Here is a 121,896-nt window from a genome sequence, read left to right on the forward strand (position 1 = left end):
TGCCAAAAAAGAAAATTAAGTAAATCTACTAATTTGTTTTCAGCTTTAATAATCTAAGGTCCACTGACTTCAGTAGAACTACACCTGGTAACAAGAACTATAGTTAGTCAAAATAGACATGAGTGACTCAAACTTAAATATATATTTGGTTTTTAGCTCAAGAATCTCTCTACCAGACAGGCTTAGGAAGAAGCATATTTCTCCTTTAAAAAAAATCTTCTTACTCTGTTAAAACTACTGCTGTAGAACCCATAAATTCTACTCATTTCCTTTTTCTTTGTAGTATGAACACAAATCTTGCTTCACCACCTTTTCTCACGTATTGGATGCTAGCTGCTGAAAGACCATTAAACATAAGGGAGCTTAAGGAAGTCTTCAATCCAGCTGTCAGTGGGAGGAGATGTAGGCAATTCTAAGCTCTGGGAATCCTGTAGGGAGGGAAACTGCTGATTCTTTATCCTCACTCCCCTCTCACAAGGGAATATTTAAGTTTACAGAGATTAGAACTGGAAATGTCTTGGATGCTATTCAATTGGCTTTTACTTGAAAAAGATTTGTAAAGAAAATCTTTCAACTTGAAAGAGAAATTTTCAAATCATATGTTGTAAATAAACATTTTCCCTGTGTTACTAGTAACAACTTAAAGTATAAAACCAGAAAAGAATAAATCTAGTATTTTAAAAATACATTTTATCCTTAATTCCATAGAGTCAAAAATTGTGCTGACCACCTGCTATTGTTTCCTTTTTGCTTTTTTCTCCTCTTATGCAACAAATGTGATTTTCCTCTATATTTTTTGTTTATAACCAGGTTCACAGTCATCTTCTCTTTGGACAAAAACATACCATCAAACTCCAGGGGTAAACCAAAACATATCTCCACTGACATCAGTGGGGCTCCAGGCACATGAAAGAGTCAGGATGATTGAAGGAGGAAAGCAAAATTGCAGGGAAGGGTTTATTTCTTCAAAAGACAACTTTTTGAGTTGGAAAATTTGGACAGAATAATCATGGAATCAATTCTGTTGTGTTAAAATTGTTTTAATCAATTCTGCATCTGTCTCTCTCCCCAACAAAGCGAGACTTTGCTAATTTTTTAAAAGCTTTCCCTTCCCAATTCAATTTTCTTCTCTGAGTCTACTAAGTAGTTATGAATGTCGCTTCTCCAGAAATCTACTGCTAATTACAATGCTGATGCTAATTAAATATGAACAACAACAACAAAACCAAAAGAATCATTAGCACAGGAGCTTCTCTTTTAGCCCCATCTAGCCTTATTTTTGATCTTTTATTCTGGATGATCTTTCTCGGAACAAGCCTCTTTGAGTCTGCATCCAGAGGGTTTTAGTTCAGTGTTTCCCAAACTGTAGTCTGGGGAACCCTGATGGTCCATAAAGCCACAATACATAACCCACAGATTGCACCCATTCCCACTCCCTCTTTCAATGCAAAGTTTGATGAAAGAGTGCATGGTGACTCACAGTAGCATGTAGGGTTGACAGTATTCAGCTGGTTTGAAAAGCTTTGGAGGACCTGATTGAGGTGTTTGGTTTACACTTGAAAGCTCCACACATCACAATAAAAATGTCAAGTTCTAGGGACTGAAGCCTCCTACCTGCATCAAACAGGCAAAACCTTGGCAGCAGCAGCATAGGCTATCTATCCCCACATTGCCCTGCTGATGGCTGAGATTTTTATACTGTAGATCTCACAGACCATGCAGCCCTAAGGAATGAAGACAATGGTGGCTTTAAGACAATGTATCCCCTCCCTCCTGGGCTGCTCTGGGGTAAAGGAAGAATAATGTACGAAGTAGGCAGTCCAGGCAGTTATCTTAAGTTACAGCAGGCTCCTCAAGAAGCCCTTTGGGTAGCAGCAGTATTGAGAATGAAAATTGAGCCCACAGGGTTACAGGCAAAGTCCTCAACTACTCAAACACCAAAAAAGTTGAGCAGACTGTCCTGAGTTGAGTACATTGTGGGGTCAGGCTCTTTGAAAGTCAGATCAGGGCACCTGCAGGTGCAGAACACTTCATGGTTGCTGAACACAGGAAAAATTCTGCACTCAAGATCTCTTGAGTACTAGGTTGCCCATGAACGTGGCGTTCTAAATAGAGTGTAATCCTGCGCATGACATTACCCGCGCCGTCACGTGAATAGTGGGATCCTGGGGTGCCTGGTAATGAGTGACCCTGCCCAGCTCCCTGGGTAGCTGCTGCAGGGTCCCGGAGCAGAGAGCCTCCCCTTATAATCAAGCAACCTTGCAGACCATTATAAAACTATTTACAGGATTTAATTATTTACAAGGTAACATATAACCAATGCAATAGAACAAATGTTACACTGCATGACCTGGTGATGGGAGTTTAAGTGTTACCTGGTGATGGGAGTTTAAGGGTTAATACTTCTTGGATACACATTACACTAGGGGAAGGTATATAGCTTACCCATGATAAATAAGGAAGCAATAAATAAATACATTGCTATCCCAACTAATAAACCATCAAGAACTTATTCACACAGTCTATAACTCGTACACTGCGTACGGAGGACCTTGTGTGCACTGCCCCTGGCGGGGTGTCTCGGGGAGCCCCTGCACAGGATCTGTGGGTGGTCCCTGGTGTTGGCATCCCTCACACCAGCTCCAGGGGTCTCAGTGCAGCAGGCGGTGGCTCTTGCCCTGCAGTCCCTGCAAGACAGCTGAATCCTGCCCAGGCCCCTTCCCTGGCTCAGCAGGGAGCAGTGTCTGGGCTGCAGGTTGTAACAGTTCCCCTGCCCAGCACAGCCTCACAGCACCCAGCAAATGCAGCCCTCCCTGGGCCCTGCCTGGCTCGGGGCTTCTGGTGGCTGGAGCAGTCCCCTGCCCCTCTAGCCCAGGGCTCCCTCCAGCACCTGAGCCTGCCCCTCCCCGGGACCTTCTCACTCTTGGAAAAAAACAGGGCAGTCTCCAGCAGTCTCCCCCTGGCTCTGCATCCCCCTGCCGTGCTGTGCTCACCCAGCCACACAGGGCCTTGCAGAAGGGTCTTCCCAAGCTCAGAGTCTGTTCTCAGGCAGCTCCTGTCTTGTGCCTGCCTCGGCAGGGCTCAGAGGGGAAAGGAGGGAGAGGGGACACACTGCAGCACTCTTGGTGCAGCCTCTTGCTGCTACTTCTGCAGGGCTCTCCCACGGGTTCTCGGAGGGACAGCCATGGGAAGATCCTTTCCCTGGTCTCCAGCCTGTTTTTCATCCCCTCTCTCTCTCTCTCTCCTTTGTTCTTCTCCCCGGAAAACTGCTCCCCTCTTTTAACCAAGCCTCTCAGCCAATCCTGACTGTTCGTCGGCTTTTGCAAACATCTCTCATTCAGACCCTGCTGGGGTTACATCGACCTTCCCATTTCCAGGAGGACTACCTCCAAAACAGCTTTTCTCCTTTCCTTATTCAAAGTTCACCAGGGTGTATTGAGCACTAATTCTTCAGAGCTAACATCATCAGGGCCATCAAGACCCCAACCCTGACCATGTGGGACTCCAGCGCCTGTTCCCAATCAATATTGCCCTCTTGTTCCCCACAGGTGCTGACTCCAGCAGGACTTAATGAGACTCCTGACACGTTCTGAACTGGACTACTACCTTCCCCCTGTTGGGGGGGGAACTGCCTGGGATGGGCCCCACACGGGGGTCCATGAGGTCCTCTAGTCCCAATTGATGCCAGGCAACCCCTGTATCTAGGTCTAGCTTTTCAGAATAGTTCTCCTCAGACTCATTATTGGGCTCGTGCCAGTGTCTGGTGGGCTCACAGCCTTCCTGCTTTGCACAATGGATCTGCCGCCGTGTGGTACTTCTCCATGGAGACACACGAACCCCTTCTCTTGTCAACGGGGGTCCCACCAACTCCCCTTCTGGATGAAGCAAGTTCCAGTGCATGGTCTTTTCTGGGCCACTTCCACTTTCAGGATGTATCTTGTAGACTGGTAGGTCCTCAAGTTGCCTTTCATTAACATAAGGAGTGGGCCGCCACCTATTGGCAATTTTGTGTTTTCTGGTCACCCAAAGGTTCCTCAGTAGCAGCATCTCTGACCTGTAGGCCTTGCAGAAAGATGCACTTGAAGGTCATACCTCTGCTTGTGCCAGGCTGTGTTTTGATGGGTGGCTTCCATCACCAGCTGGCTGGCCGCAGTCTCTCTCTCGGCTTTTGAGCAGACTGCCCATATGATACAGACTTATCCTGGTCTTTGACAACCTGAAAGCAGAGGCCTGTCAGTAGCCAAAGTTCCCTTCCAAACAGAATCATAGAAGTTGGGTCGGAAGGGACCTTGGAGATCTTCAAGTCCGACCCCCGGCCTGGGCAGAAAAACTGGGCTCAAATGACTCCAGCCAAGTAGGCATCAAGCCTCTTCTTAAAGACTCCCAGGGTAGAAGCCAGCACCACTTCCCTTGGAAGTTGGTTCCAGATTCTAGCCGCCCTGTGACCTAGTTCTTACAGATGTCTAATCTAAACCTCCTCTTCAACCACTTGTGGCCATTATTCCTTGTTATGCCAGGGGGCGTGAGGGGAAACAAGGTCTCTCCCAAACCCTTCTGGTCCCCCCAGTGAGTTTATAGACGGTCACCAGGTCCCCCCTCAGCCTTCTCTTGTGAAGGCTGAACAGCTTCAGGTCCCGCAGTCTCTCATTGTAGGGTCTGTCCCTGGATCATGCAGGCAGCCCTCCTCTGGACCCTCTCAATGTTGTCCACATCCCTCCTGAAGTAGGGTGCACAGACCGGACACACATGAGCAAATAGGGGCTGGCTCTAGTGATCCTTCTGTTCGTTCCTCAGTGCACCTAATGTATTAAGGACAGTCTGGTTAAACCTCTCTGGCCAAGGGTCCCCTTGTGGGTGATAGGGAGTGGTCTGTGACTTCCGAATGCCAGCCATCTGGAAAATTTTTCTTAATAGGTGACTTTCAAAGTCTCAGCCTTGATCTGAGTGGATCCACTCAGGAAGACCATACACCACAAAGTACTTACCCCACAGAACCTTTGCCACGGATCTGGCTCCCTATCACCCAGTACCCCTGCGTGAGGTCATTTAGGGGTTTTGCCAATGTAGCATAGTTCTGAACAAATAGTCTATAGCAGCCAGCAAACCCCAAGAATTGCTTAAGTTCCTGAAAGTTTCTTGGCCTTGGCCACATTGCCACGGCATTGATCTTATCGGGGTCTGTACTGACTCCCTCCTGGGACATTATATGTCCAACATATTTGACTGATGTCTGACAGCACTTGTTTAGGGCAAGCTTAAGCCCAGCAGCTTGCAACGGATCCAGGACTTTTAACCATTGTTCTTTGTGCTCCTGTAACATCTTCCTGAATACTATGAGGTCATCCAAGTATACAAATATTTGGGTCATGTTCATGTGTCCCACTACCTTTTCCATTAACTGCTGAAATGTAGTGGAGGCACTGGAGGTCCCCTGGGGCATCCGCTCAAATTGGTAAAATCCCAGTGGGCAGAAAAAAAGGTGTTTTTTCTTTATCCTCTTGCACCAGTGGAATTTGGTAATAACCGCTCCACAGATCAAGCATTAAGAACCACTGGCTTCCTAACAGACAATCAAGTGCATCTTGCACTGGGGAAACAGCGTATTGTCCATTGTGGTGCGGCTGTTGAGGGTTCAATAATCAATGCACATCTGAATTTTGCCAGATTTTTTCCACACTACCACAACTGGGGAGGTGTATGGGCTACACGTCTCAGAAATGATGCCATGGTCCAAGAGTTCCTGGAGGTGCTGCCTCACATCCTCCATCTCTGAAAGGGCGATTTGTCAGGAGCGCTCCTGAAATGGCTGTGCGTCTTGGAGCTGAATGGAATGCTCCACTCCTTTAGCCAGCTCTACATTTTACTCACGCACACAGAATACGTTTCCTCTAGCATTTAGCTTTTCTTGCAGTCATGTCTTTCAAGCGGCCGGCACCAGGGAGCTCCTAAAATTGAACTTTGCAGGGTGCACAATCTGGGTCAGCGAAGACTGTGTAGGTGACACACTACCTCTGCTTCAACCAGCCCAGCTGCACATTGCCCCAGCTTCACTGTGATGTCTTTTCCTGTCAGGTTCACTATTAATACAGCCACTGAAGATGGGGCTTCCTGTCCAATATCGACTACCCCACTGGAAACCAGCATCTGCCTTACGGGCCCAGGTTTCTTAAGTGACTCTACCACAGCCAGCTTTTTGTGATAGGTTTGGCCGATGCCCTTAAGGGCAGCAAGTAAAAACTAGCTTTTCCAGAGTCTCGTCTGCATAATACAAAGCTCCCAGCCTGACATCAGTTTCAGGGCCAGTGGAGGTCTCAATCCGCTGATATGTCCCAGCACAAAGGGCACGCATGGGCAGAGCCATTAGGTACTGCTTCCTGGCCTCTTGCCAACAATATCATGCTGTTGTGACCGTTGTGACAGTTGTGACCCAATAGCTGGAGAGCCTTGGGAGGCCCTGGGCTGATTTCCCCATGTCACCTAAGCTCACTGGTGCAGTACAGCCAGTGGCTCTGGCGCATTGTTGTCAAAGTCTGGTGCTGTCAGCATCTCGACAACCAATGCCCGTGATGGGCATGGAGCCATGGACAATCCCTGGGCTGACACTGGTGTCACTTTTTTGATAGAGGCCTTTAGGGCTTGTGGGCTTTCAGCCTTCCTGATTTCCCAAAGCAACTGCTGAAGTGTAGGGGGATCCTCTCTCCTCCCAGCGAGGTTGAGATCCCTCACCAGTTGTTCATCATAAAGTATTCCTACCCACAGCTGCTGCAAGTGAGCCTTGCCAGCCATCTCCCAAGTAAGTCCTCCTTGGGCCACTAGCTGCTGTAATACTTTCTCTAAATCGCAGCATGTAGGCTGAAGCTGTTTCCCCTTTAGTTGGCATGTTCTGTTAAATTCCAGAAACAAAGCCTCAGTTCACACCAGTGGCAACGCATAGGGGGTGCATGGAAGTGCATGTGAACCCCTCGAGACTGCTGGTGCACCCCCTGACAGGCTGTGCTCCCCACTTAGGCGATGGGCAGGGTGGGCAGCCAGGAGTGCCAGTGCCCGCATTGTGAGTGCTGGACAGGGAGCAGGAGTGCCAGATGAAGCACTGCAGTCACTTCTGGGAGCGCCGCAGCCACTTCCTGGTTGGCTTGATCGGCCGTGGGGGGACCCTTCCCGATCAGTGAGAAGGGCTGCAGCCCGACCCCCCACAAGTGAGCGAGACTGGCCGTAGGGGTACCCGCCCCCAGCTGCTGAGGGCACACATGCCCCCCTGACTAAGGTGGCACCATTTGCCCATGGTTTGCACCGATTTACCAAAGACACTAGACAGGAGTTCAGGACACTGAAGAACCGATATGTTGGAGTTTTCGTGCTTAATCATTTGGATCACTTCAAAAGCCGAGTCTCGGAGACTCTCCAGCAACCGCCTCCACTTCTCCTCTTCTGAGACTGCCCATGAGGCCAAAGTCTCCATCACATGGGAATGCCATGCCTCAAAAGTCTCTTCCCTGAAAGAGAGTGGGTCCTTCCCTGAAAACATGCGTTGCCTCTTGTAGGCAACCGACTTGCATGATGGGTGGAGGCCTCCTTCAAGGCTTTTCCCAATGCCTTTGCCCACTCTGGGTCTGGTGTTCCAGAGCCTATCACACACCCAAATGAGGCAGCTGGCATAGGTCCTTCAGCTCTCCTAAAGGATGGTTCCTCATATCCACCTCCAGAGTCTGGCCAGGGCACAGCCCCCCTATCCACTAGAGTAACAGTCCAGACTTCCTCATCTGTGACCTTCAGCATCCAGGGAATATGTAGGGCATCCACTGCAGTTGTCAGTTAACACACTGCATCTGATGATCCCTCTCTTATCAAGGTGCACTCCATGCAGCTGACATAGTCTAAGGCATCAAGAGGACCCCCTGAGCAGATCCTGAATGGCTTCTGCTGAAAGGTCCTTGGGGATATTGGTAATCAGAAGTGCCCTCCTTGGGCTCACCTGCAGCTCTGTGCACCACTACAGAAGCTCTGCCATAACCATAATAATTGGGGACCCTTACACCAATACTCCCATGGTGGGGTGAAAACAATTTGACGGAAAAACCCCCCAACCCTGCCTCACCCCCCCTCCAAAAAAAAAAAAAAAAAGGCCCACTGCAAGGTAGGGGACAGCATCAGCTACAGGCACATGGTGCTGGTTAAGAGGGATATGTTGCCAGGAGACCCTGGATGAGCCACCACAATGTAACCCTGGGCACGACACTACCCGCACCTTCACCTGAATAGTGGGATCCTGGGGTACCTGGTAGCCAGTGGCCCTGCCCAGCTCCCTGGGTAGCTGCTGTAGGGTCCCCAAGTGGAGAGCCTCCCCTTACAATCAAAAAACCTTGTAGACCATTATAAAACTATTTACAGGGTTTAACTATTTACAAGGTAACATATAACCAATGCAACAGAACAAATGTTATACCGCATGACCCGGTGATGGGGGCTTAAGGGTTAATGCTTCTTGGATACACATTACACTAGAGGAAGGTATACAGATTACCCATGATAAATAAGGAAGCAATAAATAAATACATTGCTATCCCAACTAATAAACCATCAAGAACTTATTCACACAGTCTATAACTTGTACACTGCGTACGGAGGACCTTGTGTGCACTGCCCCTGGCGGGGTGTCTCGAGGAGCCCCTGCACAGGATCTGTGGGTGGTCCCTGGTGTTGGCATCCCTCACACCAGCTCCAGGGGTCTCAGTGCAGCAGGCGGTGGCTCTTGCCCTGCAGGACAGCTGAATCCTGCCCAGGCCCCTTCCCTAGCTCAGCAGGGAGCAGTGTCTGGGCTGCAGGTTGCAACAGTTCCCCTGCCCAGCACAGCCTCACAGCACCCAGCAAATGCAGCCCCTCCCTGGGCCCTGTCTGGCTCGGGACTTCTGGTCCTTGCCTGTCTAACCCAGGGCTCCCTCTAGCACCTGAGCCTGCCCCTCCATGGGGCCTTCTCACTCTTGGAAAAAAACAGGGCAGTCTCCAGCAGTCTCCCCCTGGCCCTGCTGTGCTCACCCAGCCACACAGGGCCTTGCAGAAGGGTCTTCCCAAGCTCAGAGTCTCCTCACAGGCAGCTCCTGTCTTGTGCCTGCCTCGGCAGGGCTCGGAAGGGAAAGGAGGGAGAGGGGACACACTGCAGCACTCTTGGTGCAGCCTCTTGCTGCTACTTCTGCAGGGCTCTCCCACGGGTTCTCAGAGGGACGGCTGTAAGGAGATCCTTTCCCTGGTCTCCAGCCTGTCTCTCACCCCTTCTCTCTCTCCTTTGTTCTCCTCCTCAGAAAAATTGCTCCCCTCTTTTAACTAAGCCTCTCAGCCAACCCCAGGCCAGGACTCTTTCTGGGCTTCTGCTAACATCTCTCATTCAAACCCTGCTGGGGTTACATCACTCCTCCCACTTCCAAGAGGGCTACCTCCAAAACAGCTTTACTTGCCCTCAGGGCATACGGTAATCCTACAGGGACAAACTGTCTCTGCACTCTATCCTTCTGCAGGGCAGTCCTTCCTACTTCTTCAGGTGGATCCACTTTTAATGCTGCTGCAAGAGTTAAACAATACAGTGATTAAAATGCCAGCAGAGAACCCGTGCTACCTCTCCCACAGGTGCTGCCATTATGGAGTGCCTGGGTAGAAATTTGGAGAAATATGTTAGTGCAACCATGCCCCATTTTCCTTTCAGCCCTAGACTGACTGGCAGAAGCTGCAAGTAAAAGGCCAGTTAACATGGATGGATCTTGTGACTGAGATGCTTGCTTTTGAAACTACCACCCATTCCATACAGGCCATCAAAAAGTGATAGCTTTAAAATTTGCTAGCTTCCAGTTCCCTCAGTCATCCAGTCTGTGTCAGCAGTTCAATTTTCAATATATATCTCTCAAAAGCCTCTTAGCTCACAGTGCAGAGGTGAATTACACCAGTTTAAAACTAGCATAAACTGGGCCCGATTCAGAGCTACTCAGTTGCTCCAGCAGTTGTTCTATGCCAGTGTGTTGGCTGATTTATTTTATTTAAAAATGAATTAAAGTACAAACCAACTCACTCAGCAAAACTTTTAAAAGTAACTGACCTTAGAAGTGATGGCGCCCACCTTTTATCACAACCTAATCAGCTGTGAGAAAATGGCTACATTATTTTACATTACAGACTGCTAGCTGAATATAATCCTAACCAGTTTTGTAATTAACCTTCCCCTCTGAGTGAAACTATGCCAGACTGACATTTTGTAAGTTAATTAAGCTTTCTCTGAGCAAGCGCTCCTTCCTTGGAATCAGCAAGATATGAATATTAGATGATGGGGTGACATTTTACCACATTACTGATAAACATAGGTCTAATTAAAAACAACTGACAAGAAAGGAGATTCTCCCAGGTATCAGCCTAATGAAATAAAATTTAAAAAATCCCAATTAGACACATTCAGCAACAGGAGGCTCTGTGCATTCCTGAAGTAATCAATAGTGCTCTAGTGGAGGTCTTTCAGACCACATTCCACAGATAGCCAGTAGTGACTGAAAAGCACCCTGCTTATTTGGATGCCTAGATCTAAGATTGGAGTTAGATGTGCTCAGCTTAGGGACTGAAAGGTGATCTGAGGGCACTAGAACCACAATTACTTTTCTATTGCATTTCTCCAAGGCTGGTATTAGTGTCTGCAGAGAAGTGAAAGGCAAGAAGCATGTTAACAGCAAATGACAGATATAAATCAGTTACTTTACACTGTAATTAATACTTATAGGGACACGGTCAGGTAGGTGAGGGCAAAAATGCAGGTTTTGTAGGAGGAAGGATTTCTTTATTGTTGTTTTTGTTAGTTAAAGAAAAAATCCTCTGGATTTAAACAGTCACTTTCAATGTTTGTAGCCCAGACATCAGAGCACCACGTGTTCTTCACTAGTGCATGAAAACCTGCAAGGGAAATCAACTAGGTATAAAAGCAAAACAGAGTGACATGGAAGAAAAACAGAGCTGATGGAAAAAAGGAAGTTGAAGTTTTGAAATTCTTTTTTAATCATCTCAAATATTCTTGGTCACCTTGCTTTGCTTCAAATAAATTCTGGTAGGCTCAGTTGCTGATAAGGAGGGTGAAAGAACCTGGGGAAAACTGTGCCTACCACATTTGTGTCTGAATATGGCTCTTTCATTTTATCACTGATGATACAGTACATGTCCTTTACAGTATCTATTAGAGCCCATCTAGATTTTTTTTCAAATCAACAGTATGTATATTAAACTGTTTATTTTATTGCCTGTTGATCTGTACAATAACCAGCCTAAGTATGGGAAATATATTTTAAATGGTTTGTTAAACATTTTTGATCCATGATAAAATATACCCAGAGACACTGATATCTAAAAAGAGGAACTTATACATAATTTTGGTGCCTAACCCAATATCCTGATTCTTGAGACATCAAAGCTCTGTGAGCACCTCGAATTTCAATATTAAAATACCCTAGGTAACAACATTTCTGATTCTGTGCATGGCTAGAAGAACCACGGTCTTGAAAGGGCTAGGAAGGCCAGTGCCATGCTCAGCCAGGATCCATAAAGTAGGCACTGCTTCTAGCCCCCGAAGAGCTTGATCTGGTAGGCATTTTTGGGAAACACCTGTCAAGCTCTGCATGAAATGGAGAAGCAATACCTCTAAACACACTTGCTCAGTGGTTAGAGCACTTGTATAATACATGAGACCCAAGTTAAATTCCTGCCTCTGCCTGAAAGGGGCTCTAACATATACTGCCTGTCTTTCAGGGGAGTACCCAGATCACCAACCTATAGACTACTTCAGGTAAGGATACTCACTCCCCTCCTGAGCTGTTCCACCTTGCAGAAAAGTACTGAAAATTCACTGGGCCAAAGAGGGTGAGAGCTGGCAAGAAGGAACAGGCAGGCAGCACTCTGGGTTAACTCTGTTCCAAGGAGGGTTTATGTATTTTTCATTGGATAAAATACTCAAATGGGCCCAAAGCAGGGCCTGGAACATAGGACTCCTTCTGCCTAAGTGAGCCCTCTAACCACTAGACTCAGTGGCAGACTTTCTCACCTGAATCTTCCTTTTTTACAGGACAGTGAAACAGCTTCAAAAGCTGGGGTGCAAACAGGCTCCCAATACTACCTAGCCCCCCAAAAGCCTAGATCCTGCTGACTGAAGCACTCTTCTGAGGTGGGAGTTGTGGTTTAGAACCCCCTTGGGGGCCAAATGGAGTCAGACTGGAGTCTCCCACACTTGGAGAGGGTGCTCAAACCACTGACCAACTGACTACATAAAAGAGGATATCACCACTGTAAAAGGGGAATGATCCCTGCTCATTTTTGATAGAAAGGAAAAAGTTCTGGACTGTTAATCCTAAATGGGAAGAAGCCCTTCCTGTTAGTGCTAATGAAGTGCTTAAGCCCTAAACAGGTGCAGAATTTAAGCCAAATCCCTGTCCCCATCAACTATCTCAAGAAGACTCTCTCAATCAGCATACAAGTTTCTGTAGATCCCATTCTGAGACACTGAACTCCCCCCGTGAATGGTATGGGGAGTTGAAGCAACCAACTAAGTTCTAGATTCTACTGTAGCACTAGGCACATAAAAGTTAAAGGCTCCAAGGCCCCTAATCCCAAGTCTTTAACCTCTGTGTATTTCAGAGCCCCCATCTGTAAAATAGGTCTTATTGGTCTGTGTTGCGTGGACTACCTGATGTGTATAAAATGCTGTGATTTATAAAGCACTTACATACTAAGCACCTTGTTACTTAAGTGCTATGCAGCATTAATACTAATCTGTGTAGGCTATTAGTAACTTTTGCGCAAAGGTGAGTGAGTACACTGATATAGGTACACTGGTATGAATCCTTAATACCACACTGGTTCAATTTTTACCAGGTCTCCCAGGAGTCACTCCTTTGTTCCAAAATAACACAAGTTGTCTATACCAATGTGCTTGAACTAGAGCCCAAAGAGGGAAAAAAACATCCAGAACATATTCGTATTCCTTCTGTAGGCCTCTCCCTGCAGTGATCAAAAGTCTCATTTAAAGGGGACCACCTCTAGCAGCACAGAGCCCTTTACTGGGTCAGCATGAAGGAAGGAAATGTTACAAGGTGTTACAAGATGATTCTATATCCAGACAAGTGAGTCCACTCAGCCTTGCTTAGCTGGCAAAAGTGAACAATATCGCTGCTACATGATGGGATTGTAATTTATAGGAAAGAAGGAGGAACTCTAGTAAAAGAAAGTACAATAAAGAAAATGTACTCTATAAAATAAAGTGAAGTGTTGAAGTTATTTGTGGCTCCTGGGCTTGTCAAAGATAATTTAAAACTACATGTTAATTCAGCACACTTATTTAACAGGGATAAAATGAATGAACAAAGGGCAAAATAAATCTTAGATTTATTTAGCTCACTTTTATCCCTGCTGTGTATGCTCATGGACCAGTAACAACTGCAATGGTGAAAGGTTACTACCAGCTTTGCCGGAATTACTTACAGAGCATAAACAAAGGGGAAAAGTCTGCCCTTCACAGCCTCAGTTTCTCAGTTACTCTGTTTAACCAACTGATGCCCAAATAAAAGAAAGCAATTAGTTTTAAATCGGATGGGATTCAAAATTCCCAATATACCAATAATCAGTTTATTCTCTACTCCTGGTGCTACAGCTATTTCTAGGGAATGGTATAACACACCCCACCACAACTGATGCCTAAATTCAGATGTTTCTACCTTACAGAAGTGGACTGAAATTATTAGAAATTAACAAAACAAGGTGTGTTCATCTTTAGTCCCCCTCCTGTTTAGTGTACTACCAGAACTCAGATCATTAGATTGTTCTATCTCTAAGGTATTTATAGTGGACCCATTGCCAAATACCAGTAACTAAACATCAAACTGAAAACTAAAGTATTATACATAAAGGATACTTGTCTCTTCCATTTCTCATTTCTCGTAGTTACACAGAATGGTTCCCCAATCCCTTTTCTTCTTTTAGTCAACGTTTTCTGTCTCATCTCACTTGCGGTGCTAATAGAAATGTAACTTCATAATTTCATAAGAACCTTTTTTCTTACTAGCTCATTAAAAGATTATTGTTGAGTTTTGCTTCATAGTTACTATTAAGTGGGTATCATTATTGTGTTAAGGACCTTTGGATTCCACAGCTCTTTTAGGGGCACATGTTGTTTTAGGGCTGTTGATACAGAGTAACTAATACTCATTTAGTGTTTCTCACAGACTCCCTCTAGAGGCTCATAGGGATAAAATCTCTAATTAGTATACCTCTCTATAATTAATAATGATTTCCATGTGAATGTGGGTAGAGTGTGAGAATGAGGATCTTGTTTCCAAAATGTCATCATGGTGAAAGACCCTAGTCTGAACTCAGTCACCTGGGTCTGTTGACCAGCTGTAGGTCTTTCCATCAGCAGAAACTTCCTTTGCATGCCCACCTGAAACATATTTAGGGAACCAGGCTTGGCTCTTCTTTCTATTCTGGCATACAATCTGTCATGGGAAGGCATTTTTCCTGCTGTGATCTCTAGAGACATGGCTGTTCCCCAGAAATATTTTATCTATTTCTGTTGTTACACTAGGCTGCTTTCTTCTAGCATCTTATGTTCCCCCAGCTCCAGGGAGGATGTGGTACCTGATGAGACTCTTGAGTTGCTGCTAGTTCCTGATAATAAGCTGCCTGAGTTACCTCCATTCTTGCTGCTGCCACCAGGTATGAGACATGGCTATACCCTCCTGCCTCCCCTTCTCAAGGTGCTGTCTGACCAGAGACACCAGCACTGGGAAAGTGAGGTCCCAAGGCTCCAACCAGACTCCAGAGCCCTTAGGTACATGAAGAGACTGTACAAGATGTCTGCCACCAAAGAAGGGATCCCAAAAGTCAAGAGAAGTCACCTTTATAACACTGTCCGTCTCTTCACTCCACATGCTGAGTGCAAGTACCACCAGAAGAATGAAATGAAAGGTATGTTGGGGTGCCCTGGGATGAGGGATGAGAGGGGGGGGGAGAGCAGGTGATAACAAGGAAGTTTTTCACTCTTTTCCTAACTAAAATGGAGTTAAGAAAGCTCTAATCCAACAGATCTGTAACTTAAAATCTGCTGAGTGGCTTTTCCTTTAAGCTGTTAGGGTATTTCTGAAATCTAAGCTAAGGCTTCTCACCATCTGGGCCTCTACATCCAAGCAATACCTACTCAAGTCCTACTGCTGCTTAGTCATAACTCCATTTAAGGATTGTAACTACTATCTCGAAGATTATAAACTCACTAGCTTCTTGGAAAACAGCAGGAAAAAAAGACATCCCATAAAATCTACTGGATGCCTCCTATCTTTTTACTGCCTCCTTTCAATTCTGCTTTTTAGTAAGGCAGTGAAAACAGCAATGATCCATTACAAGGCAGCTTGTTAATTGGGCTAGGTCTGCTTTCCTTGTAACATTAACCACAGAAAAATCCCACCCCACTTCTATAAACATCCATAAGTATAAAACAGAATGTCTAGTAAGTTAGATGTAAGATAGACAAACTTACATGGCTGGGCAATTTCAAGGAAAACATGATTGTGCAGGGTGATGGATGTGATCTGGTTACAACACTGACAACAAGAGTCCAGACTTCTAATTTGTATACATGGCTATGGAGAAGTTGCTTCAGGTCTCGGGTTTCCTCTCCTGTAAAATGGGATAATCCTATCTAAAGATATATGAATAGTTTCTCTCCTGAAGGAAAGAAAAGTGCTTTGAAGTGGAGACTCACTAAAAATTATAAACATTTATAAAATATAAACTAAAAAAACTACAGGATATGCCCTTTGAATAGAAGGCTTTATGCAGCATAAGAATCTATTGTTTAAGTGAGACCTATTAACAATGGGTATGTGTTCATTTTAACATGCCTTAAATATTACTTTTAATAAATCTGGTGGGAAAAATTTGAACCAAGCCACCAAAAACTGTTTTGAAGATGCTTTATTCAAACTAGAAGTCAAGTGTGGTACCTAAGAAAAATATTATTAAAAGAATAAAGTCCTGATTTGACTTTAAGGCATGGACTGTGCTGGTAAACTCAAAAAAACCCCCCCATTTTAGTTGCTCAAGGCATGAAACTGAATTGAAAATACTACATAATATACTGTATAAAATTATTATTATTAATGTTAATTGGTATTCTGTATAACTAGTCAACACATCTAAAAACAAAATTTGCAGTGTTAGGGCTCTGGAGCCTGAAAATTTTAAAAGCATGGACAAGATCTTGCATTAAGATAATGAAGCATTTAATCTTGGGAGATGAGTAAGAGGTGGCACCAATCTTTAAAGTACACAAAAAAATGGAGTTAGTAGATGAAGAGCTTCTGATTCTCTCACTTCATAATCCAAGCATGGGGGAACAGTCCGAAACCTGAAAGGCAGCAGATTTAAAAAGTGACTAAAGGAAATACTTTTTCACACAATTTATAATTAGATAATCAAACCCTTTTTGTTAAAGATTCCACTGAAGCCAAGAATCTAGCAGGACTGAAAAGGGGATTGGATATGCATACGGATAACCACAGTATCCATAATTTAATGCTAGAAAAGCTGTGGAAAGGCTAAAAGACCTCTACTTTTAGGGTTTAAACCAATCTTTAGCTACAAAGTGTTAGGTGCTCAAGGGGTAGATAATCCCATGTGTATTTAACATCAGTTTCCTGCACATCTTTCTGAGGCTTCTAGTAGTGGCCACTTATGAAAACAGGATATTGGACTAGATAAATCACAGGTCTGAGCCAGAGTAGGGCAATACTGACGCAATGAAAAAACACTGTTTAGTAGCCTGGTTGTATAACTTCTAGTATCTCTTAGAACCAACAAAGAGGTTTTTTTCCCTGTGCCATAGGTGCAAAACTGGCAGCAAACTGTCCCTTAACCTGCGTGTTTTTAATGGACATATTTTACATAATGGCACTTGCCTTCCTTTTAATACAGAAACATCACTGATGTAAGCATAATCAAGGAATAGTCTGTCTTTATTCATATCAGTGCTCATTATCGTTATACCATAGGCCTGTTGAATCTCTACAGATTCTGTTTCCTTTTGCAGGAGACCTTCACTCAGTGGATCTGCTTTTCAACCTGGATCGTGTTACCGCTCTAGAGCACTTACTCAAGTCAGTTTTACTCTACTCCTTTGACAGATCGGTTTCCTCCTCTTCTCCAATTACATGCATGTGCCACCTGGTTGTTAAGGAGAATGATCCTTCTAGCCAAGTGTGTCCCAGTGTTCCACAGTCAATAACTTTTAATCTGCGATTTGAACTTAGAAGGCGCAAGTGGGTTGAAATTGATGTGACCTCCTTTCTTCAGCCACTGATTACCACTAACAAAAGAAATGTTCATATGGCTGTAAATTTCACTTGTCTGAAAGATGATCAAAACCAGAACTTTAAACAGGAAGGTTCCTTTAATACAGCATTGGCTCTCCCTTCTCTTATTTTACATCTAAATGATACCAGCAAACACGCTTATCATCGGTGGAATGTGGTTAGATTTCAGAAAAGAAACCCAGTGTGGTCCAGACCGAGAAACAGTCCACTGGCTGATCCTGCAGAAAATGCAGGAAGAGACAATACAGAGGGTAAAAGAGCATCCCGCCACCGAAGAGATGATGTAAAAGAGAGCCTGGCAGCTTCAACCTATAATATGAGTGAATACTTCAAACAATTCCTTTTTCCTCAAAATGAATGTGAGCTTCACAACTTCCGTCTAAGTTTTAGCCAACTAAAGTGGGACAAATGGATAATTGCACCACATCGATACAGCCCTCAGTACTGCAAAGGTGACTGTCCAAGGGTGGTTGGACATCGTTATGGATCTCCAGTCCATACAATGGTACAGAACATCATATATGAGAAACTGGACTCATCTGTTCCAAAACCCTCTTGCATCCCTGCAGAATATAGTCCATTGAGTGTCTTGACAATAGAGCCTGATGGTTCTATAGCCTACAAAGAATATGAAGACATGATAGCTACTAAATGTACTTGCCGGTAATGGGTAAATCCCACGCTACTGTGGCACACTTACTTTCACGATATTTTTTTGTAGTACTAAAAGCAATTTATAGACCTGACCAACTAAACATCAAAAATGTAGTTAAAAATAACTTTTTTTTTCTCTTAAATAATAGGTTACAACTTACCTTGCAGTTAGTGGCAGGTATTTGCATAATGGCATTTATTTTATAGCTCCTTCTAACTCACAGAAAACGAGGAACTCCACTTAAGAAAAGTAAAACTTTTTTTTTTTTTTTTTTTTTTAACTGGGAACAGTATTGCATTTAAGGTGGAAGCAACTTTTTAATAACTAAAGAGATCTACTGTAAGCTGTATGTGATGGGGGAAATAAATATTTGTGACTTCATGCCATTTCTGTGTCAAGCCTCTATTTTAACACTCATGATTAGTACCTTGTACACTAAGACTTCTAGCAAATACTTTATATAAGAAGCTTTTAGTGTTTGGACTTCTGGGCACTCAATTTCAAGTGTGCTTTTTAGTGCCTTTTTTAAACCACTCTTCCTTAACCTTGCATCTAGTCAGTATGGTATCAAAAGCAGTAGACAACCTGTTTTGTCAAGCTGTTAGGCCTCTCATACAGAGTGGTGATAAGTGAACATGCTATCTAAATAATGTTCTGATTTTACTTTTTTAAAAAAACCTGCTAGGGGGGTAACTTGTTATCCCATTCTAACTGTTCAGTGAATTGTTATTAGACCACTTAGGGGGGGAAAATGCCACCCTTTGGAAGTGCTTGCATCAGATTTATTGATAGGTTCCATTTTAAAAATAGTATTCAGTATCTTTTTGTGGATGCTTGCTGTGTTTGCTTCTGTCTGGCTATGAACAAGAAATAACTGTTAAGATTAACAGTGAGCTAAATTTGAAATGTGCAAATAATACTTGAAATAACACATTGAGTAACCGAAATTATAAAAGTATGTCTTACAGTGTCCTCCCTGAAAAGATTTTTAAATCCTACTTTCCGCTGACTTTAAATACTACTTTAATCTGTCATTGGTATTATTCTGAAACCTGAATGCGCTCTAAGAAATGTAAAATGAGTCAAGCTTAACCTTTTTTTAAATCCTACACTGCTTCTCAAATTCTATTCATCTCCCAGCATGAGGACTCTCCTAGAGTTAGTATTCTAAATGCCAAGTTTATTGAACTCTGTAAACATTCCAAAACCTACCTAACCCAAAAAAACCTTCACAGAGTGGTGTGTTTTTTGCTTTTTTTAATTTAATTGAGCATTCTCGCAAGATTTTCTTTTTCTTTTTTTTTTAGATGTTCTGGCTGCATATTACCCTGAACTCCCACTTTCTGATTCATAGCCTTCTATTTTAAACTTACTACTAAGCAGTCTAATAATGTCTGAATACACACCAGAACCCTCCTCCTACAACACACTGAAATCACCTTACCAGCATGCTAACACTCAGTTCTTGCTTCTGCAAAAGTCCAAGGGGAGTGACCAGAGTAGTAAGCACAGGATTGAGCTGGGAAGTCATGAGTCTAAATTCTCTCTCTACTAGTAGTAGTCTGTGGTGACTGTGAGCCTCCATATTGCCATCTCTTCAACAAGGCTAATACCCAGCTAGCTGGTACAGCTATTACAGTGAATTATTTAGTGTTTATACAGCTCTTTAGAACTAAAAGTATATTGGGGCTGAGTATTATCCACCTGTTTCCAATAGTCCTACAGCTTCAACTTAAACCAGATGTTTCACTTAAATAGCTAAAACCCTGAAAATACAGGCTAAAACAACTGTTCACTATTAAGCCCAACAACAACATGATTGTAGGTATGTTTGTTTGGGGGTTTTTTTTGTTAATTTAGGGGTGGAGAATAGACAGAAGGGACCAACAATATCTGACCTTGATAGTGCAGACTGGAGAGTAGCTTTAGCTTTCTCATAAGTTTACTGCTGTTAAGAGGTAGATCAGTATAACACACAGGTTTTGTTTTTTGTGTGTTTGTTTTTTCCAACCATGGTGTGCCTTGAGATCCTTTTAAGGATGTTGTGGAATGTCACAGTTAACACTGCTGGCTTTATAAAAATCATTTGCAAGATAAATCCAGAGATTTCAAAGAAATCTGTAGCTGTGGTCTCTGAGCAATTTGCAACAAAGAAACTGCTCTGTGGATTTGTCTGAGTGCAGGAAAAAAAAGGGGAAAAAAACAGAAGTGAAAACTAAGAGCTGGCACTTTCTGAGGGATGCCTTGAGTCTTAAAAGGTTGAGACCTGTTGCTTTAACAAAATCTCATTCTCATGTATCCCAATTTTTCTTAGCCTTATTCAAAAAGAATAGAAATTCTCTTTGGCTAAGGCTCCAAGGAGTAAAACACAAAAGCACATGCACAAAGAAAAACCTCATTTGCCTTAAGTCAAGCACTTCAGCACAGGAAACTGCATTTGGGACATCTGCAGTCTAAGTAGGCAACAGAAAACTGCATGAAAGTTTAAGACCACATTCCCCTGAGTTGTCAGATATAAATATATATAGTCTGCAATAATAATCATACAGCACTAACACTATTCATCTTGCCTTATGGACATGTGAAAAAGGAAATGGCAGTTTCCCTATGACCATAGGAAGGCAGATATATGTTTCTTGCAGTGTGGGTGTACATGTTTAGACTGTACCTACCATAAATGGGGCTTTCATTCAGAAGTGAGGTCCCTGGGAGCCCCTGAAATATAAATAAAGATAAGCTACTTTCAACACAAACAAGTGACATGCTTCAGTGTGAAAGACTGAATTAGACCACCTAGCTTGAGCAAACACCCCTTGCTTTAACCTGCCAGTACAATATTTTGCAAGTCTCCTAAGACTCTGGTGCCACCCAACTGTGCCACACTGATGGGAGGGGGTAGGAGTGAAGCGGTAGCCCATACTGTCTTCAGTGCATATAATGCTTCAGGGAAGGGTTTTAAAAAACAAGCCTACGTCCTGATGCTACAGGCCTGCAGCATAACTAGAGGCAGGTGGGCAAAGCACCAAGTTAGGAGGGTGTGAGAACTGCCCCCCAAACCAACAGGGCTCCTGCCTCAGCAGCAAGCCCAAGCTGTGAACCCCAGAACCGCCCCCAGTGGGTTTTGAGCACAGGGCGGGGGCGGCAGCAGCTCAGCCAGGGCGGGAGAAGTTCTTGGCGTGGCTATCACTGCTGCCCCCTGCTCTGGGAACTATGGCCCCTGGGTGCAGAGGCCGGGTCTTGGGCCCTGTCAGGTGGTGGGGAGGTGGATCTGGGCCACATCCTGCCGGCGGGGGGGCGATTCAGGCTTTGAGGCGGGGGCACCAGAGGGGCAGCACAGGGAGCTCAGCAGAGCGCGGCCTGGGCAAGGGCCTCAATTGGGCCTGCTGGCCCCGACCCGCCAGGCTCTGACTGCAGCCCTGCCAGCGAGTCTGATGACCACGGGGCACCTCAGAGACGCTGGTGTTCGCCGCCGGTGGTGGAACCGGAGCGTGCTCCATCCACTCCATGCATTGACCTGGTATTACAGTGCTTCCAGGACCGGTGCAAAAAAACAGAAAAAAAAAAAAAAGAAAAAAAAAGACAAGACCTGAAGCCCGGCGCTGCCAGCCCTGCCCTGCCCCCCCCCCAGCGGCCGTTACCCGGCGGAGGGGCGTGGCATCGCCCCGCACAGTCCGCGCGCCGGGGAAGGCTGAGGGGGCGTGGCTTGTCCCGGGAGGGGCGTGGCTTCGCCCCTTACAAACCGCGGGGTGGGGAGGGCGGGGCTTACCGGGGAGAGGAGGGGCTTACTGGGAGGGGAGTGGCCTCGCCCCTCACTGGCCGCGTGGCGGGGAGGAGGCGGGGCTTGTCCCGCGCCCCGGAACCGGAAGTTTCGCACAGCGGAACAGTAAAAGGTGACCGGAGGAGGCGTTCGGCATTTGCAGAGCGTGTGAGTGGTGAGTGTGGGTGCGGCCTTTCCCCTGTCGTACCCTCCTCCTGTGCGGTCCGGGCGGGCGGTGATAAGTGCGCGCTGTTGCAGGGCGGCGCCATGGGGCCTGAGTTCGGCCGCCTGGCTTACGTGCGGCACGTCATCACGTACACGCTGTCGCCCTTTGAGCAGAGGCCCTTTGCTAACTACTTCCGCGTCGGCCTCCCCAACACCTGGCGTCGCTTCCGCAGCTCGGTCTTCCGCGTGACGCCGCGTAAGTGCGTGAGGGTGGGGGAGAAGTCCGGGGTGGGGCCGCGCTCCCCAGCCTCAACCGGCCCGTCTGTACCCGCAGCGTTCGTGGTGGCCTACGCGGTGTATTCGTGGGGCACGGAGGAGAACGAGCGCCTGAAGAGGAAGAATCCGGCGGACTATGCCAATGACCAGTGAGCACGGCTCTTGTGTGTGGGGTGGCCCCCGCAGCCCTTGCAATAAAGCCTCAACCTGACCTGTGTCTCCTGTGCTGCTCGTCGTCCTGCCGGCTGCGTGGCCCTTCACGTGGGGAATTGGGGCAGCAGGGCCCACTGCTGCTCCCCTGCTTCCTGATTCCCTGGGGTGTGGATCCATGGCTGGATCAGCTCCTTGACTGGAGGGTCCTGCCCCTCTCCTGTGCAGGTGGGCTGGGGTCCAGCCCCATCCTTGCACCTCACATGGTTGGGTTGCCCCTTCTACCTGGTGGGATTGACTTCCTCCCCCCACATCTGCCTGCTGGGTTGGGTTTGGCCCTCCAGCTGCATCCAGCCTGCGGATGGCTGGCCTTCAGGGCGAAAAGGCTGGGCACCCCGGTTGCTGAATCCAAACTTGCTTAAGAGCGTCTGGTGGTGACGGCTGCTTCAAGGAGCCTGTTCCAGACACTTGAGAGCAAGCAGGGTGCTGTCTGTCTTGGTGTGCAGACCACACAGTGGCCCGAAAGCAAGTTCCAGCACCCCAATAATCAGTCACTGAGATTCCTCTTGTTTCTGCTCACTGGCACTCTTTCATGCTGCTGCAAGTGACGAAAAAGCTCAAATTAGTTGCAGAGCTGCACATCTTCCTGCTAGATTGCACTGTGTTTGGAGATTAAATAGTTTGGGTCCCACAAAAAGCTTTTATGTGGGTTAAACCAGAATAAGTCATTTCAGCCAGTGAGCTTAAAGTGAAGGTAGCATTCATTTGGTTAAGTGGGGGGAAAGATTATAGGAACTAACAGGTCCTTGTCCTCATGTTCAGGAAGAAAGGTCTAGATCAGCACAATCCTCATACCACATGTGCTGTTCAGTCCCGGAAAAGTACTTTGTCTTCATAGACCAGCAGTGCTCAAGGTTTCTATCCTGCAGGCCTGATGAGTGCCATGGGGCTCATCTGCAGGCTGGATTGGGCCCTACGCTGCCTCAACCCAGCCCCATGCACTAGGTGTGGGCTCTGCGTTGGGGCAAGGCCCTCTGCCACCCTGTCTGCTCAATCAGGTGTGCAGGGCCACAGCTGACTTGAGGGGAGAGGGGGGTTGTAGATTGGGGAAGCCCCCCTCTCAGGCTGAATAACCCAGGGGTTGGGGGTTGAGCACTTAACCATGGACAAAGAAGGTTCTCACAAGATTAAGTGATAGATAAATTCCTGTTTTATGGTATATATGTTAAAGCTGGACTTGTGTGCAAAGTTTGCTGCTTTCCAGGCTTTTTCACTGCTGGGTCAGTCTTTAAAAAGTAACCAGAACACATTGTTTCTCATCCCTGTCCATGGTAGTTGAACATTAGCTTTGGCAGTCTTGGCAAAAGGGCTTTACATGTTCAAGACAATGAATTTGGTTGTCTCTCTTTAGTTCTTGGCTAAAATCAGCCCTTTACGGATGGTAAAGTGACTAAGACTAACCTTAGCTGCTGAGAGTGCTCTCCCTAAGGAAACTGAATGTCAGTTCCTGCCTTTGGAATGACTGGGGAGACGTATTTAGCTGTAATACCCTGAAGTCAGGCAGACAGTAGGGTAGATGCATCTAAAAGACTAACTTAATGATGCACCTTGTGTGCCCAGCTATGATGAAACAAAGCTATGGATATGGGCAAGGTGTTTTTTTGCCTTTCACTTTTTTCCTTTTTATATATGTGAAGCTCAAGGAAACCTAGGTGAAACTGAGTCATTTGCTTCCTTATTTAATTAATCTGCTGAGAGCTAAGGTTATATGTAATCTCTTAAGAGTTAGGCATTTAGTATAGCCTTGGCTCAAGGGATTTGTACAGTCCCTTTCAGCTTCTGCTATGAGGGAGAAAAGTTGCATCTGGTAGAAACAGGATTTCAGTGCTAAGCCACCATGTCAGCTAATGCTACTTCCTGTGTCATTAATCTTGTGCTCAGGTAACCTAATTTGGGGGCAGGGGGTGGAGGGGGATCAAGTCTAGGGACTTGAAAGAGTCTCAAACCACAGGGACAAAAAGAACAGGCAACAGCAACTGGGGAAGAAAGTGTCAGAACTCTTCAAAAGCAGATTTTAAATTAGAGTCAGGTGACTAGGACAGTAGCAGGAAGCCCTTAAGGCTATAATAATAAGACTGAGTAATAGCAGCATCTGCAGTACTTATGAGGTCTGTTATGTGTGAAAACACAGGTTGTTGCTGTAACATTTCAGCAGCCTAGAGGATCTTGCTTCCACCTTCCATCTTAAGTTTCAGAATGACAGGCTTGGTTGGCCTTTTACAAGCACAGTGGAGGAAAAGGTATAAAATATCCTTTTCAAGCAGCACTTCACAAAGTGACTTTGAGCTCCTAGTGGTCCCTCTTCAAATCTGGCCTTGGTCTGTCCCTCCACACCAAAGCTCTTTGTGGAGCTAGCCCATGTGTGATCTTACCACTCAGCTGTGCTCTTACGTAGCACCAGGTTGTATTAGCACATTCCAAGAGCAAGTCCTGAACGTGAGAGCAGAGGAGGATTGCATAGCCCACCAGGGCTTGGTGCTTAGTACAACTTCCATTCATGTCCAGTGGAAGGAGGTTTACTGGTGAACTTGAGGAGCTTCAGGGTTAAGCAGCACTCAAAACACTAGTTTTGAGGCTCTAGATCTAGAACACAAACACAAGTCCCAGAATCTTTCCTGTTTCTGGCCCAATGCACCCTGCCACCCTATTTGCCCTCTTACACTTGCTCTGTTGGCTCTTGGGTTTTATTTTCTGGGTGTATTTCTGAGGCCAGCAGAGAAAGCTTTGTTCAAATTGCTGTGCATCCTGCCCAGCTCTCTCTTAGGGTCCTCTTATACTAATTCCCTTGTGGCAGAGCAGAGGGCGTAGTAAGGCTGCTGTTAATTGCAGGGTGTAACTAAAGAACAAGTAGGTTACTATCATGACTGACACACCAGCACATCCTCCTGACTTTGTAAACAGGAAGCTGATGCTTCCCGAGAAGAAACAAACAGCAAATAGTGTGATGAAGGCGAAAAGCAACTTGCACAGGACACAAATACTAACATGAAGATGATGACTGCTCTTCCAAACCCAAAGCACTGGAGTTCAGCTGCTGCTCTCTGTTCAGAACAGCTGGTAAGTAACCAACTACTTGGGTTCCTCAGAATTAAGACAAATAGTCAGCAGGGGCTGTCTCCCATGGGAGAACATCCATAGAACTGCTATAAGCAGAAGTAACTGCTTTGGGTATAACCACATCTGACCTGCCCTAATTGCCAACTGATCCCCACTACAGTAGGCCCAGACAAGGACAGTACAAGAGATTTAATTTTTGCTTGCAGGAAAAGGATATAGCAGGAAGTAAAGACGTGGCAGCCAAAGGGCACTGACTTCTTTTAATAAAGCCACCTTGTGGTAGAATGTTCACATGGAGCAAGGTACAGTGGTTTCTACTAAACCTCAGCAACACCAGGATAAAAGGCACTTATCAGTATAGCACCAAGCCTACAACGTGGCATTATTTTAATCGAGTTGCTCCTTCTCTACTGGCACTCTGAAGTTCCTCCATATTAAGCAATTAGGGAGGCGTAGGTCAAGGCTATCTACTTTCCATGCTGGAGCTTTTTACATGTATTATATAGTTTTGTACAGTAGCATCCAGCCCTCAAAAACAGACCTGTTTGTGTACACTGGGCTGTCTTGAACCCTCATTGTTCCTAAAATCAGGACCAGGGAATGGGTTGTGTGAAGGAAATCTTTAAGTCAGTTGTCACCAACCAAGCGATTTTGCAGAGCCCCTGACTGTTTATCTCAGTTGGGGGTGGGGGTAGGGAGTGCTAGGCCCCCGAGACAGAGAGACTGTCAGAGGCTCTGCAATTGGGAGTGGCAAGAAACATGGAACACAATCCAGGAGAGGCAGCATGTGTAAGCAACAGGACACATGGCTGGGCTGAGCTGCACCCACTGTTGCTGCTAGGGCTAGACCAGGTGAGTGGGACAATCCCCCTTTGCGCCTGCTGCTACCAGGTGAGTGGAGCCCCAGCCAAGCCAGGGGAGAGTCAGCCTAGGCAAACTGTCTGTGGGGGGCAGTTCCCCTGTCATTGCACATACCCTGGTTTGGGGGGCGGGGCACATGCCCTCCCAATCTGTGCACAAGGCAGCTGCTGCTGCATGCTAGGCTTTGCACCTTACCTGGGTGTATGCTGCAGTGAGAGGTGCCCCCATGCACCTGCACACTTTACCTGGGCTCTGACTTCTGGCCCAGTCAGGGCCCCACTTGTGCCTCTTCTCCTTCCTCCAACAGACCGACTTGCGGGGTGGTGCAGGGCAGTAGATCATGAATTACCCTTTACTTCAAAAAAATATTTTCACCTTTAGAAAGGCTGGAGACAACTGCTCTAAATCCTACATTTTAATACATCTACCTCCTGCCTACCTGGATTGCACTTGGGAGCCAAACTGTTGCACACACAGATGTTTACTGCTAAGCCAAGAGCGCACAAGCAAACTGTCATTCTGGAGGAGGGCATGCACTTTTCTGACTTGTCCTTCTGCCTCCAACATGGATTTTTAAAGGGAAACAAGTGAAATTCACATTTCTTCCCCTATTTCCTTTCTTCCCTGTTGTAGACCTGTCTCCTATCAGACAAAAAAAAAAGCTCATCGGTCTGACTTGCTTCCTGCACACTGCTAATCCACCTTACCAAAGGGAAATGTACTTGGCTCCCTTCCAGAGTAGACTTGGGATACAGCCATGGAGTGGGAGCAGGAATATTTTCCCAGCATCACCTTTTTAATGGGTCTTTTGTACAACTCATGGGGACACCCCATCATCTGAAGTGTTAGTTCAAGAAAGAGAGGTGGTGGAAGGGAAGAGAAGACAAGGCTATTTAGACCTCCCTCAGCTTTCAGTCTCAGCCAAGTACTACATTCAAATATGGTAGAAATCAATCCATCTAGTTCATCAAAACAGGCCCCCTGGAGCATTTTGTTTCAGAGTACTTATAAGTAAAGAACTCCCTGAGTAGGAAGTGGGAGACCTTGCTGGCCCTTAAGCAGATAACAGAAATCATGTTTGAGCTAAAAGTTGGGTTGACTGCAGGTCAAAGCCATCCTTATACAATTGCCTCTAACAAATTAACTCTCTCTGCTCTTAAGCTCATTGCATCACTTAGCTGTAGGGGGTAGGATACAGCACAAGTAACAATTCCTTTTCTTAGTATGCTCACAAAATCAGACTCCCCTCACATTAAACATGTATAATTCTGCACTATAATTCAGGGATCTGAAGCACAAACACTTTAGAATATTGAGGGGAGGAATACTTCTTGGTACTAATGGGGAAGCTAGTGTGTCTTATTTCATCCATGGGGAGACAGACTTGGTTCAAGATTTCATATGAGAGAAGCAAAACCCAATGACTTCCTGCCCATCAAACTACTTTATACCTCTCAAAGGAAAGCAAATATCCAGTAAAGAGCTTCCTGAGCAGATAACCCTCTTCTATTCCTTTGAAAAGCAGATTTCTGTAAAGCTGCTTTTCAAAGCTGTAGAAGAGGGTTATCTGCTCAGGAGCCAGCAAGGCCTCTTACTTCTCAGCTCAGGGAGCTCTTAACCTGTGTGGGCTTTGAATTTGAGAGGCAAGTAATCTTCGAGTTGCCCTCAACTGGACTTTAACTTATAAATCACATCTCCAAAAAACTGCTTTAAAAATCAAAATGAGGATTGATTACTTGCCAAACTTGCAGGCTCTATTGGAGTGCTAATGCCTCCATGCTACATTCAGCTGCTCTCACACTGTGTTATCCAGTTGCAGAATACTGTGCCCCCTGTATGGGCTTGTTCATCATCATACAGCAAACTAGTGAACACCTAACTGCATGCTACAGTGAGTCTTACATCAGGCACCTTACACCACACTCTACTCCCAGGGTTACCTGTACCAGAATCCTGGACAATCCTACGCTGCCAGCACGCTGGGACATATTCCACCCACCAAAAGCTCAGCTTCCCTCAAGACGCCCAATATGGTTCACCCCTTCAAAACCCAACTTTTCCTTAGTCAATGGCAGGATGAATGGTCAGCACAGACACCAGTCAATCACCACATTATCTCTGACCCTACAGACAATCAACCAAGGTTTGACTGCCCATTATTGGGCATTTCTCAACTGGTTTCAAACTTGACATGGTCACTGTGCCTCAAACCTATACCAGTGAGGCCTTCACAGTGTCAGCAAATGCTTGTGGACAAGTCCAAACCATGCCCTACATTGTTGACTTGTGTCCATTTACAGTGCTACCTGGTGGCCTTCAAGCTCTTCACACTGGTGATGACACTGTCTTAAGATGGCTGAAACATGCCAAAACTGCATATGCTAAATAAGTAAGTTTAAAGAACCCAAAGCTGCAAGTCCCACCGTCTGTGGAAGTGAACCTTCTTTGATCCCTACTATAGTCATACGTGGCCAACTACCCTCTGGCTACAGGTACACTGTGGAATACTGGGAACCCTTTGAGACTGGAAAAAAAGGAACAGTTAGCACACCTGGTAAGCTGAACATACAAAGTACGTCAGAAAAGTAAACAGACAGATGGATAAGGCCTTGTAGACATTAACTTATTAAGTACTGTTTCAAGATGAACTTTGTCCCTTCAACCACTGAGTGCTGATGCAGCAATAGGGAAAGGGAGTATAAAAGTCTGACTGGAAGCTGGAGTAATTTTATTCAGGACTCCAGAACCTTCGTAAACTCCTCTGGCAAGCAAGAGCCGATCCAAAGATGCACTGGTTGAAAGTTATAGCAGTCATGCTGCTTTGTTCAGCCTTCCTGAGCCAGGTAAGAACAAAACAGGAGGAAACAAACATTTAAGCTATTGAATGCAAATGGTCAGGCGGTTACTGACACGAAAGCGTGAGTGATTACATGTACAAAATGACTGCAGTATTTAGAACTAACAGCAGCATATCTGTTACTTCAACAACTGAAATAGCATGAGCTAGTAGTGTCAAGGCAGTAGAATAACACTATTTTCTTCAGCTCACATACCAACATTGGGAATTTAGGCAAGTATTGTAGTCTGTCTGTCTGTGTTTCCAGCCCTAGAAAGCAAGGGTGCTGCCTCCTTTCCCGAACTGCTAAGACACTTAGCTATCTTTTAACAAGTGCTTTACCAAGATACCAAATGATTATACCTTCAGTAAGAATCATTATTTTGTAATGGCTGTTAACTGTGCCAGGTCTTTGAAGACTTAGGTGCTGGCCTAGTTAGATGTTGGAACAAAATGCTCCAGGGGAACATGGAATGTAGCTGCTGTTCCTTTCGTGAGAGTTGCACTCCATTTGTTTCAGATACACTGTGCATCCTTGCATCAACCAAACTCTCAACTAAAGAGGCAAAGAAGGATGACACCTTTCTGGAGAGGGGTCTCCTCCCTCAGACCCATTGGAGCCTCCTGCAGGGATGATATCGAATGCACCACAATGCTATGCAGGTAACTTTCACGTTCCCCATTTGCAAAAGTACAGGAATGCTGCCCCCACCCTGCTGTGCAGGGGGACCTCCCACCGTGTTACAGTATTCGAGAAATTAAATTCATTCTTTACAGAAAGGATGATCACAAAGGGTTTAGTCATCTTTCCAAATCAGGGCAAATGCTGTGCAGCACCATGGGGGCCCAGGTGAGGCATGCAGATGAAAAGGACCTGGCAGGGTCTTTTTGGTTTGTGCTGCAAAGATGTTATTGAAAAAAGACACAAGTACTGGAATCTAGGAGGACAGACTTAACTGCCTGCTTTCAGGCCTTAAAATACGTCCCCCTTAAGATAACACTGTCCCTTTGAAAACATATGCTTATTAAAAGCACTCCCTCAACAAAGCAGGCCTACTCTACTGAGATGTGAGGAAGGGTTATGAAATCCGAAGCAAACATGGATTAGCCCAAGCTGACACCAACTGCTGGATGGACTATATTTCCAACTCCTGTTTCTTCCATTTACATCAACCCCTTCCTCCCCAATAAACACAAGTTATACTGTGTTAACTGAAGGCTGATTTACACAAGAGCTGAGACTACCAGCCATACAGCCAATACTCTTCTCCTGCCTTGAAAAAGAGGATGTAGTGCTGACAGCACATCAACTTCCTTACCAGGCAACAAATAGACATGCCTTTAATGTAAGAAATAGTATTCAAGTTCCTGTTTTAACACACATTTAAGAAAGGTCATTGTAGGTTAGTGACCACTTGCCTCAGAAAGGTAAGAGCAGTAGAGATGCAAACAGATGAGAGCTGCATTGTGTTAAACCTTTTAGCATTGCCTATCACTCAACTGCTGTGGTAATGTATTTTGGAGCCAGCATGTCATTTGCTAAAGATCACATGCACATATAAAGTCAGACTGAAGCTGGCTATTTCATCTGGAGAGAAACTGAGTTCAGGCCATCAGTTTTTGGAATACATATTTGAAAGAGACCTCCTATAATCCTCCATACCAATGACAGTCACCAATAGTGTGCTTTCAAGAAGAAAAGAACAGTAAGATTTGGGAATTACTGAAAGCACAACAGGTTTACTTTATATTCAAGTTAGTATTAAATGAATAGTACTATATGCACTGTACTGTGATATCTAGATAACTGTCAATTTGGGTCTTAACCTGATACTGTGTCTTTTTGCAGGAAGAGCCACTGTTCCTTAAGAACTTCCCGGGAATGATCTGTCACTAAAGAGAAGAAAACATTGCTTTTACCTCCGATGAGGCCCCACTCAGCATGCGAAATATTTATTAAACTCTGCCCTGAGTTAAGACATTGACTTATGTAATGGCATATATTTAGTATTTGTGCCAGAACGAACGAGGAACTTCAGGAAGACTAAGTACATACACTGGCCAGAGCTGCACCACTCCCAAGCATGCCTGAAGATGAGTCTTGGGCCAAGCTCAGTAAAACACTTTGCATCTCAGGTTTTTATATTGTTTGTATTATACATATTTTTATGCAAATTAAAATTTTGTGTTCAGCAAACAAACTGGCTTTGTCATGCATTCAAAAAAATGTCACACTGGGGGTACGTGTTGAGGCATTTCAAATGGAGTGTGTGGATGTGAAGCCGAACTATGGACTAATGCCCTTTAGTTTAAGCATGTGCATGAAGTAACCAAGGATACAGGTTGTAGCCATGTTGGTCTAAGCACATAGGCAGACAAGGTTCTTTGGGTGAATCTGATCTCTTTTATTAGACCAACTCAAATTGTTGGACAAATTCTCCTTTGAAAGCTTTCAGGTATAAATACCCTTTGTCAGGCTGAGGAAGCATCTGCAGTTGGTGCGTGTTCCTGGATGGAAGGAATAGTAAAGAAGTCAGAGGCTGGGTTACATGCAAGAAAGCCAGCCAGTGCATACAAGTCTTTGGCAAGCCATCGAGGGCCACATAGGTAGCCCTGTCTCTTGATACGTGCCCTACAGCTGAGAACCATGTGGTGCTGGCCAGTGGGCAGGGAAATGGCTGAGACAGGCAGAGGGAAGGGTCTGCTAGCAGGCACGCAGAGTGCAATAACAGCCAGGCAGGAGCACGGGGCCCACACCAGTGCACTGGCAAAGTGGGGGCGGGGCTGCACTGCTTAAGCAGGGAGAGGGGGGAGCCAGCCTGGCTCCATAGGGCTCCTGCAGCCCCACCCTGGGCCCCACTGGCACTGGCCCTGCACTCCCACCAGCTATTGCTGCACTCTGCACACCCACTTGCTGCCCCTTTCCCCCGCCTGCCACAGTCATTTCCCTACTCTCCCCCGGCTGCTACACTCCAGCACCACATGGTTCCCAGATGCAGCGCTGGGACCGCACAAGCCAGCTCGGCCAATCCTGAGGACTGAGGCAATTGTCAATGATCTTCCCCCACCCCTTCTTACCTGTATTTCCCTTGGTTCAGGGAGGCTGGAGCCTCCAGAAGCCCTTGCTAGGCAGAGGCTGCAGCGGGGGTGGGACTAGAGGGGTGCAGGGCCAGGCTGAACATGCTGTTCCAGCTGTTTAGTTCTGCCACCAGCTCCCTCTGGGTCCTACTGCCCCTGGCTCCTGTCATCTTTGACAGGCAGCCAGGGGCAGATTAATAGATTCATAGATGCTAGGGTCAGAACAGAGCATTGAGTCCAACCCCCTGCCCAGGCAGTAAAGAGTGCTAGGGTCAGATGGCCCCAGCCAGATGCCCATCCAGCCTTCTCTTAAAGACCCCCAAGGTAGGAGACCGCACCACCTCCCTTGGAAGCCCATTCCAAATTTTGGTCACCCTTACTGTGAAGTTTTTTCCTGATATCTAGCCCAAATCTGCTCTGTCAGTTTGTGACCATTGTTCCTTGTTACCCCAAGAGGCATCCTGGTGAACAGAGCATCTCCAATCCCTTGCTGTGTCCCCCTAATGAATTTGTAGGTGGCCACAAGATCACCTCTCAGCCTTCTCTTGCTGAAGAGGTCCAGGTCCCTCAGTCTCTCTTCATAGGGCTTCTCCTGTAAGTCCCTAACTGTATGAGTGGCCCTCCTCTGGACCCTCCCGAGTCTATCAACATGCTTCTTGAAGTACAGCGCCCAAAATTGGATGCAATACTCCAACTGCCAGCAGTCTGACCAATGCTGCATAGAGAAGCACCTCCTTGGATCTATTTATCATGCATCAGCAGATACATGACAAAGTGCAGTTAGCTTTGCTGATGGTTTTGTCACACCAACGACTCATGTTCATCTTGGAGTCCACTATGACTCCGAGATCCCTTTCCGCTTCTGTGCTGCTGAGCGGGTCACTTCCCAGCCAGTAGGTGTGCTGGATATTTTTGTGCCTTAGGTGCAGCACTCTGCACTTGTCCTTGTTGTACCACATCCTTGTGTACTGCCCACTTTTCTAACCTGTCCAGGTCTGCCTGCAATCGTTCCCTACTCTCTGGAGTGTGCACGTCACCCCACAATTTAGTAGCATCCACAAACTCGGACAGAGTACACTTCATAGCCACATCCATGTCACAGATGGAGATACTGAAGTACAGGTCCAAGGACCGAACACTGCAGGACCCTACTACCCACATCCTTTCAGGTCAATACCGACCCATCTACTACCACTCTCTGGGTGCAACTGCTAAGCCAATTTGCCACCGTGTAAACATCTGTCACAGCCTCTTATTTATGAGAGCAGGATAAGATACCATATCAAAGGCCTTGCTAAAGTCCAAGAAAATGATATCCACTTCTACTCCCATGTGTAAGCATTTTGTGACCCTGTCATAAAATGAAACCAGATTGGTTAGGCATGATCTACCTGCTACAAATCCATGCTGGTTTCCCCGCTGCATTATTTTTCCTGCTGGACTCCCACAAATATGATCCTTCATAATCTTTTCAAAGACCTTTCCAAGGATGGAGGTGAGACTGACTGGCCTATAATTACTCAGATCCTCCTTCCTCCCCTCCTTGAAAATAGGGACCACACTGGCCCTTTTCCAGTCCTCCGGGACCTGCCACGAGTGCTCAAACAGCCATGCCAGTGGTTCTGCTATGACACCAGCCAATTCCTTCAGTACCCTCAGATGCAGCTCATCTGAGCCTGCTGACTTGAACACATCTAGTCTATCCACATGATTGCACCAAGTCAGCGTCAACAGTTGGGGCTGGTGTCCCTCTGATGCTCATCATCTAAGAACCAGTTAGGAGACTGATCTTGAGCCCTGTTCAGGAACACTGAGGCAAAAAACTCATTGAATAGCTCGGCCTTGTCCCTCCTGTCACCAATTGCTTCTCGTTCAGTAGGGGTCCTATGCTACCCTAAGCTTTCCTTTTACTCCCTACATACCTAAAAAAAAGACTTTTTGTTGTCTTTGTGTTGCCAGCCTCATCTCTGTAGTTGCTTTGTCCTTTCTAAATGCCTCCCTGCAATTAAATTTTAAATTTTTTTAGGGGCCCTGTGGGCCAGATAGAATAACCTGGTGGGCTGGATCCTGCCCACAGGCCATATTTTGCCCACCCCTGACCCAGTTACTACTAAAGAAACTGAACAAAAACAGGTTTCATTCCGTTATACTTTCAGGCTTAATCAACTTACTGCAATCATTTCAGAGACAACCACATATACATAGGGACCTACCAAATTTAAGGAAGCTTCCCCTTGATTTTGCAGGCAGATTGCCAGGCCCAGCAGCAGGCCTGTGCAAAGCAGCAAGTATTTGCTTTGGATTCGGATATGGCTGATTCGGAAGGACAGTGATTCAAATCTGATGATTCGAATCACTGTCCTGATTCGATTTGGCTGATTCTGATCCAGAGATTTGGCGCACATTTGGCCATAAACCAAACAGGCAGAAGTCCTCAACCACGCAGGACACAGCTGCCTCCAGCTGGTAAGTCTGTTGTAGTGGGCGGAGAGAAGAAGGAAGGGGTGTAGATCAATGAATATACTGCTAGAATATGCAAACCCAAGATAAAACTGTCGAGTTTAGCAATGTAATTCCACTGAGGAGGAAGCCATACAGAAAATGCAAGCATTGTGTTTGTAAAGTTTAATACAGAAAAATCTATTTGATATTTTATTAAACTTAGTTTCTCCAGTTACAGTTTTGCATTGTACAAAGCATTTTAATGACACAGTAGTTAAAAAGTTCTTTACAAATTGAAATGTGATACCCTTTTCTCCAAATATTTTAATTGCCATAAATTTGTTTAAAAATACACATTAAACGCATGTTTCAGACACTAAACTTTCTATAATCTCAATACCACAAAATACATAGAATATACTATACAGATGTGGAAAAATCTAGTTAGTATATAATACTTTGCTCACCATTAATAGCTTTATTACGTGAAATGCACATACTGACTTAGAAATTCTAATTTTGAGCCCCAAAGTACCCTTCAAAATTTCATCTGTATTGCAACAAATAAAATCACAGTATTTTTTTTTTTTTAAGTTTTGGTTGAAGACAGATGCCTAAATATTTTGATAGAAACAAAACATAAGACATGGACTTGTCATGTACAAAGCGTAAAATAGAGACATCCCATCAGTCATTAACAGTACCTTTCTGTATGATTAGTAAGGGCTTCATTTATAAGTGATGGATTAAAAGTTACTTTTCCCCCCTCCCCAAAAAGAAAAAAAAAACCCTTCTTCACCAAATAATAATAATTTCAAATAAGATAAAGGATTTTTAATAAATATATAAGCACTTTATCCTCCATATACAAAATTTCTTAAAACCATTTAAAAGGGGGACCAGATACAAATGTCAGTAACTGTGCTTGCAAAAGTCATGTCTGGTCCTTGAAGTTAAATTTTCAGATGTATGATGCCAATGCAGCCAAGAAATTGGGCTGCAGCACTACCACACACTCAGCTACATGATTGACTAGGGTTGCCTATAAAAACCGAAGACGGGGCACATTGCACTCCAATTTACTAATATCAGCTCTGCTAGCACACAGAGTTGCACCAATTGGAATGGCTGCACTTCCATTACATTTCCAGACAAAATTAAAACAGGTAAAACGTTTACATGGGGATAGCCTATATAAACTATGCTGAAACAGCACTTCAAGCTACTCAGTATAGTGCATTCAGTTTAAGTTCAGATGAACACTGGCAACAAGCAAGAGGTAATGCTGTCTCAAAAGCTGTCCTACCAAATGGCCAGGCTCATTCATCTAGTACACCCATACTGAGATAAGAATCTTTATTTATGTTATAGCTCCCCCTCCCAACACTGCTATTGTTAAATGGCAACACAGACCAAATTTCTTTAAAAAAAACAACAAAAAATGGAATTGGACATGATTCTTTACGTTTATGTAAACCCATCTCCGGGAACTTTGTCTCTGGAAATAGGTCTGCGTTTGTCTAAGAGTTGGCTAGCAAAAGCTTTGGCTACTCTTGTTTAAAAGAGATCTAGTATCAATTTTGTTGCTGGAAATATACAGCTTTCCATAACACTGATTCACTAGACTGTGATTCCAATCTTGACCCAAATATTTGTCAAGGCTCTTACTGATAATTTGGAAGTTGCTTATTCCCCAATGCATAATTCAAACTTGACTTGCTCAGGCCCTTTTGTAACTGCCTTCACGTGAAGGCTGCAATGATGATTAATTTCAGTTAGGTAAATTAATTATTATTACTAAATACAGCAAAGGTAGTCTCTTCCCACTAGTTGCCAGATTGGCAAACTTTATAATTACTTGCCTACGGCTTTATTTTACTTGCCCCAGGCAAGTATTAAATTATATTCATAAAGTCCTGACTGTGTGCTGGGGCCATTCATAAGTATATTTTAGGGTGGTTATTTTTAAATCACAGCAATCAAGCCTCATCAAATCTAAAGTAATATACATTGCACTCCTGTATAATATGCAAGATTCATCACCAGCAAGATGGTGATTCAGCACTCAATAAATAATATATCAATATAGCCAGTTGCACTATAATCTAAAAACAAGTATAACATACACTTTGGACAGACTGAGTTCATATATATATCTATACATCTTTATATAGATATATAGATAGATATATATACACACACACACACCCCTCCCACACACACACACAAGCACACACATGTATATGTATTAAAGACTCACACAATACAAATTGCATACTGCCATCAAAAGCCAAGAAGAGCAATTTATGTGCTCTGAGTTATGGCTAACAGATTTAAAAGAAAATAAAAGTCTTGGGCTATTTTGCTCTGATTTCTTGAAGGTTCATTTGTAACTATAAGTGATGCACTTTGTCATTTAGGAACCTGCAAGTTTGACAGCAAATTCAAGATAATTTTGATGTCTGAGCAAGCCTAGTCTGATTAAGCCATTTATAAGGTTCACCACTGGGAGTTGGGAGTTATAAATTCATTCTACAATACTGATATGTATTAATATGCCACCATATAGAAAACCATGGAGAGAACCAGAATTTAAGGATTCCCTTGTGATAAGACACTAGTGCAACCTGCATTAGTGGTTAAGTGACATGCATTTCCCACATCACTGTTTAAGTAAGTGGTTCAGAAGGACAGGTTTTGTTAGCCTAGATTTTGGCAGAGGGATGGAAGCTTATGAAGTATTTGCATTGTTTGGCTACTGAAGCCAATAAAATGAACTTGTCACTGAAGCAAGGGGCAAATCCCAATTTAGAGAAGCATGCGGAATTGTCAAATTAAATTGATCTGTTTGACACAGCTACAGATGAGCAAGACAATATCCTTTTGTTAAACAAAACCGTTGCATATCTCCAACACAGAGAGCGAACTTGGGACAATAATCCAGAAGGAATTTCACCAGAAAAAACATACTGCTTGGGTGGGACACTATCCACCAGTTCATGTCCACTGTAAAAAGTCTTTTGTATTTTTTTTAAAGACTAATAATGTTTAGCGTCGAGTTTAAAGATTAACAATGTATTTTTCAAGAAGATATTCATTTAGTGTGATACCAAATGGTATTTGTGGGACTCTAGCTTAAAAACAAAACACACAAATATTCCCAGAGATGAGACCATTACTGCTTACAATAATGGTAACTGCGTACAAAGGAGCAAGCTTAAAACACAGCCATGCTGGCTACTGCAGCGCTACTTCAAAAATAAACTGTTAATCCAGCTTCTAAGATATAGCGTCAAGTGTGCTAGGCACTTTAGAGTATTAAGGGAAAAATAGTTGACAGTATCCCATTAACTAAGATGCAGAGTTTGAGGGTAGAGAATTTTTTGTAACAGCAAACACTGGAAAAAAACAAACAAACCACAAGCTGGCACAGTGATTCAAATAAAAAAGGATGTTGAAACAGACCTAAACATATGCTGAAATATTAATAGGGAAATTTACAGGTCTGTTAATTATGTCTCAATTTGTACGTAGCAAAGCTTTTCTGGAAGTACAAAACAAGTTGGAGAACAAAGGAAGCTCTACGAATATGCAGCTACAGTTTAGTAAAGTTACTAATTTGCAAAACTTCTAAACTCTTAAAGCCCATAGGACATACTGCAGTACTAAACAGTGTAGAATTCTATTCCTTCTTTCGAAATGTGCCAAAATGATGGCAGTCTACAACTACACACAAATTTAGTGCAATATTTTTCCTGAACACAGATGCATTATTCTGTACCAGATATAAGGTTTAATGGGAGATAAAATGAAGCAAGACTCTCCAATTCCACTCTCGTAAGTTCAGAGTTTGACTCTCTGAAAGAAAACCGCTGTAATAGGAGGTCATTTGGTATGACAGATGTTTGTACTGTTATACAAAGGAAATGGAATTTTACCAAAGTACTGCAGAATTCCAACTGCATACAGTATACCTGGTCCTGCTGTAAAACATCTTGTAAACAGTTCATAAAATCTTCATCTAAAAGTAAGGCATAAGGCACACCAGACATGTTAGGGGCACTAAGCAATATTGAAAGCAGTATAATTTTTAAACACTTTGCTCAGACAAGCACCTTATGTGGAAAGGTACTTTGGTTTACAACTTTTTAAGAGCAACCACTCAGAACTCCATGCAGGATTCCTGTTGCACCGAGTTACTTACCCTAAAGTGAAATTTCTGCTCCATCAGAAACATTTAACATCAATGGGAAATACACATTTTAAATAAGTTCTATATCAGAACAGTTAGGCAATTTCCCTATAATAGTAGGTGTGCTCCCCACCCCACAATGGCCATAACACTGTCATGATGTAGTGTCCATTAACTAGCAGACCCAAAATAAGAAAAAATGGATCTTACACACTAATCATGATCTCTGGTTTCTCAGTCAATGGAAAGGATACAAATGACAGTTCCAGTAGGAATTATTTGTTGGTTCTTTCAACCATAAAGTTGGCTGATTCAGTTAAGTGTCAAATAATGACAAGCAAGAAAACAAGATCTGTTTATACAAAGAGATACAAAAAAGCACAAGATTGTCCATTTTTTAAAAACCTTTCCAATATGCACCCATCAGAGACTGAAGTTCATTCTTACACCATCATTTCCATATTGCATTAAATGCAAGTTACTGTAATGTTTTGTGATTGTTATAGTGTTAAGTATTTTGAAATTGTCTTGAAAACAACCCAAGTCAGACATAACTAAATATTTTTTCCATATAGGTCTCTCTATAGTTTCATTTAAATGAAATCTCTTAATGTGTAGAAGAATATCTCTGGAACTTTTTTTTTTTTTTTTTCAATATTTAGTACAAATTCTGCAATAATAAAACTGTAGTTGTCATTTAAGATTTGAGTCATAGGCATTAGGCATGAAAAGCATGGTGTCGCTATACTTTAGAACCTATCAACCCTTATTTTCTTTAACAAGCTCTACTACCACAAGACATTACAGAGTAACAAAGCTCACAAAGTACTTAAATAAAGTGTCTACATTAATCTCTGCTAAGTACTTGATAAGGGTAAATTTATAGGAAGAAACAGCTAAGTCCTAAAACTGCCCAAAATAGGGCTTTGTAAAAATTTTTAAAAACAAATTAAAATAAATAGGATTTAAAACTGATTAGTTATGTATTATGACTGGAATTCCAATCCATTACAGATCAGTGAAACCACATCTTTATATGTAGCAGATTTTAAAATAATTAAATAACTTAAAATGGGAATACCGAAGAAGTCCATTAACAAGACATTTTGGGGTTAAACACACAAATGAGAATGGGAGACATGTGAAAGCATTCTTTGCTCTTAGTGTCAACTAGGCAACATGTTATGGCAGTCTTCCTTATTGGACATGACACAGTGTTGTGGAGAAAATCAGAGGCAGCAAGAAAAATGTGTGTTCTACTTTCCAATCCTTCAGTTCAAAATATTACTTGGCGTCCAGACGTAACCAATGTAATCCCTGCCGGGTATAACGGACTAGGTCTGTCATGATGCTTGAATTAAAGATAAGAGGGCCCATAACTTTGTCCAGTTCAGCAAAAAATTCTAGGATGACAAGAGAACAAAATAAACTATGTATATACTCTTTCATATTGACTTTAGAGATTTTCATCCTAAGAAGAAATCCAGTTCTGACACACTAACCCCAGATATTACACACACTCTCTCAGGCTGTTTTAAACTAGTCAGGGGGGATCACCAGGCATTGGGGAAGTCACCGTTTCCCCGAGCACCGCCAGGAGTGACCAGGAATAACGGTCACAAGCTGGCAGAGGGTAGATTAAGGTTAGATATCAGGAGGCGCTACTTCACAGTCAGGGCAGCTAGGGTCTGGAACCAGCTTCCAAGAGAAGTGGTGCAGGCTCCTACCCTGGGGGTCTTTAAGAGGAGGTTAGATGAACATCTTGCTGGGGTCACTTGACCCCAGTACTCTTTCCTGCCATGGCAGGGGGTTGGACTAGATGATCTGCTCAGGTCCCTTCCGACCCTACAAACTATGAAACTAGGCTAAAGGAGGGAGAGGGGAAAGATGAAAGGAGTTGCAAATGGAAAAAAAAAATAGAAGTAAAAGGGTTTATATTTCCATTTCCAAAAGGCACCTCAGCATTTTTGTAATAACATGATTGATACAGAGGCGTAACATGGCAGCTCTGTGCCCTGGGCAGCAGCAATGCATGGGGTAGTGCTGGCTGTCACCACCTCCTTTTGCACCCCCATAGCTCCTGCCTCAGTTACACTACTGGGTTGAAAGAGAGATGGAACAAGATTGGTCCTGGTGTAAAACATTCCTAGGAATGGGAAAATTCTTCCTTCAAGAAACATGCATACTCATTTTAAGCATAATTTTGGAAATAGACATGTATTAGCATTCAACCCTAGAACCTATACAAGTATGGCAAGTCTACCAAAAATCTGTTTGGCCATGTTACTCGTATGGAACCCAGCAATCAATACCATTCTCCAACAAGATCAGAGAACCAATCAGAAAGATGACTGCAAATGTAAAGCAATGATTAGGTTATGTACAGCAAACCACTAGCTGACAAAACATGGCTTACACACTATTAGCTGATGCTCTAAATGTGGATGCCTATTAGGATTTTGGCAAAGAATGTTGCATTTGAATTTTTGGGCAGACTCTGCTGTCTTACCTTTCTGCTCTTTAGAGAGCTGTTCAGCTTGGTCCCAGATTTCATTGGCATAGAGAAAGTTGGATGTAACCTGCACATAACTGGCTGCCATCTGGTGGATTCTCTGTGGAATAGTCACTGAAGAACTGCTTCCTGAAGGGTTGGTTGTCCCCGAAGAGTAATTCCCTGAATTCCCTGGAGATAGCTTCGGAGAGACCGGAGAGGGCATGCCAACAGGCTTGCTAGTTATTATAAGAAAGACATGGTTTTCAAAATATGAACTGTCAAAATAGATACAGCTGAAACAAGCATCAGAATATAATCAACAGCATGTATTTCTATAAAACCCCCTTGCCCAAAACCTCAAGGCCTTTCCATTTATAAGTACTCCCCCATTTGATAATTGAGGAACCCAAGACCAGAAGGGTTTAAGTAACTCGCATATGCATATATGAAGTCTGTGTCTGAGCTGGAACCAGAAACTAAAAGTCTTGTGGCTTTATCTCATGACCAAGCCACCTCATCTTTTAATTTGCATTTTATAAAGGTAGAATTTTTTTGTGGCATGTATTTCAAAGTAGTAAAACTTCATCAAAGAAACTTCTGAATGAAATCTGAACCACACAAAAAGGCTCTAACTACTAGAAATGAAGCTTTAAAATGTTAATAGGTTAAAGCAGGGGTGGCCAACCTGCAGCATGCCTCTCACAAGTGGCATGGGCAACCTGTGTGGCATATGGCACCCCAGGGAGGGGACAGGTGGCAGAAATGAGAGCGGATCTGGCATAGAGCACAGGTAAGGGAGCAAAAAGCAAAGCAACTGATTGGGCAAGGAGGAGGATAAGAGTGGCATTCAGGGAGGGCACTGGACTAATTTGTGGCAAGCCTGCCAGAAACATTGGCCACCCACTAGGTTAAAGAAATTTAAAATAATCCACTCAAGATTACATATTTTCGTAACTTAGCTACACAAACATGGCACAGCATATCGTAATACTAGTCTCAGGATCCGAATGGTACAAGTAAGAATGTTCCTTACTTTCCCATAGAGTAAGCAATCCCGAAAATACTGCAAGTTCAGGTAGGTCCAGGCACTTTACAAAGTCTATTGTCCTCTTAGTTATCAGGAGTATATATAATAGAGCTCACTGAAATCAAGTTGTGGGTTAGACAATATGGAGACACAGACCCTTCTTCGCACTAAGAGGTCATTTGAAACCCTGCTTAAAGTACTGTCATGAACAGTTGTCTTTTGAAACCCAGGTGAAGGCCTGATCCTTAGGAGAGTACAACTAGCTAATGAGACAACTGATAAATATATATAACACCACCAGGAGTAAACAATGAATTCAACTTTATGTGGTACACAAACTGAGAAAAAGGAAATAGTTTTCATTTTGTCTGTTAGAAGTCTGGCTCTCACTGGAGAGAAATCAAACTAGTTTAATACTTTATCAGTGAACTCAGACATGCAGATTCTATTCTTCAGCCCCATTAATCCATCACCTCCCACACAAGATTTAAAACATCTTAAATCAAGAAAGAAAGCAGTTTAATGTTCAAGTTTAGAAACTGCTTACCTTCCCATACCAGGTGATGGTGCTTGAGAATTATTATAGGAATTCTGTTCGAGTAAAAAAAAAAAAAAAAAAAAAAAAAAAAAGATTGCCATATGATTTAAAGTCATCTTAATTGCTTATTAAACTGATTTTTGCAAACAGATTTTTTTGCAATAATAAAAATCTGAATAGGATGGAAGGCTCTCACGGCACTTTAAAATCTGAGAAAACATCCAGTGATCCCAGTGACAAACTAAGGCAGGCAGTGGTACTTTAGGTGATTTGCCTACAGATTTGTAGCAAGCTGACAAATTTGGGGTTAGATCTCAGGCCTCCTTATTTAGTCCCTTGTGCTAACTACGAAATTTCATCGTCTCTTATGGCAAGATTTTTTCCAGCCTGATACCTGTTATTAGGAAATGGGCGGTTTCTATTATGACCACTGAGCAGTTAAGGCTCACTTTTTTCAAGTTCCACAAATCCAGAAATATATTAGTTTGCTTCTCCTTTGGTATTTAAACTTGGGTGTCTAATCCCCATAAGCCTTTTTAAAATCCCAGACTAGATTCAGATGAAGTAACTTTACCCAGGATTTCTTAAGCATCCTGACTGAGTGCCTCATCTGAACACCTGGGTTCAAATGAGTCAACTTAAAAGAGGACTTCTCAGCATCCAATCTCCAGTAGTGGGCTTAAACCAGATCTAGAGGATTTAATGGTAGGTAAAGCTTAAGCAAGCATGGTGAGTTGTTGGGAATTAGAACTTGGATCTAACAGTGCTGCCATGATAAGTCTGGTGAAGTTACTGGTTGATGCATTTAGTTCCAACACCAGCCCCTAAAGCCATAAAATGTAACACTAGACACAGAATTCCCTTAGGTATATATACGAAAAAAAAGTTCCACTTTTTAGTATCTCCAGCTAGGAAGATGCTTTTAATTCTCTTTGAAGCTCACTGAATTTTTTATTCATTGAAGCAAACTAAACATTAGATACATTATCATAAATGGAGGCTAATAATGCTGGGACCAGCAGAGTTGCGATTATTTTGCTTGGGTTGGAAGTAGCCGTCTTTCCCAGTAACAAATTAAAGCTTTAGAACACAGGGCTGTAGGTAGTAGCCATGTTGGTCTAAGGGCATAGGCAGACAAGGCTCTTTGGGTGTGCCTCAAGGGTTATATTTCCAAATAGGGTACACAGGTTTGAAAAACCAGGTCCTAGAAATTCTGAGCACCATGGAGTTCCAACTTTTTGTAGCTGTTAGTGGCAATAGGCAGAAAGTGTTTACCTTTAGATGTTCAGTCAATGTCTTGGAGTATTTCAATGCACTCTCCTTCTTCAGCTTGAATAGCCTTAAGTATAACAGGGACTGGCATCGAAGACTAGTCAAAGACAAATGGTAACACATTTATACTGAAACTGCTTACTACAATTCAATACTGCAGGTAAACAACTGCAGGGTGCTTTTAATGCATATGCACTTGATTTCACTGGAGTTATCACTATTACTGATTTTTGGTAAAATTGTTTAACTTGTCCCCAAAAATAAATGTATAGATTCAGCTTCAGGTGCAAGGTTTCAGTCACATAGCCTTTCTTGATTTTTCTTGCATCACTGGCCCTGCACACCAAGCACTGAATACAACTCAATTACCTCCCATGTTAGCAAAGAAATAAATAAAAGCCCATAACACAATCAAGACATCCCAAGTCTAATCCTGCATTTTTCCACTCTTTTTTTCATCTCCACAACAAATTGGTACGCTCTCCTAAAGAACTCTGGAAAGGTAGTGAGATGATTCTTGGGTTGTACCTGAAACTTCAGCCAAATCAGTGAGTGGGCACAGGATAAGATCTATGAACTCCCTGAGCTTTCTGCTATAGCTTCTTTCAAGGTGCAGTTTAGTTTCAAGGCTACCTTTAACAAGGTAAAAGCTCAAAATCAGTGCCCTTGATCTAATAAGCAGTAATTAGATCTCTGCTTCCAAAAGAGTAACTACAGTAGTTAATGCAACCACTGCACCCTATGAAAATTTCAGCTCCCAAGTGGTGTTGCAATGACAATGGAATATACATTTAACTTGATAGCAGTATCATCAGTTTGTCACCACTAGAAAAATCTTACTTCCAATTAAGAGACTAGAGACACAAAGCTGCAGACACTGCTGCTTAAGATTTAGCAACCACAGCCTAATGCTACTAAAATATTAAAGAGTATGAAATTATTAAATAGTCCAAAGCTCTGTCTCTTCTAATAGCATGTTCCTTTAATATGCCTGCCTTATCCATTGCTGGAACAGATATCACATCGAGGAAATAATATTTCAAACAAAATATTAGCAGACTGTTCATTTCTCATTATGTCTGTATGTAAGAAGCAGTATTAAGCTCTTGTCCTCCTGATAGCATCTCACTGGCAAGACTAATGCACCTAGACTAAAAAAAATTCTAACCTAGATATATCAGCTTTATTCCCTAATTATATTAGAAACAGAAGGTGGTCAATGTCAATACTACAGGAGAGAAGTTATTCCAGCTCTCACTGGCTGAAGTTAAATGAGAACCTTACATACCCTCAGCCTTTAAATTTAAAGTACTGGATTTACAATTCAATTCAAGGAGGAATAACTACAATACTATAGGCAGTAACTTCACATGTAAAACACTCACTAATTTAACTCAAGATGTTTTACTAAACCTAAAGCACACATACCAAAGCACTGCTAGCCTTTTATCTGCAGCTGTAGCATCTGGTGCTAAGTAATTCTTCAGTTTCATAGTGTATCTGCAAACAGAGACATCAAGTAAATGACGGCAACAAAAAAAAAGCTTTATGTTTTCATCAGCTGCCATTTCTCATTTAATGCTCTTTTAAGAAACCTATTAAGTTTTAGTTCCAGAGATCTACTTTTGATGTTTTATCAAACATCTGGATGAGATGATTACAGAAACATTTTTACTTTTACATCATGTTTTGTAGTGGACATTACAATCCTTAGATGAAAATGTCCAAATGTTTGGGCAAAACATATGGTTTGATTTAAACATATGGAAGAGATAGGGAAATTTTGCCCATTTTACTGATGAGAGATTAAGTTAATTACAAAAAAACAAGAATAAAGTCCAAATTCTAACCCCCAGACTTTATTGTTAATTGCTTACTTGATTAATTCCACAGTTTCTGAATACATAGGGAACGGGGACTTGGATTCCTGAGCATTTTTTTCCAATGCATTCCCACATTCGATGAACGACACTACAGCATCAAGGTAGTAAACAGCTTTCTCGAATCTGTCAGACTGAAGAGAATTATATCTTTAGAAACAAAAATATAGGGAAGGGGGGAAGAATAACAGTAACTGAGAAGAACACCGAATCAAAGGAACTACCCCAATCCAGCATCATGTGCAACCACTTGACAAACATTTTCAGTTCTGCTTACCAGTGCATCTGCATTATGCTTTAACTTCTTTGCTTCCTGTAAATAGTGATCAGCCGAGTAAGACCTACAATAAAGAAATAAATGTGTTGAATAAAACCTATTTCACAAGGTCTTCTAGGTGTCAAGCTTCATAACTTTGGTATCTTTTGGTTTGACTTTGTCTCCCTACCTTAAATCACAGGATGCATAGTGTCATAAAGCCCTTTCAATGTGTAAAAATGCTCTTTTCCACCAGCGCTCTCATAATATTTTGAGACTGTCAATAAATGTCACTAGATTTGTCCAATTCACTTTACTGTACTGCATACCAAAAAAACTACATATGAAAGATGATACCAATGAACAAGCTATCTGTCATAATATGCAAGTGCATAACTTACCATCTGTATGGCAAAGGTTCACATTAGTAGATGTGAAATATTAAAAACAAAAGTAGTATGTTCAGAGATTGATTTAAAAATTATTATAGTTGACCTTAAAATGAAGTGGCTTCATGACCTAATGAAGGTCCCACCGAGGCTTAGTTACACATTTTTACACCATAGTTACAGGCTGATCGACTAAAACCTTTCCAAACATACTAGTAGATTGACTTAATCTTTCTCCTGTTTTACCCAAATTAGTAAGCATTGAATAAACTGTGTTGCATTTGAAGTAACATTTTATGAATACCCCACTCAAGTGACTCTCATATATTATGGAGGTTCCAGTTAACAACATGAGAGAGGGGGGTGGGGAACATACTGTATCCATAAAACCCAGTTCAGCTGGGTCTAGAATCACAAAAACTAATATAGTTAATGATAATCATGATACACAAAATGTCACATCAAGACAGATGTTTACATGAACTTGTGCTTTTCCATACCTTAATATATATTTCTTAAGTTTTCCCTAAATTCAGTCTTCTGGCTTTAACATTTTATTTAGGGATAATTACAACCCCTACCCCTTCAAATATAGTTTACTCTAAATTACTGGTATATATGTTAAACTTTAAGTCTATTGCAACTGAGTTTGTCTGTGAATGCACACAGAAGATAACGGACACTGGACTTGGATTGCTTATTTCCATATGGCTCTGAGTAGCCTGCTCTTCTTATATTGGCAAGGAATACAGTTTGCTTCTAAAAACGTATTTCATCCAGAAAACAGTTTTAAGATAGCCTTGAATTAGCTGATTAAAAGTAAAAAAGAAAAACTATAAGGGACAGTGAAATCTCTAAATGAAACATTAAGGCCTTATTCTATAAGGAGTGGAATTTATTCATTTGGACATATATTTAATAATTTGTGTTCTCAACAAAATATTTTGATAGCAGAGGACGAAATGACTCCACATTCCAGCTCTTGTAAAAGCAAGGCAATTCCAGAATCAAGACACCCCTCTTTAATGAATGATAGCAGTCACTGACTGCAGAGAAAGCTAACAGTGCAGAAAGGATCAACCGGTAGCAATATTGGTCTGCTAGGCTGTTGTGGGATAGTCAGCATTTCTAAAAACAGACAGACAGGGACAACCACATACTGGCCAAGTCCACTGTTTGCTCATCTCACGCTGAGCAGGAATGTAGTGTTCCTTCCTTCCCTCCCAGTGACTGAACCAACTACTTGCCAAATAAGAGACATGCACGTCAGACAGGCACACTGATAGAGGAGCAGAATGCAGGTCTCCAAATCAAAAAAGAGCATTTTCACAACACTTTTGTATGACAAAGAACAACCCTATCTACAGGGAAGAAGGTATACATTTGTAGGCGTTACACACTGAAATTAGCATCCCTCTGAAAGGAAGAGGAAAAAATGTGCAGAGCACCTTTTAACTGCTCTCACCTCTCATCAAAGACAAGCTTCGCTCTTCGGGACTTGGAGCTCTCTGTAGCTGGAGTAGATGCAGGAGGGCAGTTTGATGAATTGTTTAGAACCTTTTCCTGAGGGGTGGGAAAAAATAGCCAGATAATAAATATAAAAGCAGCTGAAGTTTTAAAGTTCCTCCTGTGGCCGCATGTTTATTAAATGAAACCTAGAAGATCAGTTTTCTAGGAGCTAATTCCCATTCACAATTACCATATGTAAATCGTCTTGGCTTCCAGGGCCTCTCCCCTTCACGATGCTTCATCATCATCATACGCTGGAGCAGAGCCAGACAGAGAAACAACACTGTAACAGGCTTCTTAACAAGCTTGTCACAGTAATTGGATCTCTGCCAGAGCAAAGGATCTAGTCAAAGGTTGCTAGCACAACTGCAGTCCCCTTCCCTATGCTTTTTAAAAATTGTCAGAACCCTGCTTATCCTATCCCACCAGTGAGGTGAAGCAAATTATTTACTACGTTCCCATTTCTTTTAGCAAGAATCACGCCCCTCCCCCCCAATGTTTTTATTGCTAGAGAGGATCAAGTTAGGGGTCCTATTTTTATTTCTCAAAAACTCAGTGTCCCTTCATAGAGGCATTTCAACCCTGTCCTTAAAATCATACGGCTTCAGCAAAATATGACACAGCAAATGAAGGGGGAAGATGATGAATATGCTCTATGATATTAGAAGTCACTTAGTTCCCTATATTCAAGACCAGCAGACTGTTTCCAGCAAGCCTGGATTTCCAGGACCATGAATTAGTTTTTTTCTAGGGGTGCACCAATAAAGATTTTTTGGGCCAACACCGATGGCTAATTATTCAATGAGCCATATTGGCCAATACCAATCCAATTGCCAATATGCAGCCCAGCAGCATGGAGAGCAGCGTCTGGCTGGTAAGTCTGCTGGGGAGGCAAGGGGTGTGGGGTGGCAGATTGAGGCTCCTGCGATGAGGGAGGGAGTGGGACTGGGACAGGGCCAGGCACTGCCCAGCCGGGGTGGGGCAGGACACAGGACAGAGCTGCAAGTTGTTTCTCTGGTGGGGAGGGGGGTGGCTCCCACCACTGCATGTTCCCCCCTGGGCCAAGGCCATGCTTGGACTATGCAGCAGTGGCACAGGGCAGGGAGGGGCACGCTATGGCTGCCTGCCTCCCATACTCCCCCAGATGAGCTGCTCACGGCTGTCTGATGCCCCACCCCGGCTGGGCAGCACCTGCTCCAGCCCCACTCCCTCCCTTACCATAAGGGCCTTGATCTGTACACCCCTCCCCCCCAAACTTCCCTCTACAACACTTACCAGCTGGATGCCACTCTCCAAGCCGCTAGGCTGGCTGCGTGCATGCTGGAGCTGCATGTATCCATGCAGCATTTATCGGCAACATTACTGGCCACATCAGCCAAAAAGGCCAATTGCTGATAATGTCAATTTGCCTTTTATCAGTATGGACACTATATGGATTGATGTATCAATGTACCTTTTTTTTTTTTTTAACATAATTTAAGTTTATATTAAACTTTAATCTAGAGGGCTTTCAGAGTGCTTGAAGACGGGCTTATAGAGCAATATACTGTTTATTTTCACCTAGAAAATAGGTAACTATAGCAATTGTTCAGTGGCACTTTAGAAAACTATGCTATTTTGAGAGAGGAATTATTAAAATCTAAATGAATTGCCAAAGACTAAAATTAAAAACAGGGCCAAACATGGTTCAGTACTAACACAGAAAGAAAGAGGCTACTGAATATAAAACACAACCTTGTACAACCTACAAATTCCCCAGAAGATTCCCATCCTGACACTCACCAATCAACCCCTACATGACTCATAATAGCTGATGAAGTTAGCACTGAGGTAACATGGCTGCACTCTTTGTTTAGATAATCCAGTCATTCCCTATTCTGATCAAGTTCTGTTACTCCACTCCTACATCCATTTGCTGCTTCATCCTGAAAATCGATGCTCACGATACCAGTTTTTGATAATTTCAAAACATTTCTCAAGCATCACTGAGATCTGCAGTTAATTGGGTCTGTAAACTAAAGCAACATACATAACATCTACCATGATTGTCAAGTTTTCACTTGTATGTTGCATGTGACTCAGGATAGGCTTGCACTAACATCCCCTGATGCACTCCATAGCCCTATGGATTAAAGCAGCCAGGTTTGCTTTGGTAAAAAAAAAGTCTTGCCACTTGACAGTGCATGTACCAGTAAGAATCAGACATAAAATTCTTCATATCCCAGTCACGTGACTGCTGATGCACAGGAAGCTTAGCATCGGGAGTTTGGGCTACCACCTGCCCGATCTCAACTGATCATCAGGATCAGGCAGGGGACAGTCCCTGAATCCAAGACACAGCCATCTAGTGCTCAACCCCAACAGTTGTGCTTCCCTTGCATCAGCACCTTACCAGCCTTGACATGCAGTCCCACCTGCAGGTTGCACAGCAAGGCTTAACATACCAGATGTTCAAATTAAAGCACCACAGAAACCAGCCACAAAGATATTTATTGAGGAACATTAATGGAACATTTAATGGGGAACACCTTTGTGGCTGATCTGTCATTTTATGATTCAATAAATTTGTTGAATATATGTTGCGCGTTAACTGTTAAATGGCATGATAAAATGTAAAATCTACCAAAAGACTTAGTTTCAAGTACAATCCATCTTCTTCCTGGATTTGACCTTAATTTTTACCTCAAGACCTATTTTCCCAAATTCAGTCTTCAAACAATATCCTACTGAAATAGGTATTTTTAAAGAATTTTCTTTACAGTAGCTTCCTTTTTCATCCCCTTTTTCTCCTCTGACTGACCCTTTTACACTTCTGGACTACAGTAACTAGGACTATCCTGGGGTGGCTGTCAGAATGAACGAGCAAGACTAGCCTTATAGGCCTCTGACAGGACCTAGAGCCTAGCAAAGCCTCGTGACTAGGGACAGACACTCAAAAAGCCAGAGCCTGAATTGGTTTAATCCTTGCAGGTCAGTCTAACCTGCCTAGTTTGAACCAGGTTGCAAGTAGAGACATTCATGAAATGCAGGTACATGCCTGAAGTGGCTCAGGTCAGGAGCTGGGGAGCACTAGAGCAACTGTCGGCTGCAGGGATGTGCTGGGGGGGGGGGAGCGTGGCCAGCCCTGGCAGTACCTTAGAGTGAACTGGCCAGGGAGGGGATTAAATTCTCCACTCCCTGTCCTGCCAGCAGGACCTGAGCCAGGGTCCACCGGGCACCCCCCCCTCGCTTCTGCAGTAGTTGGGCAGGGTGGCCAAACGCCAGCCAGCAGGGCCCATTAGACAGAGGGGGCAGGGAGGAAGGTTATTCCCCCCCTCTATCCCCACTGACCCTGGAGGACCACAGCCAGGGTCTGCCTGCCCTGACTCCCACTTGACCCCTGTGTGGGGCAAGTGGCAGGATAAGCCCCCTCCTGCCCCCTTTGCCAAATGGGGGGGTAGAAATAACGCCTCTCCCTGCCCCTTGCCTAGGGGGCCATGTTGGCCGACCTCCAACCCTGCTGCTGGAGCAGCGAGGGGACAGGGCCCTGATGGGGCAGTATCCCCTGTCCTGGTATCTGGGGAGCACAAGCCTCTTCCCGGTTGGAGGGCTGCAAGTGGGGATCAGAGCTACTGCGGACTGCGTGGGGCAGGCAGCCGCACTGGGGCTCAGACGGGGCCATCACCCCCCTAGTGCTGCCACTGCTTGCCTCACACAATCTGCAGCAGCTCTCCCTGCCCCATAGCACAGCCCCCCTGCTGGGAAGAAGCTCGTGCTCTAGGACACCGTGACAGGGGTGCTTGCTGCTTCTCCCACACAAGCAGCAAGCAGCAGCCGGGGCGGGCAGACCTCACTGTGGTCCTCTGGGGGGCACAAGGGGAATAACCCCTCCTCTGCCTCAGGGGCCATGCCAGCCAGCATTTAGAGGCCCCACCCCACCACTGCAGTGGCGAGGGAGGAGTGCCAGGCGGTTCCCGTCTCTAGTCTGTGCCACTGGGACAGGTAATGCAGGTCAGTACTGGCTGGGGGGGGCGGGCTGAGCTCGCTTATCATGAAAGGGGGAAGGTTTCGGAAGGGTTGGGAAATAAACCTGCTCCTTTCTGGGGCCAGCCTCTGGCCAGACCCCCACCCCTGCCTGTCCCTGCTCTGGCTGGGGAGCACAAGGGCAGAACCAGCCCTACTCTGCTGGAGCAGAGAGCCCAGCCCAGAGAGCATGCCGGGATGCTGGGGAACCCCGGTTTAAACTTAAACTAGGAATGGGGCTGGGACAGGAGTTGCATAAACCATTCTGAGCTCAGATCAGTTAAGTCCGATACTACATTCAACCAAGTTCATCTCAAATTGGTTTTGGCCATTTTGAAACTGCTTTATGTGCACTGAACTTCTGTTCTGTTACTGGTTTAAACCAGTTTCTGATCACTTAAACCGGTTTGTGTGTAATGTCTGTCCTTAGCCCAAGAGAATCGATTTAAACTATTCCTTTATAGTCCGGAAATAAATAATTCACTGTACTCAAGCTTTAACTATAAGTACCATATTACTGCTTGTTTTAAATTTTACACAAGCAACTTTGTAAGAAACGCTGTAAGGATTTTAAGGTCTTTAAGACCCAGCTAGACAAAGCCTTGGCTGGGATGAGCTAGTTGGGAATGGTCCTGCTTTGAGCAGGGGACTGGACTAAATGACTTCCTCAGGTCCCTTCCAACCTTAATTTTCTATGATTCTGTGGAACCATTTGAAATAGATTTGTCTGCTAATAAGTAACTTCTGTAATTAGAAAAGCACTTTACACATTTTCACTCTATTATTAATATTCTGGCTTGGGTAGGTACTGGCCTTCCATTAAATACCTACCCAATTATTTTCCATTTGCATTCATCTTTATAACCTATAGCTTGGGCACTATTAGAAGGCAGAAGTTTAATTTAGATTTAATGCACATCTAACTCTGAAAACAAATCCTACTAGCTTTATATACACAGCCACGCCAAACTGAGAAGCAGAAAAACAGAAACCCCTTACCTTGGCTTCCTTGGAATTACTAGAACTTTTCCCTTCTGTCTTTTTTTGTTTGGATGAGGAAGAGTTACTTTTACTGCTGCTGCTACTCTCCTTATTACTGTTGCTGCTTGATTTTAAGGAAGATGATTGACTGACTGTTCTTTTCCGGGACCCATGTTCTTGTTTAGGATCTTTCTGAGGGACTGGGGCTGCAGGAGAAGGTAGCAGATCCTTCTCTTTAACTGCACCTTGCTTTGAAGACCTGTACAAAATAAAAAGGTCAAATTTTGTTTGCTAGAACAGTTAGAGTTGCTTCAACTTAGTCTGCAGAAAGGGATAATTATTCTTCATTTCTTAACTCTAATGAATGGCTTTTGGCAAACCAGACTGAGCTTGTTTTTTACCATTTGATTCTTGTTCTGACTTGAAAAGGAAGTAGATGGGTTCCAGCTAGAAAGCCACATCCCTATAATACTACTCACAAGAACAAACATTTATGACCTGAGAGGCTAACTGATAGCGCCAGCCTGTCTACTGAAGCAAAGTAAGACTTTGCTCAGAGCTCCCAGACTAAGAAAACAGAATGTGCGCTATCAGCTCCACGAAAAGGGAAAGCTACCTCAGTTCATCCCTCTAGGATTCCCACTTCCACCTTAACCTCTGAAGGGCTATCACTGTCACCACCACAGCAAAGATCCTACTTCCTAACCTACTTTTCACTTGGGAAAGCAAGGCAATTGGGACAACTATTTACATAGTAATAGATTCTTTGATATATATCTAGAATTAACATACACATTTTATGCTAATCTTAAACATATTCAGTCTTGTACTATCAAAATAAACACCACCAAGAATAAGTATACTCCTAACAAAAACTGAAAAAACTGCATGTCAATCACAGAGCCACTCTGAAAATCTCCAAATAATCAACAACAATTAAATTAAGTTTTGGATTATGCTCTGGTAATACAGAGCGGTTAGATAAGTATCACAGAGGCTCAAGGGTAAGACAGAGTTGACTTGCTGCAATTTCTTGGATATAGTTATTGAAAAAAAAAAGTTTCTTGCGCTTAAGTGCAAAGGACCATGTTCCTCTCCTCTGTATAGCTGTGTTAGTTTTCAATGTGTAATGTGAAACAGAACACATATTTAAGAGAAGCTATAAAGAAAATCCACCAATTACCAAATTGTCACTCACTAGCTAAAAAAAAGTGCAAGAAAACCTCACTAATTTGCACCAATGACCTAGCCTCATTGCAAACCTGTAAGGATGTGAATATAATTACAAAGCTAACATTTTGTCAGTTCCATGTTAGCTTTAACTTCCAGTCATCCCAATATGAACTCTGTATTATTTTTTTTTTTTAAATCAAGAGACCATCAATTGGCCTTCTTTCCAAGTTAAGCCATTTATTCTCAGTTATGATATCTTTTCACTCCAAAAAATGGTGCCCATCTTGCAAACACCACGTTAATTTTTGAGTATTGCTTAGCAAACTGAAGATTTACAAGGCCATACTTATGTTAGTACTGATCTAATTTTCTTTCTACCAAAAAATCCCTGGCCTTTATTAAGGTTAATATAGAAGAATAAACTTTCCCAGAACTACTAACCCTTGACAAAAAAAATAAACTATTTTGTACTGAAGGAGTTAAATTGTCAAATAAACCAACCAATTGTCATCTGTTCAGAGTAAATAGCACCCCAATGTGTTTGGTTCTTGGAAATACAAGGATCCTGATCAGCTACAGCTGAAAAAATTGCAGGTAAAAATGCAGAGTCTGAAAAATGAGTACACAAAATCTTGCCCAATGAGCAGCAAGCAGATTCCAATTTTTTTATTTTGAAGTGATGGCAAGCAGATACTCAAGGAAGAGATTTTCACATAGACATGCACACACACACACACGGGAGGTGGGTATTAAGCTTCTCCTCAGTACATACGAAACTTTATATAGTAAGAACAGCCAGATAATCCTATAGATACTCACTCTCTGCTGCTGGAGGTCTTGTGGCCTGATGAAGCCTTTTCTTCCAGTTTAGTTTTCTTGCTTTCACTGGCTCTGTTGTCATCATCATTCTGAGTAACATTAGCAGAAATCTATTGGGACAGAGTTTCAAATTTACAGGTTACTTGCCCTTTGTAATGATTTCCATTTTCAGAACAATTCAGCACACTGTGGCTACATCTACACAGGACGCTGACTGTGCAGTTGCATCACGTTACACTTTCTGCCATGTGATCCAACCACGAAGTCAGCATCTCTGTAGACATGGCCCGTTTGCAATATATAGGACAGAACAATCTAGCCTACGCCACAAGGAGACAGACCAGCGTGGGATCAATTGGCCCAAACGAAAGGCCAATATATATTGGCCTCAAAGTACCTCAAAGATTCCTGCATTCTCTTTATAACTGAAAGCATGACCAGGCAAAAAAGGCTACTACAATACATTTTTGGCCAGCCCATTAACTGACCCATCAGTGCCAGAGCTAGAGTCACTAAGAAAGGATCGTCTTCAATAGAAGTCTGATCAGTCGTCTTCTTCCGGTCTAGACACGGGAGCGAATCTTCACCACCACTTAAATCAAGCACAGAGGTCACTAGAACTGGGCACTCTCTCTGCTTTGTGACTATACATCTCATCCCACTAGCAAGTCATCAAGAGACTGAGAATACAGACATTTTTCTAAATGAATGAAAAAATCACCTACTTTATGCTTCCTTTTGCCTTTGGTGGAATTTTTGTCAGAGGGTTGTTTCTGGGACTCTTTTGTCTGCTTCTCCGGCACACTTTTCTTCTCAACTTTGGGTGGATCAGCATCCTTGTAAGGCTTCCCTGGTATTCTAGATAAGAGGCTCAGGTCGATCTTCACAACAAGTGGGTACCTTTCATCAGGATCACTGAGCGGTGAAAGTAGTTCTTTCTCTTCCATAGGAGAGAATATTCTTGGCCGATAAAAGCCTTCATCCTCCTCCATGGAAGATTTAACTGGAGTCCTATTGCTCTCAGAGTATTTGGGGGTTTGTGAGGAAGGAGGCAGGCTCTCATTTTCATCAGAATCAGAGGATGAGGTATCTGTTTCTATGAATTCCCTGGATTTCTGGGATGGTTTGCTTGAAGGCTTGTATTTCTTTTTCTCTGCTGTAGGTCGAGGAGAAGATTTGGGTTCTTTCTTTATGTTGGGTTTTCTGGAACCTTTTGTGGCTGCCTTATGCCTGTTTGAGGGCATGTTTTTTGCCATGTCTACTGGTGTTTCACTTTCTATTTTAAGACCCCCTCTGGGCTCTTCTACAGCTGCCTTTTCTGCTTTCTTGGGCTGTTTTTTACCTACAGTTCTCCTCTGCGTCACACTATCACTCTGTGCAGGTGACTTCAGCCTGCCGCGACTGCTCTCTGATCCTTTTTGAGTAGTTTTGGAATCTCTCCCAGGAGTGGAAGAAATGGAATCCTTGGGCCCACTCTGATCAGCATAACCACTCCCTGTGCCCTGATCTCTCCCTCTCTTTTTTGTAACCTTGTGAGGAGGGGATATTACTGTCCACAGAAGATGCTGGTGAAACTTTATGCGGATTCACTTTGTTCAGCCAGTTGTCGAGTTGCCACTTGTTTGTTGGTGGTGGTTCAGGCTAAAAAGGAGATCGGGAAGTATTAGATAGATTTTTCTCTTTTCCCCCCCAGAATAGCGATGTTGTATTGTATACCAAAGTAACGGTGACACAGAAAGCTGACTCTGCTACTGAACAAAGTACAATGCATGGAAGCCATTGTGTAAGCTACAGCTTCCTAACCCTTCACCTGAAGAGGATGAATATCAGAAAGACTTGACAACTGCCTACTGGTGATAGTTGAAAGGAGGCACTATGCCTGTTGTTGACCCAAGTGCAGTGAAGCAAATTAATTTCTCTACTATTTTACATCCCTTCCTCCCCTCACTCCCCTGAGCAGACTACAGCATAACTTTATCGACTGAACTGAAGCTACAGTATGCCACGTTTCAAGCTACCTTTATCAATTCAAAACATTATTATGGAGGCTTAACTCCTGGGCTCAGAGTCACGTGGTAGGGAACACACTTCAAAGATAAGCACTAAGGGCACTGATAGACATGAAAAAACCCCAAAACAAAACAGTGCTTTACCGGAAGAGGAAGTGCATTAGTTTGCCCCGGCTCTTCAGTGTCTGTAAAGATTGGAAGCTTCAGCAGGGCTTTTTGGTACTTTATCTAGTAGCTGATTCAATCAGCTATTGGATAAAAGAGCCAAAAAACCCTGCTAACGTGCCCAATCTATACGGATACTGAAGAGCTGGGTCAAACTAATGCAATGCTTCTTTTAGGCATGAGCTGTGCTCAGCACAGGGGCATGCTGAGCTGAAAGTAAAGTATTGATTTTTTCCCACATCTGTAAGCAGCCCCTGCCTGCTGCAAATTAAATGAGCAATTTACTTAGCTTATCTGACAAACTGCTACTGATGCACATGGAATTAATTTTAAAAATAATCAAAAAGTGTGTCAAATTTTCTTTTAAAGTAAGGGTAAATTAGCTCCTCTCAAACTGTTACTTCTTTCTCAGAACAGAATCAGACCTCAGACTGTGATGTTCAAATGCTATTGGAGCTAGATTATAGCTGAAGATGTAATGAATCCTACCTCAGGGGATGCACTCTGTGATGGCTCATTAGCCTCACTGTCACTGGAACTACTTTCACTTTCCGAGTCAGATCCAGAACTGCTTTCAGATCCACTATGGCTGCTTGAGTCATCCCTGGAGTTATCTGCTCCTTCACTATTATGCTGTGAAGGTTCAGAATTACTGAGGAAGATAAAAATGTAAAATAACAAATACTATCAAAGACATATACATTTCCCTTAAATCCTTCTTACAACAGGAAAAAAAATCAAATTACAGACTCTAATTAATCTAAAATAATTCTACATAACTGAGTACAGTAAGTAGTCTAGGAATGTTACCTGTTATATAACTAGACCTTTTTTTCTCTCTAGCTGATAACTATCTACAAATTGTAGATAAGAGACAACTAAAAAAATCACCACTGGGTTAATGCAGGTAAAAAGTCTACGGTGTCAGTCAAATCAAACCAAATGTCACTATTTCACTTGCTGCACCAAAATCAACTGTGAATGCCTACCTTCCAGGTGTACTCCTTGGCACTGTCTTATCACAATCCTGCAATTAGAAGAGTAAAGCAAAGTGAGGACAAAGCTTCGATAAATTGTTTCTTCATAGCATGTGTGCTACAGGGAGACAAAAAACAGCACTTTAGTACTCTTTTGTATCAAATTGCAAAGACTATTAAAGGCTTTAGAATATAAAAATATTGAGCCTCTACAGTAACTCTGATGTGAACTCCTCACAATACTATCTTCTGACACATAGGGAATTAGCACATAGTGAATGGCTTTCTCCACCTTCACACAGCAAACAAGAACTATTCTTTCCCCAGAGTCTTACGCATTCCTGCTACCGCTCTGAGCGTCCTAATGGCTCTATCTCATGTATCATTTTCTGACTGGGGATGGGATATATTGTAAAGTTCACCAATGCTATTTCTCAGTTGTCCAATGCAGTGGGTATTAAGCAACTAAAAGTATTACTTCATATTCCCTTAGAATAAGCAAAATATGCCCAATTAGAATTTTCTAGATAAAAGATAAATTACTTGGAATTAGAAGCAAAAAGATAAGATTAGAAACAAAAAGAAAAGATTTACATGGAATACTGTGGTAGTGCACATAGCTATCAGAAAAGGGCTACATTAAAAGTTGATGCGGGCCCAGTTCAGGACATGTACAGTTAATATTGACAAAGAAGGAACCAATCTCCCTAGAATAAAGATACTATTACAGTAGTAGCTACAGAAAAAGAAAATCTGGTATGAAACGTATGTACATATTAGGACAAACCACCCTGATCCTAAACTACTCATGTGCAGAGATGTTATTATACTCCATGTTCCTTTCCCAATGTGGTTAAAGCAAAAAAATAAAAATAAAAAAAAATCCTAAAATGGCAGGGCACCACAGAACAAAAATTAGTTCTGCATACATCTCCTTGTCTCTTTATTTGTTTAGACTTCTACAGTACATTCACATTCATTTTATGCTGACAAAAAAGGTCCAAAATTGGTAAATAAGGAAATTTGGGAATCTAAGGCAAAATTACAACTCCCACAAAAACATATCATGTATTCCCAAAACAATAAAGTTCTTCTGAAAAGCTTACTTTTCAACTGTCAATTGCTCCTGACAAGATAGCTTGATTTGCAGCCAGCCATGGATTATAGTTTTTAAAAACCATTCGACACACATAGTGTCCTCTAAACTTTCTTAAAACACTAGTACAGTACTTAAAGGAACATACCTGTTCAACGTCACTGTCTTCACTGCTACTGAGTTTTAAGTCATCTTTCAACATACTAAACAAAGGTGGGGGGAAAGAGCATGAAATTATTCATTTACACTTCTTGTTTCAAGAGTTAAACTATAGACTAATCTAACATCTCTAACACATTTCCATCCATGTACACACAGTGCATGGGAGTACAGAGATGAGGTCTAAAGTGTTTGAGCCACTATAATAATCCTTATAAAGAAGAATTCTGATATTTTGAGTCTTAACCCACCATGTTTATATTCAACCAAGAGATTTTATAATCGTGTCCCTTTCAACGATAAAGGAAAAGCCATTACTTGTAAGAACATTACCCTACTGCACAAGTGAATAAATATTGTTTAAAACAGAATTAAGGTGCGTACTGAGGCACTGTGTTTTATTTCAATACCACCAGAAAAGGCATGTTTTTTAAAATATAAACCCAAATTTGCTTAATAAACCTGACAATACCAATGGACACACATTAGCTGTCCATTTTGTTTTAAAACTAAAGCTTTTCATTGCAAAAATAAAACATCATCTTACTCTGTCTGGTTCGATTCACATCTGGAGAAAGAAAATGAGAAAGAATTAATAGCTTTCTGTCCAGGATAGACACTTTCACACTATGGCTTCCTTACTAAAAAGCTCAATATTAATACTGGTTTCTAGGATTTGATTCTCAGGGTACCTTTCTCACCAAAAGTTTATTTGGTAGGACTGCCTCCCACAAAATATTACTTACGTAAAATGTAATCTATGTCATGCTACTTACAAGTATGTAATTACAGTAACATCCCCTCCAACTACTCATCTACAACCATAATCTAACAAGGGGTCTCCAACAGTTGTCCAACAACATCTTTCAGATCTCTTCACATTCCTCAATTGTAAAAATAGCTCAATCTTGCCACAGATTGAATTAGGTAGTCACCAAAAATAACATTATAATCCAAAACTATAAAATTGCTGGACTACTTCTATGATATAAGAGCAAAACAAAAATAAAGCATACAATCCTTCTGTTGAAATCTCTGGTATTCATGACTATAAATGTTTTTAAAGTTAACTTTTTCTGAATGCTCGCAAAACTGATCCAAAAAAAGGACAGGAAAGGAAAAACAACTTGCAGATGGTCAAACTGTCTACCAGCCTGAAAATGGCACCCATTTTCTGGTAATGAAAGAGAATTCACTTTTAATCAAGTTCTTGCACAAGAACTGTTTTATTTAAGTTCCCATATTTACTCAAATATAAAACAGGGGAGGGAGAGCCTCATCTTACATTTGAATACAAGAAAACTGCAAATAAATACAGTCCATCATTAAACTGCTGCCAAAAGAAGCCTGTGCTCAGCTATGAAAACCAACAATGAAGTTGATCAGATACAGCCACACTGAGCATGGCTATAAAACATGTGGCCTAAATTGGGCTACCATCCTGATGGGAACCTAGCACAAGGACAGGTTAGTACAGGGATCTGCAACACTTTTGGGCAGAGTGCCAAAAACACCCCAACCTCGACTTGTGTATTAGCATGATAGGGGCACAAGGCAGAGAAGCCATGAGGGGCCCAATCCATGTCAGCAGTGCAGCCTCAGCCCCTTCCCCGCTGTCTGCCTAGAGGTATACATGCACCTGCAGCCAACAAGGAACCGGGCTGGGGCTCCATGTACCCCAGTGCAGCCACCTGCTACCTCCCAGCTGCCTGCCACAGCCAGCCTGTGCTGTCAGAGCCACTTGCAGCCTCCCTACCATCTGCTGTACCAGGGTGTGTAGAGCCCCGGCCCAGCTTGTTGCTGGCAGCAGGTGCACATGCACCAGGGCAGCTGGCAGGGAAGGGGGGCCAGGGCTCCACTGTCACAGCAAGAATCAGGCCCCTTGCAGCTCCCCTGCCCTCTGTCCTGACGTGCACAAGCCAAGAAAAATGCCTTCACATGCCATGCTCACTAAACAGGGCCCCACAATAAACCAGAATCCCTGTCCCTCCCTTTCAGTCTGTTGCACAGGATTAGTGCAGGTTTGCCTTCCAAGAGGTGGAGTCTGGCCAGTTTGCCCCGCACCTCATCTACATATGCATTTCTGAAGGATCCTAGGACTCAAGATAAGAACACTTTGTTCCAGTCATGAGTGCGGGTCTACTTAGCCCAATGAACTATATAAGTAAATCATAATTAAGCCTTTTGGCTTTGGACTAATATCATGCATACTTCATACTGTATATAAGTAGGAACAAAAGTGCTGCTTACAAGTGTGCTAAAACATGCAGCAGTCTGAAAAAAGGTAAAATGCATCAATTCTGGATGAACCAAGTTTGTGTGTAGCCATAACCTCTATGTTTATTTCAGAGTCGGTTTCCATATTTGCCCCTCACTTCCACGTTCTCACAGAGAACAAGGTCTGACAGTAAAAGGGGGTGGGGGGTGGGGGGGCGGCTGCAGGATGAACACATTGGGAGGGGGTCGAGGGTGAGAGGGCCAACCTGATCCTCCCAGATTTATTTTCCCTGCTGTACTAGTGGGAGGGGAACAAATTCAAGGCAGGTTTGCAATAATTAGATTCTATACCTGGAAAATTATAACAAATAGAATCTAATTACTAAGGGGTTGTCTTATATTCAAGTAAATTTGGTAAAACATGAGGAATGTGTCAAACCCCTTTGGACAACAGTAGCTTGGAAAATACTAGAAGGGATATTCCAATTCTTTCTAAAAGCTACTTACGATTTAGACTGATGACCGTTGGACGTTTTTGAAGCAGGATTGTATCTTTCTGGAAAAGTATAGAAATAAAGTGCTTAAAACAGAACAGCCAAGTAAGTTACTCTAAAGTTGCAGGAGATTAAAACCCTCAATATACCTGGAGACAAAAGCAGATTAATCAAGTGATGTTCAACCTCCAGTTTATGGGTCATCCAATGCATCCACCAATATGATAGCAGCAGAGTAGAGATGAACTTGATTGTTGCTCCCATGCTGCCAAATTTATGGACTCATGGGGAGCCTCGGAGACTGGAAGATGTGGTCCTTGTGCACTAAACTATGCCAGCACCCAGGGTCACTTCATGGCCAGATATGGCTGGGCAGGGTGGGGCCAGCATGTTGGATTGCACCCATAGCCTCGCTTCACATGCAGGATCCAGCCCAGGGGGCTGGACGGGTTAAGCATTGCATGATTAATGTATTTAACACTTATGAACAGCACAGACTAACCCAGCTGGTTTAAACTAGGTACAGCTCAAGTTTGTCTTCTCTAAATTTCACACACCACTAACAATGTGCTTGAATCCTAACATCCACTACACCTTTCTCTTCAGCAGAACCAATAATCTGAACTCCAACAGCTGGGCACTGAAGACGAAAGAATTACACTGTTCATAAAATAACTGGAGTAGCCTCACACAGATTTTCAGTTACAAGATCCCAAAGTAAAAGGATAGCACCCAACTTTATCAATGAGAATATTTAAATACAGGTTTCCCTTGCTAACCATGGTTTTGCCCACCATGGTTGAGTAGCCACGTTTAATATTCCATTTTGAATACCGCGGTAGCCAGTTTTGAGTAACCATGGTTTTCCATGGCCACGAATCAGCCGGCCGCCTGCCATTTTTCCCATAAGCCTTTTGTCTTGCCAGCCATGGTTTTGCCACCCACGGGAACTTTCCGGAACCTAACCCCAGCAGTTGACAAGGAAAACCTGTACACAAAACTGGACCAGATTTTAAGCAGAACTGCTTAAAGAAAGCAGTAAGTTTAAAATATTTACTTGTAGCATCAACGTAACAGTATTGCTTTCTGCATGCAAAGATACAGAACAACTTGCTCTGTCATGTCATGGTCACATTAGCCTCAGCACCATTCCTAGTCAGCTCTGCAGCAGCTGAGCCAGGGGACCCCCATTGAGATGAATCTCTGAGAAAAATAAAAATGGTAATTTTTTATTTCCAACTTCTCACAGTTTGCCTAGGATACTATAGCATGAACCAGAACTGAGGCTGTTGGGTTCGTAGGTAGGGACCACTGTAATTCGGGATTCAGGGAAAAGGCTGAAATACAGCATTTCCCCTGAAGCCCTAGAAAACTGCAATTTGGCCAAAAATGGCCTGAAACAGTGGGGGAGAGGGAGGGTGGGGAAAAATGTTTTTTGAAACAAAAAAACGGTACCTGAAGCATGGAGAAGGCAGGCAGCAGAGCCCCAGAAACACACTGGAAGCCCTGCACCTTTCCAGGGGCAGCCTAATAGAGGCTGATCCCCTGCTGGGGCTCAACCAATTAGGTTGCTCGATCCTGCTTTGGCGGGGTGTTTAAAAGCTCTGCCCAGAACGAAGCAGCACCCTCTGCCTTAGGGGCTGTGGGCATGGGCATGCCAGGCGCCTGTCCCCGCAGCCAGGCACTTGGCACAGGGCTTTCCCCCCTGCCTGGCACGGATCTCCCAAGCCCCGCTTTGGCTTGCTGGCACACAGGAGCAGAGAGGAATTTCCCCCTCCCCTTCTCTGTGCAATGGGGCAGAGCAAAGCTTGGGAAACCTGTGCTGGGCAGAGGAAGCCCCTGTGGCAGAGGCACCCTGCACCCATGCCCGGTTGTGGGGGCAGGCACTCAGCACAGTGAGCTTCACTTATTAAACAACAACTTTTAAGTGGTGAGCTTGACTTCCTTAAAACAGCTGAAGAATTGCCTGTGTGCTGCTGTGCAATGGTAAATCAGGCCCATGGTGGGCTCCCTCAGCCAGAGGCGTGGGAGAGTCTGCCTTGAAAAACACCTGACGCTGGCTCCAGTGAGCCTGCTTTGGCCCCCGCCAGTGCTGAATTACAGTGGTCCCTATTCAGAGGAAAATGTTTAGGAGTTGAACACCAGGGCTGGCTTCTCTCCCTTCTACCCAAAGCACTTACAGATCATACATTCCTGCAGCAAGTGGGCTTTTCTCTACTTAGTATTATGGGAATCAGGTGCTGAATTGGTTTCCTTAATTCCTCACTGTATTTAGTGTTTAGATTAAGCTGCTTATAAATATCTAAGAATACACCACTGTGCTTTTAGTGCCTAACCTAATTATCTAGGCAGGGAGAGTAAAACCTGATGTTGGAAGTTAACACTCTGAATCTGTTTCAACCATATGAAATTCAATGCCTGTGTTAAATAATCCCTGTGAGTAATACCCTTGATAAAGAAAAACTATATTTAGAGAGGCAAGAAAACTACTGCTTTTGTTCAACTTCCAAATTGCACTTTGAGGTATGAGAATGCAGAACTCATGGCACACCCAAGGTTTCTTTCAATTTATGCCCCAATGAACTGAGCATGGACATAAAGAAGAGAAAGCGCCAGTGACCATATCTTCTGAATCATGAGGGCTGCTTTATTATTACACTCTACCAAATACAAGAATTTATTTGATTTCCAGCACTTTTATACACTGGGTTTGAGAAGGCGATGCATGCAAATAATACAATATCATTTTCCATCAAATCCAGAGCAAAAAAGCCTCTTTCCCAAGAATTAAAGCAATAAGACTAAGTACAACTAGAAATTTCCTCTAGAAATGCAACTCAATCATTACCTCTCACATAACAAAACAAAACGTATGAAGAAACCTCTGAAACAAACATTTGGCTTAACACCTGATATGGAAATTGTAACTTGGGAGTTTAACTATCTGGGGGCTCAACAGTGCAACCCACCTGAAAGGCACAAATTAAAAAAGGGAGGCATCTCAAATGGCATTTGCAACATTACACATAGCTAGAAAACATTAGAGAAACAATTAAAAAATATACACTTAAACATATTAATTAAAAAATACTCACTTTGCTCTCCAGTGGCAAAACTGGATTGCTGAGACTCCTAAGGGAATAAAAGGCCGCAAAAGATTACATAAAGGGAATTTTAACAAGTGACAGAAGTTCAGCTGCTATCAAACTGCCCCATTCATTTAGATGACTGTAGCTAAGACTAACACTTTCAAAGAAGAAAAACCAGGAATGAAAATACCAGATAATGTACCTGGGCCCAAGTTTCATGCACATGCCCCAAAATACACAGTAAGATCAAGCATGTGTTCTTATTTTATGAAGTCCTTGCAGTGAAACTGCCTTTGTTCCTCCCACCTTACCCTAACCATGCACCTTGCACCCTCCTGTTGTGACGAGACGGGCCCTGTGCCATTGTGCTCCATGATACACAGAACTGCAGGCTTGCTAAATCCTCCTCTTTCCATATTAACACAGTAAAGAGGAAGGTTCTTGACATGGGTTTTTATACTTTACTTTCGTGCATCCTGAACAGGTTCCTATTTGTTTGATTCCTTTCCATACACTTCATTTTCTTTGCATTTTAACTCATAATTAAACTTTTTTTTCCCCTCAAAGAAGAAAGTTTCTTGCCCACCATTCTAGTGTAACCATCACCAGCATCATCAGAATTAGCTACTTAAAATTCTCAGCAGTAGAACAGCACATTTAGGAGAGATGCTGCTGAATAAATGTAGGTTAGGATCTGAAAAGATTTCCATGCAGTCTAAGTTCTGACAGTCACACTTCTGAAGAAACTGCAGAAGGACACAGATTGCCCCAAAAAGCTTTCAAAACTGAAGTTCACAAACAAAATGCAGCCTTAACCAGGCAAAGTTGAACTGTATCAAAGTAGAATGATATTTTTTCTAACAAAAACTGAAGTCTCCCTGAAATCACATAACTGCACACCTAATAACTGTGCACCACCACCGCAGCACTGCTTACAAGGTTGGTCTTCATTTGCTTGTGTAAATCATAAAGCCAAACTACAAAGAAAATCTGGCTTTGAAAAAAAATGATTCAACTTTAACATCACTAACAGAGGTCCTGGTTAATCCTGGAAAATCCAGCTCTCTCCTCCACAGTATTGAAGAATCAATACTTTTAAAAGTAAGTTTTAAAAGATAAAAATCTTGTTTTGGTCAGCAAATGGGCAGACATGTCTAGTACACAAAGAAATACTGCTAGTACTGCTAGACATAAAGGCCATTTTTAGTCACCTTTTCCGATCATAGGTCTCATTTTAAAAACAGGTCAAGTTGTGACCCTAAGAAAATGAAAGGGCTGCATACACTTGATTCTACTCAAAATATACCTCTTGTATCTAATATTTAATTCAAACACTTTCACTAATTTACCTAGAGGAGTCAAGCAATCAATAGCCTGCTGTGGTTCCTGTAATAAACCTGTGAATATCTCTTAAACAAATGGCAGAGTGAAATGTCCTTCCACAGAACTACATCTGTGAATATCTGACAGACACAAGGGCTTTACACAGCAGTGAATGTTGATATATTCTTAAAGCAATTGGGTTTCTATTTCAAATTGGTAAGCTACTGAAGCAGTACACTGGGAGTTATTTCTTTCACATCCTTTAAACCAGGCTATAACGTTAAAACTGGAGCATCTAGAAACCCATTATTTTAGGAATATTTAAATACATTTAGTATTTGCTTCTTCAGGACTAAAGAAACTAAATTAATCCACTTTTCAAATGCAAAGTGAAGTAAAAGTCATGTGACATCTTACTAGCTTTAGTAGATAAGCATCAGATACTTCTCTGAAAACACACAGAAACACTGATTTTTATCTTTCACACTGATATACTGACTTTAAGTATGACAGTTTGCTATCTAGCTTCCTTTTCTTTCCCTGACCAAAGCTATCAGCTGGAAAGAATGGAAAACTGTCATCCAATATCCAGAAAGGGATCATAGGAAATTAGGCTGCTTAAACCAGGGGCAGGCAAAATGCGGCTGGGGGACCAGATGTGGCCCACCAGACCATTCTACCTGGCCCCATGGGGCCCCTAAAAAAATTCAGAAAATTAATATCATCTGCCCCAGGCTGCCGGTTATGTAGCCCTCGATAACTTGCCAAAGCTCAGCAAGTGGCCCTCCGCCTGAATTAATTGCCCACTCCTGGACTAAACCAAAGACCACGTGCAGGTGGTCCCAACCCTGGAATGGGTACAAGGAGTGTAACTTGCATACATTTTTACTCATATGTGCACTGCAAATACTACACATAATGTCTGCATACTTCTGCATCTGGGCACTGGGTATTTTATTGAAAGGGATATCATTTTAACTAAAATCCTAATCAAATCTGCCAGCAATATATTTTGATTCAGAGTACATTTCACTTTAATAAACTTGGACCAACAAAAGCACATGCTTTTATTTCCAAAGTTATTTCCAGCAATACCTTCTGGAGGATTATTCTGGAAGAAATGCAAGAGAAACAAAAGAAAGGAAGGAAACCATATTAATCTAACAGGAGTAATGGACTGGTCAGGATGGGTAGTGATAAGATTTAAGCAGGAAGCAAACTTCAGCCTGCACCAACATAAACTATGGCAAGGGCAAGCTGGGGAGTTGGATGGAGTAGGATGGGTTACTTAATTTTCACATTGGGGTTCCAATTTGGCTCTATTCCAGGTAAACAGCAACTGAAAGTGGCTGCCATTTAATGGCTATTCAAAAATGCACATTAAAAAAAAAAAAAAAAAAATCAGCGACTTCATTTCCACTTTTCAGACATTCCTTTTTCCATATCACTTACAGCAGCACAACCGACAGGATGCGTCAGAGATTGAACAAACCCCAAGACCACATTCCCACTTTTCGAGGCCTTTTAAGTTCAGAGTTCAGATACACTGGAATAGAAGCTACTAAGCCTGTTTTACAATTTGCTCTGGAGCAAGCAGACTTCAGTCTGAAACCAGAAATCCAGCAACTTTCCAGTCTCCAAAAATCTTTGTCTTTAAAGACATATTTTAAACACACCAATACTTTGGCTTTGGAGTCTGACTGTGGTCCACAGGAAGCCTGTGTAGACATAAGTAATAACTTCAACCCACACCCCCTGGCTCACAAAGTAACAGGGTAAATTTTCAGAATTTAGACATTTCAGCAATTAAATTACTGAAAAAATCTTGCCCAGGTTTCTTATCATGCATACCCCAGCAGAGGAATTCTAAGGACGTAAGTTTCATGCATTTTTTCCTGGCTTGAAGTCAGTGTTGCCTTTTTAAAATACCTTAGGGTGATAGTCAGGGCACTGGAATCCATTGTGTTAATGACTGTTCCCCCCAGAAAGACTCCCTGCCCCAACAATCTTGCAATATAAGCAGCTCAAGACTACTGAAATCAAGTTTCATGTGAGCCATACCAAGTGTCTGCGCACAAGAAGCATGCCATGGTACCCAACAGCCTATTATTTGCCCAGTATTTAAAGAGAGCGAGTCCTCTTAGGAGAGTAGAGTCTGATTGAAGTAAGCCACCGTCCTGTTTTGTTTTTTGCATTCCACTATGGTTTCAGGCTAAACAGGCCCATGGCTCACTAAGTTGCTGGAATTCTTGGAGGACGTTTCTGCCAAGAATGACAGGAGGTATAAGGCAGAGGAAATTATGGGCTTTGGATGTGGAGAGAGCATTTGACAAAGTTCCACTTCTAAGATGTGCAGTCATGGAATAAAAAAAGTTGGCTAAAATTCAGAAAACAGAGCTGCCATAAATGGAATTTTTTGCAAGTTGATTTTAAAAACACAGTCCAGGTTGATAAAGACCCAAAATATGTACCTACATTTTTGCTCTTATGCAAGGCTATAAAACACACACATGTACACCTACTACATCATCTCTTCTTGACCCCAAATGCTTCAGCATTTACGCTTTCCTCCTTTCTTCCCAAATCAAGTCAAATGCCCAGAAGCCAATCAATTTGTGAACAAACCTATCGTAAACTATGCCTACAATGTTGGAAAAACATATTCTGTACGGAAACCAACTTCCTTTTGAAGCAACTGTGTGATATTATACTATTTCAAATACTATGAAATATCTTTTAATGTTAAAAACACAATGAAAATTATTTTAGTTTCCCAGCTTTGTATTACTATTAGCCAATAAAGCTCTGATGAAAAGTATGTACAAGATTTAGATTATATTATGTCGGATAAGATCAATACATGTTAATGAAGTATGCATAATGAATCCATGGGACTTGTTTATGCCCCAGGAAGCAAGTTTGGGAATTGTGGAACATTTTTTTAAATTCCCACTGCACTGGGCAATATCAATCCACCTTGTTTGCTAACAACATGTTATCCAAATGGGATAATAATTCACGTATGGCTAACCCTAGAGTTGGAAGACCTATGAATAAACATGAGCTGAGCCCCATTCAGCTCTCTTCAGGAATGTGGGAGTTCTGTGGGTGAGCACTGACAGCATTTGGCTTGGAGCTGTTGGCAAACCACGTTTGCAAGACCTAATCAAAGCCCTTAAAAGGACCATGTTAACGAACTGCTTAAAGCAGCTCCATTAATCTTGGAAATTATATAAGAACACTCCTACTCAATTGCTTCCGCAAAAAAAGAAGGATATTAGTAATAGCCGTTTAAAGAAAAATGTTTCCCTTATGTTCAAGTACTAAAGACAATTTCATAAGAAATAAACTTCCTTCAAAAGGAAATTCAGTCTTCAAGAACACAGAATGCTGGGGCAATTAGATATGCTTATTCCATGCTTCATCTCTCTTCAATTTTCAAAGTAAAAACAAATTTTATCCACAGACAATGTTCTCCTGTTAAAGTAAACGAAGGCTATGAAGATGACAGTGCACCATCCACATGGTTACAAATTTTAAGCAGATTATCTATTTTAGCAGGAAAAAATTGGCAACGGTATGAATTTCTGAAAGAGAGAACTTCTTAAATACTTGACTCAACTATTCTGTATCAGAGATAACACTGCCTCATGCCACTGAACTAGTACTTTCTTCTGGAGATTGACAGGGATGCTCCAAAATGAATCTTCTTTCATTAAGGAAAAAATAGTGTAGTCCTTACGATTGTGGAGCTAACCTTTAAAATATGAACTGAAAGCAATTTATGCAGCCATGTACACTGAAACTACAGGCAAGCTGAAACCGTTCCAAACAACGGGCACACTACTCTATCCCATTTTAGGACTGATGCAAAATTATAACCTTAACATGGTTGGCTATTTCAGTTCTGGTCAATATACACATGAAACAAAAGCCGGGTAAATTCTACATAATCTACTCCAAGTGGGATCATGTTCTGGTAAGTATAACAATGCAACATACAACTGTCGTCCAGTTATAACAGTTTCATCTCCCTCTAGATTAAAGATATCCTTTCTTCAAATCACATTATGGTTTTTACTTTCATTCCTCCCTTCCACTCCCACAAGGAGTCACTGCAATCTGGATGCCTTAACTGTTTATTTCCATTACTTAATATGTTTGAATTTTTCACAAGCTTAAACTTAACTCTGTTTTTCCTGAGTTTAGATCCTTTGGTGATAACTACAGTATTGCTAAATTCTCAACATTAATTCCACGTTCATGTAGTTTGCATTTGGGAATTTCCTTGTTGTTTTTTTAACTAACAAAGTAACCAGATGATTTTTCTAATGATTTAAAGATATACATTAGCAAATAGAAATGCCTAAGATTTAACTTTAAAGGGTCAGATTTACCAGTATATGGCTCCTTTACCTTACTACAGAACAGCAACACGCAGACAGAATACATTGAAGAGCTTCCCTTTTCCCGCATTGACTACAAACAAACACATGCACTTCTCCTTCCTTGATTTTTCAATGATATCTGGTGCCCAAGTAGTTTATTTCTGTTTTTAACAGCAGACAGCAGTTTTGGCAGTTCTTTGTAACAGGACACTTCTTCTTCAGCCCATGCCAATAGAAAACAGCAGTCTTGTACAAAAAGTCAATAAAGATCTACTACTTCAAAAATGGTTACCATACTTCATTACCCCCTCTGGAACTGAAGCCTCAGTGGCCAGCTATCACATTCCCATGCTGCCCAAGGAGAAGTGAAGCCAGCCTCCTTTCAGCTAACATGTTGACTCATTAAGCTATCTGGGTCAGCACTTCAACTGGACTTCATCTTTTTTTTTGGTGCCACTGTAATGGCTGCCATTGTGGAAGTAGACGCATTTTAAACGCTTTTAAAAACTGTTATCTTGCTGCTTACTTGTAAAATAAAAAGTAATCTTACCGATGGACTTGTAAATTGTCAAAAACTCATTTTATGCCCAAACAGTAAGTATTGCAATTTTGGGGAGGATATTCTGTATTTTTAGCATTATACTCTTCATATATAACAAAGTCATATATCCCTTTTCAAGTTAAAAAACAAACAAACAAACAAAAAACCAAACAAACCCTCAACTACACTTAAAACAAGGGAAGGGTGAGCATTTGACTCTTAATGCTTTCATAATAAAGAAATAATGACTAACGGCTCAAATGATGATTCTGAAAAGTATAAATGTAGAGCATACTTTGTACTTTCAAGTATACCACAACAAAGGCCTGAGTTTATCAAACCATAGTGTGTATGGAAAATAAGAAAGCCTGGTGACTTGTTCCTTTCCAAAAGGCACTATAATTGAGTGAATAAAATATTCCAGGAATAAGGAAAGACTATAACCTGGAAAAAGTGCTAATTATTCCAGAGCAGAATGGACATGGCAAAAGAATGAGTCTGTGTTCCCCATGGGGGCTCCCATGTTGCAAACCCAAACTAGATTTTCAAACAAAGGGTAACAAATGTGCTGATAGACCTAGGAAACAGTATAGACATGGTTTTAACTAATAAGAGTATTAAAATCTTGTCTTCAAAAAAAGGTTCTCTGCTGTTAACACCCCTGAGCACTGGGTCATTAAGTAAACATTTGTCATCAACTGACCTTTGTTGGAAAAGGAAATTTTGAAGGTTCTGTTTTGCATGGTGTATGAATAGCAGTCAGCGGGGGAGGCCAAGAGTGGGTCATCTCCTGCAGCCAAGCCAAACAGCAAAGCCATCAGTTACAACAAATCAGACTCAACTTTTAAAACTTACTCCTTCCTGATTTTTTTTTTAACCTACATCAAAAAACACCAAGATTAGTGCCCCTTAAAACCTCCATTTTTTCCAGTTTTATATGCATTTGACTTTACTGCGAATAAATAATTTGACTCTCTATGTGTATAGCAAGCAAGGTTTTTTGCAGAGGACCGCAAATCTCTAAAATATGCATCTAAGGAAAGAGACAAGTAAAATACATTCAGGAATGAAACTGTGGAAAGGCAGAGGATTAAGTATTAAACTTTACTGGCTTTGAGGTTAAGAAAACTGCAGCAGACCTAGGGGTAAGCACTATATTCTTTACTAAAAATAATGCTTTTTTATGAAGTCAGATAGCTTAAGAGGTGCTCCTGGACAGCTGTTAATTTCCTTGTTTGCACACAGCTCTTAACAGTGCTTGTGTTTATTTAATACATTAGGTCATGAACCAGCAGAACAGAACTTACTTTTAGAATTTCATCGACGCAGCTCACATCGCCAGATGCTGATGCCTAGAAATCAAAGCTCAGGATTAATTGCTATATTTATGACTCTTAAGGCTTTTTTCCTCCCCTCAAGACAGAAGGGAAAAATAAGAGCGATGCTTGTTTGCAGTTCAGCACTTGATATACATCCAGATTCACTATGAAAAGACAACCTGCTAGACCAAAGAACCAGCAACAATTGTATAATGATCATTTCAGATTCATAGCAATCCCAAATGTCTTATGGTCTCAAGTCCCACCCAGCCATGAAAAGCAAAAACGGCATGAAAAAATAATGCCATTCTAATTCCTCAGCCCTAATGCTCACTTAAGTGTTAACACGATCTTAAACCAGTGACAGAAGAATAACAGGAGAAGCCCTAACTTTTAAACAGTTCCTGGAATAGGCCACTGACTATATCTGAATTAAAGTGAACAAAACAGCAAGATGTTGGAGCAAAGTAACAAGGCTGTAGACTCTGTTCTGGTGAGCTGCATTATGCAGTAACACTGTGTATATTAAAGGAGGGAGACATTTACACTAACATGACACAACTGTAGCTAATTAGGCCAGAAGGGAGAGAAGGGATTGAGCACCTCTTCTTATTTCATGGGAAAGAAATACATTTCATTACTTTGTATTTTATTCAACTACTTATTTCTTGATATAATGTTAGTCTCTCTCAGGCTATTGCTACTCTAGTAGCCAATGCAGTAGGTACAGTAACACCTTACCATGTTTTACACATTTCTTCCTCATATGGCTGTGCACAACCAAAGCACTCTCTTCTCCAAGAATGGTCAAATCACTGAAAGGTGTTTAACTGAATATGCTGTATGCATAGTAGTGTGACCGGTTCAAGTTTGAACTCAATTCAGCTCTTTTTTTTAAGAAAAAGTTTAGGTATGCCACATACAGCAACTACAACACTTCGAAAGAAAAACTGGCATGCCATTACCTACATCTGCCACATTTTAAAATGGCCCACGGTAAAGTCTACTGTTTCCTGGCAACTTGTCAGAAAGATCTATGAAATTGTAATTGCAAACAACACGGAAATGCACAATGTAAAAATGAGAAATGTACATGAGAGAAATGAAGGAAAAAAAGAACTAAAAAAGAACTCACTTCTGAATGAAAATGTGTGACTTTACTGCATGGAACATAAAATGCTTCAGTTTTCAGCGACATGCTTCATCTCTTTTGAGTAAAAAATTGGCCTATAAACTGGGCCTAGACCACTGGTGCTCAACCTGTAGCCTGTGGGCCAGATCCAGCCTACAAAAACATGTCATCCAGCCCAGGGGTCTCCCCAGAGGACTGGAAATTTGGTGGCTGGAGAGTGGAGGCAGTGCTGCTCACCTGGTGGCAAGTTTCCAGACCCATGGGGAACTTTGTGGACCAGATAATGCAGCCTTAGGCACTAGACTGTGCTGGCACACGGGGTCAGGCCAGCACACAGTTGGATCTGGTGAATGAGGTCAGGCAAGCACACCAGACCTCACCCGCAGAAGGACCCTATGCTGGACCCGCAAGCTGACACTGCATGCAGGATCAAGTCCACGGACCAGCCCCACACCACTGGCCTGAACAAATTAGGTATCTGAACTCCCTCAGGCTCTTCTGAAAATCCCACCCACAGACACCTGAAATGAAAACCCAACAACTTGCTACCAACTTACCTCTAGTGGTTGAGACGGTATTTTCAGCTTGGTTAGATGCGCTTTGCTGCTAGGCTTCAGCTCACTCATGTTGTTGCTATGGGTCTGGCTACTGTAGTGTTCTGAAGGTAACTTTGGTTCCATGGACTCCTGTCCATCCATGGGCCTTACGTAGGCAGTGGGCTTCTGCAACATTGAACTTGACTTGGACATTAGCGAAGGTGGGAAAGACTGGTTAGAGTGCTGCCCACTTGAAAACGAAGGTACACGGGAGGGAGAGTCCCAGTTGGCATCAGAATCACGTGGAGATTTTGAACGCTGATGTTCCTTATTATGATGATCACTTCCATGAGACCTGGAATGGCTGGAACTCAATGAAGAAACAGCAGGTGGTTTTCCAGGGCTGGAAGAACGGGATTTTGAGTGTTCTGATCCATGCTGGCCTTTTTTGCGGCTGCTACTGCTACCACCGTATGAGTCACGATCATGTCTCTGGCCACTACTGCTAGTGTTATTGCCACTGCCACGCTGACTACTGTGTCCACTCTGTAAACCTGAGGACCGTTTCTGAGATTGGGAGGAAGTGCTAGGTGCTGGTCCTACAGGAGTCCATTTGTTGCTCTGATGAGAGCTAGTACTGTGTCTCTGCTCACCAAAGAAACTTTGGTTTGATTTTTCATCTGGGGTTGATGGTACTGTTGGCTTGGGAATCCCAACAGGCTTTTGCACAGATCTGTCTCCTATAAGATCGTTCATTTCATCATAATTCCCAAGCATACTCTGAATACGACTAGATAGTTTATCTTCTTTGCTGGTCTGTACAAGGCATAACAGAAACAAGATATGAAATGTATTTATTTTTTAAATCACAACTGCAAGTGCAGTCAGTTCACTTGATTAAAAACTAATCAAGGCTAAGAACTCCATAAGCATTCTAGTTTGTACTGCAGAGTCTATAAACAGTACCCTACCAAACACGTCTTTAAAAAAAAAAAAAATCTTATACTCTCTTATAAATGTAAACACATTAAGAAAATAGTAGCAAATTATTAACACTGCTTTGGAGCTTTTCATCAGCAGATTTCCACCAAGCACTTTATAAAGTTAGTCAGTATTAAAATGAAATTGGGGGGCTTACTCAGGGAAAACTGGCACAGGGAAATGAAATGACTTGCCTAGGATCACCCAGAAGAGCAAAGGCAGTTAGGAACAGAGCCCAGATCTAAGGAATCCCATTGCAGGGCTCTCACAACTGGGCTACACCACCCATAGGCCATCACAGAAAGGAGGTGGAATTTTCAAATTTGGGAAATGGCAGCAGAAACCCAACTCCCACTGGTGACCGAAATCCTAGTACAAATAGCTTAGAAATGTTCTATTTAAAGACTCCACAGACTGTGTTGTTAGTCCTTTCTGATGGCTAGAATTGATAGCCTGATTTCATAATTTATTCAGAATCTTCATTTCTTTCATCTCTCCTCATCTTTCTACATACTGTATCTTTTTAAGATTAAAATGACAGTAGGATAAAACCAGCTTCCCATTTGACTGTGCACCTGTAACAAAGAAACTGTTAGTAAGCTAATAAAATAGTATATTCAGTCAAGTTTGATAGTTGCCATAGCTTCCTTTGAGGAAACAATGGTAGCTAGATCAGTGATTCTCAGCCACGGGACCTGGGCACCGTGAGGTGTCTTGAGATCCTTTCAAGGGTGCTGTGGGGTGCCACACAATGTTAGCACTGTTAGGCACGCAAATAAAATTCACAACATAAACCCAGAGATTTCAAACAGGAATCCAGCATCAAAAACATTTTGACCTATTGTGAGCTTTCCAAGTTCTTTGCAACAAAATAACTGCTCTATTATTTTTCGGTAGTTAAAAGAGAGTGAAAACTAAGGGCTGGAATTTTCCGAGCGTCTTGACCCTAAAAAAGTTGAGAACCACTAAGCCACATTATAGATACAGTTCTGTAAAGCACCACATAAATACAGAATACATCTACATAATGTAATGGTAAAGTCTTCAACCCAACCCCAGAAAACACAATCACAAAGACAATACGAGATGTGTCAAGCATCAATGCAAAATTTTGCCTTATGTCCTGGAATCGACTAATGGCACCCAAAACAAACCTCGGCTATTAACAGAAGGCTAATTTGGCTGCATTCGTTAAGGATTGATTGTTTATCAAATAGGTAAAATGGAGAATGTAGACTCATGTTTGTATATATTTGGTGCACCCTTAGAAGCAGCCCTCTAAACTCCTCACTGAAGTAGATCTTTCTCTTATGGTTTCCCCTTTAAATGTCACAGTGCCACCCTTCCTTTAGGAAAGAAGGAAATAGGACTCCATGTTCTAAAGATTTATGACAGAAACTCCTACCAATAAAAAGAGCAAAAAAGTTTTAAACTGGGCCACTCACCACACTTACTTTGATAGCCTGTGGGAAGCAATCTAAAGCAGCTTAATTAACTACAGTTTGTGTATATGTGACACTTAATATGCGTTCCTTGAAATAGCAGAGAAAACCATAAAGTTTCCATTAAACAGTTGTTATTAGCTACACACATATAGTAAGCTATACCAATAAGTTAGACAATTAAGGGAATAGAAACAAATAGAAAGTCTAAAAAGTTTTATGGTAATGTTTAAAAATCCTGCTCACAAAACTCTACAGGCTAGTGATTCTCAACTGAGGTGCCAGCACACCCTGATGTGCTGTGAGACCCTTTGAAGGGTGCTGATGAGGTGCACTCAAACTCAGACTCTTCTTTGCCTTATCACTCCCCCACCTCTACTGCCCAGCCCCTCTGCAAGGAGGTAAACACTGTAATAAATAAATAAGTTTTGTGAACTGAGCTCTCCCACGTTCAAAAAGTTATGGAGGGGTGCCCTGTGTCTAATGATGGGTACCTTTCAGCCAAAGAGGTCAGGAACCATTGCTTTAGACTCCCTATGAAATGAAAAGTGTGGAAGCATTGCAGGCCACCCACAGAAGTGGAGTTAGCACTTTAAAGAAATGAGTATTTTATTTACGCACTTTTTATAGCCCAGCATCTCTCACTCTGGGGGAAAAAAATGGGCCCAATACACTCTTGAATGAATGAAGAGTGTATAGCCAGTTTCTAGTCAGTATTCTGCACAGTTCTGCAGTGTCAGCAATAAACAGAGCAGAAATTTTGTTCAAAGAAAAAAAACCTGCCCATCGGAATCACAAATCTGGAACTGGGGTCAGATTTGATATTAGTTTGTCCCCAAGTACACAAGTTCCATATGAGATAGTTCTAGACCAGGGTTGGGAAAATCTGGCCTGCCAAGCCATTCTATGCGGCCCATGGGGCCTCTCAAAATATTAGTAAATTAATATTTATTTGCTCCTGGCTGCCTGTCAAAGCTGACAGGAGCCAGGGATAGTAGGACCCAGGGGGAGTCCTCAGCAGGACTGAGCAGCCCAGCCCTGCCCCACTCTCAATCCTTTCACTCTTTTCCTGCCCCAGCCCTGCTCCAGCACCATGTGCCTCCCAGCTGTATTGCCAGTTGGGGAGCACAGGGCCCCTCTGGTACATGTGTAGGCAGGGGCAGAGAGTATGTGCATGTAGGCAGGGGCAGCATGTCTGCGCATGTGTTCATAAGGAGAGTCCCACATGCACACCCCTCCATACACATGTACTCGCACCTCTCCCCCAGCTCTGCCATACACACAGGTGTCCACACTCCAGCCACCCTCCCCCCCACACAAACTCCATACCCACCCTCCCAAGGCCCCCCACAAACCTATATGTACCTCCCACAATATACAAGAGTAAGCCTTCATTTTAAGCTATTGTGCAATAACCTCTGCGTACACTACACAAACGCATGTAAATCAAGACAAAAATATTTTTTGAAATCAAAGTAATGAATGTTGTCAATGCTGGCTTTTTAGAATATAATTTGGTATTTTTTGGTTCCGAGATGGCAAAACTCCTTGCTGAAAGGAGTACTTCTGGGGGAAAGGGAGAGACTTCTGGTGGCAAAAGTCAGGAGTTAGGGGGCGGGACTTCTGGTCACAAGATGGTGACCAGGGGGCGGGGCACCTGTCAAGGGGCAGGACTTACCATGCAGCCCTCAACCACTTGCCAAAACTTGGTAAGCAGCTCTCCACCCAAAATAATTGCCCACCCCTGCTCTAGACTTATAGCGAACATCTGAACAATAATATCAAATCACCTAAAATGGTTACCAGAAGACTAGACACATAAGCTTTAAAAAAAAAGTAAGTATCTAACTGATTTCCTAGGATATTTCTCCAACAGTTCCTTAAAACCTAGAAAAAAGTCATACCGTCTTATGAGTACAATTTGTTTTTCCCATTAATTATACTGGTACAAATCCTATTGCGGACACAATTTTACCAGTATAAATGTGTTCACTAGTAAAGATATATACTTTTACTTCTCAAACCAGAAAAGGCTGTATGAACTCTGTTATAATAACTTTATCCATAATAGAGGGGTTTTGCCACTTTAATATCACTGGCCTATTACAACAGGCAACATTTAGTGTAGCAAGACTCAATTCTCATTTCCTCAGCTAATTGCTATGGTTGCATTAAAACAATGAATGAATTAAAAACCTGAAGTCACTGTAGTAGTGTAGTAGCTCATTTCATTCCTTCAAATAAAGCAACATCTTGAGTGATCTATTAGCTCTGCTACCTAGTAACCTTCCACCTTCATTTTTAAACCCTGTTTCTGTACACAAGAATTGTGCACCAAATAATGCAGTCTAAAAAAAAGAAAGGCTACCATCAGTCAATTGAATATGGCTTTGCTACAAAAAAAAAACTGCATTGTTTTAGAACTGCAGAAACTCACAACTTTATAAGGTTCAGCAAAGAGAGGAGAGTTTGGTGGAAAGGCTTCTTCGCCCTGTTGAATTTCTTGATTTCGCCTTTCCCTTTCTTTCATACGCAGCACATTCCGGTCTTCACGGTTCATGTTGCTACAATAGAAACATAATTTCTGATCACAGAAAGGAAATAAAGAAGGAAAAAAGAGCTGGTGTCACTGTGTTTGGTATGACAACAGAATAATTCAACTGAAGGACCCTGGTTCTACATAGGGGATATCCAAATTGAGGTGTTTCCTTTATTAAAAGCAGCTGACATCTACAGGTAAGTTGGTTATATATCCATCATCAGCAAACAGCTTTTATCTGTAACACTGAAGGAGATCACAAAAAATCAAACAGAAAAATTAATATAGAATCCCACGGTAAACCCCTATTCCTGCAACCCTTTTGACCTCTGCAGTAATTTAAAACAAGTAGCTGACTTCAAAAAACAAGAACTCCCACATCCCTCCCTCCATCCACACACACAGGCGCTAGGACAAGGATTCTCAACCAGAGTGACAATAACAACAGGTCTAGGAGCATCCAGCTGTAATTCACAGTTAAAACCTGCCACTGCTTTTTCCTCTTTTCCCAACTGTTTCTACAAACAATAAATCCCCGACTCCCTTTTACCTTTTCCCATACCCAACGCTTGATCTCTACTTTTTTTTTTTTTAACATTACTTCCTCTCCTCCCTCCCACAAAGGTTTTATGCACCCTCTCCCTGCACTTTGAATTCAGCTTTGCTGTTGTTACCAGGATCTTCAAAAATGACATGTCTACTGCAAACAATTATTTCAGTTGACACCTCAGTTACAGTAATACTGCCACTTTTCATCCATTGTACCATCATACCAAATCTGTAAGCACTGATCAATATGGATTAAGATGACATTTTCACTTTTAAAAACAAGCGAATTACCAGTTACCCTATATGAACAAGAACATTAAAGCCAACCAAAGATATAACTGGTCTAAAAATCCTCCACTTGAGCCTGACAAAGCACTAGGCCTAGATGTAATTGGGAAACTAAACTAAGAATCAGAGGGCAATACCATCTTATGTGCACTGAATTTTAACATGCCAGGAAGTTTAAATTAGAGGTGTACCAATACATTAGACTGATATTGGATTGGCACCAATATAAAGAAAATTGATTGCATCAGAAATTAGCCAACTGTGGCCGATAATTTGGCTGATAAATGCCTGGGCGGCGAGAAGCACAGCCCAGCAGCTTGGAATACCTCTTGTAAGTCTGTTGCAGTAAAAGGAGAGGGAGAAAAGAAAGGGGAGGGAGCAGCAGATCCACACACCCCATAGTGAGGGAGGGAGTGGGACAGGGGCAGATGCTGCCCAGCTGCGGTGGGGTAGGTAGCAGGACAGAGCTGTGGCTCATCCAGGGGGTGGCTCCTGCCGCTGTGCACACCCCAGGAGGGCATGGCGGTAAGGGGAGGGTGGTCTGCAGCTGCAGGCTGGGGCCGTGCCAGGCTCTTCCTGGCGCGTTTCGGGGGTTGGATGAGAGCTTGGACCAGGGAGGGGGGTCAGGGCAGGTGGCAGTGGAGTTGGGAGCAGGGGCTACGGCAAAATTTGGGGTGATTGCAGCCCCACCGCACAGCCCCTCTCCCAGCACCACCACCACCTGCCCTGAGTGCAGCCTGGAAGAGCCCAGCGCAGCCCCAGCCTCAGCCTGAGCCTGCCCTGCCAGATCCGGGGGCACAAAGCCGCCCCTCCATGCCATCCTGGGGCGCGCAGTGGCAGGAGCTGCCCCTCCTTCCCCGCAGCCATGGCTTCATCCCAGCTGGGCAGCTCCTGTCTCAGCCCCTTCCCCAGCCCCACTCCCTCTCTAAACGCAGGAGCCCTGATCTGCCCCCCCTCCCCGAAGCCCCTTCCCACCCCTTCCACCACAACAGACTTACCAGTTGCATGTAGCTTCATCAGGAATCAGACCAGTATCAGCCAATATGCCTCCTTAAAAATCAGATATCAGTATCAGCACCCAAAATCACTATCAGTGCATCCCTAGTTTAAATCAACACAATTATCTCATATTAAATCTGACATGTTCTTTAAAGTCAAATATGAAATAAACTTTCACTGAAAGACTGTAGTTTAATATGATAAAAGACTATATGAATTCAAGGGATTATTATTTGCATGTCATATTTAGATAATGAAATATTTTCAAAATGCTTGCCGAAGCACGTTTGAAATCTAAACAATAAAACTATTGTCCTATTCTAAGTAAGGATGTGAAAGCTTAAATGATTAATTGTTTAACCGGTAAGTGCAGTGATAACCAGTTAGCTTACCAGTTATCATTTAGCTCTAGGCAAATCCAAGTCTAGCAGGGAAGGGGGGGGAAAGACAGACAGACATTCATTCAAAAAGCCTGAGCCTGAATTGATTCAGTCTTTGCAGGTTAGTCTAACCTCCAACGTTTGAACCGATTTGGAGGTGGATAGACATTCCCTTTGCATTCCAGAAATGCAGGCACATGCCTGTGGTGATTCAGGCTAGAAGCCAGGAGGTGCTAAAGCAGCCCTCCATTCCCTTTTACAGTGCTGAGCTGAGGGGGGCAAGGCCAGGCCCAGGCAGGATGCTCCGATTAGGGAGGGGGTTCCTTAATCAGAGTGTCCTGCCTTTATCAGCTCTGTTATTGGTATTTAGCACCCCATCAGAAAACAAGATTTGTCTCATCAGTTCAAGCTCTTCTTAAATAGCTTTTTCCAAGCTACCTGTTGATTAGCTCCAAAAAGCCCTAAGCAGACAGTGTCCTGTCTGCTTTGCACAAACACCTTTCAGCATTACCTTGCATACCACATGCTGGCTACAGTCTGTGCCGTGAGAGGGACAGGAGGGATCTCTGCTTGAGCAGCAAGTGGGGGGAGGGAGCAGGGGAAGCCAGGCAGACACTGCTGAGCCTGCAAACCTCTCCTGGAGGTGCAGCAACAGAACAGAGGGGAGGGGCCAGCCCAGCTCTCTGGAACAGAAAGTCTAGCCCAGCTGAGAAAGCATGCCTGGATCCTAGGGGACTCTGGTTTAACTTAAAGCAGGAAGGGGTGTGGGACAGACAGTGCATAAACTGGTTTGACCCAAATTAGTTAAGTCTGATACTACATTCAACCGAATTTATCCCAAACTGGTTTCAGCTATTTTCAAACTGATTCATGTGCACTGAATGTCTGTTCTGTTACAGGTTTAAACCAGTTTCTAATTACTTGTCCCTAGCCAGGGTGCCCCAGTGAGAATCAAAAGGCAGCAGGGCAGGCTGAAGACAGGGAGGGAGCAACCAGGAAAAGGAGAGAAGGAGGGGGACTAGTACCTATAGCTTAAGAGGAAAACAGCCTAATGACCCATCAAATTCAACAATTATCTGCTGGTTCACAGATGCCCTCTCCCTCCCAGCACAGGGTTTCACATGGGCTGTGTTGGCTGGCTGAGCTTAACTTCTCCAGCCCTCCCCACAGTAAAAGGGCCTTGGGGGCAGGGAGCAGTTCCCAGCAGCAGCTCTGCTGGAGCTGGTATATTATTGGTTAAACCACTTAACCCAGGGGTGGGCAAAATACAGCCCAGGGGCTGCATCCAGCCTGCTAGGCCATTCTATCTGGCCCATGGGGCCCCTAAAAAAATGTAGAAAATTAATATGTATTCATCTGTCCTTGGTTCCTGTCACAGATGACAGGAGCCAGGGGCAGTAGGACCCAGAGGAAGCCCCAGCAGGCTCCTGCAACAGCAGGGCCCCCCAACCCCACCCCCTCAGCCAGAAGCCCCATGGCCCGCACTACCTGCTGCAGCTGCTCGCAGCCCACACAGGGCTGTCCTAAGTAGGCACCCCAATGCAGGCTGTTAGCAGCTGCAGCACAGGGTTCCAGCCACAAAGCAGGGGAGGGGTTACTTTTCCCTGCATTCAGCACCAGCTTGTAACCCACCCCTGCTGCCAGCCTGGGCCCCATGCCAGCTCCAGGCTCACCCAACAGGGCTGCGCTGCAGTGGGAGCAGCTGCAGCCCTCCCACTTGCCGTGCCAGGCAATGTTTGCTGCTGCCCACCTGGAGCTCCCATGCTGGGCAGCACAGAGTGCTGCAGCCTACCACGGCACGAGCAGCAGCAAACACTGCCCAGCACAGCAAGCACGGGGGGCCACTTTCCTCCAGGCTGAGCAGTTGCTGCTGCCACAACGCAGCCCCAACAGGCAAGCCCAGAGCCTGCACAGGGCCCAGGCTGGCAGCAGGGGCGGGTTACAAGCTGTTGCTGAGTGTGGGGAAAAGCGTCCCCTCCCCAGCGCCCCATGCTACAGCTGCTCACAGCCTGTGTCTGCTCAGGACAGCCCCACGCAAGCTGCAAGCAGCTGCAGCAAGGAGCACCAGCCATGGGGTAGCTTTTCCCCCCCACACTCAGCACTATCTTGTTCCTTGCTGGCAGATGCGGGGTTGGGGCTGTGCACTACCCCCTGCCTGTACCGCAGGGCTGGGGGGGGCATTGGGAATGAGTGGGTGCAGGAACCAGCAGGAGCATGGGGCCTACACCAGTGTCCCAGGGCCAATGCTGGCAGGGCCCAGAGCACGGCAGCAGGAGTACAGGGTCCCGGGCAGTAGGGGCTCTATGGAGCCAAGCCAGCTCCCCCCTCTCCCTGTTGGTGCAGCCGAGCCGGGCTCTACAGACCCCTGCCAGCCTGCACCCTGCTCTGGGCCCTGCCGGTGCTGGGGCCAATGTCCCAGGGCCAAGGCACCCATCAAGGGGCAGGGCTACCCATGCAGCCCTCAACAGCTTGCCAAAACTGGGTAAGTGGCCCTCTGCCCAAAATAATTGCCTGCCCCTCGCTTAACCAATATAATTAGAGGAGATTAAACAAATATTTTTAAATTATATTTACACCTCTAATTCTAAATAAATGAGTAAACCTCAATCTCTACCACTCCAACTTGTAAATATTTATTTTATTTTACATTTACTCTCAATTTCTCATATGCATTTGGCTTAATTTTCCCATACACTAAATCAGGGATTTTCAACCTTTTTAAACTATGTATCCACGGTGGCTAGATACCAAGTTGGGGGGGGGGGGGAGTTGCACACCTGGACACAGACCAGGGAGGCAGGATGGAGTGCTGCCACCTCCCAGGAGCAGGGACAAGGGAGGGAAGCTCACCGAGCTGCGGTGAAGGCAGCAGTGCACCTTTGTGGGGTGGGGAAGCTGGTGGTGCATGCCCCCTGGGCTGGTGTGTGGTGGTGGTAGCCACCTCATGCGCACTTCCCCACTCCGCAGAGGGGCGCCACTGCCCTCACCCTGACCTGCCCCTGCTCCTGGGAGACGGCAGCACTCTGTCCCCTCCTGTCCATGTGTACCCCCTAGGACTGGTCCAGGTACCCCCAGGGATACGCATGCCCCTGGTTGACAACCCCTGCACTAAACTATATGCAAGGAATTTAATAAATGATAGAAGTCAGTTAGATGCACAATATAAGGCAGTGTTCTCCAACCTTTTTAAGATGAAGATCACTTTTGGAAGTAAAGGGGCAACCCAGGATCTACTGTGCCCCTCCCGACCCCTACCCCTCGCCCAGCAGGCCACTTTGTGGGAGAGGGAAGAGGGTGCAACTGAGGCCCCCCGTGGTGAAGGAAGGAGTGGGGTAGGGGCAGAGGCAGGGATAAGTGAAACCCTGGCCTGCCTGGGTGGTGGAAGGATCAGAGCCCAGGGTGGCTCACCCAGGTGCACTGGGATGGGGGCGGTCCTGCCATTGCATGCAACCCAGAAGAGCCCCAGGGATCATGCACCCCCCTGATCTGCGCACAGGGTGGAAGTGACTGCAGGTTGGGAGTGTGGGGTACTGGCAGAGCTGGGGTGGGTGAGTGGGGGCTGTTGGACTGGCATGAGAGGCATCAGCAGCGCTGATGGTAGGGGGCAGGGGCTTGCAAGTGAGGGGCAGAAGCAGGGCATGGGCATATCACTGTCCCCTCCCCATCAACCATGCCCTGCCCCCTCTCATCCCCTGTCCTCCCAGCTCAGATGAGCCAACTGTTCCAGGGCCATAAGCACCCCACTGCTGGGCCAAGGCCTGTCTCCTGCCTGGCTGGCGCCAGGCTGCTCCCACCCAAATGCTGAGACAATCAGTTTGTCTAAAGCAGTGGGGGAGAGGGGGCTCCCGCCGCTGGGCTCAGCCTCATCCTCTGCCCGCCAGTCAGTGAGACAATAGGCCCATCCATGGGGAGGGCCAGCAGTGGGAGCCCCCACCCCACGCAGCCCCAGACAAGCCAACCGCCCCAGCCCTGATGCCCTGATCAGGCTGCAGCAACAGCCTGATCAGGGCCCAGGCTGCTGCTGCAGGCTGGGGGCGCACTGAGCTATGTTCCACAGGGGGAGGGGGGGCTGGGTGTGGCTATACTTGGGGGTGTGCAAGTGCTAGGAGGGGAACTGCAGCCACCTGACCCCTCCTACCAGCACCACCATGCGCCCTGAGCACAGTATGGTCCAGCCCCCACCACAGCCCTGGCCCCAGTCCCAGCCCATAGCAGCAGCCCACCCTGCCCTGCGTACAGATCATGGGGCAGACACCTCCTGTACCCTCCCAGCTCAGTCTTCCTACCCCCCTGGGGCCCCACTTACCTGACCCCTTGCTCCTGTCTCTGCCCTGCTCCCTCCCTCACTGCATGGGCCTCAATCTGGACCCCACCCCTTCTTCCCCACTTGCTGGTCGGGGGAGGGATTCAGCCCCCCCAGCCTCAGATCAACTCTGAGTCTTCAGGATTGACCAGTCAATCATGATCAACTGGGTGGTGACCACTGGTATAGGGTTTGTTAGACAATGTAGTGGAAATGCCCAATTAAAAACAAAAATACTTGACAAGTTTTGCTTGTACTTTTATATTTCCTTGCAGTGCCTGTAAATATGAATGTAACAAATGTGTTCATTCAAGACATGTCCTGATAAGCATATTGTTCTTGCTTACATGGACTGATATTATTCAAAGAGATTAGCTTGTGTTAAAGTCCAATTTAATGAACATTAAAAGAGAGCATTTTTATTCAAGGTTAGTGTTTATTATTTCCCAAGACTGAGCCAGACTTCTAAAGTGGAACCTGGAACAAACTAATTTATTTAGATTGTTCCTGACCAGTAAGAAGAAATAAAAAAAGGTAATTTTTTTTTTTTTTAAACGGGTAGAACACAGAACATGTATTTGATGCTCTGAAGCACATTCTACCCAGACTATGTATATAGAGTTGCCACCAAAGATTCTCATTTTGGGCAAGTATCCTGCCCTCCCAGAGAAGTACCCGACACAGAACAAAACCATTACAAACATTCTTCTTGGTATGTCAGATTTAATTATACAGACCCTTCAGTTTAAACTACACAGAACAGATGCATTTATTTCTATGCCTGTTCATTAACAAATGCAAATTTAGATTAAGCAATTATTTTAGCTTTACTTTTTAGTGCTCATTTGACACTAACGTACCCATAAGGGGACTCTATGAATGCCTATAACATGTAAACATACACAACAATCTAGACACCCATAAAAAGTATTAATGCTGATGTTAATGCTTCAAATATTTAACAATGTGTGCAAAATTAGATCAACTTTTTTATGTTTTCACTTTTTCAAGGACAAAGATCTATAGTAACTAGTATAAATATTTGGACTAAGTGGTTGGAATAGTGTAACTGCACTGAAGGGCTGCTGAATTTTAATATCATCATACAAAAAGGACTATAAATGTGGAAACCTTGCTTTGGGAATCGAGTGATATCTCATTTCAGGACAAAATGAGTTAATCTAACTTTGTCATCTCTAATTGCCAGAGCTACACTAACATGTTAAGAAAACATTAACTGCATTACTCTCCCCTTTGCCTTACAAATTACAGTACATGATCAACTTTCTCCTGGGTGGTCATCAGAATTGCATGCATTTGTCTAAAGCCAACAGTTTAAATGGGATTCAAAATTAGATTGTTTTTATATACAGCATAAAACAGTGAAAGCCCATCGAGAGCTTTCAATGCACTGGAACCATTTAAATCACCAAGTTCTCACACTGGTATTATGTAAATAAAGGAAGCTATAGGCTACTGGCTTGGTGAGTTTTCATAACTATGGAAGTTACTCCAGCCAGAGCACTGCTCGAACAATCGGCAAATTCTACAGCTGTGATCCGTAAACAGAAATTAGATACTTACTGCTCTTGAGCTTAGGCATCAAAGGCTCTAGAGAAAATTACTGGGACTTGGCCATTAAATGAGTGCTGTGACCTACTTGACTTCCATAGCTTTCTTTGGGCACAAGCTCACTCAATATCAAATTATAAAATTCTCACTGATTTTTCAGAAATCCATTACACAGCATGAAAACACTTGATCTAAAGTAAGTACTCAGTGTTACCAACTCTCTCAGTATTTTCACAAGTTACAAGATTTCAGACAGTACTAGCATGAGACCTCTACCTCTGCCATGAATTTCAATCACACCTCCAGAATCATCTGATCGCTTATTTGCTGCACTTCCCTGCCTCTGGGAAAAGAGCAGCCAATCAGTATGATCTGTCAATTAAGGCACCGCTGACCGTCTAATTTGTGACCTCTGAATGATCCAAAGGGACAGTTCCACAAAGTAGACGTGGACATAATTACATGCTCCTTAACTGGTGAAATGAGGCTTAGTTAAATCCCTGCTTTCAGTTAATAAAGGAGCATAGTTTTCTTAGAAGTGTAATGTGCAATAATAGGACTGGGACAGCCTCTCTTGAGCTTCCTCCACTAGTCAATGCGCGTCACATAGGGCAAGATATTCTGGCAACTGTACCTCTTGAATGGCAGTGGAGGGGAACCCCCCCACCCTTTTTTTTTGGCTGCTGAAGCTCATGTCAAGAGGGTAAAAGACCGGTTCTGTAGCAAAAAAATAGGGTTGATTTTGCCCCCCAACAGCAGCTAAATCTACTGCTCCTCTATAAAACTACAATTCCCAGAATGCCTTCTGCTCCATTACACACAATGCCTACCCACCGCAATGTGCAGTTGGGAAATGCAAGAATAGCTAATGGCAGAGGGAGGCACAGCTTCCACCTCCTTAGGCTGTACCTGGGGTATGTGCCCCGATGGCTCACTCTCAAGTTACACTACTGAGTTTTCTCTTGGTAGCAGTGCTTAAAAAGCAAATGTATTGTATCAGATTGCACTAGGAAAACAAAGGTAAGGAAAGCAAGTACAAATACTTTCTGAAATGGTTTGGCAGGTACTCTCCTGTTGCTCATCCTGCATCTGGTAGCCACCCAAAAAGAAGTGTGCCAAAACAAGTCACACAGGTAAATCTCAAGTAATACAAACTCTTGGTATTCATGCTTGAATAAGTACCTTTCTAGCCACCAATTTTATAATGATCAGAACAAAGTAGAGACAAAGCAGGAACAAGGTTTTTCTCAGGATGCTCTCATCACAGATCTAAATACTACGGAGTAGGACTGTCAGGCTCTTCTTGCCATGTCTCCCAACCCATCCACCTACCACAAGGATCAAAGATCATCCTATGAGAATCCATCCCTCCATCAAACCCTCTCACTAAAAGCAGAATTACACCATCTTGTTAGACACCCTGAAGCTACCAGCAAAGGCATACAAACTAACAATAAAATGGATTAAAAACAACTTCTAGGGCTGAAAGTGTAGTATTTTATGAGAAGCCTGATATTAAGTTACATGCACAGGTTAAAATGCTGCTCTAGTTGTTTACAATAAGTGCTCCCATAAAAACAGTCATAAAAAATGAGCTGCAAAATTCATGTATATGGGGATGTGTTTTGGAGGAGCTGGGAGATAAATGCTACAGAATAAGAAAAGTAAATGAATTAAACTCTTACACAAAGTTCCAACTGAAGGATATTCAGTATAGATCTACTTCTGAAAGCACAGACTAAGACCAATCCTGAGCATCTCCACAAAATGATTTAGGGCAACCTTTTACAAGAACCTTCCCCATTAATTAAGGCTGAAGAACACCACATATAATTTTATACAGATCACGGTGGGAGAAAAAGTAAAAGCTTTTTCTGATGCAAGGAACAAAGAAAAGCAAGGCTCTACAAACCAATCTAAAGCATGTTTTCTATATGATTTACCACTGAGTGATAGATTAAAAAAAGCAAGTAATAAAAGATTATTAATAGTAAAAACCTTCAAATGACAGAACTGCGTGACTGCGTTGCATCAAAAATTCAACATCTTAGTCCAACATCTTGCCAACAAAAGGCAACATCTTAGTTCATTAAAACAGAATTGATCAAACAGGTGTTCACATGAATAAAATTTAGTTTGAAGCTTTAATTTCTAATTCTGTTGTCAAGCGAAAGCAAACAGAAGAAAAAGTATGAAAGGGGACATCGTAAGTATACAAAGCAGTAGAGGCGCACCAATACATTGGTCCGATATCGGAACAGCACCGATATCAAGAAAATCAACTGCGTCGGAAACTGGCCATTATAGCCCGATGCAGCCAATAATATAGCCAATAAATGCCCTGTGCATGCACGCAGCTACAGCACAGCACACAGGCAGTGAGGAGCACAGCCCGGCAGTTTGGAGAGCTGAGTCCAGCTGTTAAGTCTGGTGTGGTAGGGAGAAGAAAGAGGTGTGGAGAGGGGCAGATCAAAGGCCCCGCAATGAGAGAGGGAGTGGGGCTGGGGCAGGTGCTGCCCAGCCAAGGCAGGGCATGGAACAGAGCCACAGGTTGTCCGGGGGCCATGGGGGGGCACTCCCACCACTGCAGGCAACCCAGGAGGGCATGGGGTGGGGGGAAATGGGGGGCATGTGTGCCTGGATCTGCACAGGGTGGGGCTGTTGCTGCGGGCTGGGGCCAGGGCTATGCCAGGCTCTTTCTGGCAGGGGGGTTGGGCCAAGCTGTGCTCAGGATGGGTGGCAGTGGCGCTAGGAGATGTTGGAGGGGACTACAGTGAATTCTGGAGTGGCTGCAGCCCCCTCATAGTTCCCCACCCAGCGCTGCCACCACCCACCCTAAGCACAGCCCAGCCCAGCCCACCCCATGCAGATCTAGGGACACCCCCCCCCATGCCCTCCCAAGGTGTGCACAGCTGTGGGAGCCACTGCCCCACCCCACTCCTTCCCTCACCACAGGGGCCTCCATCTGCCCCCACACTCCTTTCCTTCCCACCACAACGGACTTACCAGCCAAACTGCTCTTCAAGCTGCCAGGCTGCATACTGGAAATCAGGTCAGTGTCAACCAGTATGCCTCCTTAAAAAGCAGTTATCTGTCCCAAAAATATCTACCAGTGTGCCTGTACACAGCAGCTTTGCACAGTATATTAAGTACAAACTTTATCTGACAGAGAGAGAGGGAGAAGGAGAGAAGAGATTTAACAGGTAATCACAATGCAACATACCAGGAAACTGTGGCATCTCTTGAATCTATTTTGTCAACTGGTAGAGTTTAAAAAAAACCCAGAACAATTAAAATTTTTGTAGGGTTATTCTGGATCTGCCAATCAAAGATTTGGTCAGAGGCATTATGGACTACACAAAGCAAGATTCATGAAAAGCTGTTAAGAAATAATTTAACTAGACAGCAAAATTATGGACAGAATTTACACCAAACTCCAAAATTATTGCTACGCATGTATAAAGCTACAAGAAAAGTAAATCCTTCCCAGCTTTGCAGAGTGTAAAATAGACCATTTTATTCTGCACATTCCTTTCCTTATTACCTTTTAACAAGAGGACTGTAGTTTTCTCTAGGCTCTGATAAATACAAAAGCAATATTCCACGTAGGGGAACATAATCTTACTTACTTTGGAAAATATCCAACTATGAGCTATCTGCCCTACAAGGACAAAGAATATTATACTAGAAGTTTTTATGCTATTGCTCAAGAGTAGCACTGAATCTGTGATCAGGCACATCCATTTATATTTGGTCACCAGAGGATCTGAGTCGATGTGAATTCGAGGGAGAAGGAACATAAAATATGTCAAAAATTGAGACAGTGATACAAAACTCTAGGTGTAATCACTGAACATGTGTACATCACGCTTCCAGCATCCTTCATGCAAAAGGAATTAAAGTCCCACTGTGAGATCAGCATATAAACTATGAGCTAGAGACATACACTGTTCAACATACAGTGTGATCTGTCAGCCCTGAAAGACGAGCAGGATTAGGCCAGGTCAATATCTGAAGGAGAGCCAAGGAATACAAGTGATGTGGGTCATCCACTATGCAGTGATTTTCCCATAAAGTCAACTCTAAACCAGTGCTCCAAAACAGTGGAAATCAGTTGTGAAATGCTGGAGGGACTCTCTCCAAGGATGAGATGTAAGCCATAAATCCGTGACCACTTCTGGCCAGCTACAAATCTATTGGTACTTTTTGTAGGAACAGGCTGTCCTAGCAACATTAAAATGTAGGTATGTGTGTTCTGCTCTGGAATTCAACTGGATTCTTTCATTTCTTCCCTAAACTGCTAAGGTTATTTATCAGACTTTGAAACATTCATATTAATAAGACCACACTAACAGCACTAGTTAAAAGTCAAGTTTTCAATCTTTTTCTAAACCAGGCAGCCAAACATACATAACTTCTATCCACACAATCTAACAAATGTGAGGTGGTTTCTCTCCAAAACACAGACTGTCTTCCAAGATCACCTGTTCTTAAAACCTCAAACTGCCATTTCTGGTGCTGGAGAAGACAGAGAACAGAAGGTGGTAAAAAACTCCACAAACTAATCTCATTTGATACAGCTACAATGCTTTGGTGTCTAGTGCCAAGAACAAACTCTAAAAAGAGAGTCGCTCTTCCAGTTCTTTCTTTCTTAGCTGTGCAGGGCAAGCTAGGGGTGGTTCACACCACACTGCAGACTTCCAAGCCAGACTGGGAGCCATGCCTCTAAGAACTACAGCTACTGGCTTTTCTTGTTCCTTTACCATCCCAAAACAAAGCACCTGCATTTATTAGCTCTGCCCTTCCAGCTTGTCCCTGCATCTCAGTATGCTTCAGAAGAAGGCTGACTCAACAGCTACTAGGCCCTTGGGAACAGAAGGCTCTTTTCCAGGAGAGCAAAACAGCCCACAATCCCTTCCCTCATCTACAAGAGGGATTGTAGCAGGCTAGGAGAAAGGGGAAAACCGATGGTTGAGGAGAATAACCTCCCCCACCTAATGCTGTTCTAATGGACCAGCATCCCAAAGGAAGAGACTTGGGAACTGGGTAACTGACTTGCAGGAATCAGCTCAGGCCTTCAGTCTGTCATATAAACCTACGAAGCATGCAGAAGGCAAAGTTATTCACTGAATGGCTCAAGAGTAACCATATGACCTTACAGTACAAGTATATAAGGGATATGCATCAGGAACTGGAAGAACATCTGCTCACTAGGGCACTCCAAGGGAAGACAAGGTCTAACGGTCATAAACTGCTGGAAGACTTTTAGGCTGGACATAAGGAAAAACTTCTTTGCCATCTGAGTCTCCAGAGTCTGGAACAGACTCCCCCCAGAAGTCATGCAAGCACCTACTCTGGATACCTTTAAAAAACATTTGGATGCTTATCTTGCTGGAGCGATCTGACCCCAGCTGACTTCCTGCCCCTTGGGCAGGGGGCTGGACCCAATGATCTTGTGAGGTCCCTTCCAGCCCTAATGTCTATGAAATCTATGAATTCCCAACAATATGAATGCCCAAAAGAATGAACACTTTCAATACTCTTTTTTTTTTTTTTTTAAATAAATAACAGAGTCATGTATTTCTCTACCTACACCACAATGCTAAATCAGAACTCCTAATCTTGTAGTCTAGACTCTTGCTGTGTGTAGCTGCTGCTGATACAAAGACATCAAACTGGACAAGGAGGCAGAAGTAAGTTAATGTAACACTGAAGTAATTGGGCCTTACCCTCCCCAGCCCCCACGCCCAATTTTTTTTTTTTCATATTTGTGGTTTGGGGGTTTTTTGCAACACTAATATTCTTTGCAGGAAAATGAGGAGATCTGATTTATATATTTATTTTTGACCACTTGAGCTTGGAGTTCTGACGTCTACATCCTAGGACAACTGGGGCAGACTGCAGTAAGCTGCTACATTACCATGGTATGTTCTCATAACCATATACTTGAGACAGCTCTGTTTCGTTTCTGACCCTGATCTTGCTTCACTGTACCAGAGCCAGTCCGATTTTACAATGAAAGGACGTTTTTCTTTCTTTTTTTAAAATCAACCAGTGGCTTCTAAAAATTTCTACGTTGGTACTGTCCACACAGGTTAGCTCAAACCATATTACAAACATGGTCTCCTTATAATACCTTAATCTGGAATGCTGTCAAGGCTGTCCAAATTGCAACATGCAGCCCATGAGGACTGTATTTGCAGGGGGGGGCACCTTCTCAGGGCTCGCACCTGGTCTCTACTATCCTGCAACAGCAGCAAGGGCCTCCAAGCTCCCCTCTGGCTTCTGCTTCCTCCGTTGCCCTCGGGGGTGGGCAGTGCAGCATGGCTCGATTCACAGGGCTGAGGGAACCCACATCCCAGAGCGCCTGCATGGCACAGTGCAGCAAGGGGGCTGAGAGTCAGTGCCAAGGCACCTTTGCAGTGTGACCTGTGCTATGTGCAGCCCCTCACCACTTAGAAGCTGGGCAACCCTAAAATGTGTCATCAACTTCTGCTTCAAATGTTGAAGCCACAACATTACATATTTAATATTTGCTAAGTTACGTTTATTTGTGCCGCAAACATTAACCTAACAGCTTTGACACTACGTGATTTTAATAAGAAGCATCACTACGCTCACCACCATTAACAGGCAGCTTAGCCTTTGATTGAGGAATGTCTTTATGTTTTTGTAACAAAACCTTAACTACTGTACTTGTTTTGAATCTAGTCAAGTCATTGGCTGAAATCTAATTCCATGTTCTTTCAGATGAAAGTAAGAGCAAAAAAATGATATGAAGGTTTGTTTCAGAGAATGGATTCAATTCTCTTCTCTCCTGGCTCTTACCAGCTCTGGACTTTGCTGTTCGACAAAGCACTCTTCTTCTGGAGTACACATGAAACAGCAATGCTCCAAAACAGAGCAGGCTGGTCAAAAACATCGTCTACGTTTAACTGCCATTTCCGTCCAATTCTGCAGATACACTATCTACTCCCACCCAGGAGATGCTCCTTTATCTTGAATTTCCCTTTGTAATTCAGTTTCAGGCATCTTACTAGATACTGTGCTAAAAATCATGTTTAGTTTGGAGAGAGATAGTGAACTCCCACAACCATATAGTTCATTTGACACTCTCTTGACATTCACCATCTTAAGTTATCTTCAGTGTGGTGAAACTGTACTTGGTAACTGATAGCATCTCTGCTCCTCCTGCCCCCAGCTGACATGAACTCATTCAAACCCAGGTTCCTGTGCAAAAAAGTTACACAGCCACCCAGTATCAGATGCAGATTCTTCACGACACCCTAAAACGATGGTTTAACTATGGTTAATACTGAGCCAAGGTCATGTTCAGCACCTGAAACAAAGAACAATTCTCTCACCTGATAGAAATCTAATAATGCTATTAGCATTGGTGTTATACGCTGACTTTGTCTCACCAACTAGCAAACTGAAATTAGCTGCAACTTAAGAGGGCCCATACTTGACCATGGGTGTCAAAAAAAGCAAACGGTACCTCCATTTCTAGCTGAGATGAGGTTCACACAAAACTGAATATTCACAAGTTGATTTCAAGATGCCCTTGCATCTGTTAGTGTGTAGGAGCATGACTAAAAATGTTACAAGGTCCTTTCATTTCCTCAATCAACAAACAAGAGAGTTCAGAATTTTTTTTTATGTCAAATGTAATTAGAAAAAAATAGTTCTCTGATATATGCCTGATTGCTCCTCTTTGAATAAAGCTATCAGAACTAAAAGGTACATGTTACAAAGAAAGAATGAAGAATATGTTTAACAGGCTACCAGCTAATTATAGAGGTGTGAATTAAAGAAAATATTAACTTTGAAAAAGTATCAAACTTCTGTGTAAAGCTTTCGCAAATCATGCTAATCAATTTTAAGAATCTACAATATACTTTTGCATTCTTTCCTTTTTATGTCAACCTCCATAACCACAACTCCCTCAGGCCCTGGAGGAGGCACACATGGGCCACGGGTTAGCGAGGATTTAGTTAAGGAGCTTCTGGAGGGGTTGGACGTATTCAAGTCAGCCGGTCCAGATGATCTCCACCTTAGAGTTCTAAAGGAACTGGCCGAGGTCATTGCAAGTCCCCTGGCACGGCTTTACGAGCACTCGTGGTGCTCTGGTGAAGTACCAGAGGACTGGAAGAGGGCCATCGTGGTTCCCATCTTCAAAAAAGGCAGGAAGGAGGACCCGGGAAACTATAGGCCGGTTAGTCTCACCTCGATCCTAGGCAAGCTGTTTGAGAAAATTATGCTGGCACACATCCAGGAGGGGCAAGCAGGGGACTGCATGCTTAGGGGCAACCAACATGGTTCATCAGTGGAGGGTCCTGTCAGACCAACCTGGCGGCCTTTTACGATCAGATCACCAGATCATTAGACGCAGGGGTAGCAGTGGATATAGTCTTCCTGGACTTCCGGAAGGTTTTTGACACTGTCTGTCACCCCGTTCTCATTAAGAAACTGGGGGGCTGTGGTGTAGACACCCACACAGCCAAATGGGTTGCCGACTCGCTGGTGGGCCGCACTCAGAGGGTGGTAGCGGATGGGTCCTTCTCAACCTGGAAGGACGTGGGCAGTGGGATCCCCCAGGGCTCGGTCCTCGGGCCCGCACTGTTCAACATCTTCATCAGTGATTTGGATGAGGGGGTAAAAAGCACCCTGTTCAAATTTGCTGATGACACTAAGATGTGGGGGGAGACGTGGGCACACTGGAAGGATGCAAGAGGCTACAATCAGACCTAGACAGGTTACAAGGGTGGACGGATGAGAATAGGATGGCTTTCAACACAGACAAGTGCAAGGTGATGCACCTCGGGAGGAACAACCGGCACCATACCTACAGGTTAGGGAACCCCCCTCTTGTCAACACAGAGGCGGAAAAGGATCTGGGGGTATCACTGACTCCAAGATGAACATGGGCCGGCAGTGTGGGGATGCAGTCAGGAAGTCCAACCGCACCTTGGCATGCATCCACAGATGCATCTCGAGCAGGTCCAAAGAGGTGATCCTCCCCCTCTATGCAGCACTGGTCAGGCCGCAGCTGGAGTACTGCGTCCAGTTCTGGGCACCACACTTCAAGAGGGATGTTGACAGCATGGAGAGGGTCCAGAGGAGGCCACTTGCATGATCAGGGGGCAGCAGGGCAGGTCCTATGAGGAGAGGCTACGGGACCTGAACCTGTTCAGCCTCCAAAAGAGAAGGCTGAGGGGGGGATCTTGTGGCCTGTTATAAACTAGTCGGGGGGGTCAGCAGGCATTGGGGGACTCACTGTTCCCCCGAGCACCGCCAGGAGTGACCAGGAATAACGGTCACAAGCTGGCAGAGGGTAGGTTTAGGTTAGATATCAGGAGGCGCTACTTCACGGTCAGGGCGGCTAGGGTCTGGAACCAGCTTTCAAGAGAAGTGGTGCAGGCTTCTACCCTGGGGGTGTTTAAGAGGAGGTTAGATGATCTGCTCAGGTCCCTTCCAATCCTAGAAACTATGAAACTTCCACATAACTAAATCACTTATATTCCTCCTATTTTTCTTTTTTTAATATGCTTGGCAAAGACACACAAGCTGAAATCATATATAATATCATATTATGCTTACATATTTTTGAGCTTTTGAAGTCATCTTTTTTCCTTGTATTCTCACAATATCCTTCATTAAGCAACTCACTAAATTAACAACGAGGTAATTCTCTGAAGTTCGATATTTAAAAAAATATCTTTCTTTGACAAGAAAGTCTCTTTTGGATGTTAACTGTATAAGCATTATTATTCCTTTTTAAAAGAGAAAGAAAATCACCTAAACTGCCTCCAAAATTCTAGATCTCCAATCACTGAAAAGGAACAAAGAAGTTCACAGATCAGTACATAAAGAGAAGATACCCTGCAGGAGGCAAGAAATGAAGGTTCTTGCAATGCTGGCAATCTCTAAAGTAAAGGCAGTTGCTACTAAGTAAAATTTACTCAACATGAATGATAAAGTGAAGTTTCAAAGAAAATAGCTCTCCAGTGTAATATAACAGTTGTCAGGTGAACATCCGAATGCTTGACAAGGCTACATTCAGAAACTTTATACATCAAATTATAACTATTTTTGATGCTTCATAAACAATCCTTTGCTAAACCTAAAAACAGACCAGGAATATAGTGTAGTGCCTTCTGTAGGACAGCATGAAGCATTATTTGCACTTCCATGTTAAATGAATAGTGAGAAAAACATAATGGGCTCTCCATCTTAAGCATAAAAGAAACACAAGAAAAGAAAATTAAGTCTTTGTTGAAGGTTATTTTCCATCAACAAATGCTGTCATTCAGTACGCATGGACTCAAGTGACCTTGATTAAAAGGGGGGGGGGGAAAATCTTGCCATCATTTGTTGGAAGAGGCTCCCAAAACCAAAGTAATACACCATTTACTTTCTAGACTGTATCAATCACCAAGTTATCTGAACATCTTCATACTCTCCCCAGTAAATATAGGAATAATCCATCCCTAAACCAATTAATGTCTACTGAGTTTCTACTGTGCTGAGTTTCAGATTTAACTGAAATTTCTACCTACTTAGTTTCCCCTGCCCAAAGAGATCTAAAGGACAATTCTTCAGTTGGTTGCAATAAGACACTCAAATGAACTATAGGCAGTCCTCGACTTACAACAGTTCACACTTACAACGTTTATAAACTGACACCCTGTTTCAACTTTATGACGTCAGTTTCGACTTTACAACATTTGATCCGATGCGATGCCACGCCAGCGAGCAAGTTCACTGCAACGCTCATCTCCCTGGAGAACATCTGTCCAAACTTCCTTGGACACTTTCTTTAAGAAAGCTGACAACTCCAGAAACACCTGCAGCCAAGACTCCTGAGAAGACTCCAGTCAAGAACCCTTCAAATAGTCCAACCAAGAGCCTTTCAAAAACAGCAAAGTCACCTCAAAGAAATCCTTCCAAATCAATGCAATTGCTATTTACAATATAAATCCTTTAATGTATATAATATATAAATATATAATATAATGTATATAAAATATATAACTCATCTATAATTGATTGAGTACAAAATTCTGGGGGATTTTTGGTGAAAGTAGGTTATCGTGCCTTGGTTCAGGAACCATCCCCCCATTTAGAACATTGTTTCTTATGAGAAAATTGTTTCCAAGTTATAAAGTTTCAACTTAAGATGCGGTTTTCAGGAACCAATTGTGTCATAAGTCTGAGGACTGCCTGTATACTATGCCATTTCTGATAAGAGACATTAGACATAATCCTTGCATCTACAGACACATGATGCTTGGCACATGCAAAGATGGCTATATGTCATCTTTCCATTACATTTTCCCAATTCCTACAACTAATTTGACCCCCAAAATAAGGCTGAGCAACCACAGGGCTGCTCCAAGCTACACCCATGACAGTATTCAATAGTCTATTTGGATACTTTAGAACTCCCACAATCCAGCAGCAACACCGCAGAAACAAAGTTCCTGGATGTCCTTTCTGAAGGAGCCACGAGCCTGTCAGAAAGCAGCAGGCATCAGGACCAATCTTTATGTCTTTCTGCTTCTTTCCATAGTCCCATTGCTTTTGCTCTGCTGGTCTCTTAATTTCCATCTGAAGGTTGGCTATGCATGGTTCCCTAACCACTCTGGGTAGCTCATTCAGGCATCCGACTATTGACTTAGGTCACTTCCCAGGTTCTTTATTTGCTTTTTCCAAAGTCTAATCCAGATGCTTGGACTGAGAAGACTCACAGCTCCTGCACCATTTTTCCTTCCTTATTGCCCTATACAAAAAAGATAGCTGCTTATAGACAGCCTGCCTTCCCAAGTTTCTTTGCCAACATGTAATAGCATGCCTTCTGCAGAAACAGAATAGTCCTGGACAGCAGATCAGTCCCCCGACAGAAGGGTGCCAGTAACGGCAAAGACACTGTGAATAACGACCACTAATAACAAGCTATTTGCCATTCTGCAATTTAACCTCACTCAAAACTGATATGATGTGATAAATACGGCCAATCCTGCTACATTTCAGCTTCTAACATTACTAACATTTTAGATACAATCTTTAGTGATTGATACCTCCCGATGTTTCTGGTGCAGAGAAGGCCTTCGTAAATGCAAAAGGGTAGAAGACCAGACAGCCAAGAGTGCTCATGCATATGGGAGCTTAAATATCCTTCAGAGAGCAATAGCATAAGTTCAGGCAGCACAGCCTATATTTTACGATAAACGATGGCATTTTTCAATGTGATGGATTTCTCTAATGTCTGAGGGTTGGCTAGGTTAAAGCAACCTTTTAAATCTAGAATGTGACTGCCAGGTTATACTTCTCTGCACTAAAAGAAAACCACAAATTTCTGCATATTAAGAAGGTGCACAACTTGAAGTCATGCAGTGAGTCAGTAGCCAGAGAAGAGGATCCTCCATCCTGATATGCAGTCCCCAGCGCTAGCCAGTAGCCAAAAGAAAACTTAACAGAAAATGTCAATCCAGCTGTTTTCTGCCAGTTTGTAACAATTGCAAAAATCAAACCTTTGAATGCACAAGAGACAAAAGACTTGACATGTTTTCTGCTAAAAAGTCAACTTTTTCCCTAAACTTTTGTTTTTAACTTGAAAATAATTGTTTTGAAGGGACAAGACATTAGTTGAATCTTGGAAAAGGCAGGTGAGGAAGAGGAATACTATTGCTGAAAGGGGCAGAAGAGGATTACTCCAGTACGAAAAACCAGTAGGTGGGTGAAGGAACAGAAGTAGCAGCAAATAAAATCTGGCGGATGAAGGGATTGTGAGTGGCTGCCAGCCGGCAGGCTGCATGCTGGGGCACATAGCTGTACCAACCAGAGGAGCTGCAGCTACATGCCAGCTGGAATGGGAAGGGCAGAGCTGCAATATGAATCAGCAAAAATATTCCCAATATGCCATTAAAAACTTTTGAGAATTGTCACTAGGGCCAAACCTAACTTTGCTTGGAGTTCTGTCAGTAGACTGCTAAGCAGCAGCATTAAAAATGCAGTAGCTACTATAATTATCAAATATGCACAACGTCAGGTAGCTAATAAAGTCCAGATAGTGGGTGGTATTTTAGCCATATAACTTTTTACCAAGTAGGTACATGGCATTTCCCATGAGAGAAAGTATACGCTGAGCTTCTGCCAGCTCTTTCTACATGTATTTCAGAGTTCAGATACCCACCTGCTGCCTCCTAAACACTCCCCTACAAAGAGTATTTTAAAAAAAACTTTACTATCAAATTCTAGTTCATCCCTTCTCGTGTTGTTTCTTCCCTCATCATTTGCAATCTGATGCCAACAGCTCAGATAGCTGAATATGATCCAATAAGGCCTCTACCTCTCAGTATACATTAAGATCCTGATCTTTTAAACAAACCTCCTGAATAAAGAGCATCAGAATGAACACACCACACTGTTCATAACTGAATCAGTATGTTTAAGCAGCAACAGAAGTGGAGGTGCTTCAGAAGCGCTGGATAGGATATATTTTACATATTCCTTGTGCCAAAGTATCTTATTTTCCTATCTAGAATAAGCAAGAACTTTCTATGGAGCAACCTATTTGTAAGGTGGTACCAGTCACATAATTTAGCTATGAAGATGAGCAATTCTCTCTTTGGCTCTCAACTTTCCCTTATCTTTGGATATGACGTAATATAAATCTAAAGAATAAACAGACAGACAGCTAACTCTAAACAACCCCCTTACACCAGCTGTGTTCTGTCCTAATGACATAGCTACACAAGTTTCCAGCAAGGAACACATTAGCTACTTTGCTGGTACTACCCATGTGCATGCACTTCCCTCTGCTCCACTGTTGTAGACATAACACCAGTCAGGTAACAGAGAGGTGGAAGCATGTAAAAACAGCACCCACTGTAACTGCCAGCTGGCCATGCTACCACTGCCCAGGGCAAGCTGTGCCTAACGCAGCTTACCCAAGAAATACGGGGCAACTCAACTCATCTTGCATTTACAATGGAGCAACTAGCATGTATGCAGGCAGATACCATGGAGTCGCTAAAGGCCCAGAAGTTACCACACCGTAACTTGTTCCTGTAGCCATACCTCAACCCATCCTACTGCTGCCCAAGGACAAACACAATTGGGGCAAAGTGCAGGGAAAAAGTCATCAGCTGCCTGCTGCTGACTCTATAACCTATGGATGCCTTCTTTAGGAACTAATGTCCTGGGCCTGTCAATCTGGCAGCATATATTACAATTATTTTAGTTCCTTAATCATTGCTTTTTGAATCCTAAAAATTTCATTAATACATTTTGACAGCAACACTAATAGTTATCATCCTGGCTTGTTTTTGTAAACAGAGCCCTTTGTTACTGCCTGTGATACTTTACAACGCATGCATCTTTCACTGAAGTCGATATTAACTTCTACGAACGCCTTGCTGAAAACGAACTCTACAATTCATTAACTACTAAAAGCCCCTGAACAAGTTGGTTTTGAAAATTCTGCTTTTAATTTTTACTCTACCAGACCTATAAAAATGACAGATTCTGGAGCTATATAAACCTAAATATTTATAAGAACAAACAACATAATCCATCACAGTCAATTCATAACCTATGGATTCATGAGAAGGAGCTATATAATTGTTTATTAAGCAGAAGGATTAAGAAAATGTAATGTTTTAGTGAAAAATAAAAACAGTAAAAATAAAAAAGCAGAATGTTTTCTTACCTAAAGCTAAAAGAAAATACAAGCTAAGTTTAAAAAGTATAAAGACAAAATTTTGTTACATTTTCAAACATTTAAAGCAAGACAGGAATCAGTTTAAAACACTAGATTAAACTCCTATGTAGAGGCTTCCAATTATGTCACCTTCCAGCATGATTAAATCTGTCAATGCCTCAAAAACAGCTTTCATATGATACAGAATGGCTTCAACAAGAAATACCTCTCATCCTATCAGCTTTCAGAACACTGAAACAAGCAAAATGGGAGCTGGACCCAACCATCCCTTGGAGGCTTCTCAAGCTACACAAACAAAGATTCATCAACATGTGTGAACAACAGGCCAAAGAAATTCATTGTCTTCCAGCTGTCCAAGGCTGCTAGAACTTTAAGAAAGGCGACTTTCCAAATTTCAAAATACTCTAGGAAAAACTCCAATCTGATCTACAGCTCATTCATCATGTCACTGTGAGAAAGAAGGTCCTGTACAAGCTTTCCCACACTGTTCAAACACACAAAAGTTGGCCCCCACCTCACACATACCTGTTATTCCAGCCACAGGCTACTCCTAAATCATGCTATTCAGCTCATTTTGCCATATTCTTAAATGCTGCAAAGTCGCACGTAAATCTGAGACTCCTGTTATAGCTCAATTAATTTAAATCTGTAATTATCAGCACCTTATTTTTGATTTTCAGATTTAGATTTTTTCACAAGGTTAAATTTGGCTTTCTTGGAATATTAGTTTCATACTGTATAAAAAACGTCTACCAACTGAATATTTCCTCTGCTTTAAATTATTTAACATGGGAGTGAAAAGAGTAGTTGGAAAATCAGGTAACAGGTAGGTACCACAATGTAGAATATACCTCACCAGGGAGCTTACTGAAGGGGAAATAATTTTGGTGCTGCTTTAAGCTACCAGAGGCAAACATTTATGCTAGAATTTCAAGATGACTGATAGAACGAGGTGCCAAACTCTCACTGGCTTTCATCATCTCAGTTTACTGCACTGATTATCGAACACATGACTCTAGCATCTAGAAGGTCCAGCGATGACCTGGAATCTCACTGGTAGGGAACATACCAACACCCATGACAACCCCTGACATCAGCAAGAACTCAAAACACATCCTTGCTTCCACAGGGTAGCAGGCAATTCAGCTTGAACATTAAGGTAGCACTTAGTGCAGGGATGGGCAATTATTTCAGGTGGAGGACTGCTTAACAAGTTTTGGCATGCTGTTGAGGACCACAAAAATAGCCCTGCCTCTTGATGGGTGCCCCACCCCCGATCACCATCTTGGGACCAGAAGTCCTGCTCTCTAACTGCTGACCTTTGCCACCAGGGATGGCCTCTTGCACCCAATCAACCTTAGTCTTCTTCAGCCCAGTCCAGACTTTTGCAATGCCAGTGGAGGAAACTGCCACTTTTTGGAGTTATCATCCTGGGTTTGCAAAAACACAAACAAAAAGAAAGCAGATACCCCTTCCAAGGAAAAGCAATGCCTGAAGTATCAGTTGCTTTGGGATCACGCTTACCAGAGAATCAGGAAGGCAAAACAGGAAAAATGTTCTTACTGTTTACTAAAGATAAATCATACAGGCAAAAGCAATTATTGTTTGAGACAGACAGGCAAAAAAGGCAAGAAAATTAATGTTCATCTGCCCCTGGCTGCCGGTCAAAGATGACATGAGTTAGCAGCAGTAGGACCCAGGGGGAGCCGGTAGCAGGACTAAGGAGCTGCAGCAGTGAGGCTGGCCCAGCCTGGCCCCAGCCCCCCGACCCAGAAGCCTCTGCCTAGCAGAGATTTCTGACCTGGGATCCTGGAGCTGTTCCTGCCTCCCTCTGCCAGAGAAGGGAATTCAGATAAGGCGGAGCAGCAGGAAGGCAGGGAAGGATTGTGGGCGATCGTTCCAGACCTCAGAGCTGCGCTAGGCCGGCTCCAGAAGTCCCACTGATGCAGCCAGGAACTACGTGGTGTCAGAGCAGCCGGAGGACAGTGTGGGGGAGGGGTCAAAGCAGGGACTTGGCTGTAGAAGATGGGGAAGAGAGGGAGTGAGTGAGCACATGGAAGCACAGGGCCTACGGTCTTGGCCATGCAGCTGGGACATGGTACCAGAGTGGCGAGTGGGGGAGGCAAAAGCCAGGGAAGCAGCAGAAGGGCAGCTGTGGCAGACGGGAGGGGCAAGTAGCAGCAAGCAGGAGCACAAGGCCCACACCAGTGTCAGGAGCAGCAGGAGCACAGAACCCACGCTCGGAGGAATGTTGGCAGGGGATCTGCCTGCCATGGGGGGGGGTGCTGTGGGCAAACCCTCCCCCACCACACATGCCACAACTCTCCCCAGTCACCCTCCCCCCACATACTCACAGGCCTCCACAAACCCCATACCCACTCACACCCCACACATCCACCCACATGCTCCCCCAACCCAAATATACACACCCACAGCCCCCACTCCTATCCACACCCCTGAACCCCACACGCATACCCACACTCTCCTCCACACCCCACCCAACCACAATATACAAGAGCAAGACTTTATTTTAAGCAATTATACTATCACCTCTATATACACTACATAAACACATGTAAATTAGGACAGAAATATTTTTAAAAATGAAATTAATGAATGATGTAGTACATTTGATTTTTAGAATATAACTTGGTATTTTTCTGGTTCCAAGATGGCAAACCACCTTGCTGAAAGGAGCACTTCCAGGGGGCACGTGGAAGGACTTCTGGTGGCAAAGGTCAAGGGTTAGGGGGCAGGACTTCTGGTGCCAAGATGGCAATTAGGGGGCAAGGTACCTCCCAAGGGGTAGAGCTACCCTTGTGGCCCTTGGTGTTTGCCAAAACTCAGGAAGTGGCCCTCCACCTGAAATAATTGCCTGCCCCTGATCTAGAAACAGCTCCAGAGTAATTCCTTTTAACTAGTAACTTTCCTGCAGTTGGATTTTTCTTAGGCAGCATCCTGCTAGCTCACAGACTCCTTCAACTTGCCCTAACTGAGACATAGATGTAAATGGATTCCCCAGGTTCAGGACAACAGCTCAGAAGCTGGAGCAAATAAACATCCTTCTTCCCTAAGTATTTCCTAATCACCACCCCACCTTCTTGGACTTTTTTCCTTAAAAACTGTCCCAGGTCAAATTAGCCAGATAGGTTCAAATCTGCTCAAAACATTTGAGAAGCACACGTGGCCTTGCTATTGGCAAGTATCCTCCACCCCAGCCTGGGACTTCAGATACTTCCAAATCCATTGGCAGGCATCCTATGTGCAAGCCCAAGCCCAGAGGCTTGGGGTTCACATGCCCCCAAGTTCCACTTGCCCTCAGCCATATGGTCACAGGAGCACACTAGCTCCCATCTTCTCAGACGCAAGCCTTCATGCCCTCCAAATCTCTCTCTTTCTGGAGAGGTGAATACTATGAAGGTGAGCTTTCCCTCTGCACCAGGTAGGTGTGACTAAAGGTATGCCACTCCTCATTCCAAAAGTCTTTGGGCCCATTTAATTAGCCATTGTTTCAACCTACAGGAGGAGCAAATGACCTTCTAAAAATGAGAACAGCTATTGTTTCTTAAAACTCCATCATCACCAACACCACTAGCACAGAACGCATACCAACTGTATGTCTCTTGGGTGTGTGCTAAACTCCTTATATGATTATCCCCGAGTTACAGCCTGAAATCAGAAACGTACATTTAAATCAAATACTACAAAACATAAGTGAATAAAAGTGACAAAACTGAACACAGCTTCACACTAACTGCAAAGACAAACTAACCAACACAAGAGTATATCTAATGTGGGAGAATATTTATGCATGCCACAGTAAGCCTTAAAGGCAACTTGGTTTTGAAGTGAATCCATGACAATGACAACTTACCTAATACCTAAATAACTTAAAAATCAATTAAAAATTAATTAAACAGAAGCACTCAGGTAGTATATATTTACTGCCAGCGTTTTGTTTTGTTTTTCAAATCACCACTGAACAAGTGGAAATAACAAGCTAAGTAGTGTTTTACCGAGCTTAATGACTAGCTGAGGAATCAACTGGTCACTGAAAAAGCAGCTGCTTTTGTCTTCCAAGTTATGGATAAAAACAAGGAAAGAAATCTACCAAAAAGTGACCACAAAGAAATCAGTGCAGAGATAACATCAGTTTGAAAGGCAAAACCTTTTATAATACTACTTTTCCCCCCTTAGTTATCCAGCACATGAGGTTTTATTAAATAATTTAAAAATAATATTTGATATTTATGGTTTGCCTCATCTAGTAATTAAGAAATGCATCATTCACCATTAAGAATCAGAATGAATGTGTCAAACTACAAAATGTTTTAAATAAATGTATGCAGATACAGTGTTTATGTGTATTCTCCCAGGTAGCCAGAAGTCCTCTCAACTTAAACCAGCCATTGAGAATCAACCTCTCTGTAAAAAAAAAAAAAAAATTAAAAAGTACAAATGAAATACCAAAAATCAAATCTATAATTTAATCAATTAAATACACTACATATTTTCAGATAATTTTAATTACAATCAACTCCTTCTGGAAGGTGCTATCCAAACAAAGCTAAGGTAGGTCTCAAGAGTGAAACTATGCTCTTATAACGCAATAGGGGCCCAAAAACATTTCTGATACTCACCCCCCTCTCCCATTAGTCCAAAACAGAACAGTCAGTGCTCAGTGTCCCGCTGTAAATCAGGCTACAGGAACACATACACAAATATAGCCGTTTGGCCATTAAGTAAGTTAGGAAATCCTTACAAAAACATTGCTATTGCTAAATGCTAGTTTAGTGCAAGAGCTCAGAAATCCAATAAAGAAAGCATTTTTTTCCCCCTTAAATGAAAAAACTGACAAGAAATAGGAGACAGAGAGGGCAGAAAAATCCTCTCTTAACAACTTGCTAATTTAATTCTGATTTATGATTAAGACTAACTACTTATTAAAACCCTCTACTAGTAAAAAGTATTTCTGGTAATTGCTGGCTTAGGACATGTCACAGTAAAAACATCTTACTTGTATTTTTTTAAATTTAACATAATTGATTCAGCTATTACAAGCAAAGTATACAGTGCTCAAGGAACAGCTTTTCCATACTTTATCTTTTAGGTTCTATCTACACTATATTTTCTACGATGTTAAGTCAATATTTTAACAACAGTGTTTGCCAAGTTATTCTAAATGTACGTGAAATATAACTTAACATTTGCACTCAGGAACCCCAGGAAGGAGAGTCTGAAGGAAGTGAATCCACAGGGTTCTCCAAGAGATAAGAGGCTGTCCCTGATCTACTTAGCTGTGCCAATCAGATTAGACCAAGCCTAGGGGTAAGGACAGACATTTCCTTTTTGTAGTTTCTAATTAAAGAATAAACACACATTACAAGACAGACTTATGGCATTATTATTCTGTAAAACCTTTTCATTTGTATTAATTTTGCTATTGTACAATTTAACCTTGATCTCAGACCTCCAGATCAGACACTAACAGAAGTGACTTCACCCAAATACAAGTTTTGCACTATCTAATACACACATGAAGACAACCATTTAATACCTTAAAATTATGTTGGAAAATTGAATGTCTACTTTAAAAAAAGACAAACTACTTTAATTTCTCTGGAGTAAATCTTGAGATGCAATGGTCTGGTCTACACTAGGACATTGTTTCAGCAGAGTTACAAGTTAGGAGAATGAGGGATGAATTACTGCTCAAACATAACTATGTTAGCAAAACCCCAATTGTAGATGCAGGTATGCTGGCAAAGAAGTCTTTTTCCACTGTAACTTGAAAAATTCAAGTCAGGAAATCAGCTTAGAAAAAGCTCTCATGCCAATATAAGCTCCACTAGAAGGTTTCATTGGTACAGAGTTGACAGCCCATCTAGATGACAAACCCTTTATAGGGTAGACAAGGCCATTTTGTCAAAGATGTAAATGGACTAGTTTTCCAGTATTTAGAAAAGTCCTTCTATTTCAAACTCCTTGAAGTAAAAAGGAATTAAAACAATTCAGAGAAAAAAAATTCCAGCTTATTTTTCAGCCAATTAGATTGACTTATTACACTACATTAAGTTATTAGGCATAGCAGTACCAACTGCAATTGTTAGCAAAACAGTTTCTATGAGATGTTCTTGCTCATTTCACATGTTCAACTTTTTCTGAATCACTTTTCTTTGCTGCTGAATTTTCCATGCTTGGGGTCTCTCTAAACAGGAAGTTTTTTTATTTTTTTCAAATTTAGGCACTTCTTTTACTTACTGTTGCATCAATGCTATGTCGGTTAAGGGAAAAGAAGTTACTCTGCACTTCTCCACAATTTTATGACCACTAATTTTGGTACAAATAATTTTAATAGAGTATCTTAGTAGTTTTCACTTAAATACACTTCTGTTGTTCCATAGCAAAGATATTGTCATCACATTGTGAACAGCTTACCAAAGATCTACTGTCCTCTCCTGATCCTATTCACTTCAGTGAGATGCAAACTTTAAGGCCCGATTAAAAAGCACTGCTTCTGCCATCACTGAAAGCTCCTAACCTATTTTTAGGGGGGAGGTTGCATTTATTTTTCAAAGTAACTTGTTTTAATAAAGTTGCACAATTTAGCTTGGGTACTGAAAGAATTAAGATTTTTATAGCAACATTTGTTACTATGGTCCTGTTGAACACACTGTTTTGCAGTGTATATATTCACAAATACTGACAATACAGAATAATAGGCATGAAAAAGCAAAATGTGTGCAACAGAATCAAGTAAGTATTAAGAGACATAACCTTTATTTTCTGATAATTTTTATTTTGCTGCAGTGGCATGAAATGGTAAAGAAAATTTACAGAAATATTTCCTTATATTACATGTATTATTATTTCCAATTATTTTGATTGTGAAGTACCAGTCAAACCATATTACATTTTTACAACATTTTGAAGGGCTTTAAACTACATCTACATATAAGCATTTCTAACTGTTTACTGCCACAGTATCTAAGTGCTGTACATGGTTATAAAAATGAGATCTGTCAAGAAGAAAAAGTATTTTTCATTTTTCTCAGACTTAATCTACAGCTCCTGTTTTTAAGAACATTGACATAACACCCTAAGTTTTATACCACAACTTCCTGATCATGTTTTAACTATCAGACCCTCCCCTCAGAATTATGCTCTGCACCTAAGGGGAGAAATGAATGAAGGGGGAATGAAGAAACCATTTATTTTGACAGAAAGGAGAGAGGATGAACAGTATACTAATACAAGTCAAAGAGGGGAAAAATAATAGTTTGCAAGCTCCCCCATGCAGGGACTGCTCTTCTCCCAGGTCCATTTCCTGGGCATCACAATGTGGACTCATTCTCTGTTGACCTCTCCGCCAATAACCAACTAATGATGTTAACACGTGTTGCATTCATTGTAAAAAAAAACAAAACAAAAAACCAAACAACAAAATATAGGCAAGGAATGTCAACGAGAAATGTGATGGGAAGAGGAAGATCTGAAACGCATCAAACAGGCAAAAGAAGCCTGAAAAACAGTAACCCTGAGAGTGGCTAGAGAGATGGACGCCATGTTAGGCATGTATGGATAATGCAAATAGTATAGTAGCCAACGATACAGTAGCTACACAATAGAATTTTGGGCTGCAAATAATGAAGTGGTAATAAGTAGGCATCCATGCATTTAAATACAGTGGCCATCTCAACTGCAGAAATACAGAAGGATTTCAGAGAAAAAAAAAACCCACAAAATTATTAGATGGGGGCACAGAAGGTAAATATGTATAACTAGTTTAAATAAGAGAAGGGAGAATATGAACAGAAGCATCTATTGTCAGTGATTCTCAATCAGGGTGCTGCAGCACAGAGGTGCCTTGAGATCCCTTCAAGGGTGCCATGGCATGCATTGCAATGTTACCACTGTTATGTCTGTAAAATGCAATTCACCAGCTAAACCCAGATATTTCAAAATAGGAATCCCTAGCACCAAAAACATTTTGATCTGTTGTCACCTTCGAGTCCTTTGTAACATAAAATTGCTATTATTTTTCTGCAGTCAAAAACAGTGAAAGGTAAGAGCTGGCCTGTTCGTGAGGAGTGACTTGAGTCTAAAAAAGGTTGAGGACCACTGGCATAGGCCCTTCAAATCAGGATACCTAGAGAGAGGAAGTACATAAGTCAAGGGCAATAATAAACAAGAATTCAGGCTGAATACTTCAACTCAAGAGAAAAACTTCATGATAGGAAGCATCTTTAGCTTGCACTATCAAGTATCACAGGTAGAGGCTGAATCACTATCATTTTTTAAATAATCAAACAAGACACTAGTAGTGCCACAATAAGAACAATCCTGCATTGGCAGAAAAAAAATGGGCCGGACAATTCTTTTCCACCTCTACTTCAGCAACTCTTTGATCCTAGGCTTTTAAAAAATAAACATACTTACCTGAGTATTTACAGATTTGTAACATTAGTGGTTTATATTTAATCACTGCAGGCTATTAACATTTTTAATTTTTTTCACAGATATAGTCACACTTGTAAAATCATATCCTTCTGCATTTCCTTTAGGTTGGGATTATATTGTATTCTTTCCTTTACAAGATGACATCCAAACTGATTCTCTTTGATATAAGAACTACAAGAACAGCTTTTCTACCTAATGAGACAAAGGGCTAGCAAACTCAAAAAGCATGCATCTTTTTGTCTAGCTTGTGCATGTGTCAAGGAGAGTTGCAAGCACATAATTTTGCATCAAAAAAGGACACAGCTCTGAAACAAAGCCATGCAAATAACACTTTGAAATGTGTACGTCTGAGAGCAATTACCATATCAAGCACAAGAAATCTGACAGTCACGAACAAGTCAGAGTTTTCCAGCCTTAGAACCATTAAATTAGTCAAAAGTGGAGGCAGTAAAAACTGTAGGACCTGGAAAGTGGTATGACTAAATATTCACCCCTTCTTCACCATTGCCAGCCTGTTATTGCTATCACAGCAATTATTGCCAGCCTGTTATTGCTATCACAGCAATTATTGCTTCTTAAAAGACATACACATTCCCACAACATTCCTGCAGTGCCCTTTCATGAAGGCAGCAGCAACAATAGCTCACATGCACCTGGCAGCATGCTCAGGCAATGGAGGTTTCATGTCTCAATTCACACAATACTCAGGTTCACTCTGAGCATCACCAGTTGATTTCCAACTATAATCAGAATGCACCTTTCCCTTAAGCAAGAGCAATGGAGAAGAGCAGCAAAACCACAAAAAGAAAAGTATCAGGAAAAAAAAAAAGGGAGAGACCCAAAGGTAAAGTGAACAGAGAACAGGCCAGAAAATTATGGCGAGAAGAGATTCTGGCAACTGTTCTGAGGCCAAGACAGTTAGACATGGAGAGTGGTCACCGTGCATCACACTATCGCTCCAACAGAAAGAAAGACTGGGAATCTCTGCCTTAGTCACTAAAAGATGCAGGCCACACATGTCTCTGCTTACCTCTGACATTCAAGAAACAGCAACATGATTAAATGATTAGTCAAAAAGAAAGCTAGAACATCCTTGCTAGAAGCTACCAGGCACAGCAGGAAGTACAAGGAACCAAGCAATACAAACCCGACAATATCTTACTATGCAAGAAGTTAAAGAGGTTACAGTAGCAATTTATATTATTTACAAACCATACAAATATTCTAGATGAAACAGCTATGAAATATAACAAACAATGCAAATATGTTCGGATCAAACAACTGTGAGATTTACCAAGTTTCCTCACCACACAACTACCTCATGAACTGTGGTTTATGTTAATCTAGTTTCCTTGAATTTTTAAAGTTAGTATTTTTTTTAACAATATTTGTCAAAGGCTTCACAGATGATCATATAAGTTATTTACCACATACCAGGCTAACAATACAATCAGGTTCCTTTAGAAGCAGAAAGATTTAGATCATTAAAGCAAACTGGACCCAAATCAACAAACTGTTTTACAGATTAACAGAAGAGAAAAATAATTTTAAAAAATATTTTCTGTCCAAAGTTCTATCTAGCATTATTAAATGACTTCTGTATGGGAGGAGAAGAAAAGGAAATCAATAAAAAAAAACAAAACTCTGTGTTCATTTGTCTTTGCATTTAACAGAACTTTGGGTAGGAAGTCACACCATTTCCCTTCAACAGTCAGCTTCCCCATTGCAATATTTCAGACAATAAACAAAAATACAAAAAAAACCCAAACCCTGAGGTGTAAGTAAATAAACAGGTACAGGATTTGAAACTCCTTTCAACACTAAATTAAGCTTTTCAGCCTGTTAGTAGTGACAGTAACTATACAAAGTCAGAGATGAAAAATTTTCAAGTGTACAGTAAGTCTAATTTTTTTAAGTAGCCCCGATATATTAATAAAGCCTAGTAAGGGAACAAAATTCAGCGGCAATAAGAAATCCTCCCCCCCACCGAAAAGCAGCATGTCTACTCAACCCATTCCACCAATCAGAGCCAAGAGATTAGGCCGAGCAGAAACCACCTCTGTTAACAGCAAGGTATCACAGTTCCAGACTGTAAAAATGCACACAGTAGCACCCAAGATTTTTTGGGTAGATGTAATATCTTTTATTAGACCAACTAAATAGTTGCAAAAATTGATCTTTGCAAGCTTTTGGGTACAAACACCCTTCTTTAGGCACAGGGAGGCTCTGTGGTGCCGGAAGAAGGGTGTTCATGCCCAAAAGCTTGCAAAGAACAATTTTTCCAACTATTTAGTGCATCTAGTAAAAGATATTACATCTACCCAAAGAACCTTGTCTGCGTATATCCTTAGACCACACAACCCCCCTGTAGCACCCTACATTTAATCATGTTTTAAGAGACGAGGCTACCAAGTAATAAATCCTGCCCACAACCACCCCCTCAAGTCACTTGACTGAACTCCATTTCACAACAACACCTGCAGGCTAGCAAGCTCCCCACTCCGCAGAGAAGATAAACGTCTTCAGAGTTATTGGGGAACGTGTGGGGGGGGCGGGAAATGCAACGAAATCAAACAAAATCAAAGAGCTTCCTCAGACCCCAAAAGGAGACAACAAAAGTTAGAAAAAGCCAGGAAATCTGGGACCATGACTTCACTTTAAACACTAAGGAGCCAAGTAAGGGCCTGATCTGCTCCCACCGAAACAAGCAAGAGGTTGAACTGGCAGGAGCAGGACAGGCAAAATATATGTGAACAGGTCGTAATTTCACACTAAATAAAGAGGCCCAAAGCAACACTGACAAGCCCAGGCAATGCAGATCGATCAACTGACAAGCCCGGGTGACAGCCGGACCCACCAGACTGACAGCAGGATTCACAAGCCCGGGCCCCCGACACTGCCGCCTGCTGGGCCTTGCCACACTTGGCTTTTCAATGGGGGTCAAACGGAGCAGCTGCAGATGAGTCACCTCGCAGGTCCTGCGGCCGGGCCGGAGCCCGCGATGCCCCAACCGCCCGGCCGGCTTTCCCCGCAGGGACACCCCAGGGAATCCCCACCCCCGCAAGCGCGGCCGCGGCCCCAAGTACCGGGCCGGGGAGGTGCCCGAGGGGCCCGGCGCGCTCACCTCCGCTGCCGGCCGCGCTAGGCCCGGAGCATGTCCCGCTGCCTCCAGCCGGGCCGCCGGGCGGGGGGTCGGGGCGGCTGCGGGCCCGGCCCTGAGTCACCCACCAGCGGGAGAGGCCGAGCGCGGGGCGGGCGCGACGAGGCCGGGTCAGGGGCGGCGGGCGGCGGCGCGGGGGTCCCGCCTCTCCATGGCGGGGGGGGGCGGGGAGGGGCGCGCTCGGCCTCGGCGCCCCCGCGGCGTCCGCTCCGCTCGCGCTGCCTCCTCCCTCGGGCTCCTCCCGCAGCCGGGCTTACCCAGCGGCCCCCGCGCCGCGCAGCCGGTCACGTGACAGCTACCCGGCCCAGGGGGTGAGGCACGTGACCGAGGAAGGAGCCGAGCGCGAGGCCCCGCCCCCCGGATGCCATCATGTGACAGGCTGCCGCGCTCTGGCTCCCCCTGCAGGGGCGGGGTGTAGCCGCGGGCGATGCGCACCCGGGGTAGGCTCATCAGCGCGTGTGAGCGCTCCTTGCAGCTCTCGTGCGAGCGGGCCCCGTATACCGTGGCGACACGCAGGACCCCACGCCTCCGGGTGCAGAGAGGACACCTTTTATTAGCGCGAGCACGAAATCGCAAGAGCTCTAGAGCTTTGCATTAGGGATGCAGGTTACTGGTCTAAATGAAAAGGCAATCAGGATTCAAGAGCAGAGATGGTATCTTTTATTAAACCAACAAGGTTTTAGGGGAAACAAATTTTATTTTCAAGAAGGAATTTTTTTTTGCAAAAATCTTGTTGGTTTAATAAAAGATTTTTGCAAAAAAAAAATTAATTTAAATTTTTTTTTTTTGCAAAAATCTTGTTGGTTTAATAAAAGACATTGTCTCTACTACGAGTCCTGATTGCACTTAAGAGTTTTGCATTTTTTTTCTCAGACCAATGTGGCTAGCAAATACACCCCCGAAATATACCGTGATTTTTGAGGCAACTCGTTAATCCAACATAGGCAAAATCCAAGTCACTTAATTTGGGGGTTGGGCTCAGCACTTCCTTGCAACCGCTTGCCTCAAAATAAAAAAAGTAACGCTTCAACTGTGATGACCCAGCTCTCCCTCATTGCTGAGTTCTAGCAAGCAACGTAGAGTAAATAAGACTCTATTTGTGTATTTTTCAGTGTACTATAGCTTTCCAGCAGATACAAAAGTTTTGAACTTCCAATACAATAATTCAATATTTAAGACCTGGCAACACTGAGGTCACCCTGACACCCGGCAGGAGCGGCCTTCTGGGAGCTTCCGGGTTCCTGCTAACTGGGCCCTGATGGATGATTTGCTGCTTCCAGCTATTGTTGGCCTTTCCCTTACAGTGGTAAATGAATAGACATTTAGAGGATGGAGCCCCCTAAACAAACCATGTAGTCCTATTCAGCCGAAGGCACTGCAGCACTCACACTGTTGCCCCACATCAGGTCCCATTGCTCTCAGGGAGAGGAGGAGGGGTGATTTGACATGCCTCATCCTGCTCTGTGCTGACTTGCACCTGCTGAGCAGGCAGAGGAGCACAAGTCTGTTCCTGCTGGGAGGAGAGGGAGTAACCTAGGAACATACACAACAGCCCAAAACTGCTTCTGTAGGTTAAGGATTGGTGATATCCCACAGCTGGGAGGTGGCCTCTGCACAGTGGCCAAGCATGGGCTTCCAGCCTTTTCAAGCACAGCATCCTTCCACTACTATTCTGAATGTGGTAGCACCTTCAGTTGAAAACTACTGTTGGTGCTCCCTCAACTTACCTTGGTGCTTCTCAACCAGGTGATGCTGTCTCCAGGTAAAATACTGCCCTGCAACCCTGCTGCAAAGCCAGTCCAAACCTATGCACACTCCTACTGTATTAGGACTCTCATAAGCCTACAGTAGACAGAGCTGGCTCAGGCTGTAGTCCTTCATGATCCATAAACTGATGCATGTGGGTGGGACTGTCCCACATGCCTCTTGTTTCCATGAGCTGGTGGGGGGAAGTGGGGTAGATCAGGAAGGGCTACCTGCTTTAGGGTTATCAGAGAGCCCTAATGGAGCAGGAGTACACGCTTGTCAAAGCCCTGCATGCAGGGTAGTTTCGTTTGGCCACTAACACCGCAGCAGCAGCACCCGTGTCGCAACACCCTGATTGAGAACCACTGGACTAGGCATACCTAGCTGGTGGTTGCTTAATCTGCACTAAATGGGACTTCTGCTTCAGTACAGAGCCCAGCATTTTCTCCAGTATACCAATGCTCCGTATCCTCTGGAAGGGCAGGATGTCACAATGTGTCCTCAACACTAAGGAACACAGAAAAGGATGTAAGGTGGGATCAGGCTCTTTCATACTTTAACTCTGGATTTATTAAATTACAGGCAGGCTGAGACCGTTCTACGTTACTAATATTCTAAGGCAATGCCAAATATTGATGTAAGCCTGAAGTGTTAGTTATCAGGTCATAGGGAACCAGTCAACCTGCTATAACTGCTCACTATCTTGCTGCCTCTGGTTAGGCATAATGAACAGTTAAAGGCTTCACTGACAACCTGAGGCAAGTCCACTAGCTGTTGCCAGCTTTGTTGCTTTGTTTTGTTGGGAGTTTTTTTTGAGCAATTGGTCTTGATTCCTTAGTTACCAAAGCCATGGTAAAAAACTGGAATGAAGACCAATTTCCATTACTTAGTTTATGAAAAGGCTACTTTCTTCTACTTTATCTCACTTTCCCTACTTATAGCTATGCATGTTTAAGTCCAAAATAAGACGTAGTGTATAACTAATCAATACTATTTCTGTATAACAATATGCATAGTAATAAACATGCAGATAATACCATCTGACTCTTGCATAGGGCTTTTTAATCAATAGACGTCAAAAGTAGGGCTGTGCAAAATTTTAGCAGCCATTTTATTTCAGAGGTGTTTCAGGTCATTTCAACGCCCAAAACACCGAATCCGAATTGAAATGGAAGGCTCCAAAACACTTCCAAAATGTTTCAGAAAATTTTGGGAGTTCGGAGCTGGGCTTGCAGGGAAACAAAAGCTAAGAGGGAGGGGAAAGAGGGGGAGGAGGACTGCTCTGATATTGACATCTAGCTCCTGGTTCAATTCCTCAGCTCTCCAATCACTTCCCCCAGCTCTCCGATCATTTCCCCAGCTCTTCCTGGGGGGCGCGGGCCCCTGATCTGCACGTGGGATTTCAGCAGGATGCCACTGCAGGCTGGGGCCAGCAGCACCCACTCAGCGCAGCCCGCACCAAGTGCCAACAAGACTGAGGTGCTGCCACTGGCCCCAGCCTGCAGCGACAGCCTGCTGAAACCTGGCATGCAGATCTGTGGGCCCATGCCCCCCAGGAAGAGCTGGGGAATCTCTGCCATGTGACCTGGCTCCACAGGAACAGATATCTGCACTGACGACTCCTCCCCACCACTGTGCAACCCCAGATCTCTGCTCCCTGCAAAGCCAGATCGCGTGGCACAGGCCAGTACTGCCTTGTCACGTGGCCTGGCTCTGCAGGGAGCAGAGAACTGCACCAGGGTCTCCTTATTGCTGCTGCCCACCCTGCGCATCCCCACATTGACAGGGCAGCAAAGAGCAGGCAGCAGTGGCAAGGAGACTCCAGCTCAGATCTCTACTCTTTACAGAGCCAGGTCACATGGCGGGGACCAGCGGGCTTGCTCGCCACTCTGTGCTGCTTCCCTGCCCCACGACTCAGCGTGACATGGATCAGAGATCCACGCAGGGGTCTCCTCACCTGCACAGAGGGCAGCGGACCTCCCTCCCCTCCGGACAAGCCACCCATGGCCCCGTCCTGCTCTTCACTGGGGCCCTGCAGCATCTGGCCCCAAACCCCACCCAGCTCGGTAGGGCTGTGCAAAGCTTCCCTTGTAGCCTGTTCAAAACAGATTCAGCTGAAATGAAACAGGACAGTGATCCTAAACGAATCACTGTCCTCCAAAACGGCCAGATCCAAAACTGAATACAAAACGCAGGCGTTTTGCACAGCCATACTCAAAAGGCTTTTCAGCCACTGTATTGCCAGCTCATTGTTATATCATCTAGTCCAGGGGTGGGCAAAATGCAGTCCGCAGGCCATTCTATCTGGCCCGTGGGGCCCCTACAAAATTTAGAAAATTAATACATATTCGCCCCTGGCTGCCTGCCATGCAGCCCTCCATGGCTTGCCAAAATTCAATAAGCAGCCCTCTGCCCAAAATAATTGCCCACCCCTGATCTAGTCTCAAGACAACCAGAACCCTTTACCATGAGTACTAGAAAGATCTTAAATATTAACTTCCAAAAGATTACAATTTTTTTCTCCTAGACTGTCCCTATCTCTAAACTGACCCAAGATTTCCATTTGTGCACAAGTTCTAAATATCTGTATAGCTTATCTAAGGAATTGCCACTAAAGAACTGCTAAACTTCTTTTGAGGTTCAGTCAGTCTAAGGGGATGATAGCATATTTCCAGGATACAGCAACAGTTGGTAAGTGATTTACTTGTGTGCCAGTCTTGGGTTGACTGCTATTTCCTCTGGTGGTAAAACAGCCAATTCATAATCTTCCACTTTGATCTTTTCCTGTTTCAAAACAGGCACAACACAAGCGTTCGTATAGAAGTTCCCCACCAAGGAGGGTATGTGTCACCCTCAAGGGAACTTCTTGTCCTTCCAATGGCACTACATCTAGGAGTGAGAGGACACCGTATTCTCCATGTCCCATTTAATCCTTGGATTCACTAACACAGCGTCTTCATAGATTTCATAGACAATAGGGCTGGAAGAGACCTCAGAAGATCAAGTCCAGCCCCCTTCCCCAGGGGCAGGAAGTCAGCTGGGGTCAAAGGTTCCCAGCAAGATAAACGTCCAAAGGTGTCTTTGAAGGAGTCCAGAGTGGGTGCTTGCACCACCTCTGGAGGCAGTCTGTTCCAGGCCTTGGGGGCTCAGACAGTAAAAAAGTTCTTCCTTATGTCCAGCCTGAAAAGGTCTTGGAAGAGTTTGGGACTGTTTGACTTTGTTGTGCCTTGGGGGGCTCTGGTGAACAGGCATTCCTCCAGATCCTAACATACACCCCTTATATACTTACAGGCAGCCACCAGGTCCCCCCTGAGCCTGCACTTTTCCAGGCTGAAGAGTCCCATAGTTCTCAGCCTCTCATCATAAGGCCTGTTCTCCTGCCCTCTGATCATGCGCATGGCTCTCCTCTGGACTCTCTCAAGATTCTCAACATCTTTCTTGAATTGTGGAGCCCAGAATTGGATGCAGTACTCCAGCTGCAGCCTCACCAAGGCCGAATACAGCAGAAGGATGACATCCTGGGATTTGCTTGAGAAGCATCTAGGGATGCAAGCCAGAGTTTTGCTTGCTTTGCCAGCTGCAACATCATATTGGTGGCCCGTATTCATCTTGTGGGCAATCATGACCCCCAAGTCCCTTTCAGCTGTGGTGCTAGCAAACGTAGCACTGCCAAGCCTATCAGCATGCTGTGGGTTTCCAACCCCGGCCCAAAGGTGGAGTACCTTGCATTTTTCGGTGTTGAACACCATCAGGCTTTTGTCCGCCCATTTTTTGACCCTGTTTACATCGGGCTGGATCACCATCCTAACTTCAGGTGTGGATGCTTTACCCCAAAGTTTGGTGTCATCGGAGAACTTGGCCAGTCTGCTTCCAATACCAATGCCTACATCATTAATAAAGATGTTAAAGAGTATAGGACAGAACCTTGGGGTTCCCCACCGGTCATGGCGCACCACAATGATTTACTTCCATCTATTACCACTCTCTGAGTCTCAACTTGCAGCCAATTCCCCAGCCATTGGACTGTGAGGTAGCCGAGCCCACAGTTGGCCAATTTTTCCATGAGATCATCATGGGACACCAGATTGTAGGCTTTTTTAAAATAAGATTATATGACATCAATCTCTTCTCCCTTGTCCAAGTAATATGTGACCTGGTCATAGGAGATGAGATTGGTCAGGCAAGGCCTACCTGCAACAAACCCGTGCTGGCTATCCCTCAGGATGTTGCCATCAGCCAGTTTGTCAAGAATGGTCTCTTTGATAATTTTTTCCAAGACCTTCCCCAGGATAGAGATCAAGCTGATAGGCCTGTAGTTCCCCGGATCTACTTTCCTCCCTTTCTTGAAGGTAGGCACCACACTGGCCTCCTTCTGATAGTTGGCCACTTCACCTGACTGCCACGAGTTCTCGCAAATCCATGCCAGTGGCTGAGCTATGATGCCTGCCAGCTCCTTAAGTACTCTGGGGTGTAAACTGTCTAGGCCAGCTGACTTGAAGGTATCCAGCTTCTCAAGGTTCTCCTTCACATGGTCTACATTGATGTAGGGTAACAATTTTGTCTTGATGTATACTTCCATCCATTAGATTCTGCGGAGCGAGAACTGAATGAAGCATTAGCGTCAATTAAAGCCTTGATCTATAAGCCCATTCTTTCACCAGATCAGCATTCATGCGCCATGAAAGTATGAAGTCCAAGCCTGCAGAGGCATGGACTTTCACTTATAATGCATATAATATAAAAGGGAATTATAATAACCTCAGCTCCGATTTATTTCTATTGATTTAACATCTCAATTTTAGTATATTATAAACTTTTGGCATACGTTTCACAAGACAATGTAACAAGTTAAATAATGAATTTGTGGTAGTAACAAAATCTAGGTACACCCATCACTATACTATCAGAGCAACTCCCTTTCTGTCACATGATTCCAGTGAAAAGCTCAGATTTTTTTTCTCTTTGCATGTTAGCTGCATCTTTCATGACATCTGATGAAATAAAGCTGTGGACATCATCACATTTGCCATTTATCATAGTTGAAAAGACCTTTCAAATGTGAAAAATCATAAAAGGATGCATCAGTGCGAGCTCAAGTCTAGAGCCATCCTGAGGTAAGAGCTTCAAGATGTGTGAAAAACTGTATTGAATTTTAAGCTACATTATAATTTAAGTGTCAACATTAGTTTGAAAATTCTGTAACTTCTCAGCTTACTATAACTGAGTTTCCAAAATAAAATATGGTGTCACTGATCTTCTGCATTTAAGACAACTTAGCATATAGCTATTTTCTCCCTCAAAAGCAGTGAATACCATCATCAAAGTAACAACAACAATCTCTATTAAGATTGTAAATGAACTCTTTGTATAGTAAAAGTCCTATTTATTAGTGCACAACTCTCCTTTAAAAATATATACACACACTGTGTTATGACGTGCTCTTATTTAAGGCACCCAAAACCATGCATCTGGCTTTGACAGATGTTTGATTTAAAAAGCCTTCAGACTGGAAGATCAAGTTGTCTACCTTCTTTTGCTCTTCTGTCAGTCAGCAATGTTTTCCCTTGAAATATGACACTTCTCCCCGAGGCTGTTTTTCCACTAGACTGCATCAATTGCTTGAGTTCAATTAGCAATGGCAGTTTTATTCCTAATAGGGAAGATTAAATCAAGCCTGTGTAAAGCAGTACAGGCCTCAGTAACTGCTAAGTAAATACAACAATTTCTAGTTAGTGCTGTCTGCAAATTAACGATCATTTGTGGCTAACCTGGAGCTTTGGAATATGGTAATTAAAGAAATACCTTTCCCTGTAGGATCAAAATGAGATGTACACTTTTTTTCCCCCATTTTTTTAATAATGAAGCAGGATTTGAACAAGTCAGAGTTGGAATAACAGGAAACAATGAGCAGCCTGGCAGTTTTTTGCCCTGTAAAATAAAAATGGATAGGATGAAAGAAACTAAATGGAGCAGAAATGCCATGTTTGAGAGTGAGCAATCTAAAAAGGCAGCAGCTACTTTTCAGGGAATAGACAAAATTGAGAGACCTCCTTTCACGGTCTACTA

General features: G+C 43.2%; 4 protein-coding genes and 1 long non-coding RNA gene across 6 annotated transcripts; 3 read left to right on the top strand and 2 right to left on the bottom strand.

The window, feature by feature from the left end:
- The first annotated feature begins 14,543 nt into the window (after window positions 1–14,543).
- Window positions 14,544–19,430, top strand: GDF9 (growth differentiation factor 9). Its single transcript, XM_090065270.1, has 2 exons — window positions 14,544–14,973; window positions 17,090–19,430. Exons 1-2 carry the CDS (start codon window positions 14,544–14,546, stop codon window positions 18,037–18,039), a joined length of 1,380 nt encoding a protein of 459 aa, XP_089921396.1. The 3' UTR covers window positions 18,040–19,430.
- Window positions 16,004–21,929, bottom strand: LOC149856245 (uncharacterized). The gene is made up of 3 exons (XR_016444508.1): window positions 21,794–21,929; window positions 20,700–20,742; window positions 16,004–16,408 (listed from the first exon to the last, which is right to left on the bottom strand). It is a non-coding gene; the product is annotated as an uncharacterized LOC149856245 (long non-coding RNA).
- UQCRQ (ubiquinol-cytochrome c reductase complex III subunit VII) lies at window positions 21,826–22,436 on the top strand. Of its 2 annotated transcripts, none has more exons than XM_090065271.1 (3): window positions 21,826–21,959; window positions 22,043–22,205; window positions 22,284–22,436. In XM_090065271.1, exons 2-3 carry the CDS (start codon window positions 22,052–22,054, stop codon window positions 22,376–22,378), a joined length of 249 nt encoding a protein of 82 aa, XP_089921397.1. In that variant the 5' UTR covers window positions 21,826–21,959; window positions 22,043–22,051; the 3' UTR covers window positions 22,379–22,436. The 2 variants fall into 2 exon arrangements, with proteins under 2 accessions (XP_089921397.1, XP_089921398.1); XM_090065272.1 differs by having other exon boundaries at window positions 21,864–21,952.
- Window positions 22,437–27,980: 5,544 nt separating this feature from the next.
- On the top strand, window positions 27,981–31,390 carry LEAP2 (liver enriched antimicrobial peptide 2). The gene is made up of 3 exons (XM_090065273.1): window positions 27,981–29,196; window positions 29,710–29,852; window positions 31,039–31,390. The coding sequence occupies exons 1-3, from the start codon at window positions 29,140–29,142 to the stop codon at window positions 31,073–31,075; spliced, it is 237 nt and encodes a 78-aa protein (XP_089921399.1). The 5' UTR covers window positions 27,981–29,139; the 3' UTR covers window positions 31,076–31,390.
- Window positions 31,391–34,906: 3,516 nt separating this feature from the next.
- Window positions 34,907–114,339, bottom strand: AFF4 (ALF transcription elongation factor 4). Its single transcript, XM_090064518.1, is given in 23 exon segments — window positions 34,907–40,304; window positions 41,411–41,631; window positions 42,970–43,013; window positions 44,236–44,329; window positions 45,661–45,732; window positions 46,110–46,246; window positions 46,390–46,453; window positions 48,223–48,320; window positions 53,268–53,508; window positions 55,242–55,351; window positions 55,967–56,755; window positions 56,757–56,882; window positions 57,905–58,067; window positions 58,405–58,442; window positions 59,637–59,691; window positions 60,195–60,215; window positions 62,372–62,420; window positions 65,454–65,490; window positions 72,403–72,489; window positions 73,007–73,051; window positions 74,708–75,502; window positions 79,547–79,673; window positions 114,049–114,339. Coding segments are annotated over 22 exon segments (3,528 nt in total). The 5' UTR covers window positions 79,670–79,673; window positions 114,049–114,339; the 3' UTR covers window positions 34,907–40,185.
- Between the last annotated feature and the right edge of the window lie 7,557 nt (window positions 114,340–121,896).

The sequence above is a fragment of the Crocodylus siamensis genome, chromosome 10, assembly GCF_052110815.1.
Source record: "Crocodylus siamensis isolate JL-2025a chromosome 10, ASM5211081v1, whole genome shotgun sequence".
Taxonomy (NCBI): domain Eukaryota; kingdom Metazoa; phylum Chordata; order Crocodylia; family Crocodylidae; genus Crocodylus; species Crocodylus siamensis.

Excerpts from the sequence above, each read along its gene's own strand:
- GDF9 (XM_090065270.1), top strand. The coding sequence starts at position 14,544 with ATGGCTGTTCCCCAGAAATATTTTATCTATTTCTGTTGTTACACTAGG. Across the intron at positions 14,974-17,089 it reads CCAGAAGAATGAAATGAAAG|GAGACCTTCACTCAGTGGAT; the intron begins GTATGTTGGGGT and ends TTCCTTTTGCAG.
- UQCRQ (XM_090065271.1), top strand. The coding sequence starts at position 22,052 with ATGGGGCCTGAGTTCGGCCGCCTGGCTTACGTGCGGCACGTCATCACG. Across the intron at positions 22,206-22,283 it reads GGTCTTCCGCGTGACGCCGC|CGTTCGTGGTGGCCTACGCG; the intron begins GTAAGTGCGTGA and ends CTGTACCCGCAG.
- LEAP2 (XM_090065273.1), top strand. The coding sequence starts at position 29,140 with ATGCACTGGTTGAAAGTTATAGCAGTCATGCTGCTTTGTTCAGCCTTC. Across the intron at positions 29,197-29,709 it reads GTTCAGCCTTCCTGAGCCAG|ATACACTGTGCATCCTTGCA; the intron begins GTAAGAACAAAA and ends CATTTGTTTCAG. Across the intron at positions 29,853-31,038 it reads TGCACCACAATGCTATGCAG|GAAGAGCCACTGTTCCTTAA; the intron begins GTAACTTTCACG and ends GTCTTTTTGCAG.